The 144,179-nt window shown below is 44.3% G+C and overlaps 1 protein-coding gene across 1 annotated transcript; it reads right to left on the minus strand.

The window, feature by feature from the left end:
• Positions 1 to 48,574: 48,574 nt before the first annotated feature.
• Positions 48,575 to 100,720, minus strand: LOC121288809 (KN motif and ankyrin repeat domain-containing protein 4-like). Its single transcript, XM_041207550.1, has 10 exons — positions 100,583 to 100,720; positions 100,326 to 100,417; positions 96,316 to 98,475; positions 75,277 to 75,388; positions 74,958 to 75,167; positions 68,072 to 68,159; positions 65,313 to 65,532; positions 63,052 to 63,194; positions 54,564 to 54,764; positions 48,575 to 50,108 (listed from the first exon to the last, which is right to left on the minus strand). The coding sequence occupies exons 1-10, from the start codon at positions 100,615 to 100,617 to the stop codon at positions 50,007 to 50,009; spliced, it is 3,363 nt and encodes a 1,120-aa protein (XP_041063484.1). The 5' UTR covers positions 100,618 to 100,720; the 3' UTR covers positions 48,575 to 50,006.
• Between the last annotated feature and the right edge of the window lie 43,459 nt (positions 100,721 to 144,179).

Raw genomic sequence — 144,179 nt, forward strand, 5'->3', positions numbered from 1 at the left:
ACTCCGGACAGCTGAATTTAAACTGAGTTGCGTTCAGCTCTGGGTCCTTACAGACAGCGGCTTGAGGCTTACAGGCTGGAGGCTTTAGATCTTAGATCCCGCCTCTTTTACCAACAGCCTTCTTTTGCTTTATACATATTTTCCTCTTTGAATGCAAATTCTCATTGTATCACTAGGTTGTTTGAACTTTACCTCTTCTAACAATAAAACCCTTTCATGGCACCAATTTCATTAGCAGGCTTTGGAAAAAATAAACGCACTGTATGTTTAACTTCTTCTGGCTAGGTGTAATATTTCACCCATTCTTTTGAATGTTTTATTTAAAAATGCAAATTGCCCCTTTTACACTTCAGCTTGTAACTTCCCTGTTTACCTAATTACCATTTCAAACCTACTCTCTTCTATACATCAGAGCCTCTAGACCAGCTGGCTTTAATCCAGTTAAGACACACACACATACACACAGACACCACTAGAACTCTATTTTAAAATAATTTCCAATAACATTATGGACATTAATCTATCTCCTTGATAGGTGAAAAAAAAAAATCACTGCCTGTTCTCCAACTAGCCCACTGGCACAACTTTAACTGCCCCCACCAGCCCTACCACCAGCTCTCACTCTGAGGGTCACAGCAATTTTCAACCTTTAAAGTGGGGACACAGTGGGAGAAAGTTTGGGAAGGACAGCAATAAGATCAATTCCCACCACAGTAACTGGGCCTGGATGAGAGTCAGGGCAAATTACTTAACCATTTAGTCAATTTTTTTGCTCTTTCTACCCCTCTACTCTCCTAACTCACTAGTGTAACTTTTCTAATCAGGCGTAAATTCACAGAATCATACAATGCAGAAGAAGGCCATTCAGCCCATTGTGTCTGCACTAGCCCTCCAAATGAGCATTATGACTTAATGCCATTTGCCTGCCTTTTCCCCACAACCCTGCACATTGGTTCTATTCAAATAATCATCTGATGTCCTCCTGAATTCCTCGATTGAACCTGCCTCCCCCCACCACATGTCCAGGCAGTGCAGTCCAGACCCGAACCACTCGTTGTGTGAATGAGCTTTTCCTCACATTGCATTTGCTTATTTTACAAATCACTTTAAATCTGTGCCATCTCATTCTCGATCCTTTTATGACCCGGAACAGTTTCTCCCTATCAAGTCTCTCCAGCCCCCTCATGATTTTGAACACCTCTATCAAATCTCCTTTTAGCCTTCTCCTCTCCAAGGAGAACAGTCCCAACTTCTCCAATCTGTTTTCATTACTGATTTTTTTCATCCCTGGAACCATTTTTGTGAACCTTTTCTGCACTGTCTCCAATGCATTCACATCCTTCCTAAAGTGTGGCACAACGTTGAAAGTAATGACCTCATGCAAATGTTGTAATTACTGTAGGCATCAGTAATGCCTCCGACTGGGAGCATGTCCACAGGTGGTCTGGAAACTGCTTGGAAACCAGTTTTTCAGTGATCGCGCTGGGCAGGATTCATTACTACAACAATAATCAGTTCACTGTAATGAATGAAACGTATTCCACTAAAAAGCCCAGATACTGATTTTTATTCACCTCTGGTCACACGACATAGATTCAGCCAGAAACCTGCACACTTGCAGTTACCTGTACACTGGAAATTCTTCCTCAACAGGGATGACCTCTTCAGCACCGTTCAAATATCCATTCTGATTGCCATTGGGAAGTTCTTCTGTACAGACTGCTTCTCCGCTGGTTTCAGGGACTTTATCTGGTTGACAATGGGAATAACTCACAAGGGTAGCTCCACAGCCAGACTTGCATCCTATTGAAAGTTGAACATTAAAAACTCTTAGTTCCATGATCCTTAGGTTTATGGCATCAAAACAATTTTTCAAGCCTCTCTTTTCCCTGCCTTCCTCTCTTGAGGTTGCTAATTTATTGGGTGACTGACACAGGCAATTCTCTGTTACCTTAGACAAGTTTTGTGTGGGTTTAGACAGTGAGAGTTGCCAGGCTATTCCAATATGAGTGTCATCAGAGCTGAGGCCAATTCTGGCTTCCTCCAATATTCACACATGGTACATTCCAACAGTGAATGAAGGACAGTAATCGATGTGAATCCTGGCTGATTCTCCTCTTTCGAGTGCCAGGAGGCAGAAACCAATCATCATTCTCCACGCGCCATCCTTCCTGAGCTCAGCTCATTCAGCAAAACCCAAAGATTAAAGCTGGAACCCTCTGACCTGTGTGACTAGGAAACAAGTGGCTTGATGCATTCTCTGCCTCGGCCACTGGGAAGCTGATTGTATCGCAGCTTTATGAACCAAGGTGAGCAACCTTGAACTGCTTCCCCTTGAGTGCTTGAAATAGACACCAGTGTTGAATACACTTGATGAGGACGGTGACTTACTGATTCCATAGAAATTCTAGACCTTAAAGAAATATTTAACTATGACACTGTCAGTGCTTCTGGTTGACAAGTACTTTTAAATGTTTCTGAAGTGAAGTACAGCTGTCCTGTATCCTTGGAACATGGGTGCAGGTCACACACTGATGTTATTCCCCTGCCAAAGCTTTTTACATACCTGGTTTAATCTGCTTTACATATGAAGGGGAATAGCATGATACAGATTTAAAGCAGTCTCATTTTTAGCACCCCAAGGGTATTTTGAATAAGCCTCCTACCTCCTAGGAGGTAAAAGCATGAGAATGCTGATTTGATACCTGATTTAAACAATTGGCCTAATTCTGAAACTTCACAATCCCAACAAGAAGGGACATGTTCAGGGGTTGTGCATCACTTGAGGCTGCAATTTCCATCTCCAATCCATGCTCCCTTTAAGTGTGCATTCCCCATAGTGAGCGTGGAATCACGGAATTAACCCTGATAAATCAACCTGTTCTCATAACATACTAGTGACCTAGTTACAAGTAAGTTCCATCTATTATTCAAATATGGTGTCACTGGTAGATGCACTGTAAAGCATAGAACTAGCCAGATTTGATCATTTCAGTTTTTTAAATGAATTAATTTAATACTGAATAAAATTTGTTTCTAAATGAAGAAAATGAAAATAGATTTGGGAGAGATTTCAGAAACCTGTTCCAATGAACCATTGATTCAGTGGCCAGGCCCTGCACGGACATCGTGACAGTTGAAATAGCAAAATTCAGTGGGACATGTTGACAATTTAATATGATAAATACTGACATAAAAATGTGGCTGAATATTGTGACAAAAGAAAGAAAGGTTTATGGAGAGAAAATTTGCACCTTACACAACATTTTAAAATAATATATACAATGTTTGGATGCATTTATTTGAACAAGGTTATACATTGATTTCTGGTATGATGTAGGCTTCCCCCTAAATATTAATTTTTTCCTCTTCAGATGTTGGTTGACCATTCTGCCATTTCTAGCATTTTTATTTTTGTTAGGGGCTTGCTTCTGCCTTTTACACCACAAAGTTTGGGTCTTGGGTAATGATAGCAACAGTACAATTTCTGGTCTTGTGACCTACCTCTTGATGGTCTTCAAATGATCTCTTGGAATACGAGAGAATGTATTTTCTTGTTTATGTGAAGTGGCTGCTGAGAAAAGCAAGTAGCTTATACCTTTGGTGCAGACCCAGAATGTAGGATGCTGAGCCTGGCGGAATGTCCTCCACTCCCAGCCTTCCTTGGTCCAGTAGGTTCTCCTTCTGTATCCTCCAGCCTGCACAAACTTCAGGTATTCCCCATTTACTATTAGGTATTTGCTGGCTTCAAACTCTGGCACACTACGGGATTGCATTATAGATCAGTTCCAACAACAACTTACATTTATATAGCACCTTAATGGCCCTAAAGAAAGAGCTCGCATTTAGTTAGTACCTTTAACAACCTCAGGTTTTTTCCAACAAGCTTCAAAGCCAATGGAGTAGTTTTGAAGTGCAATAATTGTACAATGCAGCATCAAACTGTGCACGACAAAATCTCATAAATAGCAGTGACACAAAGGACCAAATAATCTATTTTGGCCAAGTTGATTGAGGGATAACTATCGGCTACAGCATCGGGAGAAATCTTCTGTTCTTTTCCTAATACTAACATGGAATCATTCACACCAATCAGAGAGAGAAGGTGGGACCTTAGTTTAATGCCTCATCTGAAAGATGGCACCTCTGACAATGCAGCAGTCTCTCAGTGCTGCAATGAAGTGTCAGACTAGATTATGTTCTTAAATCTCTGGAATGGGACTTGGGAGCAATAATGTTACTACTGAGCAATGGTGACACCAGTTATAAATAAGGGTAGATCTTAAGAAAACATAGAATCAGAAAAGGGTAAAATCCATGAGAGAAGCAAATGGTTATTTGGATTATATGCATAGCATCCATAATTCATGTAAAATGTACACTACAATAGACTCAACTTCACTCATTTAAGCTTGTGAGGGAATGTTAGAATGTGAGGGAATGATTCCAAAATAATTAAGCAAACCACCAGAACACAATCTATCCCTACATCTCCACATTCAAACCTGTTTGTTCCTAGGAATACAGGAATCATCATGTTCCATGGAGTTTTTGATCATCTTTATCCATAATTCTCCCTACAACCTTGAATCCTATTCTTAAGGGGATAACCGGGTCTGGCATTGTAGTAGTTATGTTACTGTACTGGTAATCCAGAGACCTGGACTGAAACCAGAAAGCTGGTACCAGTAAACGTGACTGTGAATCTGTTGGATTGTTGCAAAAGCCCAGTTAGTTCACTCATGTCCTTTAGGGAATGAAATCTGTCCATTTCTTTATCTGACCTGTATGTAATTCCAGTCCCACCTCACTGTGCTTGGCTCTTAACGGTCCATTGAATTGGCTTAGCAAATCATTCAGTCATATGAAACCGCCGAGCGATTCAAAAAGAAGGCCGACCACCACTGCCTTCTCTGGGCAACTAGGAACGAGCAATAAATGCAGCCAGTGATGCCCACATTGAAGAATAAATAGAGCAATAAAATTGCACAGTTATTCTTTCAAGGCTTTATTCTCCACCTTTTGTTGCTGGAGTTTGTTCCATGTACCTACTTCTCCATGTGAAAAGATTTTTTAATCTCCAGTGTCTGATTAATTTTGAACCTGTGTTCTTAAGTCTTACGCTCCAAGGTAAATAGTTGACTTTCTACCACATCCCTCAAACTATTTCCTAACTTCCTTCCTTCTGCAATGTCCAATTCTTAGCTAAGCATGAGGATTTGCTGAAATTTAAATGTGTAAAGACATTCTATCCTCTTTAAGGGGAATTTCTGTACGTACACTGTTGTCATGTGTCCATATTCATTGTCCCAGCCATAAGATGGGAAATTCCTTGGTTTTCCATACGTAACTTGAGAAGCTGGGACTTTGATCAGAGGGTTATCAAATGCTTTTAGCCCTAAAGGTAAAAATGAGCAAATCAAACATTTTGATAATTATAAAAGCAAAATACTGCGGATGCTGGAAATCTAGAACAAAAACAAAAATACCTGGAAAAACTCAGCAGGTCTGACAGCATCACTGCTCCCAATGTGGTCTCCTCTACATTGGAGAGACCAAACGCAGACTGGGTAACCGCTTTGTGGAACACCTTCGGTCTGTCCGCAAGCATGACCCAGACCTCTCTGTCGCTTGCCATCTCAACACACCACCCTGCTCTCATGCCCACATGTCCATCCTTGGCCTGCTGCAATGTTCCAGTGAAGCTCAACGTAAACTGGAGGAACAGCACCTCATCTTCCGACTAGGCACTTTACAGTCTTCTGGACTGAATATTGAATTCAACAACTTTAGATCATGAACTCTCTCCTCCATCCCCACCCACTTTCCAATCCCCCTCTTCCCAATAATTTATAATTTTTTTTACAACTATATTTTTTTCTTTTCCCTCCTATTTTTAAATTTATTTCAATCTATTGTTTCATCTCCACCTTTTAGCCCATTTTGATCCCTTCCCCCCACCCCACCCCCACTAGGGCCATCTGCCACTAGCTTGTCCTGCTTTCTATCCTTAATGTCCTCATTAGCACATCCTTTAGATTATATCACCACTGTCAACACCCCTTTGTCCTTTTGTCTATGACATCTTTGGCAGTCTCTTCTTGGCCTCCACCTATCACTGGCCCCCTATCGAGTTCTCCTGTCCCACCCCCTTCTACCAGGTTATATTTCATCTCATTTCTATATGTCTTAGTTCTGATGAAGGGTCATATGGACTCGAAACGTCAACTGTATCCCTCTCCGCAGATGCTGTCAGACCTGCTGAGTTTTTCCAGGTATTTTTGTTTTTGTTCTAGACTTTGATAATTATGTCAGTTTTACTTTGCAGAGCATACACTGTGCTCCTCCTGGATAATGATACCAACAGTTTAAGATACTAGTCTAAGACTGGTAGCTTAAACTTAAATAAGGGCAACTATGTGGGGCTGAAAGCTGAGCTAGCTAAAGTGAGCTGGGAAACCAGGCTAGAGGATAGATCAATAGAGAAGCAGTGGCAAACATTTAAGGGATATTTCAGAGTATTCAGAAAAAGTACATTCCTACTATAAAGAAAAATTCTAAGGGGAGGACCCACTATCCATGGTTAACTAAAGACATTAAGGAATGCATCAAACTTAAAGAAAAAGCATACAATTCCACAAAAATTCGTGGCAGGACAGATGTTTGGACAGAATATAAAGAACGGCGGAGAATGACTGAAAGGTTAATCAGGAGAAAGAAATTAGAGTATGAGAGGAAGCTAGCTAGAAATGTAATAACGGATAGCAAGAGTTTCTACAGGTATTTAAAAAGGAAACTAGGAAGCAAAGTGAGTGTTGGTCCTCTAGAGAGTGACAGTGGGGAATTAATAGTAGATAATAAGGAAATGGTGGAAGAAATGAACAAATATTTTGCTTCTCTGTTCACTACAGAGAATACAAAAAACATTCCAGTAATAGCTACAAATCAGGAGGTAAACAGGAGAAAGGAACTTGGTGAAATTGAAATCACTGGGGAAATGGTACTGAGCAAATTGATGGAGCTGTGGGCTGGCAAGTTTCTGGGTCCAGATGGACTACATCCTAGGGTCTTAAAAGTGGTGGCTAATGAGGTAGTTGATGTGCTGGTGTTAATTTTCCAAAATTCGCTAGATTCTGGAAAAGTTCCATCAGATTGGAAATTGGCAAATATAACCCCTCTATTCAAGAAGGGAGGGAGACAGGAAACAGGAAACTCTAGGCCATTTAGCTTGACGTCTGTCGTGGGGAAGTTATTAGAATCGATCATTGCGGAGATTATAGCTGGGCACTTAGAAAAGCTCAAGGGCAGGATTTTCCCCTTGGTGACCTCACTAATGGGTTTCACACCAGCCTCTGGTGGGAATGGCGACCCACCATGACAGGCAGGAGCACAAGATCTCGCTGTCATTTTACACCGGTGAGAAACCGATTTTTCAGCTCCCACTTCATTGTCCCCCCACGGCCCGACATTAAACCCAATGCGGTGTGGGGGGTGGGGGGGCTGGAAAACCCTGCCCAATGTTTCAATCTACTCTGTCCCAACACTTCATCATTTTATACAGCCTTCAACCTAACAGAAATAGTCACACAGCCTTTCAGATCTTTAAATTATATTTTCTTCAGTCAGGACAGGATCCAGTGAATCTGCCTCACCAGCCTTCCTACAATGCAGAGCCCAAAACAATACATAGGTACTCTTAACAGTAGCCTTACTACGGTTGCATATAGAATCAGCATTAAAACCTGACTTTTATATTCTATCCCTCTTGCAATAAAACCTGAAACCTAGTATCGCATTAACTATTAAAAGGTCTTATCCATCTGTGGTGCTACTTTTAGCATCTTGTGAATCTGTACCCCAAATTCCTCTGCTTTATCGCCATTCAAAATATAATTATTACTTTTATTTCTTTAATATTGCTGAAAAAAGATACGTTGTGAAGCTTTTCATTTTGCACTCAGGACAATTCACAAGAATACCAAATGGTACTTGGTATTCATACTTCACGAGAAGGAGTGCTGATTGGTTGGTAAGTGGACTCCGATTAATAGAGGCATTACCCTGGATTTCTTTTCCTTTATTTTCTTTTTACTTTTGTATATTATATTATTTATATTTCTTTTTTTATACTATAATATTTCGAATCCTTTTCCTAAAACATTGCAGCCTCAGGATTTACTGGCACTGAATTGTACAAATTCCACCAGCTTATCAGTAAATCTTTCCAGCTTCCTTTAACCCTCATAATTATTCAGTCTCCCTCCTATTTTGCTATTGTCTGGACATCTGAACACTCCGCTCCTTGTAGTCTTAGATCCAACTCATTGATGTACATGGTGTCAGAATAGAACCCTATGGGGCACCATGACCCATTTTCAATCACTGCAAGAATATGATACCAACCCAATAGAAATATATATGTACCACTTAGAAATGTTGAAAAGTGAGCACGACAGATGCACTGACCACTATTTGATGAGGCATATTTCCAACTTGGTGGCCTTTCAACCAGGTGAATTGGCATCTGACGAATTAACACAGACGAGGTTTCCAAATGGATTCGTTCATGTTCCAATCCCATAAAAATAGCCCACTGGAAGAAAAGATATCAATTAGGATAGATTTTTATTTCAATGTTGCCACCTTTACAAGAAAATGGCCCTGCTGCAATGAACCATAGCCTTGGGGAAAGGAACAAGTCAATAAGATTTAATAGACTCCTCAGGAAAGAAGCTCCACATTCTCCTAATAACTCGGGTCTGACTGAGTCATAGAAACCGGGAAAGCCTCAGTTTTGATCCCTGATCTTGAATGAGTTTGCCAATCGCAGCTGGGGTGGTTGTTAAGGCATTGTTGTCAGCCTCGGAGCTACCAATTAGAAAGGGGGAAAATCTCGGCAGCGAGTTCTTCCACCTTTTTGTTGGTAAGTACTCCCATGAAGGGTTTGGGTAATATTTGGTTACAACGTCTCATATTGAATTTCTCCCCCCTGCAGGATTCAGTGTCTGTACAGTCGAAGAAGGAAGGATTAAAAATAAGTGCACTGCTATAAATTACAGCTATCCCTCATTTAGCATGCTAAATATGTTCCAGAACAACAGCGTGCCAAATGAAAATGTGCAAATGGGAGTAATTCTCCCATAAGAAACCATGTAATGAGGGTGCGTTAGGTTCTTGACCGGTAATTTTTAAACCAAGCCGTGAGATGACTGACTCCGATTGTGAGCTGACTCCGACTGGGGATCTGTTGTCTGTTCACTTGGTGTTAGAGAGCAGGGAATGGTGGAGAAGTCCCTGGGTCTTGGCATCTACCTCAGCCCCAGTAACATGCTGCTTTCTGGTGGCAGCATGGATGCAGAGAGGTGAGCAGTGAGTGCCGGGTCGGGGTCCGAGACCCCTACTGGGCCTGGAGTCTCGGCATTTTTACCGGTTGTCAGCCGGGGTGGGAGGTGAAGGGGGTGGGGTGGGGGGGGTTGGTGTTGGAGATCGAGGGTGGACGGAGTTCTGGGAAAGTCACAAGCTGGCTCTGGCTGGAGTTATTGTTGGGAGAACCTGAAGCGGCCTGGGCAATGGGACAGGAACAGAAAGATCCCACCCCACTGGGAGAGGCAGGGAATAGGATCCTGTCCCACCAGGAGAGGGCGGCAATCGGTTCCTGTCCAATCAGAAGAGGTTGGGAATTATTCCTGTCCACCAGCGGAGACTGGGAGTCCGTCTCAGCCCCATCAGTAGAAGCTAGTTCCAAACAGGACAACTTGAGATAGTGCATTGTCCCACCAAGACAGACTGGGACATAGATACCTAATAACTGGAGCAATCCTTTCAGTCCCTTAAGGCTTTCCAACCGCACTAAACTGAAAATTCAGGCTGTGGCTGGTGGTGCTATTCAAAAAAAAAGTTCCCTTGTATGGAAATAGCTCTAAAATGAAAACGTGTTATTGGAAAGCGCCCCGAATGGGGGAATACTGTACTACAGGGAAAAACAGTGGCACAGGACAAAAGATAGCACAGTAAGATCCTGTTAATAGGTGTGTGGGTAATAGCAAATGCCTGCTATGGCCCCAATTAATTTCCCCCAGACTTTAAACATTGGCCAGGATTTTCCTGTTGGCGATTTGGGGGCGGGGCCCGCTCGCCGACGGGAAGATGATGCGGGATGACATCAGGAGGAACCCCCGACATCATCCCAGTCCCTTTAAATTTTTAGGAAGGTGGGCGGACAGCGGACAATTAAGGCCATTGACAGGCTAATTAAGATAATTAAAGACCAACCTGTCCAATCCTAAGGCTGGTGGGCAGGCCAGGAGCCCCAGCGGGCTTCTGATAAAGCATGAAACCCCATCCACTGGCGGGATGAGGTTTCATGTCCGCTTTTAAAAAGTTTCATAAAGTTTATGTATTTCTTGTTAACATGTCCCATCTCGTGTGACATTGTCACATGAGGGGGACATGTTAATAAATTTAATAGTTTTCTATTTTTGCAGTTTTTTCACCTGTCACTAATCTCCCTGAGACAGGACTTTGCCTGAGGGAACAGAGCGCTCTTTCGCGTACATGTGTGAAACAGCGCACTTTGACAGCTGGGGAATCCATCCCCCCCTCGCACAGGAAGTGCATGGTGCTTCCTGTCGAGCAGGCCGCTGGGTGGGCCTTAATTGGCCCACCCACTCAAAATGGCGGCGGGCCCCGTTTCGGCGGCGGGAGTCGGCTGTCCGCCCGCCCAGCAAGGGCAAAATTCCGCTCAATGTGTTTTTCAGAAAAAACAGATCGTTTATTGCTAAAATTTGCATCTAACTGTCTCTACTGGCATTGCTGTTAGCATTAATGTGAGGGTACTAGTGCTGGGGGATGGAATGGGTTTCTATTTCAAACTACCAAAACTATCAAACATTGCCAGGCCACGAACAGTGCAGCCAAATGCAGAGCAAAGCTGCCTCTTCCCCAAACCATCAAGGACCCAAGGCATATTCTGCATAAATAAGATAGAGGAAAAGGCATCTTTTACACTCACCCATCAGGCACTCCCAGGCTAAGAACTGTACAGGTTAGAAGCAATGGTAAAGCTGACCCTAGACTGTCCCATGAAGCACCCTCATCTCTAGTGTAACACAACCACATGCAGCATGAAGTTACTGTGTCACAATAATTGGGTCACCTGGAACTTGCTTTTCTGTCTTAAGAAGTCAGAGAGGAATTTCCCAGATTTTATCCCAACTTGGTTTAAGGATTTTCTTTCCATATGTTTTCCGTGACTCCAAGCTCTGAGGATCCTCCTGATATTTCCATTTCCCATGTTAGCCAGCATGCACCTATTGTTTGTTAAGGAAGTGCCCTTCGAATCTTAGCTTTAACCTGTGACACAGAAGAACATTCAGTTACTTACCCAGGGACTGTCCACTGTTACCGGAGGTTCTAATGGAGTGTCCTGGATGACTTTGCGAACTTTGGCCCGTACTTTCCTTCGGTACTCAACACAGTCCACCAAACTGGGCCAGTTAAAACTTCCTCCCATTCGATAATTCTCCTAGTGAAATGGACACAGCCTGTGACAAGCTGTGAGCTCATGAAGGGTTAAGAAAGAAAATTCTTACATTTGTAGCTTCTGTACCACAGCTGCAAACATAACTGTCCAGATGCTTCTGGAGCAGAGTCTGAAATGCACTCGTGGCTCATTTGATAAATGCATTCCCTGCTCTGTAACTGAGCCTATAAAGATTACATAATCAAACCCAACAATGTGTTGAGTTAGTTGGGAGCCACAGAGGTAGTGGGGGAGCTGCTAAAACTGGTTTCGCTGACCTTAAGCAAATGAGGTCAAAACATCTGCCATGGTTGCTCCTTCTGATTGCTAACTGTTAATTCTTGCTGAAAAAGTGGTTGCCAAGGAAGAACAAGAACAGGCTTGGCTGTGATGACCCACCTATCATGAAATCGGTAGCCATGATTACCTGGAAACAAAGCTGATGAAGGCCCACCTCGGTGAGACACAACTGATGAACTACATCTCTTGAACCATATGTGCTGTGAGTCTGTACTTTCATTCAGGGGACGAGGTGATAGGGAAAATCATTTCTTCTTCTTTTCTCTGCCCAAAGGCAGGTCCCAACCCACAATCCACCACGGGCAGGGCAAGGAGGCAGCTCCAGAATCCACCCAGCCAGAACAGTGGTCAAGCACCTGCTGGTGGTACCGATCTGATCCACACCTCCTGTCCAGCCAACTGCTCCCCCCCCCAACAAAGGAGTCTGAGTTGCTGTGGCAACAGACACTTTTGCATGCAGGTTGTAGCCTGGAGCTATGGATAGTGATGGTAGAAGATCCAATTTCTTTCCATCGCACTCCTACCACCCACCATTGGTGTATGTTGGAAGGATTTACGAGCTGCTACTCAATGTGTTTGACCTTCCTTGGCCATCAAGTCCTGGGGTGGGACTTGAACCTGCAGCTTCTGGCTCAGAGACAGGGATACTACCCACTGCACACTAAACCTCCTGAAAATTGTATAATAATTGCAAAAATAAAAGATTAGATTTTTGAAAAAAATGGTAAAGATATGTTACAGTGCAACAGTGCATTGGAGACTTGACTCAAGGTTCTCCAGGAGGCTGGGACAAGAGCTCACACCTACAACCTGCTTTCCCTCACAGGCTGCCTGAGAGATCTCACTTCAGGAAACATAGCCCAGGCACTCCTGCATTGAGTGAGGGGGGAGCAAGGCAAATCAGGCATTATTGCTACTTGATGCTAACCAAAACTAGAACTGGATTTCTTAAGACTGATACTAATTTGATCTTAAATTTAGCCCACTAACTAATTCTCGCATTCTGGAAACTCAGGCGTCTTGCTCGGTTTTGGCATGTGTTGTCTGCCAATCGATGCAGGTCTTCACAAATTCCTCAGCTTTCTTTCCAGTGCTGGTAAACTACAATGTTTGATGTAGCAACAACTCTGCCTTCACAGTTCCTTGCTGACTATGACATTCCTTGCAATGTTGGCACAGTGTATGAACCTTTCAACGTATGTAAAAAAATAACTCAGTCAACCTGCCATCAATTTTGTTAATAATCTCAATGTCAATTTTTATTAGACAAGTTAGAATATTTGGCAATTAAATTTTGTCATATTTGAAAATCTAGCTTTGAAAGGAAGGAATATGAGTCTGTATTAATAATTATATATTTCATAACCACTAATGTCTCCAACAGAGAGACTGAATCAGGTTACTTACTAGATGAGCTCCTTGCTGACAAGCGTAGGAGACAATGATTTAGCAAAAGAAACTGTTGGTTTCTGTATTTTACTCAAAACCCAATCCTACATAAGTGTAGACACAGGAGAAGACCAGGAAGTGGATCTTTCACAATGCACTGTATCATTGAGTAACCTGCTATGCTAACTATTCAGACTAAGATGTGAAGAATAGGCACTTGGACCAGTTATTGTACGGCTGCAATGACTATGGAACCATACTCTTAAGAAAAGATAGTGCTTTCAGAACAAAACAAGAAGCTAAAACAAAGGACACTGAAAAAAAAATAATGCAGCACAAGAAAACAAAGATGCCCCAAAGTTCGATGCTTAAAGTTGGTAACTCAATGAAGGATCAACCAACATTGGTTACCCACTCTATGTACTTTAAATCAAATCAGTAGGAAAACTTAACCTTCTGCATCTCACTGTACATGAAAATGTACACACCGTATCATCCCAGGACATCTCATCCACACCCGTCTCAAAGAGAGCTTCAAAACTAGGGTTGACTTGTTCCTGTGGGAAGCAAAGCAACAGCAGTTTGTAAAACAAATCACTTTAAATTTGCCAGATTTAGTTCCACTTCCCACCCTGAAGGTGCTGACTCTTCCTGGGATGTAGTTCTCTCAAAAAAAAATTCTTTTTATCAAGCCTGGAATATCATAGAGTTATTACGGCACAAAGGAGACCATCAGCCCATCAAGTTCAGTCAACTAAGGGAGGCATCACATTGGATTTGGCCCATCCCCACCTTGTATCCCCACACGCAGTCATTGCTGTAAGAGTCATTCAGATAGTGGTCAGGTGCAGACGCTCTGACTGGATTTTTCCACCCCCTCCAGGATACTGAGGACAGTCACGATGTTCGAACTGCTGCACAGTAATGGGCAGTTAAATCAGCACCAGACAGATTGAACTGGCATATTCCTTGTTTGTAAGTCTACCTATTACTTTGGGTGCTGCATTTCAAAATCAAAATCCTCTATTTCAAAATCCTGGCACTCCCTCCCTAGGAGCACTGTGGGTGTACCTACACCATGGGCGGAATTTTCCGTGCCCGTTGGCAGGGGGCATGATAGGTGGCAGGCACGGACAATATGGTGCGATCTGGTTAATGACAGTGGGAAAGGCAGGTCGCGATTTTCCGCTCAGCCTGCCGATGGTGGGACATGTTTCCTGCCATCTGTTGGTGGGGCTCTCATTGGAACACATCAGCTTCTCATTAAAAGGCCCTCTCGCCAGAGTCTGAACCCCGGCTGGATTGTCCATCCGCGTTGGCTGGAAAGCACGTTGACGTGTTTCACAACAGCACACAGGCGATGTGCTCTTGGCAGCCTTCACTTTGGGTGAACTGAGGTGAGTGAGCAGTATCATTCACAGGGTCGCCTGTTGCTTTGCAGGCTTCAGGGGCGCCAGAGTGAGGCGCTGTCCTGGCGCTGCATCCCACGCACAGGCAATCGAGGTGGGGGTCGGGGAAGAGAGGGGAGTGGCCACGCATTAGGGGCACCTGTATAAACTGACCAGGCCTCTGCAACTGAGACAGATCAGGCACAGCCACAGTGGTATGACTGGGGTCAGGCTCCTAATCTGCCCGCCCATGCAAGCAACACAGAGGCACCAAAGGGGCACCCAAGCGCTCCATACCTTACCCCCACACCAACCTGTCACTGACTGAGAGTTTGTGACCACTTTCTTGGATCGCGGAGCAGTTGGACTGCACACATTGTACAATCTCCTCGCTAACACTGGCCATGTAGCAGTCACTGCTGGAGGCGCTCACAGCTCTTTGCAATCTCAGCATCCTGGTTTGGGCCAGTGTCCCCCATGTCGCAGGTTAACAGGGCAGCCATGCAGCGCACCCGTCTCTGGCCATCTGAGGGGTGACCAGCTGTCTGGGAAGCATTAAGGGGCAGTCACACGGGGCCAGGAAAGGTGCTAAGTACATCCATGACAACCACGTCTCTCTCTTTCATGTTGCAGGAGGACCACGTCAGGATCATGGATCCTGGTGACCTAGCTGTGTGCCTGATGACCTACAGAGTCTGTAGAAGACTCAGGAGGGAGCGACTGAGGCTCCTGGCTGTGCAAAGGCAGGAGCAGCAACCTCATGAAGAAGGGGCAGTAGGGGCTCCCACACATGCTGCCCAGGAGTGACAGTGAGCTGTGGCTGGTCTGCGCCTAGCGATGCCCAGGGTCTATAGATGCTGCCTGCCATTCCTGCAGATGACTGAGAACCAGTGTCGCCGATGACTGCACATGTCTAGGGACCTGGTCACTCACATCTGCCACTTACTGCAGGACTTGGCCCCGAGGGGACATGGAGGGCACCCACTGCCAGTGGCTGTGAAAGTGACTGCAGCACTCAGTTTCTATGCCAGGGGCTCCTTTCAGGGCTCCACAGGTGACCCCTGTGGGATTTCACAATCTGCCACCCACAAATGCATCCATGGGGTCACAGATGTTATCTTCTCCATGGCAACAACTTTGTGTATTTTGCCTGGAACCAGGGCAGCCAGGATGCAAAGGCCATTGGATTTTCCCTGATCTCGGGATTCCCACAGGTGCAGGGTGCGATTGACTGCACTCATGTGGTGCTCAGGTCTCCATCGCTACACTCAGTGCACTTCATCAACCACAAGGGCTTTCTCTCACTGAATGTGCAGCTGGTGTGTGACCACCAGAAACACATCCTGCAGGTGTGCACATGGTTTCCATGGAGTGTGCACGACGCCTACATCCTGAGTCACTCACACATCCCTGCAGTCTTCCAGGGTCCACAGAAGCTGCAGGGTTGGCTTCTTAGGAACAAGAGCTACCCGCAGAGGCCGTGGCTGATGACACCTGTGTGGCAGCTTCAGACTGCAGCAGAGCGACACTATGAGGCTCATGTAGCAGCTCACAACTTGGTGGAGCAGATCATTGGGATGCTGAAGATGCGATTCCAGTGCCTGGACCGGTCTGGTGGTGCACTGCAATACAGTCCACAGAGGATGTCACACAAAATCATCGTCTGCTACGCCCTTTACAACCTGGCACTGCAACAGGGAAAGGAACTGGCTGAGGAGGAGTTGGAGGGGCTGGAGGTCTCTATGGATGAGGGGGACGGCAGCAGGGATGAGGGTGAAGGGTCCTCGGTGATGTCAATGATGGGGATGAGGCACGCACTGGCTAGACGAGGCAGGTATGCTCGGGAGGCATCCATTGCTGTCAGATTTGTGGAGGATGATGACAACATGCAGTGAGGTGCTCCCATAGCTCCTTTCATCGCAGTTGTGAACACTTGACTCCAGTCTGGCTTATGGCAGCACCAATACCCTCTGTGAGAATGCTTCTGTCATGGAGATACAGTGGAAGCCTTAATATTTGCTTGATTGCAGGAGGATGATGACAACATGCAGTGAGGACACTCCATAGCTCTTCACATAGCGTCTGAGAATGTCTGACTCCTATCTGGCCGAGGGCAGCTCGCTTACATTCCATAATCAGGGCCATCTCAGAGGCAGCCATGAAACTTAAGATGCATCTGATGCTGTGTCGGCCTTCAGCACCTCAGCCCTTCAGCAGCTGGTGCACAGCATCACTGGTCGCAGATGCTGGTGTGATGGGGACCAACCCCACCTCAAAAGGTGCTGAGAGCTCACAGAGAGAATGAGAGAACTCTGTGGGCCTGCCCACTACATTCTGGCAGCAATGACCAGTACTGCTGAGGTGGAGGCATCAGAAATGTTTCCAGGGAGTGCGAGGCTGGACCATCACTGTGGTCTGAAGGCTGCACAGAGCCTGGACTGAGACACCTGCCTTTACCTTGTGCAGAAAGGTTTCACATCTGAGTGACAAGAAAACTGCTCATCAGAACAAGGAGCCAGAGGCAGGGAGACATTCTTAGGAGTTTACACTTTACAGGCACTTTACAGTCTTCCAGACTGAATATTGAGTTCAACAATTTTAGATCATGAACTCTCTCCTTCATCCCCACCCCCTTTCCGATCTCCCCCCTTTTTTTTCCAATAATTTATATAGATTTTTCTTTCCCCACCTATTATTTTTAAATGTATTTCCAGCCATTGTTTTATCTCTACCTTTTAGCCTATTTCGATCCCTTCACCCCCACCCCACCCTCACTATCTGTACCTTGCTTGTCCTGCTTTCTACCCTTAATTAGCACATTCCTTAGATAATATCGCCACCTTCAACACCTCTTTGTCCTTTTGTCTGTGACATCTTTTGGTTATCTCCACCTATCACTGGCCCTCTATCCAGCTCTACCCCGCCCCCAACCCTTAAACCAGCTTATATTTTACCTCGTTTCTATTTTTCCTTAGTTCTGTTGAAGCGTCATAGGGCCTCGAAACGTTAACTGTGTTCCTCTCCGCAGATGCTGTCAGACCTGCTGAGTTTTTCCAGGTATTTTTATTTTTGTTTTGGATTTCCAGCATCCGCAGTTTTTTACTTTTATTCTTAGGAGTTTATTGACAATAGACAACGGTATGTACAAGTGATTAACACCCGTGCCCAGGCTGTGCAACTGCTTTTACCTAACTTCCCTAACCCTGCCGCTACATCTTGGTGCTCCCTGGACATCCACAGTGGAGGTGGAGGCAGCCTGCTGACTGTGATGGTCTGTCTGGGATGACTTTGGTGGGCATCATCTGGAGGGCTGGACTTGGAGGGCCCCAGCCTGCTTTCGGAGTCTTGCTGTGTGATAGTGTCACCCTCCTCGGCCTGTGAAGCTGGAGCTGCGGAACAGGAACAGGGGAGTTAAATGGGCTGGACACTGAGTGGATGGCCCTGGAGTGTGCACCTGCTGATCCTCCTCCCTCTGGGTGCCCGAGGGCCCCTGGCTGACTCTGTGAGTGGAAGGGGTAGCTGGAGTGAGATTGAGATGCCCAGCACCCCTCTCGCGTACACACTGTTGGAGGCCAACTATGGCATCAGTGATGGGAGTTAAGGCCACTTCCTACCAGTGTTGACCTCGGTGTGTTGCAATGCCGATGCTATCTCCACAGCCTGAAGATGGACAGACTCCTCCATCATGCCTTGCAAGCTGAGGAGTGCAGTGGACATCCCTTCCTGCTGTTCCCTAGCTTGCTTTTGCAGTTCCAGCAACAATGACATGACTGAGTCAAAGAGGCTCGTCATCTGACTCGGCTCAACATGTTTCTGGTCTTCAGCAGCCCTTGGAATGCTGGGGACCTGGGAAGTCCCTGCTGCCACCTGCAGTGGATCAGACTGTGCGATGTGCTCACTAGATTGTGATCTGTGCCTATCCTAGAACTAGGTCCCACTGAGGTGTGTGTCTCTGCGCTGGTGGAGGTTGTGTGTGAGCACTGTGATGGGACTTCAGGGAGGGTGCCTTCAGATTCCTCTTCAGAGGTTCCTTCAGGGCTTGATTGGAGGCCGTGGGTCATGGACTCTGTCGGCTGTTCTCCAGATGTGCCTGCGGAAGCAAGGGGAGATAGTTAGTGCACTGTAATGGCCTGTAAAACAGGACACATCACTCACAGCATGGTTGTCTGATGGATGTTGCGCCGCTAGATCCTCACTTGGTAGAGCAGCACCAACCTCACTGTCAGCACAGGACCGGTCCAGATCCTTGCTGGCTAGCTGGATAGCTTTGTTTTCAAAGTCCGTGAGGACATTGATTTCAGGCATTCCACCACCGGTCTGTGACCTCTCCCTGTTGTTGTGTGCCAGCTTGTCCTGCATGGATAGAGATGGAGGAAGTGTAAGCAAGACGCCTGCTGGGTCAGATAATAAGTATGCCTGGCCTGTGTGGGTGGTGAGTGGTCCCATGGACAGGGTGAGGACAATGACGGTGTGTGTGAGAGAGTGAATGGTGATGTCCCTTGAACCAGCAGTGAGTGAGGGCCCTGTGGGTGTGTGACGGGTTTGTGAGTGTGTGAGTAGAGAGTGATGAGAAGAGTGACTCACCCTGGCAGAACAGAGGAGATCATTCATCCCCTTGCAACACTTGGTGGCTGTCCTCTTCTGAACCGCATTGGCACTGACCACCGCTGCCATCACCTGCCAAGCTGGATTGGCCAGAACAAGGCTACAGGACATCCCGGTGGGCCTCCACAGCATCCAGCAGCCACTCGAGGGACGCGTCATTAAACTGGGGGGGCTGCAGTCTTTTTTCCTTTGCTGGCCTTGTCTCCCAGGCAGCTGGTGGTGATGAGCACTGTGCTGGCAGCTGCCTTTTAAACATGGCGGCCGGTGTGATACAACAGTGGGGTGATGGCGATTGGGTGAATGAGAGCCCGCTCACCGTGGAAATGTTGTGTTTCATGGGAATGCATAAATAATGAGGCAGGCTTGGGGCAGTACAGCTTGAAAACCCACCATCGTGGCCAATGGGTAAAACATCGTCTTACCCGTCTGCTACTGCATTTAGTGCAAATCTGAGAAAATTCCACCCCACATGGACTGCAGCAGTTCAAGAAATCAGCTCACCACCACCTTCTCAAGGGCAATTAGGGGCGGGCAATAAATGTTGGCCTAGTCAGCGACGCCCACATCCTGTGACAGAGTAACGTAAACAGTTTCCCCCACATGGCCATCCAGAGCACTCCCATTCCAGATTGAAACCGCATTTGTTCCCATTTAGCAACACACAGATCTTGTGTTATGTTTATAAATTAGATTAAGATCCACTGACCACCACACGATGAAGATGATAAGATCAGGGATCACACCAACCTGGGCAGTTTGCAGCCCAGGCCCCATTACCCCCACATCTTTGGTGCTGCTTGGCTTCTGCACATTATTAAATATCTTTCAGGTTAAACCAATTAAACCAAATCAACAAAATGAGGACAAATCAAGCACAGCCTCTAATTCAGGTCAGCTGTAAAACTAAAGACAAAATTTAAAGGAAACCTGCACATTATTAAACATTAACAATTCAGTAGAACTAGTTGATTTGATCAATTTAAAGGAATATTATAGCCTACTTAAACAACCTGAGTAACTCTAGAGAAAAGATTTGCTTGGGTCTGTGGTCCTGATAACTTAGGCTCAGCAGGTATTCAACATTATCCAATCCCTTTACAGACGAACGGTCCAAGCTCCTCCTCTTCCCAGGTTCTGATAATCATCATATCCAACAGACCATTAGATCAGGAAAATCTCTCTTCACCCCCTGACATTGGCCACCATTTTTTCACAGTTAGATTCAAGCCCACCCTGATGGAATGAAGTCTCTCCTGCCTGCTTCAGCCAGAATCTGTGGCGACAAAGGGTGCATTTGAAAGTGGGGAGGCACGTAAAATAAAGTTTGTTGCCAGCCCGCTACCTTCCTGCACCCCCCACCCCCACCCCGAGCTGCCCCCCATATTTAGGGTTGCCAACCTTTCAGGATCAGCAGGGAGTCTCCAGGAATTGAAGATCAAATTCCAGGGCACAGCTCTGTGCGACTCCGGAGAAGAATCATGGGGCAGGATTTTCCCTTTGTGGGGTGGGCCTGGGTGGGTCCAGTTGTGGCAGGGAAACAGTCCGCCGCCTATGCCCGGGCCCCGACTGTGATTTCACACCGGCTGACCAATTAACGGCCAGCCAGCATGAAACACGCACTGAGAGCCTCAACGCCGCCGGGGTGGGGGTCGGGAGGAGCGTCAGCACTGAAGTCTGCGCAGGCGCAGGGTAGCACACAATGTAAGCTCCCCGAAGGCACAGAGCTACCACAGGGAGCTGAATAGTTTTTAAATGTAAAAGGAAGAACCAACAAAGAATAGAAACACATCCCCACACTTGACTCAGAAGAGGGACATGTTAAAAATGAGCTTTAAAACATTTTTCTTTATTCAATGTTGGAAACCTCATCCTGCCAGTGGATGAGGTTTCGCAAAAAATGCAAAAGCCGCCTGACCTACTTGCCCCCTCCCGCCAGTGGAAAGGTTGGACTGGCAGCGGAAATTCAACCTAATTCCCTGCTTAAGGCCGTAATGGGCCACTTAGATGCCAGCAGGCGCACTGCCGGCTCTCACGTGTGCCCGTGAAATATCTCGTGAGTGCGCAAAGAGGCGGGGCGCTAACCCGACCTCACCCTGTGCTATTCCATGCCCGGGCATGTTGGGTGCACTCCCGCTCGCCGTGCTGAAAGTCCTGGCCTTGAGGACGTTAAAAAATATTGCTTTTCAAAAATTTTTCTTCGAACATTTCTCTTTGCCGGGTACAAGAAGATTGAAAACGGGAAAAGGGAGGCTGTTTGGCTGACAGTCAAGCTTCACCTGATTGGGTAATGAGTCTTTTTGCTTTCCGATTGGTGGAGGAAGGCAGTACATCACCAGGCTGGGTGTCTTGACCGACCAATGGTTGGAGTGTAGGGGTAAGTCATGTGATGAAAGCTCCAGGAATATATTTAATCACAGTTGGCAACCATGCCCATATAACACGGGGGGTGGGGTGGAGGGGGCAGGTAAGGTGTCAGGCAGCCCACCTGCCCTAAGGCTCATTGAGGACCTTTAAGCAGACATTTAACTGCTACTTAAGGGCCTCATTCCCCCTCTGCCACAATTTTTCTGTCTGTGGGGGAAGGTGGAAATAAGGCGGACAGCTCAGCAGCTGCTCATGGGCAGAAAGAGGGGATACCTCCATTGGGGGCAGCCCTACCTAAGATGGTATCCCCCCTTGGTTCCTTCCCCCACATCCTCTCTAACCCAACCTCCCACCCCCACTTTGCATGACGATCAAACACAATGATTAACATTTGCTCTCAGCAGTATTCCTGCACAGGCGATGACTTCTGCAAGGGCAGGATTGTAATCAGGAGCATAACCAATGGAACTATCAAACCATCACTACATTTCTTTGCTTAAATACTAGAGGAGCGACGATCAGGTAGAAGTGGATTTCAACTTCATACTGCTAAGTAACAATCTAATCCCTTGTTATTATTGATACACCAGATGCAGCAATAGAACATTTTGCTGTCAGCAAAACTCAGTGGTAGTCCCTGGCCTCTGAGTCAGAAGATTGTGGGTTCAAGCCCACTCTAGAGCACATAATCTAGATTGACACCTAGTGCGGTTATTACTGTCTGAGGTGAGGCCTTAAACCTATCTGCCCTCTCAGCTGGACATGAAAAATCTCATGTACTATTTCGAAGCAGAACTTGTGAGATCTCCCCAGTGTGCTCAGCCGTTATATCGATTAAAACAGGTTATCCAGTCATTATCACATTTCTGTTTGTGGGAGCTTGCTGTGTGCGACTTGACTGCTGTGTTTCCTATATTACAACAGTGACTACACTCCAAAAAGTACTTCACTGGCTGTAAACATTTTGGAACATCCTGAGATTGTGAAAGGTGCTACATAAATGCGAGTCTTTCAAATTATATTTTTTGACTCGTTGCTGGTTTCAATAAACTCAATTCAGGTGTAGCCCATGTTAAAAGCAAATTAAAGCTCCCTCAAAACTGCCCAATCAAACACTCCCAAGTTAGATACAGCAAACTTAGATCAACTAGATTCTGTACTGTAAGTTCAATGACTTCAACTGGAAAATGGACATAGCTAAGGACAGGACCTGACTTGACTCTGACGTCCCTCCTCCATGACTGAACACCATATGAACTCTCACTGTCCAGGATCATACAGGAAGCATGGTCACTTGGACTAGATTGTTGGGGGAGAGACAGTGCCTGTGCAGTCATATCTCAGCAAGAGTCACCACCTTCAGGAAAACAGGGGAGGCAAATAGAAAAGAATAATACCATGTGCTTACACTGACATCGCAATATATCGTAATTAAATACTTCAGGTTTTCTAATATTCACATCAATCTATTAATCATTTACATTAAAAATGCAAGGTTATATAAAATATTAAAGATTTTAAAGATTCTGCTTCAATATTTCTTTGTTCAAAGTAAATATTGTATAACCCAAGTGTTTACTTAGAGTTAATATATTTGTTCCTTTAACATAAGCACCATCTTGCTGTTTTACCTTTATGAGGCCAGCAAGCAGCAGTTTGTTGATGTAGACCACTGGAGGGTGGCAGTAGTAGAATATAAGAGGTAACCGTAGTTGGTCTGGGCACAAATAGAAGCTGGACTCATCTAATGGGTGAAAAAAAAACAAAGAGATGAATATCAATTCACTGATGTATTTACACTGGAAAGCAAATGCTCATAAGGGATTGTGTAAACATGTTGTGAGCTCATTTATTTAGACTAGTCACATGGGAACATTTTTCCATAGGTAGAAAGCTTGAAGACATCAGCAGCAGAGCTGTGGGTGTGTGTGCTCTGCTCAGAAGCAAAAGTGAAACCAAGACTGGACCTCATGACTCACTTCCCTTCTAGTGATGTCATGCTGCCACCCCTTAAAGGCATATTACAACAATAACGAGGCCCACAGACCACATGAAGCACCATTGGAAACCTTGTGCTTACACTGGAAGAAGATCACTGCACTTTGCAATGCTGATCATCAACTGACAGGCTACGCAGCACAATTGGAACCCAATATTTATGTCCATTCCGAACATGCACAATTCATTGTACTGCAGAACCAATGCAAAACTACTATTTAGCAGGCAAGAGCAAACAACCTTCCCTGGTCATCACTCATTGATACTCCCAGTAGTGCCAAATGCATTATTAAAAAACAGGGGAATGTGAAAGGTACCCTAACTGGCCTGCAGCTAACAAATGACCTGACTTGAACAGTGGACAAAATGTTTGAGAACAACACCCAACTGATGGCACATGAAATCCAGCAGAAATCATCAGCATATGCCCAGAGCCAAGATCGTATCAAATACGAATGCCAAATGGCATGACAGTGTGAGGAAGCAGATGCCAAATCAGAACACCACAATCAGAAACACCGAGTAATCCCATTGTGAAAAGAACACGGTCTAAGGCGCAGCACAAATTAAAGCATCCATAACCAGCCTTTGGAAAATATACAGCAGCCGCAGCCAAGATCATCATGACAAAGTATGGATGGATAAGCAAACCACCAATACATTTCAGAGACTTGTAAATTTATTGCTTTGTCTAATGGTTTGTTCAGACACAGTATTCTTTTGCCATTATGTAAATAGTTTTGCTCTTTAAAGGTAAACCTTTAGTTTAGGGAAAAGGGGGATATTGTGATATAACATATATGTGCGTTTAAGGGAGCATATCTTAATTTGCTGTCAATCATTACTCACCCCTAGACAGGATGTGATGTGTATCCTCAAGAATTTGCACTCAGAATACAGCAGCAGCTTTTCAAGGCAAAAGGTGCCTGCATAGCCCCCCAATTAAAATTTTAGGTATCTAGTTTTATCTTTAAATAAAGAACCCACATTTTTGTTTTACCAATCCTTGTTTTATGATTGGTACTATTGCGATAAATAGAAAAATGTAATAGCTTCCTTATTGTAGGCACAGTAAAATGTTGGGGGAGGAACTTTAACATCTTCCACTCCCTCACAATATGTACCCAGCCGAAACCAGGTAGAGAGGACAGTAAAAATGGAGTGGGTGAGTTTCCCACTCTGTCCTGATCTATTTGATTTAAAAATACCAGAAATGACTGCCCAAATCAATCATGCATAGGCAAACAGGCTCCTATTAAATCAATAGGACCCAACACCATCTTAACCTGGAAGTCGGTGAGTTGTCGACAGTAGCTGCCTCGATAGGAGATACTAATCAGAGCACCAAAGAGGCCATGTGGGGCCAGCAGGAGCAGGCGTGTCCCTTTGGGCTTGGATTTTTCCCACCACCGTCCCCATTCCCAAACTGTTGAAAAAAATCCATCCTCCCTCATCCCTGCAATTATCTTGGGCCCAGTGGTAGGTATCGAGGCTGCCGGACTTTTCATCACTTTCTGCAGACCCATCTTAATTCGCCAGGAATTTCATCTTGAGTTACATAGGCTACAGCAGAGAAACAGGCCATTCGGCCCGACTGATCCATGCTGTTGTTTATGCTCCACCAGACCTTCCTGCCACACTTCTTTATCCAGACCTATCAGCATAACCTTCTACATCTTTGTCCTTCAGCTGCCCCTTGAATGGATCTCTATTTTTCTCAACCATTCCTTTTGATAGCGAGTGCCACTCCTAAACACTCTGGGTAAAGACGATTCTCCTGAATTTCCTATTGAATTTGTCAGTCATTATCTTACATTCATAGATTTATTGTTGACTATCTTAAAGTTATGGATTTATAATTATCAATGTAAGAGTTATTATTTTATAGTTATGGATTTTTTTAGTGACAATGGCCAGAATTTTGAGGTCAGCGGGCGGGCATGGTCAGCAGGCCTGGGAGCGGCTGGGAAGCAGCCGGCTGCCCGCGATCGGCCCCCCTGACTGCAATTTCATGCTGGCTGGCCAATTAACAGGCAGCCAGTGTGAAAGGCCTGCTGAAACACTCAGCGCTGCTGAGGTGGGAGCGGGAGGAAGGTGAGCGCTGAAGTCAGCGCTGACAGAAAGCCCCCTGAAGGCAGAGAGCTGTCTCAAGGAGCTGAAGAACTCAAACCAAATAGAAACAGGTTTTAAAATATGGAAAAGATGCCCACACATCAGAAACAGTCACCTGAACATATACAACATGAAAATTCTGGGCAAACATTTTTATTTTTTTTATATTTCATGACGGAAACCTCGTCCCACCCTTAGATGAGGCAAAGGCCCCCCTGGCAGATTCGCCTGCTCGCCGACTGTAACGTTAGACGGGCAGCAAAAAATCCCAGTTAACTGCACCATTAATGGGCTTAATAGCCCTTTTAATCGTCGGTGGGCGCGCTTTCAAGTTTACAGCGTGCACCCACCAACCGAAATATCGCGCGAGTACACGGTAACGTCGAGGCACATTGTTATTTTACGCTCGAGCATGTCGGGTGCGCACCCGCATGCCAAGTGAAAAATTCTGCCCCATCTAATTATTTTATACTCTCTAGGACACTTCTGCACCTTGGAGTTAAAATGATCACTGTGCACGTGGATCGGTGAGACTTTGTGCCTCCCATGGGGATATCTAGAGAGACCAGGATCACCGGAATATTCAGCTACCGTCCACAGATGAATGTCTTGCTCATGCTCACCGTCTAGGCTAACATATAAAAAGTGATCACGAGGGAGGGGTACCAGTGGGCAGCCCATGTGAGAGTCCCCTGGCACAAACAAGAAAAATGGGAGGAAAAATGAGAAGAAATGATCGCAAACATTCTCTCGGGTCTAAATTTCTTTACAATCTGAGATAATCCGTTAAGTGTTTAGTAGAGGATTGAGCTGCAGGAAAGCTCACTGCTGAGAGCCTCAGCCTTACCTTTGAGTGCACTGAAAATTGTTTCGTCCAAATCATAAGTGTTCTCAAAGTATTCCAAAATCTCCCTGAAAGAAGTAGGAATAAAATATATGACATCAACAATCTAAAGGAGCCTTCCACCAGAATCCTTTCAATGCAATAAAACAAAATTAGTGGCTTCTAATTGAAAATTGAAAAATATTTTAACTTAATCTTCTAATTTGTAGCAAGAATTTGTGGAAGGACAAATTCAGGAAAACAGGACAGTAGAATCCCAACCCCCATTCACATAACTCCACACCACTAGGTACTAGTCTTACATTCTTACCACAGTACACAGCTCACAAGATACTAAGATGGATACATAAAACACAACAGATATACACACACTTACTCTTTTGTGCACTTGGTGAGATTACAGGGTTTAAGAGAGGTCAAACACAACTTCCCAGTAAGAACAGATTTCATTCTTTTAGATCACCTTTCAGCAGAATTGCCATGCAACATGGAGCTGGGTGAGCTTTTATATTGACTGTGGTGGGGGAGGGTCTGCAAACTTGGTGTCCAGCTATCACTGCATCTAGAGCAATGTGTAAATCATTGGAGGACATCCAGCACAGGATTGGACAATCTCATGTGTGCTTCTGTTACATCTTCTACAGCAGACTGCGATTAACTCCCAATGTCCATCAAAGCAGCGAGGCTGCATCTGGGGAAAGGGAGGAGGGAATTGATTGAAGCTCCACCTCGCAGCTCCTATTTTTTCTTCTCTGTATTCAAAACACACAATTGCAGGGCTGGCACAGAGAAGTGGAGTTGGCAGGGGGTGGGCGTTGAGATTGAATTTCAACTAATGGTAGAACTTTTTGATCCAATAGACTTCACTGAGAAATCTAGGGAAAGGGTTACGGCCACAGGAACAAAGTTACAAAGAGTTGACCCTAACAAGATTTTACTGATTTACATCCAAAAAGGTAGTAGGACAGGGAGGACACATTGAGATAAGACAACGCACAAACAAATAGCCACTGTCGGTGCTTTTAAGATCTGAACTGCACTACCTCAGAGGCTGGTGACAAAAATTGAATGATAACTTTCAAAAGAGAATTGGAAATATATTTGAAAAGAAAATTGCAGGGATATGTGAAAAGAGCAGGAGAGTGAGGCTAAATGGAGAGATAGCTCTTTCAAAGAGCTGGCACAAACATCACAGGCCAAATGGCACACCTCTGGGTGCCATATGGGATGGACTTTCAAATGCTAGCGAGGGCAGGTCCAAGTGCGGGCGCAATTTAAAATTTGTGGTCCCTGGGGGTGTCTCTGCATGCCGATGCCCCCAGGAAAGTCTTCCACTTTCAATGTGCAGGTGGGGATAGAGAATGGGGAACCTGCTGGTCTCCATTTAATGGCTCATTGAAGTTGCCTGTTACAGGCCGATCAGTTTAGGACCGTATTGGTCAAAAGAGCATTCAGCGAACGCAAACAGTATGGTAAGTGTTAGTGCACGGCTTTTGGGTTTGCTGTGCGGTGATGGAAAATGCTTTAAGAAAAATGTTTAAACTCATCAGGCCCTTTGGCATCCTGTGCCAGATTGTGCACAGTGCCTCCGTTTTGTCTGGTTGCCATCAGTTTCACCACTTTATGTTGCTGGCCCTTTGAGGAACTGCCTGCTTTCTTTGGCAAGGCAGCAGCAGGCCCCAGTATGGCTGCTACCCACCTTTACTATTGGTGCCAGGCAGGTAGCTCTCGCCTACTGGAGATTCTTGATGCTACTAATTGGGCACCAAGCTGACCTCTTACCCAATTAGGGCATTTACATTTAAAAATAGCATTGCATGAGCAACGCAGTTGAGGTGTGGGGCCCGAAGCCAGAATTCACCTGGGTGTTGGGCCCCTGAACCCGCTTTGAAAACCTGGCGCATGATGTCATAATTTACAACTTTTGTATTTATTCATGGGATGTGGGCATTACTCGCATTTATTGTCCACCCCTAACTGCCCTTGAGAAGGTCATGGTGAGCTGTATTCTTGAAGTGTTGCAGTCCATGTGGTCTAAGCACACCCACAGCACTATTAGAAAGGAAGTTCCAAGTGTGGGACCCAGCGACAGCGAATGAACGGCAATATAGTCCCAAGAAAGGATGGTGTGTGGCTTGGAGGAGGTCTTGCAGGTGGTGGAGTTCCAATGTATCTGCTGCCCTTGTCTTTCCAGGTGATGGCTGTTGAGGGTTTGAAAGGTGCCATTGGAAAAGCTTTGGTGAATTTCGGCAGTGCATTTTATAGTTAGTACACACTGCTGCCGAGGTGCAGCAGTGGTGGAGGGAGTGAATGTTTAAGGTAATTTATGAGTTAATGAAATGCAAACCTAAATTTGGCTCAAAAACAAAAATGGCAGAAATGCGCAACCGGCTAATTTGCATCGAAAAAGAGGTAGATGCTTCAAGCGTAATCCCTGTTTCGATGACAGGCCCACTACCAAATTTATGCTGGAATGTTCTTGGGCCCCTGGGCCAGCTATATGGAGACGGCCTCCCTTTGGGAGATCGGCGGTGGGAGTGGTGGGAGGTGGGGGGTGCTATTAGATCCACAAGGAGGGGGCATCCGACAGCAAAGGCCAGGCCTATGGCCCAAACACTGCTGCCAGAAGGATTTCTCCTCTGATTGTTGAAGGTTGCCAGCAGACCACCCCCCACCCCCCTTTGGCATGCACAAAGTCTCACCTGCGATTGAAACCTGAACTACTTCAGTTGGCTATCGAGCTCTGTTGACCGTGCAACCAATCCACCTGACAGCCCACCTCCAGGAAACTTTTCCATTGGCAGGAATTGGTTGGGGTGCCATGTCAATGCACTTCCCACTATTTTCCCACCTCTGCCTCCTAGCCCACCCATCCCGCGGCCAGGAAAACTCCGCCCATTACTTTCCACCTTTTATCTTTTGAGCTGCTGATAGACTTTCCAACATCTGCAATGCTTCTCTTCTATCTCAGGTGACACTGTTATATTCCTTCAGTAATTAGCAAGGCAACTTCCCCATTTACTTGATGAGTTTTTAGTTGTATGGAAAAATATAGAAAATAATTTGGGAATCATAGGACAGGATCTTCCCCCCCACCCCGTCAGGAGAGAAGTTGAGGTGTGGGCAGGCGAAGACACACCTCTGATCGGCGCCCCCAATCGGGGGGGGCACACTGCCATTTTATGTGGGAGGGCCAATTAAGGCTAAGTGCTGCCTCAGGGAGATCGGCTCTAATGTACAAATTATTAAAAATAGTGGAAAGAAAATCCCTGATATGGCCCCTCTTGTGACATAAGTTGGGACATGTCCATAACTTTTTTAAAAACTTTAATTAAATTTTTAAACACCTACATGAAACCTCATCCTGCCCGTGGATGGGGTTTCATGCTTTTTCTAATGCCCGCCAGGGCTCCTGGCCTGCTCGCTAACCTTAAGGTTGGATTAATTAATGAAGTAATCCATTAATCACTTCAATGACCTCAACTGGCCATTGACAGGTCGGCGGGTGCACAGCTGCTTTTGCTGAGCCCCCGCCTTCCTGAGAATTTAAATGGGGCGGGGTGATATCGGGAGTTCCGCCCAACGCCATCACGTATCATTTTCTCACTGTCGGCGAGCGGGCCCCACCCCATAGAGACAATCTCCAAAAAATTAATTTCTGGGAGATCTACAGCTGCCGATTTGTCAGTGCTTCAATACAATCTGTAGGAAAAGGAGCAACTGTAAGGAATGAGACAAGTGGCAGACTAGATTCTCAAACTGATTCAAATACTGGTTTTGTAGGCATCTGCCTCCCCTGATGTGGTAAACGTGGCAAATAGCAAAATGCAGCAAATTATATCCTGCTGAGTCGGTTGTTGCATGTATCATTACTGAGCAACATTGACTCAGGGGATCTTAGTTTAATCGCCAGTCTGATCTGAGCCAGAGAGTGGTGGTAGGATCACTATAAAAGGTCATAGGCCCCTTGGAGCAGTGAGGGGGGAAATTAACAGTGTTCCCTCTTCTAATTGCGAATGTGTGAATCATTTAGGGAGAGTAAAGTGCTGTTGGGGAGGGTTTAAACTAGATTGGGAGGGGGATGGGGGCCTGAGAGGGACCTCAGATTCGAGGGAAGAAAAAAGGAAGTTGAAAAGTAGAAAGCAAAACTAGAAGACAGACGAAACATAGGGAAGCATCAGATAGGATCAGAATAGAGAATAATGTTAAAAAAGTAGAATTAAAGGCACTCTACCTGAATGCAGGTGGCATTCGCAAAAAAGGTTGACTGATGATTTGAATGCACAAATTGAGGTAAATCGGCCTAATTTAATTGCCCATTGTAGAGATCTGGCTATAGGGTGAACAAGATTGGGAACTGAATATCCAAGGATATTTGGCATTTAGGAGGGATAGGCAAAAGGAAAAGGAGGTGGGGTAGCACTCTTAATGAGGACGAGATCAGTACATTAGTTACAGAGGATCTTAGATCGAAGGATCAAGATGTAGAATCAGTTTGGGTGGAGCTAAGAAACAGCAAGGGGCAGCAAATATTGATGGCAGTTGTTTATAGGCCACCAAACTGTAGTGATAATGTTGGGCACGGTATAAATCAGGAAATTACATATGCATGAAATGTGGGCAATACAGTAATAATGGGCAACTTCAATTTACACATAGACTAGGTTAACCAAATCAGCACTAATGCTCTGGAGGAGGAATTCCTGGAGTGTGTACGAGGTGGGTTTATGGAGCAGTACATTGAGAAGCCAACTAGGGATCGGGCTATTTTGGATTTAGTGTTGCGTAATGAGAAAGGGCTAATTAATAACCTTGCTATAAAGGAGCATTTGGGAAATAGTGACCATAATATGGTAGAATTTTGCATTAAGTTTGAACGCTATATAGTTCATTCTGAAACTAGGGTCTTAAATTTGAAGAAAGAAGATTATGAAGGTATGAGGGGCAAGTTGGCAATGGTGGATTGGGAAAATGCAGTAAAGACAGGCAGTGGCTAGTATTTAAAGAAATACAATACGGTCTACAACAGATATACATTCCTCTAAGGCACAAACAGCCAAAGGGAAAAGTAAGTCAACCGTGTTAACAAAAGAAGTTAAAGATTGCATTCGATCAAAGGAAAGGGCTTGTAAGAATGCCAGAAAAGTTGATAAGTCTGTGGATTGGGAACAATTTAGAACCCAGTGAAGAAGGACCAAGAAACTGATTCCGAAAGGGAAAATAGAATATGATTGCAAACTAACAAAGAACATAAAGGCTGAGTGTAAAAGTCTCTTTAGGTATATGAAAAGGAAAAGATTGGCTAGAACAAACATGGGCCCATTACAGGTGGGGTCAGGAGAATTTGTGGTGGAAAACAGGGAAATAGTGGAGAAACTAAACAGCTGCTTTGCATCAGTCTTTAAGGAAAAAGATACAGAAAATCTCCCAGAAATACGAGGTGACCAAGGGACGTGTGAAACTGAGGAATGAAAAGTAATTAGTAATAGTAAAGAGGTAGTACTTGTAAAGTTAACTGGGTTGAAGGTTGATAAAACCTCTGGACCAAATGAGTTTCATCCTAGAGTGTTGAAGGAGGCGGCTAGAGAGATAGTGGATGCATTAGTGGTTATCTTTCAAATTTCTATATACTCTGGAAAGGTTCCTGTGGACTGGAAAGTAGCAAATGGAACTCCACTATTTAAGAAGGGAGGAAGAGGGAGAATGGAAAACTGCAGAAAGGTTGGTGTAAGTAGTGGAGAAAATGTTAGAATCTATTATAAAGGATGTGATAACTGGACATTTAGAAAAGAATGGTAAAATTGGGCAGAGTCAACATGGATTTATGAAAGGGAAATCATGTTTGACAAACTCATTGGAGTTTTCTGAGCATTGGTAAAGGAGAACCAGTGGATGTGGTGTATTTGGATTTTCAGAAGGCTTTGACAAGGTCCCACACAGGAGGTTAGTAAATGAAATTAGAGCACATGGGGGAAATATACGAGTATGGATTGAGAATTGGTTAACACACAGAAAAAAGAGAGTAGGAATAAATGAGTCATTCTCAGATGGCAGGCTATTACTAGTGGGGTATCGCAAGGATATGATTTGGATCTGGAGACCAAATATAATATTTCCAAATTTGCTGAAGACACCAAACTGGGTGGGAATATAAATTGTGAGGAGGATACAAGGAGGCTTCAAGAGGACTTGGACAGGCTAAGTGAATGGGCAAGAACATGGCAGATGGAATATAACGTGAATGGGTGTGAAGTTATAAACTTTGGTAGAAAAAACAGAAAAGCAGAATATTTCTTAAATGGTGAGAGGATGGGAAGTGTGAGTGTCTAAAGGGACCTGGGCGTTTTTAATCATGAGTCACAGAAAGATAACATGCAGGTGCAGCAAGCAGTTAGGAAGGGAAATGGCGTGTTGGACTTCATCGCATGGGGATTTGAGTACAGCAGTAAAGATGTCTTGCTGCAGTTGTATGGAGCCTTGGTGAGACCTCACCTGGAGTATTGTCACCTTATCTAAGGAGGGTTATACTTGCCATAGAGGGAGTGCAACAGAGGCTCACCAGGTTAATCCCTGGGATGGTAGGATTGGTTTATGAGGGGAGATTGGGGAGATTGGGTCTGTATTCCCCAGTTTCGAAGAATGAGGGGTGACGTTATTGAAACTTACAAAATTCTTACAAGGCAGCGAATGTAGATAAGATGTTTCCCCTGGTTGATGAGTCTAAAACCAGGGGACATAATCTTAGGAAAAAGGGTAGGACATTTAAGACTGAAATGAGGTGTAATTTCTTCACTCAGAGCGTGGTGAATCTTTGGAATTCTCTATCCCAGATGGCTATGGAAACTCAATCATCGAGCATGTTCAAAACAGATTTCTGGAGACTAATGACATCAAGAAATATGGAGATAGCGTGGGAAAGTGTTATTGAGGTTTTAATTTTACACCTTCCAAACTCACGGCCACTACCACTTAGAAGGACAAGGGCAGCAGATAGATGGGAACACCACCACCTAGAGGTTCCCCACCACGTAACTAATATTACCGTCCCTTCACTGTCACTAGGTTAAAACCCTGGAACTCCCAGCACTGTGGGTGTACCTACACCATATGGACAGCAGTGGTTCAAGAAGGTAGCTCACCACCATCTCCTCAAGGGCAACTAGGGATGGGCAATAAATGCTGGCCCAGCCAGCGAAGCCCACATCCTGTGAATGAATTTTTTAAAAATGTTCAGCCATGGTCTACTTGAATGGTGGAGCAGGCATGATGGACTGAAAGGCCGACTCCTGTTCCTATGTTTCTAAATATGCAGATGTTGGGTGAGATCAGGGTTATGCTAAGGTGTGTTTCACCATGTGGTCAAATGGCCTACCAGTACTCACTCATGTTGGAAAAGAATGACAGCTTGGGTGAAATACAAGTGGAGTGTGTTAAACTTGAACCAAGTCGGAGTTATTGCTGTTGGGAAAGAAAAGGCCAAGGACATTAGTCAACCAGATTTTCTATTGCCCTCTAAGTTTCACTGTTGTATAACAAGTGTAACCTCAGACAGAGAATAAACAAATAGACACAAAATCCTGCTTCTGACATTCCAATAGTTAATAATTTATAAAAGGCTATGAATTATTAATAACTGTCATCACAATGCCGTGCAGTAAGTTCAGTTTGAGAATATAGGCCTGTGAAAGCAGCAGGGTAGAAGGGATGGCTTATGGCCTGGACTTAATTAATTTAGATAATCCAGGTAGTGTAGCAAACTCAGTACAACTGATACTTCCTCATGTTAATGCTAACCCTCTGCACTGCCAGTAACACTAGGGAATTAACTTTTTCCCTGGTTTTGTCCTTTGGTTATGCATCGTTACACTAAAATCAATGCAAATTTTCTCATATTAACCCAAACCTAAATAAATATCTCCATGGGTTATATGGAGAATATAGAACTGTAATGGTTGGTCTTCACTTTATGTCATGGCCTGATTTTTTTGGCAGGCCCTCACAATCCATGCTTTAGGACCACTATCACCTAGAAGGACAAGGGCAGCAGATACATAGGAACACCACCACCTGGAAGTTCCCTTCCAAGTCACTCACTATTCTGATTTGGAAATATATAGCCGTTCCTTCACTGTCGCTGGGTCAAAATCCTGGAACTCCCTTCCTAACGGCACTGTGGGTGTAACTGCAGCACATGGACTGCAGCGCTTCAAGAAGGCAGCTCAGCACCACCTTCTCAAGGGCACCTAGGGATGGGCAATCAATGCTGGCCCAGGTAGCAAAGCCCACATCCCATGAATGAATATAAAAAAAAGTTGGATCTGGAGTGCCTTATGGATTCTCCACTGCCGAACCTATGAGGACAGTTTCAGGGATGAGTTTGAAGCCCATGTTTCAAGTATGCATATGTGAAATAGGTCCTGAAGGACCTCTGTCCAATTGTGAGTGTTCATGCAAAGTCCCACCCTGTGGCCATCCACCTATAAAACATGGTAATGCTGAGCTCTTGCAATGAGTCTTACTAATATCTCCCTCTTAGAAGGAGAAAATAAGTTTTTTTCTTCTTTTTGTGGTAGGATTGTATTTGTGTATTTGTTCCACTATTCAGTTATTCTGCTGACAAAACACCTGTTTTTCCATTTCTGTTCAGGGCACCAGACCAAAGTCCCATAGTGTGTCCTCTCCACCTTCTTGTCTCACTTAAAGACCAACTGCTATGTGTCTGTCTTCACAGTAGAACAAATGAAAAAACATAGAGGAAATTGTGGGGAACTTAAGGGTCTAATGGCAGGAGGGAGTAGTTAAAGATAGTTAAAAAAAATGTAATGAAAGAATTAATGAGGCTAATAGCGGACAAATTCCCTCAACCTGATGCTTAAACTCCAGGGTTTTAAAAGTGCTGGTTGTGGGTGTAGTGATTGGATTGTTTATGATCTTCTAGAATTCCATTGGTTCTAGTACAGTTCCTGAGGATTGAAAAATAGAAAATAGTACAAAAGAGGTGAACAAAATCACGATGTAGGTGAGAAGAGACTGGACAAGGGAAGAGAGACGGAGTCAAAATAGGAAGAAATTAATTCCGTGAGGCAGGAACAGGCTGACATGATCGGTCTACCGGGAAAGTCCTGTTTGTGGATTTTGGGGAGGAGGTGGAAGCAGGCTGTCCAAGGTTGGGAAACCATGAGGTTGAAGCTGTGGAGGGACGATCGCCAGAGAAGAGCCCTGAAAAAGAGTCAAATGGACTCGAAACACTAACCCTGTCTTTCTCTCCACAGATTGCCTTTATCTTAGTGTTTAACTCACTGCCACTTCTCTTCCAGGGATACCTGTCTTGAAGAAGTACTGCTTTTCTCTCCAACAGGATTTCCGCTTGTCTCTTTTGCCCTGTTCACATTTATTGCTTTCCTTTCTCCTTTTGGAGTTTGACAAGGTGTTTATTAAAACTCACTTTCACAGACATATTCCCCTCCTCAGTGATTGTCTCCATCTCCAACTTAACCTACGTGGATTCCAATTGAAGTTCCATCCCTCATGTTTCGAATCCACCCAGGATTACAGGCATCTCTGGGACATACAATGCTCCTCAGACTGCTATTCTAGTCGCACCCTGAGATCCACATTCAGTGCCATGTACCACCATATGAACACACTCAACCTCTCCCTCCAGCAGCACCAGTTCACCCTAACTCTAAGCTGTCCTTGCCCCCAGTTTCATTTTATTCTTTGTCTCATCCGATGCCTTAACAAGAAACTTTGTCTCTTTCTTTCAGGAGCTAAGGTGCGCAAGTTCCAACAACTCATTGATACCAACACCCATCCAGGACCCTCCACCCCTGCCCAACCCTCTGACCCCATCCCATCTTCTAATCCCAGCCCTTGCCATGTATTCACCATACCCCCTGACCTTCCCCTCTCTGATGCTGAACATTCAGTACTCAGCAAAGGACTCCGTTTCATACCCTTAGACCTCACCTCAATGAGTTGCGGGCTCAGCATGATGTTGAGCTCTTCTTCCGCCGCTTTCATCTCCATACTCACTTCTTTGGGCAGGAGTCCTCCCCCCGGTTCAACGGATTCTTTCACCTGCCTCCAGTATTCTCCCTCCACCTGGACCCCTCCCACTGGCCTCTTACCTGCTCTTGATCTTTTCTCCGCTCCTCTCACCCACTCTAACCTGTCTCCTTCTGAGTTTGCTGCATTCTGTTCTCTCAGGTCCAGCCCTAACTTTGTCATCAAACCTGCCGACAAGGGCGGTGCTGTTGTTGTCTGGTGCACTGATCTCTACCTCGCAGAGGCTGAGCGTCAACTCTCAGACACTTCCTCCTACCTCCCTCTGGACCATGACACCACCACCGAACATCAAGCTATTATTTCCAGGACTGTCACTGACCTCATCTCCTCTGGAGATCTTCCCTCCACAGCTTCCAACCTCAGTCTCCCAAACTTGGACAGCCCGCTTCTACCTCCTCCCCAAAATCCACAAACAGGACTGTCCCGGTGGACTGATCATGTTAGCCTGTTCCTGCCCTATGGAACTCATTTCTTCCTATCTTGACTCCGTTCTCTCCCCCTTTGTCCAGTCTCTTCCCACCAACATCAACGATTCCTCTGAAGCCCTACATCATATTGACAATTTCCAGTTCCCTGGCCCCAACCGCCTCCTCTCTCCAATCTCTCCACACCTCCATCCTCCACCAGGATTGTGTTGGGGCTCTCCTCTTCTTCCTCGAACAGAGGCCCGAACAGTCCCCAAACACCACTACTCTCCTCCGTCTGGCTGAACTTGTTCTCTCACTGAACAATTTCTCCTTAAGCCTGTCTCACTTCCTCCAAATGAAACGTGTGGCTATGGGTACATGCATGGGCCCCAGTTATGGCTGTCTCTTTATGGGGTATGTGGAATATTCCTTGTTCCAGTCCTACTCAGGCCCCCTCCCACAACTCTTTTCTTGGTACATCGATAACTGTTTCAGTGCCGCTTCATGCTCTCGTCTGGACCTGGAAAAGTTTATAAATTTTGCTTCCAATTTTCCACTCCTCCATCACTTTCATATTGTCCATCTTTGACACTTCCCTTCCCTTCCTTGACCTCTCTGTCTCAATTTCTGATGATAGATTGTCCACCAATATTCATTGCAAGGTCACTGACTCCCACAGCTACCTCGACTACAGATTCTCACACCCTGTTTCCTGTAAGGACTCCATCCCATTCTCTCAGTTTCTTTGCTTCCGTCACATCTGTTCCGGTGATGCCACTTTCCAAAACAGTGCTTCTGACATGTCTTCCTTCTTCCTTAACAGAGTTCTCCCACCCATGGTGGTTGACAGGGCCCTCAACCATGCCAAACCCATCTCCAGCACCTCTGCCCTCACACCTTCCTCTCTCTCTCAGAGCCATGATAGGGTCCCCCTTGTCCTCACTTTTCACCCCACCAGCTTCCGCATTCAACGGATCATCGTCCGCCATTTCTGCCAACTCCAGCATGATGCCACCACCAAGCACATGTTCCCTTCACCTCCACCCCCATCAGCATTCCATAGGGACCGTTCCTTCTGGGACACCCTGGTCCACTCCTTCATCACCCCCAACACCTCAACCCCCTCCCATGGCACCTTCCCATGCAATCGCAGAAGGTACAATGCCTGCTTCTTTACTTCCCCTCTCTTCACCATCCAAGGGCTCAAACGCTCCTTTCAAGTGAAGCAGCACTTCACTTGCATTTCTCTCGGTTTGGTTTACGCATTCACTGCTTCCATTGTGGTCTTTCTACATTGGAGAGAACAAATGCTGACTGGGTGACCGCTTTGCGGAACACCTTCAGTCTGTTCGCAAGCATGACCCAGACCTCCCTGTCGCTTGCCATTTCAACACTCCACCCTGCTCTCATGCCCACATGACCGTCCTTGGCTGCAATGTTCCAGTGAAGCTCAACGCAAACTGGAGGAACAGCCCCTCATCTTCCAACTAGGCACTTTACAGCCTTCCGGACTTAACATTGAGTTCAATAACTTCAGATCATGAACTCTTTCCTCCCTTTTTGATCCCCTTTTATCAACATTCATTTTTATTTCTTAATTTTTATTTATTTTTTCCCACTTATTTTCATTATTATTATTTAAAAATTTATTCCCATTTTTATTCGTTGTTTTATCCCCACCTTTTAGCCTATTTTCAATCATTTTTCCCACCACCGTCCTCTCCCCCACCCCACCCCCTCTAGGGCCATCTCTCACTTGCTCATGTTATTCTTTCCAGAGTGCTTACCCTTGTCTGGCTATTATCATATTCTGCTTTCTATTCTTAATGTCACCATTAGCACCTCCTTTAGCCAGTACCAGCACCATTAACACCCCTTTGACCTTTTGTTTATGACATCATTTGTAACCTCTCCTTTGCCTCCACCTATCACTGGCTTTCTATCCAGCTTTACCTATTCCATTCCCCTTAAATAGTATATACTTTACCACAGTTTTATTTCTCTTTAGCTCAGAAGAAGAGTCATATGGACTCGAAATGTTAACTCTTTCTCTCTACTGATGCTGTCAGACCTGCAGAGTTTTTCCAGCATTTTTTGTTTTTGTGTATAGTAATATAATTAGGCAGAGTGAAAACTGTTTCACTGAACAGACGCTTAGTAGTACAGATCTTGAATATACTGAAAAGGCAGGCATGTTGCCAAAGCTTTTCATCTTGCACTCATCAAGACAAGCACAAGAATGCCAAATTTTAAATGATTGCAACAATTTATATGACAGGAGAAAAGGGTCCTGAATGGTTGGCAGATATACTCTGACTGGCAAGCTGTTGCCATGGAGTAAGTAACAGGGAACTGTAGGCTCCCCAAGCTCTACGGTAATTCAATGAATGTATTAGGCTCGAACATATCCTTTCTTTGCTAAGAATGGGTCGCTGCACATGAATTTAAGTCACTTCAAGCAAGCATAAATGAGCCCCACTGATTATCTTAAATTGGTTGTTAGTGTAGCTATTAGCACACTCAGGGTTATTCAGCAAGTGCTGCTCAATCACGGGATCAGCGCTAACAAGAGCACTTCTTCAAGAATGTTACCTGGACTGAAAAGTTAAATTATTGCATAGACTAAGTTTGTATTGCTTTGAGTAGAGAAGATTAATGGGTGATCTAATTGGCGTGTTTAAGGATGTGATAAGGTAGGAGACTGTTGAACAACGGCCATAACCTTCAATTAAAGCTAAATCATTCATGAGTCAGAAAGCACTTCTTTATGCAAAGGTATTGGAAATTTGGAACTCTGTCCTCCTAGAAGTTGTCATGCTGAGATCAACTGAAAATTTCAGAACAGATTGGAGGACTGAGTGGCTTACTCCTGTCCCTATGTCCCTAAACTCCAAACATTATCAGGTAAAACATCCCACATTTCAGTGTTCAGCTCTGACCTCCTAATCTTCACTACTATCACCTCACTCTGTATCCACCCCTAATCTAGAGATGGAAGTAAAGGGCCAGCAGTATAATAGAGGATTGTTAGGGATATGAGGACAATTTTCTGGTCATCTAGGAGGGAAATGTTATTTTATTGAGCAACATTTCACATGAATCAAACACAAACCGAATGTAGGACTGGTGATTGCATTGAGAACAATGAAACTCCAACAGCTTCTTCTCACTCCTCTACATAACATATTGTCATTCCAAGTCAGCACTTGTCCTTAGACATGGAAACAGTGGTTTGGATATCTTACTTCCATCAATTTCTTAATTTATTGCAGATGTCTCATTTAATCTGCCTTACGCATGTAAATGATGTTGCATGAGTGCTGGTCTGATAACAGACTTGAACAACTCTTGGACCCAACATTGCATAACTGTGATAAAATCGGGCATGTGCTGTGCACCATAGGGCTTGTGTGCTAATTTGCTTATACAATGACCAACTAGTTGTCTTTGTTAAAATGAGAAAAGCATGATTCTAAACAGTACTATAAGGGCCTAGCTTATATTTATGTACAGAACCGTGGAAGAATATTGTGGTCTGGTTCGATCATGTGATTAGTAGAGCAGGTGAATAAGACTGACTGGATTGCTCTACAAAGAGCTGACGTGGACTTGATGAACTGGTTGGTCTCCTTCTGTGCCTCCATGACCCCTGAATTTTTTTTAGCTGAAATTTTAGGCCAGGATGAGGACAGTCCTGGAAGCAGGTGGGTGTGTAAAATTGCACTGTTGGCCAGCGTCCTCGTTTCCCAGCAGCATCCCATCTCCAGGCCATTTTCCCAGAGCTGGGATGCTGGGATGGAGGGGTTGGGGTGGTAGGGGTGGGGGGAGGGTGGGGGTGGTGGTGGGGGCGAGGAGGGAGTGTTTACCTGCCTTCAAGCACCAGTTAGTCAATTGCAACTCCATCTTGGGGGTTCCATCTCTCTCACCTACCAGAAATGGCATTTTTTTTTATTCATTTGCAGGATGTGGGAATTGTTGGCTGGGCCAGCATTTATTGCCCATCCCTTTTTGCCCTTGAGAAGGTGGTGGTGAGCTGCCTTTTTGAACCGCTGCAGTCTGTGTGGTGTAGTACACCCACAGTGCTGTTAGGGAGGGAGTTCCAGGATTTTGACCCAGCGACAGTGAAGGAATGGTGATATATTTCCAAATCAGAATGGCAAAATTCCATGAGGAACTACCCTGAGGAACATTTGGTGCCCCTTCCGGGCTGAAGGGCCTCCTATTGTCTCTCCAGCATTGAGTCCCTGACACCCTCTCCCTCATTGGGTGGCAAGGCCGGTCTCTGGTCATGAATCAGTCAATTTGGACAAAATCACAGCCAGTTGATGGCTCCCCACACAGTGTAGGCTTCTGACCCCCATTTGAACCAGACGGCAAAGTTCAGAAGCCTATGGGAAAAACCCTGCCCTATGACTCGGTAACTTTGGTATACAGAGAGTTAGTGGTGGGCCGCAGAAGTGTACGGTATTCGAAGGAGTGAAGGTTTTGGTTGTATGTGAAGTATTTTCTAATCACTTTTTCACATTCAATTTCGTTAAACTGTTTCTGTGTCAGGATGAATATGCCTTGCCTTATTTTTCTTTGTGTCCTAATTTTCTGGAGTCACTGACTTTCCTGGAGCATGGCGTCAGAGACTAGAGGCTATTCATTACATGACAGTTTCGGGGTTGTGTGTTGGCAACATGTTCACAATCAAGCCCAATTTGGTGCTCACTGAAGTGTACTTTTCAGCTGGAGCCACCGAATAGTGAGGCTGCAGCAGGAAACTGGCTATACTTTACCCTCCTAACACAGCACAATTCATTGACAAAAGCTGGGGACCTTCCTGTACAACATGATCCCTGGCATTGCATTTTCCAGCCAGATTATCAAAGATAGGAGGAGTTTGACATCGACGTGAAACCTGATAAAAAGTTAATGTCACAAACATCCCTGTGACAAATAAAGTCAGCATTATTCTGCTGTCATGCCGCTGCATCTTTTGACTGAAACACATAACGTTTTTGATTGATGAAACCAAACAGGTTACAATTTGCTTGCCAAGTGTGAAGTAGAAAGATTTTCATAGTCTCTGGGTTCACCTTTACTGCTGTCTTCCTCCCAGACTGTTGCTGTACAAGAATGGAGGACTAGTAACTCTGCTGAAATCATCTTAGATAATTAATTCTAATTAGTCTGAATAATGAAGTCACATTCATAACGTGACCACTTTCTCCTTTAGAAATCTATATGGTGTACTCTGAATGTCATTCATATTCTCATGAGGTTTCCTCACTAATAGAAAACACATAAAACCCTCTCTGTACTCATAGAGCATATAAAGGTGCATCATTATTACATTCAACTATCAATAATTCAAAATAAGATATAACTGTATTTTCATGGGAAATGGGCAATAATTAAGCAACAGAAAGAAGAAAGACATTTATACCGTGTTTTTCACGATCTCAGGATGTTGCAAAGAATTTTACAGCCAATGAAGTATTTTGTATTGCTATGTAGGAAAGATCAGAAAGGCTATCATTAGTGGCACAGAGGTGCTGACTAATAGGCACTGGTTGGTGGAATTGAAAGCTGGTCTTTATTCTAACCCAGGTTAAAGGCTGAAGATCTCCACTTGCTGTGTGTAAGGCTGCAATATGAAATAAGTTTTAATCCAGTTCCTAGTGAACATGGGCCCAAAGTACAAAATTACCTTTAATTCATTGGCAACCTCGTTCAGAGAATGATTCTCTAAATTCTGTTGTGAGGAAATAGAAAGATGGAAACTCGTGCATTAGCGTGTTCTTTTCTGAGGTTTGCAGTAAGAGTTTGGGTTCAAAAATCCATTGACTTCAGCGAGACGGTAAAATCTCATCGATGTAAAATTTTGCCCTACGTTGCTAAGTCAGAGCAGAGGAAGGTTTATTTTAACTGTGAAGCTGCATGAATGTTATTTTCAATTGTACAGCGGTGCTGTCCCCTCATCTTGATGAGGGAAATTGTTTATAATCTACTATCTTCAAAGGAACCTTTGATCTTCCAGAAGCCAGATCCCTACATTTGAAACACTACAGAAAGGTCAGAGTTCTATCAACCTCATACAAATGCTAAGATAAAAGCAAAATACTGCGGAAGCTGTAAATCTGAAACAAAAACAGAAAATGCTGGAAAAGCTCAGCAGGTCTAACAGCATCTGTGGAGAGAAAAAGGGAGTTAACGTTTCGAGACCATATGATTCTTCTTCAGAGCTACATTCATGGGCAGGATGTTTCCTGAAGGTTTTCTAAAATAATTAACTAAATTTTGCAAAATTCACAAACATGTCCCAGCTCATGTGATACTGTCATGGGACATGTTTAAATAATTTTTTTCCTCTTTTATTAAAAATTTTTAGTAACTCTGCTAAAATCATCTTAGATAATTAATTCTAATTAGTCTGAATAAAGAAGTCACATTCATAACACAACCACCTTCTCCTTTAGAAACCTATATGATGTACTCTGAATGTCATTCATATAACATATTCTCGTGAGGTTTCCTCACTAATAGAAAACACATAAACCCTCCCTGTACTCACACAGCATATAAAGGTGCATCATTATTACGTTATTACATGTCAACTTAATCTCCCTGAGGCAGCTCCGTGCCTCAGGGAGATTGTTGTGCTCTTTCGCGTGCATGTGTGAAAGAGCGCAGGACCTGACTCTCCCTCCTCCCCCCTGCCCCCACAGGTAGCGCTGAGAGCTACCGGCCGCGCGTTACACTGGGCGGGTCTTAATCGGCCCACCCATGTAAACTGGCGGCGCACAGCCGATTGAGGGTGGCGATCAGCTCCATGCCCGCCCCCGCCCGCTCCTGTTCAGCCTGCCCAACATAGGTAAGATTCAGCCCTATGTATCTTACTGTTGCTTTAACAGAGGTGTAACTGGGAGTCAGATTAATTAGAAGTCATTATAGTAGTAATTTGTAGATCTATATATGTATTTAAAATAATTCCTTCTATTGATATAGGTTTAATTTAGTTTGGTAAGAAATCTATAAGAGCTGATGGCCTTATTACTGCTGAATTCAAGGCACGCACCTCAAAATTTATACAAATTGCAAAACAAGTTGTGGCAGTCACTTCAGGTTTCCCTTGGGATTTGAGCAACTCAGCATTTACCATCGGCTGTGCCACAACATTCAAATAGAATCTTAAATGTACCTGGGCTTCCTGGTGGTACTGTGTAAGTTTGTGGAATGGATTGATCGAAATATTCATCAGATATATGTTGACAATAGCTATCTTGGCAAACCTGCATCCTTAAGCTGTTATCTTGTTCCAATACATTTGCTTCAGTAATATAGGCATCTGAGAAATAAAACTCACCTCTGTCCATATGTCAGGTGACATGTGATGAGGTGTTACCATAGGAAGCAGTTTTTAAATATCTTATTCACTCCCCCCTCAATTTCTCCTATGCCTATATGGCATCCATTTGAAGACTTTCCTGCAAAAGTCTCTGTTTTTTAAAAATATTTATTTGTCGAATGCGATCATCGCTGGCTAAGTCAGCATTTGTTGCTGATCCCTAATTGCCTTCGAAATTTTTGATGAACTGCCTTCTTAAACTGCTGCAGCCCATGTGTTGTAGGTACATCCACAATGTTATCAAGGGAGGGAGCTCCATGTTTTTGACCCAGCAACATTGAAGGAATTGTGATAGAGTTCCTAGTCAGGATGGTGTGTGGCTTGGAGGGAAATTTGCAGGAGGTGGTGTTCCCATGTGTCTGTTGCTCTTGCCTTTCTAGGTGGTAGGAAGGTACTGTCAGAGAAACTTTGATGAGCTGCCGCAGTGCACCTTGTTGCTAGTACACACACTGCTGCTACTGTATCCCAGTGGTGGAAGGAATGAATGTTTAAGGTGATGGATGGGGTGCCGATCAGGTAGGCAGTTTTGTCTGAATTGCATTGAGCTTCTTGAGTTTCGAGGATGTTGATAGTGGGGGATTCAGTGATGGTAATACCATTGAATGTCAAGGGGAGATGGTTAGATTGTGTCTTTTTGGAGATGGTCATTGCCTTGCACTTGTGTGACATGAATGTTACTTGCCATTTATTGCCCCAGGCCTGAATATTGTCCAGGTCTTGCTGCATAAAGGCACAGACTGCATCAGTGTCTGAGGAGTTGTGAATGGTGCTGAACTTTGTGAATATCTCCACTTCTGAATCTATGATGGAGGGAAGGTTATTTATGAAGCAGCTGAAGATGGTTGGGCCTAGGACACTACCCTGAAGGTAAATGCTCCCACAGTGATGTCCAGGGACTGAGGTGATTGAGCTCCAACAACTACAACTATCTTCCTTTGTGCTAGGTGAGACCAACCAGTGGAGAGCTTTCCTCCTGTTTGCCAATAAATAAACAAAAGTTTGTCAAACATCTATTGAAGTTGCCTTTGTGATAACTGTTAGCATTATATTTCAAGAAACTTTTTGTGATAATCCTGGGATACCCACCTCGCAGTCTCTTGATAACTAACCAGGAATAAAATCCAATGATGCAATTATGAATTGTGGATTAAGAATTTTACAATGTAATTGTTACACCATGTATGATGATCCCTATACACCATTGTGAAATGCCCTGAATAAAGCCAGTTGGGAGGTAAAATGGTGGAATACCTAGGCATCGGGCCTTCAATGACCAGCAAACTTCCAGCTTTATGCAAGGCAGTCTGCTTGTTTTGTGGGATCTGCATTAAATGGAGTTAGTAACATTCCACAGGCCAAGATAAGAGGCAAAGGAAAACTTAATGTTTTGAGTCTCAGACAAGATAACTAGCTACAGCAAGTAACTCAAGGTCGCTGTGTCTCTTTCAAGCCAAGTGCTGGCTGGCATAAATTTATTCATCAGCTGATAATGGTCCATGAGTGTAAAAGAACAAGGGGTCACGAGAGACTAACCTGGCCTGGACAGGTAATAATGTTCATGACAACTTTGTAATTGGATGGATTAAGTCAGGTGTAAATCCTCAGTTGGGTTAAACTGGTCTCCATATGGTTTGCTGTATAAATAAAGTACAAGAAGGGGTTCTCTGGGCACAGATATTTTTGAGGCAGTTGGCTAGGGAACCATCCAGCAGAATTGGCCAAGGAAGGGATGGCTGTCAGGGGTACCCCACACATTTCACATCACCCTGATGAAGGCATCTGGGGCACAGGGTGATGGGAGTAGGCTTGTAGAGATTGCAACCTCCTACCAAGTGCATCATCATGGGTAATGTAACTCCTGATTGTCTCTTATTAAATACTGCTCAGACACTAATGTATCAAGTTTCACTAATGCCGAATGAAATGTATAACCATTGTCTGCAATAAGGGTGAAGACAAATCATTTGGAACTTAGAAATGAAAGGGTTAGTTGGCCAGAAGCTCAAAACTCTAATAATTTCTCTCACTTGACACTAAGGTTCACTGATTTTTGAGCTGAAACAGGAGGCACTTCAGCTCTTACTTCAGCAGGTTAGCTTTCCGTCATACTATCTTCATTCTTATCTTTGGAAAAAGAGATTCCAAGGTGACCCCATTGAAGTCTTCAAGATTGTAAGAGGGGACTATCAAGTTGTTCACTGTGATGAAGGGATCAAGCACCAGTGACAGTAGTTAAAAATAGAAAATTAAGTTTTGAGTGACAAGGGAGGTCGGGTGCAATGTTTTTGCACAAAGATGTTCAGCGCATGACACAAAGATTGGCTGGGTGGTTAACAGTGAGGTTGAGTGTCTTGGGCTACAGGAAGATATAGACGGGATGGTCAAATGGGCAGATAAGTGGCAGATGGAATTAAACCCTGAAAAGTGTGAGGTGATACACTTTGGAAGGAGTAATTTGACAAGGAAGTATTCAATGAACGGCATGACACTAAGAAGTTCTGAGGAGCAAAGAGACCTTGGCGCATGTGCCCATGGATCATTGAAGGCGGAGGGGCATATCCTTGGGGTGGTGAAAAAGGCATATGGGACATTTACCTTTATCAATCAAGGCATAGATTACAAAAGTAGAAAGATCATGTTGGAATTGTATAGAACCTTGGTGAGGCCACAGCTGGAGTACTGTGTGCAGTTCTGGTCGCCACATTATAGGAAGGATGTTATTGCACTGGAAGGGATGCAGAGGAGATTCACCAGGATGTTGCCTGGGATGAAACATTTAAGTTATGAAGAGAGGTTGAATAGACTTGGGTTGTTTTCATTGGCATAGAGAAGACTGAGGGTTGACCTGATCGAGGTGTACAAGATTATGAGGGGCATGGACAGGATGGATGGGGAGCAGCTGTTCCCTTTAGTTAAAGGGTCAGTCACAAGGGGGCATAAGTTCAAGGTGAGGGGCAGGAGGTTTAGGGGGTATGTGAGGAAAATCTTTTTTACCCAGAGAGTGGTGACGGTCTGGAATGCGCTGCCTGGGAGGGTGGTGGAGGCGGGTTGCCTCACCTCCTTTAAAAAGTACCTGGATGAGCATTTGGCACATCATAACATTCAAGGCTATGGGCCAAGTGCTGGTAAATGGGATCAGGTAGGTAGGTCAGGCATTTCTCATGTGTTGGTGCAGACTTGATGGGCCAAAGGGCGTGTTCTGCACTGTGTGATTCTGTGAATATTAAGGAAGGCTATTAAAGTGAGCTGTCTTAAACTCAACTTGATTTGTTTCTGGAGGTATGGAGGTCAATTTTACAAATGTGTGCTCCCAGCAGGAGGATTGTCCACTGACTGAGCATACCACAGAAGTAAGGAAAATGCCATGCATGATTTTCTGTACATAAATGGATAGAAAATCATGGCCAGTACATGTGTGATATCACAAGTATTTTGCAATATCTGCGTATTTTCTTGAGCTAAATGGCCTCAGTCACTCCCATAACAATCTAAACAATCTCAACAATTGTTCTCGACAATCTAAAGTGCACCTTTATGATCTAGAATCTGGTTTAATTGAAAGTGTGATCCAAAGGTTGTAGCATAGAAAGAAAGAAAGAATTTACATTTATATAGTGCTTTCCACCTCAGGATGCTTCAATGAAATATTTCACTCAAAACCCATTCTCTTACAACAGAATTAAAATTGGGCCTTATTACTGTACAGCCACTACTATAAAGTAGGAAACGTGACAGCCAATTTTTACACATTAAGCTCCCACAAACAGAAATAAAATAATGACTAAATAATTTGTTTTAGTGATGTTGGTTAAAGGATAAATATTGGCCTGGATACTGGGGAGAACAGTTCTGCTCTTCTTAGCTTTGTGCAATGGGGCCCTTTATATCTACCTGGGAGGCCAGATGGGATCAGTTTAATGTTTCATCAGAAAAATGGCACCTCGAACAGTACAGCTCTCTCTTAGTATTGTGTTGACACATCAGCCTAGATTGTGTGTTCGAGTCTCTCTGTAGTGGGGCTTGAACCCACAGCCTTCTGATACAAAAGCGAAAATACCACGTGCTGAGCTTTGTTTGACACATAGCATGCTTATTGTATATACAGATATTGTATACATGTGATGCAACATTTGTTCTCCAAACTTTAAGGAGGGTGGATTGAAACGCCAGTAAGTTAAGGCATGATTTCCAATCAATAAATTGGTTTATTTTACATCAATTACTGAGTACAATTTTTCAGTGAGAACTGATTTACTACCATCCCTTGTATCATTGAAATAAATAAAAAGCAACTCTGCCTATCTTCTAGCTGAAACAAGTTAACTTATCTCAAACGAACTAGTCAAATCTTCCTCTGGTACAGGTTGCCCAATTATTCTCCTTCCGTGAGTTTTTGGCTTTCTGACTGACAGGGAGAGGGAGAAAGAGAGAGAGAGAGCGATCTCATCTAGCTCTGTGTGTGGGCAAAAAAACCTTTTCTCATTTAATTTGTTCACATTGGGTCTTTCGCCCAAATTGACTGAAAACAAACTATTTTGATTGCCAAAAATGTTTCTTTAATGGTATGACTATTTGTTGTTAGACTCTTGACATACCTCCCATTGTTTAGAATCTACCGTAAGGTATGAAAGTAAACAGTCTGGTGGTTGTTCTATCTGGTGACCTACCCAGGAATCACCAGGGTGAGCGTGTACATTGAATATACTCAACAATTTCAATGTCTTCTAATTAATATTATAAACTGCAGTGGCAATCATCTAGATTTCATATTAGCTGGCATCAAATATTAAGTCAACAAAGATACTGAATTTTAATATACAAGAAATATAAAAGAGAAGGACTCTGCTTATGTGATGCAAATAAAACACTAAATGCTGCAGTCACATTGTTGCTCTTGAAACCATCTCATGTCAGTTTAATGACTGTACATTTTCACCAACAGGTCCTCCCGTTTCCCAATAGAGCTTTGTAAAACATGTGAATTTGAAGAGATTGCAAACATATAAAGATTCTTAATATACAGTACAGTAAATGTGGCTTGTATTTATCCTTTGTTTAGAATGTGCTGGACTTAAATATTTTGGTCAGAATTGAAATGGAATTTGCATAATTTAATTCCATATTATGTGAATCATTTCTTTTTAAGCATCTTAACTATGAGAGCATTGAGAGATTATCGTGCAACATTATCTGGGTAACATACATGCAAAACCGAATTTAATGTCAATCCTCTGAAACAAAGCAGGAATTTTGCAGAATTATTATGTAACAAGCTTCAAAGCAATATATTTGGAACAGCCATCTTCACTTATTAAGATGAGAAATTATAACTGCTTTGGGTGTGGTGGGGGGGGAGGTGACGCAAGGTGGTGGGGTGGTGATTCAAGCTGGATTATAACACAAAAACAACTTTTAAATGAATGGTCGAGGAGGAAAATTTAAAGCCTGTGCTCAAATACTTCGGATAACTCATTTGGCTCAAAGGATTATGAGACTTTTCAAATGAGCAATTCGAATATGTGAGGTTGTGGTGTTTGCAGCTGCTAGTTCAGAAATAAAGATCTTTACTGTTTGCTTTTGATTGTGGAGGAATAAGAGAGGCAGAGGGGAATGTAAATCAAAGGATTGGAGAGGTGCCACAATCCATGTGGGTGCTCAACAGTACAACAATGTCCTTCTGCCCAGCTTGCAGTGCAATGGTCAAAGCAGTGCTCCCATCCTGCAGGTAAAGTGAGAAAAAGAGAGGCAGACAATGAAACACTGGACACATGACAACTATTCATCAACAATTTTTTGTCAAAACGCACATAACCTGCCAATGTTATGTTCAAAAACCATTCTCAGGAATGCTGCAACACAAGAATGGGATGCAGTCTGCACCGTCCACTGTGTGTGTGTGTGAAGTACATCGCTTCAAATCATGCAGCTGTGGCTAATTATCAAATGGCGGTGAGGTTTATTCCCAAAAGAAAGGAAAGAAAAATGAAGCTATAAGAGCAGTAGTTCTATCAGGTTGCTCCATTTTAATTGTATTTTTTCCATTTGATTCATGTAATTTGACATCTCCCTCCTTCCAATAGCATTCCTTTGTCTCCCTGAACAGCTTAAATAAAAAGGGCTTAATTTCAGTCTGCTCACAAAGCACGTGACATAGCAAGACTACCAAAGGTCACAGTGAGGGAGGTAGATGGTAAATGGTTCCCCTGAACCCTGGAGCTACATTATAAGTACAGTACTATTGTATGCCACTGACAAGCACCACAGAAATAACAGAGGTGCTTGAAATAATCCCTATAATTACTTTAGACATATTCAGTAGCAATCACAATATTCCTTTGAAATAATTGTTCAGTAGCAATTAACACGTTACCTAGAAATACAATATATTATTTGCATCAAATTGATGTTCATGAACAATAGAGACAAGAAAAAACTTCAACATCATTCCCAATCACCAACCAATCAATTTAATATATTCAAAATTCACCAGCAAATGTATTCAGATGGATTGTTCCAAGAAATGAAAATAACATTTAAATATACATTTTTGGTGATTTTCTTTGGGCTTAAAAAGCCAAAGGAGCAATTTATTTGTTTTGGATACTCAGTATTATTATCAAATATTCCCAAAACACTATATTGAAGCAGATTAAAGCTCTTCCTACTTTGATTCAACGCTCAGTCCAAACCTCAGAAGAGCACAGCTTCACTGACGCCACTGCAAAGTTTTCTAAATCCCCACACCTGATGCTTCCATGCTCATTCTGAAATGACCAAGTTGTGTCACATTGTAAGCAGTTCTGTCCTGTGAGTTTGGGCCATGTTAAACCACATTAGCCAGGGACCTTGATCCCATTTGTGCCAATTCCAGTCTCAGGTGGAAATGGATGAATGAAATCCTCTGCAGCATCACATTTCTCAGATTAAATAACCATAGAAATTTAAACATAGAACCACAAATATTTAGGTATATAGGAGTATAAACATGCCCATAGCAGTGGCAGGTTCTTGATGTTTCTCATTAGTTAACGGGAGGAACATTTTTTAAAAACCTAGATGGAGGGCAGGCCAAGGTGCAGGCACTAATGTTTCAATGGATAAAACTAGATCAATTAATGAACCTAAAAGCTAAAGCCAATTTGGTTTATCATATTATTGTAGTCAATATTCAATTAATTGATCAGGTCTGCAGAACAGCGAACATACGAATTAGGAGCAGGAGTAGGTCACTCAGCCCTTCGAGCCTGCTCTGCCATTTAATAAGATCATGGCTGATCTGAATGTAACCTCAACCCCACATTCCTTCCTACCCCCAATAACCTTTCACTCCTTGATAATTAAGAATCTATCTCTGCCTAAAAAATATTCAAAGTCTCTGCTCAGGAACAGAGTTCCAAAGACTCATAACCCTCAGAGCAAAAAAATTCTCCTCATCGCTGCCTTTAATGAGCGCCCCCTTATTTTTAAACAGTGACCCCTAGTTCTAGATTCTAGAGGAAACATCCTCTCCACATCCACCCTGTCAAGACCCCTCAGGATCTTATGTGTTTCAATCAAATCGCCTCTTACTCTTCTAAACTCCAGCAGATACAAGCCCAGTCTGTCCAACCTTTCCCCATAAGACAACTCACCCATTCCAGATATTAGTCTAGTAAACCTCTGAACTTCTTCCAACGCATTTACATCCTCCCTTAAATAAGGTGACCAATACTGTACACAGAACTCCAGATGTGGTCTCACTAGTGCCCAGTACAACTGAAGCATAACCTCCTTACATTTGTATTCAATTCCCCTCTCAATAAATGATAACATTAACATTCCATTAATATGTAACATTAGAGAGGAAAGTTAAGTGCACAAAGTACTAGATTGCACTAGAGAAAGAAATGGAAGAAATAAAAAAGAAAAGAAATAGGATTAAGAAATAAGAAACATCAGGTGGGATCAGAGTAAGAAGGAATAGAATAACATCTAAATTGGGTCAATTGTGCTTATATGTGAATGCACGGAATATGGTAAATAAGGTTGGTGAGCAACAGAAGCAGGTAACCGCAGAGGAATATGATGTTTTGGTGATAACAGAGACCCGGCCCGAGAAAGGGCAGGACTGGGTATGAAATTATCCTGGATACAAAATGTTCAGCAAAGATAAAGAAGGAAAGAATGGAGGGGAGGTGGCTGTATTGATTAATGAGGATATTAAAATGCAGGAAAGAGATGTCCTGGAGGGTCAAGTACACAATCTATTTGGGTAGAGCTAAGAAACAATAGAGATATCATTACACTACTGGGTGTATTCTATACACCAACAAATAGTGGGAAAGATGTAGAGGAACAAATTTGCAACAAAATGACCAGGATGTGCAAACAATTGTAGAGTAGTTATAATGGGGGAGTTTAATTATCCTAAGATAAACTAGGATAGTAACAGTGTAAAGGGCAGAGAGGGAGAAAAGTTTCATTAGAGCGTTCAGGAAAATTTTCTTGTTCAGTAAGTTTATGGCCTGACAAGAAAGGAGACATTGCGGAATCTGGTTCTAAAGAATGAGGTGGTTCAAATGGATCAAATGTGGATCATTTAGGCAACAGTGATCATAGAATCATAAGATTTAGATTAGCTATGGAAAAGGACAAGAATTCACGTCTGCAGCCACAGAGACATCAACTGTTCCTGTAACTATAGAATCCCTGATTACTAATGCTTTCCCAATCTTTCTCCCACCAACCTATAGCACCATGGACTTTTAAAAAGGGGTGTAGTGCAGAGTGTCCTTGGGGGTATATGTGCACAAATTGTTGAGGGTGGCAGGGCAGGTTGAGAAAGTGATTAATACGTTATATGGTATCCTGGGCTTTATAAATGGGAGTAGAGTACAAAAGCAAGGAACTTATAAAACACTGCTTCAGCCTCAGCTGGAGTATTGTATCCAATTCTGGATACTGCACTTGAGGAAGGATGTGAAGTCACTAGAGAGGGTGATCCAGAAAAGATTTATGAGAATGGTTCGAGGGATAAGGGACCAGTTAAATGGCTATATTGGAGAACTTTGGTCAGCTCTCCATAGAGAAAAGAAGATTGGGAGGATATTTGATAGAGTTATTCAAAATTATGAGAGGCCTGGATAGAGTAGGTCGGGAGTAGATAGGTCTACCAGGGGACACTGATTTAAGGTGATTGACAAAGGAAGCAATGGCAGCACATGAATAAACTTATTTACACAGCAAGTGGTTCTGATCTGGAATGCACTGAGATGGTGGTGGAGGCAGATTCAATCAAGGCATTAAAGAGGAAAGAGGAAGAGAAAAAATTTGGGGGGCTAAGGGGAAAACGTAGGGGGATTGGACTAAGTGTGTTGCTTTTGCAGAGAGTTGGCATGGACAAGAAGGGACAAATTCTATGATTCTAAAAGAAGACAAGAATTGTGATTGGCTGATGACAAGGTTAGTGTTGTAATAGGCTGAAGACTATGGGGAAGGTATAGCTAAGAGATGGGAGACAAATATTCCACAAGGTTGAGGTCCTGAGAATAAATGATAGAGTGAAAGACAGCTCAGTGTAGCTGGAAGGAGGAGAAATAATATGTTGAATTGTGTATTGAGAGCTTCAGAGGGACAAGAGCATAAATAACTAATTGTTTCAATAAAAGAGCAAAGGCTGACAAAAAAAAGTTTGGAGGCTAGAGGTGAGCAAAGATTCAACAATAAAATTCCAAACCTTTTCCTGTATCCTGTATGAGGTTGCCAATAGAAGTCATCCTTTAGGATCATTATTCATGATGGGCTCTCTAAAGATGAAGGGTTACTGATGCATGGAAAAGGAAATCCAGTTTCTTGGTGTCACTTTAGCAAATGATGAAGTTTGAACAGTAGATATTAAGACTAACATGATTAATACATAAAGAAGAACCAGGTGGAGCCAAAGATAATTAAAAGTAGCTGTTGCATTTTATTATCCCTGAAAGAAATGAAGATGCAGATTCAGTAAATTAACCGTTGAATTGAGGGGTGAAAATTGTGTACACGGAGGATGTGCAACCTGAGGTAAACTGATGAATGAATAGGGGAAACAATCAGCAACAGAGTTGATAGAGGATGAGCAATAAATGAAAATCTGAAGAAGAAGGAAGAGAATGGAACAAAGAACGGACCTAAATCTATATGACACTGTACTCACTTTATCAGTTAGTGCTGTGTTACAGCCAGGCTGAGCCAACAGGAGCTTAACGATCTCCACATGCCCATGCTCACTTGCACACATGAGTGCAGTGGATCCATCGTCATCTTGGATATTCATATTAGCCCCACATGACAGGAGAGCTTTTACCATATTGATCCTCCCATGACTGACAGCCAGCATTAATGCTGTCTGACCGGCCTGTAAAAATTAATCAAACAGTTATCTTTGATAGTTACAACTTTTAAATTGATATTTCGGTCATACATTTAAATTATTATGTTATACTCCTTAAGACCCGACCACCAAGGTCCTGTTGAAGATATTATAAACCTAATCCTGGGTCATGAAGAATGCCATGCAGCATGTTTCACCTCGGACTTGGAGGAATTTTTACCCTATTACGTTCTGAAAACTATTTGTCTCACCTTTATGTATTGACTGGTTCTGATCATCTGAGGGGGTCGGGAAGGAATTTTACAGAGTATTTTTTCCCTTATTGGCCCTGGATCTTCCTCAATTTTGTTTTGTTTCTCTCAGGAGATTATGTGACTGTGATGGTATTGAGTTGGCTGGTGCTAGTGTGTGGCTCTGATGCTCCAGCCATCATGAGTATGAAGCAGGTTTGATGCAGCAGTTGGTCTTTTCCTGCCAGTCATTTTTGGATGCTTGGATCATTGTCGACTCAAGGTGAGGAGCCAAATAGCAGAACCGGAAACGATTTTCTTCTTGCCAGCAGTTCTTAGTCTTTCACTTGCTGGAAGCCTTTGTTAGCTCGGCTCATCACCTTCCTCAGGGCTCGGGAAAACCCAACCTGTGCCCTTTCACAGCTAGCAAACTGTACACCTGACCCATGTGTGACTTCGCACGCCATTGCTGTCTTTTTTTACTAAGGTCAGGTTTGCAGTACAGTTTGCAAACTCTGCAGGAATGCATGACTGTGGGTGCAGAGGTGGGCTGGTTACTCCAACACAGCATCCCAATTGTTTTTAAAGGCCCCCTAAACCTCATTTCTCATCTCCCTTACCTCCACCCACACCCCATGGGAGCCCACGCCCCCTCTGATCACCCATGCCACCCTATGCCCCCAAGTATCCTGGTCTCTCAGGTCACCTATGCCACTTCTATGCGCATGTATCCTCCATGCTTCCTCAGATCATCTAATTCACTCCATGCCACTTCTATGTCCCCCATGTATCCTCCATAGCCACTCAGCAAGTATGCAGTATGTTCAGTCTTCAGATTCCATACAATATCAATGCAAAATAGTTCACATTCTTTGGGGAACAAATTCCTCCAACCATCTAATAAAAACCTCCATATCATTGATAGAGAGAAAAATACATTCTGCCATGTGAAATTACCTTGTAATACTTATAACCTGTTGCTTGTGTCAACAAATCAGAAATCACTTCAAAGGGACATTCAGTTATTGCAATTTATTGAAACTGTATGCTCAGCTGAATGGAATAAATATTGTGCTGCAACCCATTAGCATTTGAAAAATTAGTCAAGTATTGATAATGGCCACAGCTACAGACAAACAACAGATTGCTCTCTTGGCAGGAAAGAGCAAAAAGCATTCATTTCAATTTCAAAGCAGAGTGCTTGTCAATCAATGTAAGGTAGCAGGTAGTTAGATTTGTTTCAAATGTCAAACCAGAGGCAGTATTTTCCTCCTGTCGGTGTGGGGGTGGGGGGGGTGGGGTTGTGTGAAAGCAGGCACGAGCGGGCGAGTTCCCAATCATTGCCTCCGGTTGGGGGCACGCCACTATTTTACGTGGGCAAGCTAATTAAGGCCCGCCCAGCGTAACATCCACCTGGAAGTGCTGTGTGCTCCCTGTGCGGGTGGGGGTGGGGGCCGGGAGGGGATTCCTTGAGCCAGGAGTGCGCTCTTTCACACTCTGAGGCAACGTGCTGCCTCAGGGAAATCAGTGTTACGTTTAAAAACCTAATTAAAGACCGGAAAAAAATTTAAGGACATGCCCCCTCGTGTGAAACTGTCACATGAGATGGGGCATGTGCATTACTTTCATTCAAAAATTTTTATGAAACTTTAACTCTTACATGAAACCTCATCCCGCCCATGAATGAGGTTTCATGCATTACCCAAAGGCTGCCTGACCTCCTTGCCTGCCCGCCAACCTTAAGGATGGACGGGCAGGCTCATTAAGTTCATTAGTTCATTTTTTAATGGCCAGAATAGGCCGAACTGAAAACCCATATGACGCGGGGTGATGTCAGGACGCACGCCTGATGTCACCCAGCGTCATTTTACGCATCGGTGAGCAGGCCCTGCCCCTGCTCGCTGACCGGAAAATGTTGCCCCTAGGTCTTTTATATCTGCCAGAGCCATTTAAATCACAGTTGAAGAGATGACAGCACAAGCTGACAGGTCATTTTGTAACATCTTCACTGCATTATGGCACTTTCTCCTTTGAAAAAGTACTGAATGCATGTGAACAACTACACAAGGTTGATCACTGTAAGGGTCAACTTACCTTAAAAGGACAGGTCCCTATGATGAATCACTGCATTAAAATATATTTACATTACAATACAGCACCTGGGAGTGGCATTTGAAGATGTGCAGACACTTTGCACTTACCTTTCAGAATGTTCCCGACTCCTCAGCAGGCTTTCCATTGTCTTTTTGAAAGCTCAAGCTTGGGATGATTTTAATGGGCTTCCAAAACCCTCTACCACCGGATGAAAATGGCACATGCAGGAAATCTGATTTTCACCCCCCCCCATTTAAAATTGGGAACCAGACCTCAACGGCGGGGGGGTGAGTGTGCATTTTGTACACTCGGGGGAGGACTTTCCCCACATTGGGCGTGCCGAGCGGGAATGGGCACAGGCGGGCGTGGACCCGATCACCGTCCGCGATTGGGTCCGCGCCGCCATTTTACCCGGGTGGGCCAATTAAGGGCCGCGCAGCATATTTCTCGGCTCCCGAGGATGGCGGGAGTGGGCAGGTAGCGGCGGGAATGCACAGACTGCCGGGTCCAATGGTGACCCAGCGGCCTGTTTAAATAAAGGCCTGGCAGCCTTTGCAAGGCTGATCACAATGGCGGGGAAAAGACCACAGCAGAAGGCTACTGTGCATCACGCAAGTCCAGAGGGTAGGGCAGCGGGGCAGGCCAGACCAGAGGGTAGGGCAGCGGGCAGGCCAGGCCAGAGGGTAGGGCAGCGGGGCAGGCCAGGCCAGAGGGTAGGGCAGCGGGGCAGGCCAGACCAGAGGGTAGGGCAGCGGGGCAGGCCAGACCAGAGGGTAGGGCAGCGGGGCAGGCCAGGCCAGAGGGTAGGGCAGCAGGGCAGGTCAGACCAGAGGGTAGGGCAGCGGGGCAGGCCAGACCAGAGGGTAGGCCAGTGGGGTAGGCCAGACCAGAGGGTAGGCCAGCGGCGCAGTGTGCACCTTGTTTCTCCGATGAGTGGCTAGCTGACCTCCTGGAGGAGGTGGCAGCACGGTGGGAGGTCCTGATCCCAAGGGATGGGAGGTGGAGGCCTCCCCACCTGACCAAACATGCGTGGGAGGAGTTGGCTGAGTGTCAGCTCCCATGATGTGGTGTGGCGCACATGGGTCCAGTGCCGCAAAAGATTCAATGATCTCCTGCGCTTGGGAAGGGTGAGTACCATGTTGGCTGAGGTCACTTAATGTAGCCATCACCCTTTCCCCCCAGTAACCCCCCCGACACCCCCGCAGCACTGAGTACAGTAATGGCATTGAATCCTTCATGGGCATGTATCCCTCACTGAGTGTGCCAGCAGATATTGCCCATGCCGAGCTCACCCTGGGAGGGTTGAGCTAGGGTAGGTTCTGCACCCACAGCATGTGTGACACTGACACCCAGAGTATAGAATGGGGCTGAAACTCAAGGATCTGCACCTAGGCAGAGTGCTGGAGCTGGGAAGCATGTCGAAGTCGGGGTGCTAACATGCTGGGAGGGGAGCTTCCAGGTGGCGGGGCACCAATCCATCTGCTGGCCTTGGTGTTCCTTTGCTTGTACCTCCTTGCTTTGCAAAGTTAGACCGTGTGGTGCCAAATGTGATGGAGAGCAGCATGTGGGCAATGGGGGTGTCAGCCTTGCCTTCTATGCGTGAGTGTGCGGCAGCTGCGGGGTGACAAAGCACTGCAGCCATGCAGTGTCCCACTCTGTTTGGGGTGGCAGGGATGTGATGGGAATTCAGGTGCAGGTGGACTAATCAATGCTCTTTTCTCCTTTTCAGGAGAAGACTGTACACAATACCGCCGAGCGGATGTGGACTGGCAGAGCCCAGGCCCAGTTGGCCATCGTGACTTGATTTGAGCAGGAGGTCATGGATCTGGAGAGGCACCATGTGCCTAGGTTCACCGGTGGCAATGATGCTGGGGTGCCACGGGGAGGTGTGTTTGGCAAGCACTCAGGTCACCACGTGTGTCACAAACGTCATGGCACTGCTGAATGCTCAGTGATTGAAGTTTGCAACATGGGTTGACCATTAATTATGGAAGGATGAACGCATACTGATCCGGGGGACTGGGATGCACTTTGACACTGCTCCCACTTTAACTAATCAAATGTCCTTGTTCTTTCTTTCAGCATCACCGGAGCAGGGCTGGGAGGAGGAGGCAGAGGGGCCACCTCTCACCCCTGAGGGCCCAGAGGAAATCCACTCACCAGCGTCAGACCATCTCAGCCAAGCAGGCACCAGCACAGATACTAGCTCCTCAATGGGAATTAGATCTTCGGCTAGTGTCCTGGGGCTCAGCAGTAAGAGCACTTCACATTTGCTTGAGGTGTGGGCGGAGACAGAGAGAGCCCAGGGCGCCGGCAGTCGGAGGACTGCAGGGGACCTGGCACATGCTCAGTCAGTGGCTGATGATGTGCCTCTGGTTTTGTCCGTGAGGCAGCAAGTGCTGGAAGTGCAGCATGGTGTGCGGGAGCATCTGGTGGAGATACATGAGGCTATGTGTGGCATGCTGCCCGTGCTTGAGGAGTCCACATGGAGCATTGCCAATGCATTGAGCCTCATGGCCAAGTGCCATGCTTCCTCCATGGAGAGAGAGGCGACTCTCATAGAGAGGCTCCTCCAGGAGAACAATCAGGTCCTCCTTAGATTTCACTTGGACCTGCAAGCCCTCACAGTGGCATTGACCTCAGCTGGTCATTGCCCGACTGGGAGATGGTTTGGGCACCAAGTATCCTAGCTTGGTGCCCAACCATCCACAGTGAGCAGGTAGGTCCGAAGCGACCTCATGTTTGCACAGCAGCTGCCTGTCATCTCTGCGGGGTCCTCTCAGGGCACTCTGGATGAGGGCAGTAGCTCCTCCGCGACTCTGCCAGTGATTGTGGGATCCCACGAGGCTGCGGTGACTGGCGAGAAACCAGCTGTGGAACTGGCTGCTCCCTCCCAGGCGGGGCCAGCACAGGCCCAACAGGTCAGAGGACTTCTGCCAAGGTCATCGAGGCCAACAGGACAGCAGAGTGAGCAGGGTGTCTCAGATGCCAGTGCCAGCGAGGGGACAGTACCTAGACATAGCACCCGAAAGCGTAAATTTAAGGCACCATAGGCACACCATGGTTTCTCACTGGTGCTTTTATGTTGACCCACAATAGTTTATTGAAGAACTCAGCAGGTCTGGCAGCATCGGCGGAGAAGAAAAGAGTTGACGTTTCGAGTCCTCATGACCCTTCGACCATGACCCTTGGTCGAAGGGTCATGAGGACTCGAAACGTCAACTCTTTTCCTCTCCGCCGATGCTGCCAGACCTGCTGAGTTTTTCCAGGTAATTCTGTTTTTGTTTTTGTTTTGGATTTCCAGCGTCCGCAGTTTTTTTGTTTTTATCTCATAGTTTATTGAAGACTTGTTGCGATGTCCAACACCTTTTTCTTTGGTTTATGAAGTTATATTTGTTCTCTCAATAAATTTTGATATGTTGCCATACCTTAGAGTGATTCCTTCTGCAAATGGACGGGAACCCATGATGTTATGAGTGAGTTGTTTGACATTGAGCTTTATTGACAAGGGCCTTAGCTAATGTTCCTATCCAGGCAGATTTAGCACTCATGTATCGAGTGTGGAGCCTGCAGCCCTGGCTTGTGTTGGAGGTCCATCTGTGGTGGGCTAGCTGAAGATTCTTTGGATTAAAGCTTCCCGTGTGTCCCTGCCTCCCTGGCATATGCCCAGGTCAGTGTCTACCCCCTCAGTGTTCTCCTGTGCCTGCTCACCCTTGGACTCACTGCTGGACTCATCGTGTGCATCCGGAACAACTGCGTCTACATCTTCCTCATCCGCAGTGTCCCCCCTTTCCAGCGCCAGATTGTGAAGAGTGCAGCGTACAACCATTATCAGCGACACACAATCTGGAGAGTACTGGAGTGCGCCCCCTGAGTGGTCCAGGCATCGGAAGTGCATCTTGAGAAGACCAATGGTTCTCTCCACCACAGCCCTTGTGGAGGTGTGGCTCCTACTGTGCCGCTGCTCAGATTCTGTTCTTGGATAGCGGAGAGGCGTCATGAGCCACCTTCTGAGGGGAAAGCCCTTGTCTCCCAGCAGCCATCCATCCAGCCGAGCCAGAGCACTGAACAGCCTCGGCACCTGGGAGTGTCTGAGGACGTAGGTGTCATGGGAGCTGCCTGGGTACCTTGCACAGACTTGTAGAATCAGCATCCTGTGATCACACACTATCTGCATGTTCATGGAGTGGAAGCCCTTCCTGTTGGTGAAGGCACCGGGCTCACCTGCTGGTGCCTTGATGGCCACATGTGTACCGTCTATAGCACCCTGGATGCAGGGGAAGCCAGCAATGGCCGCGAAGCCTCTGGCTCGCTCTGTCTGGCTGGCCTCATCCCAGCGTAGTGGATAAAGGTCAATGTGACCTGCTTGGCATAAGTGTGGACAGCTGATTGGGTGACTCCACAGAGATCACCCACCAACCCCTGGAAAGAGCTGGAGGCATAGAAGTTGATGACAGCTGTGACCTTTAGCACCACTGACATGGGGTGTCCACCCACACAATTTGCGGAGATCTCAGGGCCTATCATCTGACAAATGCAGGTGACTCTCCCTTGAGAGACGGAGCCTCCTTCGGCACTGCATCTCAGTCATATTGAGGTAGCTGCTTCGCCGCCTGTAAACCCTGGCAGCAGGATAGTGGCGTCTTCCGCAGCCTCTTCCGCCTTGGACTTCTTGTTGGCCCTGCACCCTTTGTGCCTGCGCCCTCCTCCCAAAGGTGATTCCCTTGGAGGCTGACTGTGGACTCCTGGCCTCCTCCTCCTTCTGGCCCTCCCTTTCTCCTCAGGGGAGTGGCCTCCAGTGGAGAGCACAACTTCCATTCCCAGGCTAAGGGAAGGCTTCCTGAAAGCTGCAGGCCCCGAAATTGGTCTTTAACGTAGAGTCCAGACAAAGGCTTTTTACTCCTGTCCAAGCAGCTGGTATGAGTTTTGAAGTCTTCCTGCTCACACAGGCAAGTGTCAGTAGCTTTCAAACTTAAATACCTGACAGATGACATTCGTGACCCCACTCACCCCTCTTATCCCGCCTGTGGATGAGGTTTATACAAATGTCTCCTACCCACCTGCCCGTTGTGCCTGTGAGACGTCCTGAAGATCGCATGGGCCCTGAAAAATTGCTGCCTCAAGGGCCTTAACTGGATGATTAATTAATGACGGGCACATATTGGAGAACATCACACGCCTGTCCACCCAAATATCGCGATGGCGCGTGGTGATGTTGGGACGCTTGTCCCCGTACGCCAACAGGAAAATTCTGGCCCCGGTATTCCCGACTTGGAAAAAGGCCAGGGGAAAATAGCACGGACTCGGAATGCCAAGGAAAATTGGATTTCCTCCTAAAAAAAAAAACCAAGTGTCGCAATTTGCACACCAAAATGTGCCTCTGCATCCAGGCGGAAATTCGGCCCCTGATCTTCGCTTCCAAACTTTAGAGTTTGGCAATAATGAAGTGCCTCCAGGATGTGAGGTAAAAGGAGCACAACTGCAAACAACGGAATCTCAGTGGCCTCAGTCTGTAGTCAGACTCTCCATGTGAATTCTGGCCATGTATGTCACAAACTATTCATTTAAATAACTTTTATTCTCTGCATCAATCTGATTAACTGCCTTCAAGGCCAGTGCGACTGTGCATTAGACACTGGTAGTTATATTTTTGCAGCTGTTAGAAATTACCTCAGTGCAAGAAGTCAGCCGCCCAATGTTTCTGGTGAGCCTTTCTGCACTGTTACACAGTATTTCACGCGTGGTGCGCCAGTGATTCATAAAGTGGTAGGAGTATTTCACTATTCAGCTCAATTGACCTTTTGATACGTCCCAATGTCTGATTTGCTTTACTCACTGCCACCACACATTATGATAGATTCAATATATTATGCAAACTAAAATTAGCATTCAGAAGTATTTCTTCTGACCTTGAAAGAAAGCACCAGAATATAGCCGGAACTGGTGATGTGAATGATGTATACAGATCAGTGCATCACAATCAATACCTGAGTGGCTTGGATGTTGACATTTCCCAAATGAAGAAGCTGCATGACTACTGCCAACTCTTCATCGGATTCAGCGCAGGCTAATGAAGCTAACATGGTAGCAGTGTATCCAGCCTTGTTCTGATGGTCCACATTGCACATACCTGATCAGCAATAATAAGCCTTGTGATAAGAATAAGACATTCAACAAGCAAGCAAAGCAAATTCCTCACTCAATGCTTCTATCACCATCTGTATAGAACACAAAGGAGTGGATTTACGTAGACTCTGTGTCTTGATTCCCCAGTAGCTGGGTGAGAAGGGAAATGCATTGTAACAAAAAGAGCAGAAAGCTGTCTCGTTCCTTTCTTACCTTTACTGAGCTAACTGCAGCAGTAACAATTAGTTTTAATGTTTTGCGTCTCGGGAATGGTGGAAAACAAATCAGTCAGCCTGCTGCTAATCACAAGCCAGTGAATCTTGCAGGTAAATGTTCACCGTATGGTTTCCGATCAAGCTCCCAGCTGTGAGAAACAGTCTGCTAATGTTCTGGTCTCTGTATAAACAATGACCACTCAGATCAGGGTGTCCAGTTTGTGGAACTATACCCCAGTATGCATCAACATCTTTGAGAAAGCAGGAGTCATTTGGAAATGGAGAAAAGGCTCCTTGACATTTTGCTTAACTTGTTCCTCTGTTAACAACAATGATGTCTGAGGACTGCTCAACTTGGACTTCCCCACAGAAATGGAGATGTAGTGACCCAAAAATGGTTTAACTGCCCTGTTGACACCAGTGCTCCATTTGCGCTCATCTTCAAAGAAGCCTTCTACAAACTGTGGTCCAATGACATACATTGGGCTCAAATGACAACTTTTTTGGGAAAGGGGGCAGTGTGCTTATACTCTCTGTCCATTCTACCAGGTGGTACAACAGAGGAGACACCAAAAAGGTTAACTATAAAGTTATTTTCGTGGAACCAGGAGTGTTCCTCTAAGCTTCACAAGAATAATGTGGGCTTCTACCACCCCACACTCCCTGATCCACCGCCACCAACAATGATGACTTGGTGCCCATAGATTGACAGAAATAGGGTAATGAAACCTAGACCTCAAACTGTCCTGGTCTCCCACCAACAGAATGCAGTGACCAGCTGGCAAACTGGTACATTCTGCTGGTTGGCCTTCAGGTAGTTAAAATCTGACCCCACTACCACCATGCCCCTGACATCTATCAGAAAAAAACAATCTGTTCCATTGACCATACAAATAAACTGAACACAGAACCTCACAAGTTAAGCTGCAGCTTGTTCCTACATTGCTGTAGCCAAGGTTGCACCTAATTGTGCAATGGACTTGAATGTTAAACAACCTTTAATTCAAATCTCACAATATTTGACATTAGATAGCAGTACAAAGATCAACTTCTTCCTTATATTGTAACTGGAAAATGCTCAGCTCCCTGCATAACTGAGAGGAAAAAGAAGATGGAGAACTGATACGTTGGGTGTCCACCTCCACTACATTGCTCTGGGATTTCTCAGGCTTCTCTGCCCAATTGCCGCAGTAACCAGGAGGCTGGGTGCCAGAGGATGCAGGTACAGTTGGGGCAGGAAAATTGTGCAGTGCAATGCACCCCCACACCCCCCACCCCCAATCATTACAGACACAGCACTTTTCAGGTAAGCTGCATGTATCAGATGTCAAGTAGGGGTCCAAAGAAAAAATTAGGTTTCACACTCAGCAGCAGGTTTGTACAAGACTTTAGTCATAGTTCTGTTTTCAAATTTATCTTCTCTTTTCCCAAAATCTCTGATTCTTACTGAGATGCAGTTCCACGAGCTCTGGTAGCTCATTGGTGCTATGTTCAAGGACCTAAGCATAGCATTTGCAGGCTAATCCACTGTGGGGACATCACAGCCGGTCATAACTTACTTCTAATTGGCATCCAAATATAGATACTTTCCAGCAGTGGTTATTGAATAAGGATCAACTGTGGGGGCATTGATGGATTTCCGATCCCTCAACCAAGGGGCATTGAGATCATAACAACAGAGGGACAGGAGTAGGCCATTCAGTCTGTTCTGTCATTTAATTAAATCGTGATCTGTATCTTAACTCAAATTATCTACTTTTGTTCTATAACCCTTTAAACCTTACCTAACTAAAATCTACCCAAATTGCTCAGTTTATATTCACCCATTAATACACACAACATTTATATTACCCTGTAAATAGAACGTGTCTGAACTACAGCACCTCAAAAAGAAAATCTTTGGATACCTGTGTCCAGTAAGAGCCTCACAATGTGGAAGTTGGAATGGGAGACACTGTAATGGAGAGCGGTGTTCTGATTTTCATCTGTTAAGTTTACAATAAAGTGAAGTAGTTCCGATGACATTTCTTGGAGTTCTAGGAGAAAGTCCTGAACTGTCTCAGGAGCTGCAGATTTTTGGCTGGAAATCCTGAACCATTCCCACTGAACAGTGTTTAAATTCTGCCTCTGCAGAAACAAAACAGTGGTTGAAACATTGAAGTTACAACAAAAAATTTTGCTTTCTTTATTATAACACATTGGGAACTTTCCTCCAACCCTATTCATTTTCTTCCCCCAAACTTCTTCCCTTCTTAAAAAAGGGACTGACGAATGTGACTCCATCCAGAAGTTCACATAGCCTTTTTACTTCGGTGATACACTCTGGCTTCTGAGTTAGAACATTGTAGGTTCAAGACCCACTGCAGAGACTTGAATACATAATATAGGTTGATATTTCAATGCAGTACTGAGGGAGTACTGCACTGCCAGAGGTCCCATCTTTCAACTTGACGTTATACCAAGGTCCTATCTGTAAGTCCAGTTGATGCAAGAAATCTCATGGCAGTAATAGAAGAGGGGCAAGGGAATTCCTCCCTTGGCCAACACTTATTCCGAAAGCAAAACAATTGAACTGACTATTTATCACATTGTTGTTTGGTGGGACCACATTTTGTGCAAATTAGATACCAAGTTTGCCGACATTACAAATGACTACACTTTAAAAATATCATTGGCTTGGGAGGTGCCAGGTAAATGCAAGTTCTTTCCATCCGTGTTTAAGATGTGGGAAATGCTGGCAGGGTCACATTTATTGCTGATGCCTGGTTTTCCTGTTGAGGTAGGGGTGCAATAGACACCACAGAGAACATTCAAGTCTGAATTTCCCCAGTGCCATGGAGATGATTTTTAGAGGTGGGGGGGTGAAACAGGGGTGGGGGTTGGTGGGAGTGGGTGGGAAAGTAGGGGGAAATGACATTGGGATGGCACCCGTTGCTTTCCCACCTCAGTGGGAACCTTCCAGGGGATACCAATCAATCAAGATAATTAAGACTCGACATTGAGGGCGTTTTCCAATGGTTACGATAGTTTCCTGCTGTTGAAGTCCCCCAGCTCCTTGGAGGTGGAATCCTGGTGGCAGACCAGGGGGGCTAACTGAGCTGGAGGCTGCATGCACTAATGAAGGAGCTGCTAGGATGAAAGGCTGAAGCTGCGACCAAATTTGATCCTGTGGAGGGGCTCCCGTCCACACCAATGGTACTCCCAGGATGAGCCTCTTCACTCTCAAGTTTGCAGAAAGGGTCCAAGAGTGCCTCCATTTTGCTGCACCCTTGTAATTGGCTTTCTGCCTCAGCAGCACCCACATCTACCAGAGGGGCTACAAGTTTCCCTGTGCTGTGGGCCCTCTGATTGGGCTTCTCTCCTTGGGAGCCCTCCCACACCCTAATAGGATGGCAAACATGGAGGTAGGTGTCTCCCAGGAGGTTGCTGCAGCGATGGCCTAGTTGTTAGGCCAGTACCATAGTCATTACACAACCAAACTTTCAGCTGTTCAGCATAAAAATTAAAGAATGCAGTAGCTGGGGACATTTTTGCTCAGCCCAATCCTGCTCCCACTCAAAGTATACACCTTCCGTTTGGGATCACTGAGTAACAATAAGAAATTTTGAATGTCTCTTTCTCCCATCGCCCCCTTCCTAGCTGAGAGATATCGAGTAGATTTGCAACATTTCTGTCCAAGGTCAACTATAACTACTTAAAGCGGTCTCAGTGTCACCTGTTCCCTGCATTCGGATCTTGTGAGGCAACACCAAGATAAACTTGCAAGATCCGCTAAACCCGGCTGCTCAGGGGACCTGCTTCTAACAAGGTGAACAGAATTAATTAATCTGACAAGTTCACATGGGAGTTGTCACATGAGATGCACACATCAGGAACAGGTGACATTCAACGGCTAAACAGGTTACGCCTTTATTCATTAGAGTTTAGAAGAATGAGGGGTGATCTTATTGAAACACACATGATTCTGAGGGGGCTTGACAGGGTAGATGTTGAGCAGATGTTTCCACTAGTGAGGGAATCTTGAACTAGGGAACACATTTATAGAATAAGGGGACACTCATTTAGAACTGAATTGCGAAGGAACTTCTTCTCTCAGAGGGTAGTGAATTTCTGGAATTCTCTACCCCAGAGAGTTGTGGAGGCTCGATCACTGAAAGTATTTAAAGAGGAGGTAGATAGAGTTTTGAAATATCGGGTAGTTGAGGGCTATGAGGAGCTGGCACAAAAGAAGAGTTGAGGCCTGGGGCAGATCATCCATGATCTAATTGAATAGGGGGTGTGTGTGTGGGGTGGTGGGGGTGGAGGTGGTGGGCGGGGTGGGGGGGGGGGGTGCGGGGATGTGTGTGGTGGGGGGGCAGGCTTGAGGAACAGAATGGTCTACTCTCTACTCCTGCTCCTATTTCTTATATTCTTATGTTTGTATAAGATCCTTTGAGGGCCAATATAAAGGCAGCAGAACTTAGTGACCAGGGATTGAACCCTCTAGCTTCTTCATCTGTATGGTTCAGTACCACAACTGGTTATGACCCTTCGACCCATGGGCAGTCTGGCTGAAAAACCTACTGATAATGAAGTTCAGTAGTCAACAAAAAGTATTATGCTTCAAACTCTGTATGTAAAACATTGGTTCTATCTTTGAAAGTTGAAACAGGGAAAACTACCATACCAAATCTTTGTCATTTGTGGCCCCCAACTCATTGAGGTGATCCTTCAAGCTATGACAAACAGAGAAGAGGCTCAACTTCGATTCATGCCTGCAAGAGAAAAAAAAATCTAAATTATACTAATTACACATGAATAGGTTCAGGATATGGAAGCATTGATTTTGTGTGCTGGTCATAAATTGGATGAGTGTGGGGTTTTCACATGAGAAAATTCCTGGTGCAGAATCGAGCTATTTAAAAGGTCTGCCTCAGTGATGTGGGACTTTGTCTCAGTTAAAATAAAAACAGAAGGGCCCTCCAGCCCTCATCTCTCACAACCCCTCAGCCCACACACACTCCCAACGCCCCATCCATGTAACCTCATGCCTCCCATCCACTTCCATTGCCCCTTCATGCCAGTTATACCAAGGTATTCCCCCAAACAACCCCTAGGACCCCTCAAGGTCTGCTCTCACTCACCTATTGCCCCTCATGCTCTCATGCCAAGGTATGGCACTTCCCTGCCCATTCAGCCACTAGACATTGAATAGAACCAATGAACCCATATAGTGACAGTCAGATGAGTAAAGAAAGCTGAAAAATTAATTGAGAACTTGCCACTTAAAAAGACACCTCCTTAATAGAAGTGTTGATCATCCAGACCCTTTAAAGTATCAACAGCAAAAACTGCAAGCACTTGAAACCTCTTCGTCTGGTGTAAATAAACATTGTGAAATTGACAGCACAGGTCAAATATCCAGAGCAGCTAATCAAGCAATATTTTCCCTGTGGCTAGGGTCTCATTATGTAACCTTGGCATGGGGTGTATGAGAAGGACCTTTTGAACTTACCTTTCAAAAGGTTCCCTCATGCAGACAATGGTTCACGCATCTCGGATGTGCTATGAACCGTGACTTTTTGAAAAGCTGGGCCCGACTCCATGAAAACTCTGGAGGGCTAGGACAGGCCTATCCCTGCAATGGAGCCAGCCAGAGTCAAGAGTGCAGTGTGTGGGCTTGCGAGCCAAACCAGCCCACACCTTTAAAAGGCACTCCTAAAAATTGGAAACCCTGGGAGTGGGGTCAGGAATCCTAGAATTGGAACCCAACCACTATTTTTAAAGGGCTCCCAAGTCATCTCGAATTGGTGAAATCTAGGTCCTGAGTGTCAATCCTGTTACACAATAGATAACATGCAGGTTGGCGTGTGTTACACACACTGAAGAATGCATCATTCTTCTTGTAAAACATTCTGTCATGTTGTAACATATAATCACACTCAGCAGAGGAGCAGAGGAGGCGATCCTTTCACCTGGTCACATACTTAAATTTACAAGAAAACAGCCATTATAGACCCCAGTCCTGTAATTACGAGGTGCTGAAACACTCATTGGGCAGGACTTTAGTCCCATGAGTGGGCGCGTGTCTGACCCGATTGGGTGTAAAATACAATGACATCGGGTGAGTGTCCCGGCGTCATTGCGCACTTGCGCAATATTTCAGTCAGCAGGTACACGCGAGCGCCTGCTGCCAATTAAGAGGCCTATTAAGACCATTAATCAATTAATTAAAAGTAATTTTTCACTGCCCATCCAACCTTATGGCTGGCGGGCGGCCTTTGGATTTTTTAGGAAACCTCATCAACGGGCGGGATGAGGTCTCCAGCATTTTTATTATGTCTTTGTTCATGTGGATGAGTTCTATGTTGGGACACGTTTTTCTCATTTTCAGATTCTTTACTTTTGATTTTAATATTCTTCAGCTCCCTGAGGCATCTCCCTGCCTTCAGGGAGCTTTCAGTGTGAGCTCCTCCGCACATGCACAGGCTTTTGCTCTCACGCTCCTCCTTCTTCATGAGGGAACCTTTTGAAAGGTAAGTTCAAAAGGTCTTCCTCATACACCCCATGCCAAGGCTACACAATGAGACCTCAGCCCCACAGAAAATATTGCTTGATTGACAGCTCTGGATATTTGATCTGTGCTGTCAGTTTCACAATGTTTATTTACGCAGGATAAAGAGGTTTCAAGTACTTGCAGTTTCTGCTATTGATACTTTAAAGGGTCTGGACAACACTTTTATAAATAAGGTGTCCTTTTAAGTGGAAAGTTCTCAATTAATTTTTCAGCTTTCTTTGCTTTCTTCACGTTAACCGGCCATCCAGAATCATAGAATCAAAGAATTTTAACAGCACAGAAGGAGGCCATTTGACCCATCGTGTCTGCACTGGCTCTCCAAATGAGCATTATGACCTAGTGCCCTGCCTTTTCCCTGTACCACTGAACATCACTTCTATTAAAATAGTCATCTAGTGCCCCCTTGAATGCTTCAATTGAACCTGCCTCCACCACACATCCAGGCAGTGCATTCAAGACCAAGACTATTCATTGTGTGACAAAGTTTTTTCTCACATTACATTTGCTTCTTTTGCAAATTACTTTAAATCTGTGCCCTCTTGTTCTTGATCCTTTTATGAGTGGGAACAGCTTCTCCCTATCTACTCTGTCTAGCCCCCTCATGATTTTGAACATCTATATCAAATCTCCTCTTAGTCTTTATCTCTCCAAGGAGAACAGTCCCAATGTCTCCAATCTATCGTCATAACTGAAGTTTCTCATCCCTGGAACCATTCTTGTAAACCTCTTCTGCACTCTCTCCAATGTGTTCACACCCTTCCTATAAAGTGGCGCCCTGAACTATACACAATATTCCAGCTGAGGTCTAATAAGAGTCTTATATAAATTCAGCATAACCTCATTGCTCTTGTACTCTATGCCCCTATTAATAAAGCCCAGGGTACTATATGCTTTATTAACTCCACTAACTACTGTCCTGCCGCTTTCAATGATCTATGCACATGTACACTCAGGTCTTTCTGCTCCTGCATTTGCTTCAAAATTTCACTCCTTATTTTATATTGGCTGTCCATGTTCTTCCTACCAAAATGCATCACCTCACACTTATCCACATTGAACTTCAGCTGCCACCTATCTACCCACTCCACCAACTTGTCTATGTCCTTCTGAAGTTCTACACTGTCCTCCTTGTAGTTTACAACACTCCCAAGCTTCATATCATCCGCAAACTTTGAAATTGTCCCCTACGCACCAAGATTGAGGTCGTTAATATATATCAGGAAAAGCAAGGGTCTCAATACCAACCCCTCGGGAACTCCGCTACAAACCTTCCTCCAGCCCAAAAAATATCCATTGACCATTGCTCTCTGCTTCCTATTTTTCAGCCAATTTTGTATCGCTGTTGCTATTGTCCCTTTTATTCCATGAGCAATAACTTTTCTCGCAAGTCTGTTGTGTGGCACTGCATCAAATGCCTTTTCAAAGTCTATGTACACCACATCAACAGCATTACCCTCATCGACATTTCTGTTACCTCTTCAAAAAACTCCAGCAAGTTAATAAAACACAATTTCCCTTTTAGAAATCCATGCTGGCTCTTCCTTATCAACCCATATTTTTCCATATGGCACTAATTCTATCCCGAATAATTGTTTCCAGCCAGCGTGAAATTGCGGTCGGGGGCTGATCGCATGCGGTGGACCATTTCCTGGCCTCCCAGGCCTGCCCACTGCACCTGCCCGATGACCCAAAAATCCTGGCCATTGAGTTATAAAGACATTATGGCATAAAGACAGACAAGACCAGAAGGATGCAAAGTGGCTGCAGAGGCGATAGGTAGGTTGAGGGAGTTGGAGAGAACATTGCAGATGAAATGCAATGTGGAATTATCCACTTTGGTAGGGAAAATAAAAAAAGCAGAATTTGTTTGGAATGGTGAAAGGCTGGGAAATGTTTGCATTTACAGGAACCTGGTCATCCTCGTACGTGAATCACAGAAAGTTGACATGCAGGTACAGCAACCAATTGGGAAGGCAAAAAAAGGTATGTTAACTTTTGTTATGAAAGAATAAGACTAAAGAAGTCTTACTACAGTTGCACAAGGCATTGGCAAAGGTCACACCTGGAGTACTGTGTTCAGTTTTGGTGCCCTAAACTAAGGAAGGACACATTTTCACTTGACAGAGTGCAATAAAGATTCACTAAACTAGTTCCTGAGCTGAGGAGAGATTGAGAGATTATTTAGAAGAGTAAGAGATGATCTAATTGAAACACATAAAATGCATTGAAACACATAAAGGGACTTGACAGGGTGGGAGTGGAGAAAATGTTTTCCCTGGGTGGGGAATCTAGAAAATGGGGTTCAATCTCAGAATAAGAGATAAACCATTTTGAACTCGGATGAAGAGAAATTTCTTCACTCAACAAGTTGTGAATCTTTGGAATTCTCCACCCCAATAAGCTGCAGATGCTCAGTCGTTGAGTGCATTCAAGGCAGAGTTCAATAGATTTGGGATACTAAGGGATGTGGAGATAATTTGGGAAGATGGAACTGAGGTAGAAGATCAGTCAAAATCTTACTAAATGCCAGAGAATGCTTGAAGGGTCAAATAACCTAGTCTTATGATCTTATGTTAACTGTTACATGGATAACTTTTCCAGCTCTGATTAAAGGTCACCAACATAAAATGTTAACTGTTTCTCTTGCTACAGATGCTGGCAGATCTGCTGAGTATTTCTAGCATTTTGATGTTTATATTTCAGATTTCCAGCATTGTAGTGTTTACCTTTGCAAAGACATCTCTGTCAGGAGATCCACAGAAGTCACTTGTATTCAGACAAACATATTTATAATGGACAATGGATGAAAAGCTCTAATGTGCAGTGTATCATGTCCTGACAAACATAACCATTTTGTATGATTACATCACCTTTCTGTCAGACAAAATTACTTGTTGCTCATTATATTCAGCAAAGCAGACCCATTTGATTGACTGATTAAAATATATAAAGTCTCCTCTTAATTTAAAGTGAAACAAGGAAATACGTTGTTCCAAGGCAAATTATACATATCTTGAGCAAGATTGCGCCAGGAGGATGACAATGATGAGATGATACAGTTTTGTGACTTGCACAGTGATATTGGCTTTTAATTCACTGCATGTTACAAAGGGAACAGCAGACCAATCGATCTGTCGAATCTCATCTTCTGCGAGCCTGAGGTCTTTTAGCAGTGAGCCTGTTGGCCACGGCTGGATCCCTCCTCGCTATTGACTACCTGTCACCCATGATATCCCAGCCCAATGAACAAAGGGAAAATAGAAGCGCACATAAGAAGAAAAAAGGAACGCCAGGCAGATAAATAGAAAAACAGAGTAAGACCAATAGAATAATAAAGGAAATAAACCAAGATCAGAAGTCAAACAGGAAGAGAGAGGTTGTATATGGGAACACCAAGCCTGTTAATATTCCATAAGATCTTGGTTGATCTGTATGTCATTCTATTTACCTTTCTCTGCTCTCTACTTCTTGATAACATTACCTAACAAAAATCTAATGATCTCATTCTTGAAAATGTTAATTGATCCAGTATCTAGAGCCTTTTGGGGGAGATGGTTTATTGTTAATACATACTCTCTCTTACTTCTCAGTTTATCCCTGATGCTCCATGTATTTGAGTTCATCACTGACTCCTCTCTGGCTAGTAGTTAATCACTGGTTTGGCTTCACTGATAATCCTTCTCATATAGTTAATAATTGATGTAATGTATGACTTTAAATTACTTATTGGATGGTTGCTAATGTTGAATTTGCAATTAGGAGCAGGTAGCTGTCTCAAGGAGCAGTCATCTTCAGGAACAGATGCAATTATAGTCACCACCTTCGATCTACATAAATTACCTGGATTCAGAAATTCAATGATGCTTCATCAAATTTTCAAGCATTACTAAATTGGGAAAGGGGAAATGAAAGATCTGGTGGAGCAGCCAAGGAGCCACATAAGGACCATACCAAAATTTGCTCAGCATTTCCATGAGTGGTCTGAAATTCTTATGTTCAGGGGTGAATCCGTATTGGCCAATATCTGATTACACAATAGTGTAACCCGGGCATGTAAACAAGAGCAGCCTCTTGTGATCTGAACCAGATATTACGTCTTTCAAAAGCACCCTCAAGTGTTTCTGCAATTTAAATAGGCAGACTGAAGATAATGAAATAAGATTTAATGTGAATTGTTAGGCTGTTTTAGTTTACTGAGAGCAAGTGGGTGTATCTACACTACATGGACTGTAGTGGTTCAAGAAGGCAGTTCACCACCACCTTCTCAAGGGCAATTAGGAATGGGCAATAAATACCTGCTCAGCGACACCTACATCCCATGAATGAATAAAGCAAGAGTAAACATAGAGAGTAACACCAGTTGTAAAGAAACCTTACTTCCTTTAGTCAATGTTTACTTTTAAACAAAAACAAGGAATTAATAATGAACTCACATGCTGTTCTTTTTGAGGGTGGCTTAGTTTGTTTTGGGGGTTTCAATACACACCCTTTTTCTAGACAACTTTTCATGGATATAAGCTGACCAATTGCAGCCCAACTTCCAGGTCCAGTCCCACAGTACCTCAGAGTTTCCAGTTTAAAACCTGACTCACTTCCCATCTATTTCTTTATCCTTTTTCTCCTCATCTCTCCAGCAAGCAGGAGAGCATTTCCTCTGACTTTTGAACTTCTTCCAGGAGTTGGTCAGTAGGCCAATGAAGTTAGCTACCTTTCCTCTGCACCTGAGCATCAAGAAGCCCACCCTTTATTCCAAAAATGTGTTCAGGGTGAAGATTGGGTAATGGCACATCTGCAGCCTGTGATTTGCTGATCGCTAGAATTAATGATTAGAAGATCACAGGCTGAGGGTACAAAATATCTTGATAGTCACTCTTAGCATGTCACAGGAGCACCAAAGTGGGACATCTCCCCAGTGTTCTCTCTGTAACATCCACTCTCTTGCATTTGATTGTTTTTAGCAATGTGATCACACCAACTGCTGCAACAAGTGATATACCTTTTACTGTGGCGCTCCATAGCATTGACTGTAGCATTAATTCCTGTTGGCTGGATCTCCTCAGGTCCTGTTTTCTCTGTGTCCTCGGACATTTCTGCTTTGTTGTCAGTACGTGGGGTTCCATTTCCCGCATTGACACGTTCCTTTTCCAAGTCACTGTCTGAGCTTCCTTCTGATGAGGTGGAATCTTCACTTGACGTGCTCTCATAGCTAAAATACATGTTGAAAGAACCATTGGAAACAACATCACTCAAATATAAAACAAAAATTGTACACACTGAAGATCTCATATGACTGTAAAACTTTATTTGATGCTCACCCGCCATTTACACCAATGAAGTGAAGACTTTTTTTGGCTGGGAGACTACTTGATTTGAAATTTCCATCCTTCTTTTTCATAATAGATTTAAGAGCCACAGACTGAGAGACAACTGTAGGTTAAAAGAAAGAGAGAGAAATATACCTGGTAATAGCTCTTGTTACATTTTATAAATCATCTTATTTAGTCTCAAGGAGGAGAGTTAGACCTGCATTGCTACTACATATTTCCTGTTGGAGGCTGGTTTTGAAAGCCAAAGTTTCAGAAGATGACGATAATGGCTCCACATGATGTACCTTTTCAGTTTCTGTAAAGTCAATAATTACAAGCCACTTCAGTGAGGAAACAACTGGATGAAAAGGTTTTCAATTGAGCAGCGCGGGTTCGTAAATTTCTGAATTACAGAATTGTAGCTAGCAACTTGCAACTAGCAACTAGCAACTCCCTCCTATCATCCCTCATTCCTCCTCCATTCTTCTCTACCCCTCACCCCACTCCTCTGCCACTCCTAGACCCAACTAAACTTGTAATGTGTTAGAGGAATGGTTTTATATAGTTCAATCCATAAGTTTAATTATGCTGAAAGAATGATACCAGCTTTAAGAGATTCCATGTTCAATCTCAAGTCTGTGTAGAATTAACTGATCTCCCCTAAGGTGGCAGTTGAGGATGTAAATCTTGGCCTTAACACTACTAGGAAGAAACAAAGGAAATCACCCAAGCTACCAAGATATTGTTGCGGGTGAGGATTTTGCTACAAGATCCTCCCAATGATATTTTATGTTGGCCAACTGTCTACATATAATCTGATTACTATCCTCGATTCAATAGCTTCAGGTAATGTTTTCCTATTTAGCTTCTCAAAACCCAGTGATGGAATGGAATATTTTCCCATGTCAGAGATGCAATGGCCACTTTTAAACCTGCCTGCCATCAGTAACCAAACCAGTTCAAACGCTGACTTACTAGCACTAATCCAGCTGGTTGCGATCACAACCTGCTGTTCTGGACAGGTGAGATAGCGATTTTTCCTCAAATAAAGACGCTGCTGATCTCATTGGGATCGGACTTCAGTTTCAACTGAGGCCTGTGCAGTGATTCCTGACGACAGGAGGAATTGCCCCAGAAGGAGGACAGAGAAGAGGAAGTTAAATTTTTCAGCATCCTTAAAGGCCAGGAAGAACAGCAATGATCCTCTGAGCCCCCCGAGGAAACTATGAATCATGCCAATCCAGGGCTTCCCTTCTTAACCGCGTGTCCCTTACAATCCTCCATTCAGCCACGGTGCCAGTTGCCAGGGTCTGTTCCTCTGGGTGGCCAGAAGTGGGCCATTTGATATCCTGCTCATGTCCACTGGGCAGTTAGGGCTTTCCAATGGGTTCAGCTGAGAGATCAATGGGATCTATATAGATGATGTTTGGTATGAAAAAATCTCCTAGGTCCCATGGCAGAAGGTCAGACAGTTTGTAGTCAACCATCCACATGACTCCAGGCCCCAAGTTAAAACTGGAGCTCCAGAGGCAATGTCAAACATACTCTGCTCAGGATTAACACAGGCAGCTCCATTGTAAAGCTTCCACCTCAACAAGGTGCCTTAGGAGGTTCAAACTCAGAAGAAAAAGCTCAGCGACTGTACCAACTCTTGCAGATTCTCTGATTAAGATGCTACTTTAAGTGACAATGATGCCCAAGGTTATTAGGAGCACACTTAATCACCTAAATTAATTTCATCTAGGATCCCTACAAATGGCAAAAAGATTGCCTGTTATCTCATCAACATCAGAAATTGGACTGTTTTCATTGCAAGAATAATTATGAGGTTTGACAGAGGTGTTTAAAATATGAGGAGATGGGACAGTGTGCATAGAAGCAGAATGTTTTCAGTGCCTGAGGGATCTACAGCAAGAGAACCTAGATACACCATTAAATACAAGAGATTTAGGACAGGGAGCATGAGAAACATATTTACATGTGGAATGCATGGTTGGAATTAGTGATGAAAACTGCTCTCATTGACAGTGGGCATCATGGCAGGTATGGGCAGACAATATGGTGAGAAAGACAAAAATCGGTTTTACTCCACCGTGAAACCAGTTTGCAATTGTCCGCTCTGCCCATCAATGGCGGGCCGCGTTTCCCGCCATTCAATGTTGGGAACTTAATTTTAATCCATTTGCATCCCATCATTATGCCTATTCACTGGAATCATCCCCCCATGTCAAATTAACCTCCCACCTTGGCGTGACTTCAGAACAGAGTGATTTACGGCTGCTTTGAAAAGGTGTGCGCCTGGTGAGCTGAACTTTGAGGGGATCTCAGAGGTGAGTGCACATAACCTTGCGTAGTGCTTGTGAGCATTGCCCGCAGGACATCAGGAAGAGGCACTGTGCATTTGGGGGTGGGGGGAGGGGGTGGGTGGTGGTGGGGGTGGGGGGGAGGTGCACAGGCAAGTTGCTTTTTCCCAGCTGGCAGGGCAAGGGCTCCAGTGTGGGTATGGCTGGGGGTTGGAGGGGGCAAGGCAGCAGAAACTGACAGAATTACATAAGCACATGCCGGGGGTTGGGGGAAGAGGGTGAGGGAACTGGCCACACACTTGGAAAAGCTTGTCAAAAGTGAGCATTCTTCCATAGCTGAGACTGTTCAGCAGCAGCTCCATTGACATGCTTGCAGTCGGGCCTCTGAAGCATTTCTGCCCACTCAAGCTAGCAAAAGCATGAATATGCCATCAAACTCTCAATAGCGCAAAACACACTGGCCATCCAAGAGGTGACTAGCACTCTCCGGCATGCACAAAGGGCCATGAGACTTAACCAAGAGAGCTTCTTAGGACACAGATGCTTACCTACGCGTCTCTCTCTTTGATCCTGCAGGAGGAGAACATCAGGATCATGGACCCTGGTGATTTAGTGATATGCCTCATGGCTGACAGTGAGCAGAGAAGGAGAAGAGTGCGACAGAGGTGCCTGGCTCACTCATGGGAGGAGCACCACCCTCAAAATGAAGATGAAGCAAGGCTTCCTGCGCATGCAGCTGAAGATTCATAGCAAGCCGTCACTCATAAGTATCCCGCTAGAGTCAGGGTCTATAGGTGGCTCTTGTCATTCCTGCAGATGACTGAGAACCAGTGTTGCCAAAGACTGCACATGTCTAGGGAACTGGTCAGTCACATGTGCCACCTGCTGCAGGTTTAGCACCACGTGGACGTGGAGGGCATCCACTGCCAGTGGCCGTGAAAGTGACTGTGGAACTCAATTTTAATGTCTGTTTCCTTCCAGAGCTTCCCAGGTGTTCTGTGTAGGATCTCACAAGCCACCACACACAAGTGCATTCAGGAGGTCACAGATACCATCTTCACGAAGGCACAGAACTTTGTGCATTTCGGTCAGGATCAGACTGCAGATGGTATAACGAGGCTCATGCCGTTACCCAGACTTTGGTGGAGCAAAGGATAGGCATTTTGAAAATGAGGTTCTGGTGCCTCAACAGGTCTGGTGGAGCAATATAATATAGTCCAACGAGGGTGTCACGCATCATCGTCGCTTGCTGTGGGCTCCACAACTTGGTGCTGCAATGGGGGGAGGAGCTGGCTGAGAGAGAGATAGAAGAGCTGCATGTCTCCTCCAATGAGGATGTCCAGGGTGATGAGGTCCTCAAAGACAAGGATGCTGGCACTGGCCAGATGAGGCAGGCACACCCCTGAGGCCCTAATAGCTGCAAGATTCATGAGAGATGACGATGAGATGCAGTGAGGACAGTCCTGACATCCTCATCTTGCATCTGTGAATGTTTGACTCCAGTTTGGCTGATGGCAGCGCACATACTCTCAGTGCTCAGGCTCATGTCATGGAGATGCAGTGGAGGCTCTAATAGCCACTAGGTTCCAGGAGGATGATGACAACATACAGTGAGGGCACTCTAAAGATCTTCATTCACACAGCCTCTGTGAATGTCAGACTCCTGTCTGGCTGAGGGCAGCTCGCTTGTGCTCTGTGATCAGGGTCATATCAAGGAAATGCAGCCGTGAAACTTTAAATGTACCTGATCCTTTGTCCATCTTCAGTACCTGACCCCTTCAGGAGCACAGAGTCACCGGTCACAGATGCTGACGAGATGGGGGCCAGCCCCACCTCAAAGATGCTGAGAACACACAGAGAGAATGATGGAACTCTGTGACCCCTGCCCACCACATTCTGGCAGCAATAACAAGCACCATCAAGGTGCAGGCATCAGAAATGTGTCCAGTGAATGTGAAGCCCGACCATCAGTTGGTCTGAAGGTTACACACTGCACAGAGAAATGGCCCTGGACTGAGACACCTGCCTTTATCTTGTGCAGGAACCAAGGTTTCACATCCGAGTGATTCGAACACTTGCCAAGGAAGTATTCTTGGGAGATTATTTACAATAGTGAACAGTACGTACAAGTGATTAACACCTGTGCCCAGCTGTGCAACTAGATCTTCTTAACCTTCCTAACCCTGCCCCTCCTGACCCGGCATCCACAGCGGAGGTGGAGGCAGCCTGCTGACTGCTGCCCTGTCTGTGATGACTTTGGTGGGTGCCCTCTGGAGGTCCAAGACCTGGAGGGCCCCAACCTGCTTTGAGTATCCTTCTGTGGGTCAGGTGCACCCTCTGCAGCCTGTAGAGCTGCAGGTGTGGGGTCACAGGAAAAGGGGATTTGGATGAGCCGGACATTCCTAGAGTCAATTGAGTGGATAGCCTCAGGGTGTCGAGCTGTCTCCACCTGGATGCCTGATTGAGGAGAAGGGAAAGCTGGAGTGAGATCGAGCTGGCCCTCACCCCTCTCGCATTGACACTGTTGAAGGCCAACTCTGGTGTCAGCGAAGGAGTTCAGCCTGTGCAACAGTGTAGCACTAATGTCCTGGACCAAGGTCTCCATGGCAGCTGCCATCCTACCAGCGTTGACGTTGGTGTGTCAGCATGCCGGTGCTATCACCTCAGCCTGAAGGTGGCAGTCTCCTCCATTGTCCCTTGCAATATGAGCAATGCACCAGACATCCCTTCCTGATGTTCCCACGATTGTTTTTGCACCTCCAATAACTGATTGAGGACCGAGTCCAGAGGCTCATCATCTGACTCAGACTCAGCAGATTCCTTGCCTCCAGCAGTCCTCCAAGTGTTGGTGATCTCGGATGTCCTTGCTCCCACCTGCTGTGGAACAGAATTTGTGCTGTGCTCAACAGATTGTGATCCTGAGGCTGCTCTACATCTAGATCCCACCGAGATGTGTGCCACTGCGCTGGTGGAGGGTGTGGGTGAGTCCGTAATGGGTCTTCAATGGTGCTGCACTTGGGGTCTTCATCCAAGGTGCCCTTGGTGCTGGGGTTGGAGTCAAGATTGAGGGTGATGTGTCAGATATGTCTAGAAGAGAAGGTGGAGATTATTAGTGTTTAGCAGCCGCGTTACACACAGAACAGTGGACTCCGAGTCACATTGAGAGACGGATGATCTGGTGCAGGATCTGACCTCACTGTCACCACAGGAATGGTCCACACCCTCTCTGACCACTCCAATGCGCAATTGTCTGACGGAGTGAGAGCCTTGATGTCCGGCACGTCACCCCCGGTCTGGGACCTCTCCCATTGATTATGCGTGATCTTGACTTGCAGAAAGACAGATGGAGTTAGTGTGAGCAAGATGCACGTCAGGCCAAATGAGAAGGATGCCAGGCGTGTGTGTGCTGAGTGGAGCCGTGGAGGTGATCTCCAGACAAGATGAGGCCAGATGAAGATGTGAGGGTGTGTGAGAGAGTGAATGGGGATGTCCCCTGAGCTGCCAGTGAGTGAGATGCCAGTGAATGCGTGATGGACTTGAGTGTGTGAGTTTATAGTGATGAGATGGTTGCCTTACCCTGGTGGCACAGATGAGATCATTCATCTTTTTTCTGCACTGGATGGCCAACCTCTTGTGTGCAGCATTGGCACTGACCAGCTCTGCCACCGCCTCCCAAGCTGGAGTGGTGAGACTGATGGGCCTCCTGTGGCCAGTGCTGGGGTAGAGGACATCTCGGTGAGCCTCCATGGCGTCACTGAATCGGGGGCGGTGGGGGGGGGGGGGGGGGGGGGGGGGGTGTGGGGGCGGGGGTGCACTCTTCTTGGCTTTTGGGGCCATGTCTTCACCAGAGCGGTCCTGGGCTGCAAGCATTGAGAATTTTGCGGCTTTCTGCAGTTTAATTATGGCGCCCGGAGTGAGGAAGTGGTGAGGTCACGGAGTGGCAGGCAAATTGGAGGCTGACTGCCAGTGATCCAGCGTGTTTCCCATTACCGCGCAATTAATGAGGCGGGGAAGGGGATGATACAGCTCAAAAAATCTGCCATTGCAGCCAGCGGCTATAATGCCTTTTTTCACCTCCGCTACCGCACTTAGTGCAAATCTGGGACAAATCCTCCCAGAGACTCCGTCAATGGTTAATTGGTCAGATAGTTGGATGAAGGAAAGGGAAATAAGGGAATATGGGAACAGGGCAGCACTACCGCTCATGTGGAGGACAAGCAACAAGGGTTGTTTGGGTGCATGGTGGGGGTGGATGGGGTCGCCTCTATTAGAAGCCCCTTTCTGACTGTGGGCGTCCCCCAACCCCCCACCAACCACCACCCCCCCCCACCCCCCACCCTTTAAGGTCCAGTGGCTGCTGGACCTCCCTCCCTTGAACCTGACCTTTCTCCCAACACCCCAGCTGTCCCCTTTGTGCTCCCCCAGGTCTCCCTAACCTTCTCACCCTGGGACCCCCTCTAAACTTACCTCTCCCTCCGGTTCCAGGACTTAGTCTCAGTCATGTTGGCTGGCAGTTCTCTAAGGTGGGACTTCCTCCTGAGTGAGGGGCAGAAGTCCCGCCTGCAACTATACACTGCGCATTCGAGTGTGAAATGGCAGCGGGGCACTCGGACTCAGTGGGGATGTGTTATGTGTTCCTTGCCCCCTCTTCGGATGGTGGGAAGGAAGCAACAATGTGAGAGCCAGAAACCTATTCAAGATTGGAGTAAGAATTGAACTATGAATAAAGTGAATCTGGACAACTTTCTGTTAGAGTTCAGCCTTTACATAATTGTTGAGCACGTTTGGAGTAAAACGATAGTAAGTCAGCTGAAAAAATGTGTGTCTGCATAACAATTGAGCAATAACATGTTGGGAAGAGAGCACAAAGGACGAGTGGTTCATTTTAACACAATTGCATCGAGAGGAATTTGTAAGAAAAGAAAATTTTCAGGAATTCCTCCTTCCTTGAAATGTTTTAGTTTATTGCTGTTCCTACAACCATTTAAAGGAGGAATGTCAACATGGAATAGAATATTTTCTACATTAGCTTTGTGCAACCTCATTAGACCCATACACTGCCAAGCAATGGGTGAAGATTTCAATGTAGATTGTGCAGCGATTTCCTTGGATTATTCTATCCAATAAAACCGATAAATGGTTCTTTTAAAACGCTTTCATAATTATTCAATAAATAGCAACCTGACAAAATTCTCCCGCTAAATATACAACATTGCAGAGAAAGCCAGAGGAAATCATCCCCCCCATTGGATGCATCATTTTTATTGTTATGAAGAAACCACAGCAATATGATGATGTGCAAATTGAACTGAAAAGTGCTAGAACCAAAGGATAAATCTGTTTGACATCGATGAGAGTCAGACCACTGTACACCATTTAACAAATTAAAGTGGACAAAACTGAGCTCTTATTATGAGCCTGTGCAGTCCATTACGTTATATGTTTCTTTTTGGCATGTGCAATGTAAATAAAATGATCATGGCCCCACATCCCATGTAGTAATAGTGGGAAATCTGGAAATAATTGATCTACCTCAATGAGCAAGGGCATCTTCTAGCAGGACTTAGCTAACACAGCCTGCCCTGCATTACAAGTCCTGTAAATTGCCATTGAATGATTCTATAGCTGTTTCTCTTCTGAACTATTCTATTTCTCCTAAGCTCTAAATATATTTCCAACATGTATTTCATTGTCCTTAAACTCTCATAGTGTTATGGTCCAATTTTAACTCTGTTTAAAGTGAAAGGGTTTTACACAATTGCATCAAGAGGAATCTGTAAGAAAAGAAAATTTGCAGGAATTCCTCCTTTCTTGAAATGTTTTAGTCTATTGCTGTCTTACATTAAAAATGGGCCCTTGATCTTACTGCACTCAATCTCAATGCTTCCAGGATCTCAATCTTTCCCAGAAAACCATGGAGCTCCAGGGGCAGAATTCTCTGCCTGTCGGGTGGGCAGATCGGGAGTGGGCCAGGTGGGTGTGGACCCGATTGCCGCCCGCGATCGGTTCCGCGCCTCCATTTTACGTGGGCGAGCCAATTAAGGCCCACCCAGCGTGAATCGCGGCTCCTGAGGACAGTGGGAGTGGGCGGGCAGCGGCAGGACTGCAATGACCACCAGGTCCAGTGGTGACCCAGTGGCCTGTTTTAAAAAGCTGCTGCAGCCTTTCCATGGCTGTGAATCATGGCCAGTGGAAGGACTTCCCAGAATGCTGCTGCTGAACAGGCCAGGCAGGAGGGGAGGGCAGGGGGACACTGTGGCCCTTGCTTATCGGATGATTACCCTGCTGCCCTCCTCGAGGTCCTCGTACCTCAGGATGGGAGGAGGAGGCCCCCCCACATGACTGAACGTGCCTGGGAGGAGGTGGCGGAGGTGGTGAGCTCCCGTGACGTGGTGCGGCGCACCTGGATCCAGTGTCACAAGCGCTTCAATGACCTGTTGCGCTCAGGAAGTGTGAGAGCAATGTTGGCATTGGTCACTTAACCCAGCAGGTTGGCTTTCCTCCCTGGTGCCCACCCCACCGCACCCCCCACCCTCCCCACACCCCAAGTCTGAGCGTAGTGACTGCATTGAATCATTGACAACAAGTGTCCTTCGCTGGGTGGGCCAGCAGACATTGCCCATGCTGAGGTCACCCTGAGAGGGTGGTGAAAAGATGGGTTTTGCCTCCGCAGCTCATGGTACACTGAGACACACATTACTGTTTTTGGGGCAACTTGGAGGAGCTGCACCCAGGCGCAGTGCTGGAACTGCAGGACTTGTCAAAGTCAGGGTGATGCTATGCTGGGAGGGGAGCTTCAAGGTGGTGTTGGCACCAATCGATCTGCTGCCCTCTGCGCTCCACGTGCTTGCGCCTCCTTTCTATGGATGATTAGGCCATGTGGTGCCTAATGTGATGTTGGCAGCGTTTGCCCAAGGGTTTGGGGGTTGGGGGTGGGGACAGGCCAGGCATCTTTGTGTGAGTGTTCTGCAGCAGCAGGGTGAGGAGGCACTGGAGCCCTGCAATGTCCCACTCTGGTCGGGATGGGCCATCTGCGAAGAGAGTCCAGGTACAAGTAGCACTAACCAATGCTCTTCTCTCCTTTTCAGGAGAAGAATGTACATAATGTCACTGAGCTGCTGAGGACTGGTGGAGGGCCGGCACAGTTAGCAATTCTTAGCCGCTTCAAGCTGGAGGCCCTAGATTTGGAGAGGCGCCATGAGCCCAGGTCTACTGGTGTCGGTGAGGCTGGGGTGCCATGAGCAGGTATGTTTGCCCAGCAGTGAGGTCACCATTGTTCTCCCAACAGCCATGGCAGTGCTGGATGTTCAGTGATTGAAGTTTACAACGTGGCTTGACCATTGCTTATGGGAGGATGAGCACATAATGATCCGGGGGGCAGGGATGCAGACTGACATTGTCTCCACGTTAACTGACCCAATGTCCTTGTTCTTCCTTTCAGCATCAGTGGAGCAGGGCCAGGAGGAGTAGCAACAGGGGCCCCCTCTCACAGCCGAGGGCCCTGAAGTCACAGACTCACCAGCGTCACACCATTTCTGCCAGGCAGGCACCAGCACAGATACTAGCACCTCGGTGGGAATTAGAACATTGGCTAGTGTCCCGGGGCACAGCAGTGAGGGCACTTCACAGTTACGGGAGGAGCTGGCAGAGACAGAGAGTGCCCATGGTGCCAGCAGTCAGAGGACTGCAGGGGATCAGGCACATTCTCAGTCGGTGCCTGATGATGTGCCCCTGGACTCGTCTGCGATGCAGCAGGGGCAGGAAATGCAGTCGGGTGTGTGGGAACCTCTGGTGGAGATACATGAGGCTATGCTTGGCTTGGTGTCCGTGGTGGAAGAGTCTATGAGGACTATCACCAAAGCAATGCGCCACATGACCGAGCGCCATGGTCCTCCATAGAAAGGGTGGCGACTGTCATGGAGAGGCTCCTCCAGGAGACTCATCAGGGCTTCCTGGGAATGCGCTCAGACCAGCAAGCCCTCACATCGGCGTTGACCTCAGCTGGTCATTGCCTGTGTGGGAGATGGTCTGGGAACCAAGTTTCCCAGCTCAGAGCCCATCCATCCATGGTGAGCAGAGAGGTCCGAAGTGACCTCACGTTGGCACAGCAGCTGCCTGTCATCTCCGCGGGCTCACCTCAGGGCGCTCAATATGAGGACAGCAGCTCCTCCACCCCTCTCCCAGTGACTGTTGCATCCAATGAGGCTGCGACGACTGGGGAGGTGCCAGCTGTGTAACTGGCAGCTCCCTCCCAGCCGGGGCCAGCACAGGCTCCATGGGCCAGAGGACAACCGCCAAGGTCATGGAGGCCAGCAGGACAGCAGAGTGAGCAGGCTGATTCAGATGACACGCCCAGCGAGGGGTCAGCACCAAGAGGTGGCACCAGAAAACGTAAACATAAGTCACCTTAGGCAAACCACAGGTTTACCACTGGTGCTTTAGTGTTGGCCCGCAATGAGGTCTTTATTAGTTGGTGTGATTTTTACCACATTTGTCATTTTGTTTCATTAAGTTCCTTTCGTTGTAATATTAAATTCAGACATGTTACCATGGCTGAGGGTGCCTCTTTTCTTCTGCAGATGGATGATTTCCAAAAATGTTATGAGTGTTTTGTGGGACATTTAGCTTTATTAACAAGGGCCTTAGTTAACAGGTTTTGCACTTAAGTATTGAGCATGGAGCCTGCAGCCCAGGCTTGTCCTGAAGGTCCATATGTGGTGGGCTAGCTGAACATTCATTGGGTTAATGCCTCCCGGGTGTCCCTGCCTCCCTGGAGTATGCCTGGGTCAGCATCTACCCCCTCAGCATTTCCCTGTGTGTGCTCATCCTCGGACTCACTGCTGGACTCATCGTGTGGAGTCGCAGCCACTGCGTCCATGTCTTCATTGTCCACTGTGTCCCCCCTTTCCAGCACAAGATTGTGGTGAGTGCAGCATGCAATCACTATCAGCAACACACAAACTGGGGGGTACTGGAGTGCCCCCTGAGTGGTCCAGGCATCAGAAGCGCATCTTGAGAAGACCGATGGCTCTCTCCACCACAGGCCTTGTGGAGACGTGGCTCCTATTGTACTGCTGCTCAGATTCTGTTCTTGGATGACGGAGAGGTGTCATGAGACACCTTCTGAGCCCTTATTACCCAGCAGCCATCTATCCAGCCAGGCTGGAACACTGAAGAGCCTCAGCCTGGGAGTGTCTGAGGATGTAGGCATTGTGAGAGCTGCCTGGGTACCTTGCACAGACTTGTAGAATCAGCATCCTGTGATCACACACTATCTGCACGTTCATGGAGTGGAAGCCCTTTCTGTTGACAAAGGCATCGGGTTCACCTGCTGGCGCCTTGATGGCCACGTGTGTACAGTCTATAGCACCCTGGACATGGGGGAAGCCAGCAATGGCCGCAAAGCCTCTGGCTCGCTGTGTCTGGCTTGCCGGGTGCCAACGGCAGTGGATGATGTCAATGCACGCCTGAACAGAGCATCTGTAACCTGCTTGACACGAGTGTGGAAAGCTGATTGGGAGACACCACAAAGATCACCCACCGAGCCCTTGAAGGAGCCAGAGGCATAGAAGTTGAGGGCAGATGTAACCTTCAGAGCCACTGGCATGGGGTGTCCACTCACACCGTTCACAGAGATCTCAGGCCCAATCATCTGGCAGATGTAGTTGACTATCTCCCTTCAGAGACAGAGCCTCCTTCGGCACTGCACCTCAGACATATTGAGGTAGCTGCTTCACCAACTGTAAACTCTGGCAGCAGGATAGTGACGTCTTCTGTGGTCCTTTCCACCTTGGACAACCTCTTGGCCCTGCACCCCTTGTGTCTGCGCCTGTTCTCCCAAAGGTGGCTCCCCTGGAGGCTAAATGTGCACTCCTGGCCTCCTCCCCCTTCTAGCCCTCCCTTCCTCCTCAGAGGAGGTGCCTCCAGTGGCGAGTTCAGCTCCCATTCCCAGGCTAAGAGAAGGCGCTGCAGGCCCAAAGAAGCTTCCTCACTGCAGAGTGCTGACCTGAAGGTTGTCAGTCCAGACCAAGCAGTTGGTCTGTGTTTTGAAGTATTGCAGATCACACAGGCAAGTATCAGCAACTTTGAAAAATCAATATTTGACAGAGCACACTCACGACCCCACTGACCCCTCTTATCCTGCATGTTGTGCCCCTGCGCCAACCCGAATATCGCACGGGTGCCGAAAAATCGCCATCGATTGGCGCCACAAGGGCCTTAAGTGGCCGGTTAATTAATGGCAGGTGTGAATCGGAGATCAACGCGTGCCCGCCCAACGAAATATCGCGATGGTGCGCGGTGAGGTCGGGACGCTCGCCAGACATCACGGCGTGTCATTTTACACATGGGTGTGCAGGGCCCACCCCCACATGCCAACGTGAAAATTCTGCCCCAGAGCTTCTCCTTTTGCCTGTGAGCCTCAAAAATCCAACCCTGATTTTAACCTCTTCAACTTGAATGATCTCATCTTCTTTCATATCACTTACAACATACAGTGTCCTACAGTGTGGGCCCAAGATCTTTGGCTCTTTATAAAATATAATGGCATAATTTGAGTACTCTGTTGCTAAGTGAGTAAACCAAATAACTCTTTCTGAGGAGTTGAAAGGGAATGCATTTTTGCTTATTTCCAATGGGTAACTCAATATTTATACAGTTTGTTGAAGTTAAGCCACCTGCTGTCAGTTGTTCTTTGATCAATTATTGCGCCCTCAAGTTCACATTTGCTTTGATTCATGAACACCGTCACTGATGTTACCCTTCTTTTGATGATGTTGTGGAGCTCAAATTTCTACTAATTAGCTTAATCAAGAGGTGTGCGTGACTACCTCCTGAAAAAGATGAAGCTAAACTAATGTTTGAGTCTGAATGTGCACTCTATCCGAAAGCAGAAAGGATCTGTCTTCAGCTCAATTTCAATGCTAGCTGTCTGTTCCCACAGAGGAGATTTCACAATATTACAATGGACAGGCCACAAAAGTTAAAGATAGTCTCTCATTAATCTCAAAATCTGTTTTTCTTTTGTACAATTTGTTGAAATGTAGATCTTGACATGATCAATGTACATTTGACAAGATTGTTGACATTTATTGCTCATCCTTAGACTTTCTTACTATTTGTGCCAAGCCATAGGGTATTGCCACTGGACTAGTGTTCTCAAGACACAGGGTAATGCTTTGGGGACCTGGGTTCAAATCCCACCATGGCAGATGGTGAAATTTGAATTCAATAAAAATTTGGAATTAGAAGTCTGGCGATGACCATGTCAATTGTCGTAAAAAACCCAACTGGTTCACTAACGTCCTTTAGGGAAGGAAATCTGCTGTCCTTGCCTGGTTTGGCCTTCATGTGATTCCAGACCCACAGCAATGTGGTTGACTCTGAACTACGGCAATTAGGGATGGGCAATAAATGCTGGCCTAGCCAGCGATGCCCACATCCCATGAATGAATATAAAGAAACTGAATTTTTGGGGCAATTTTAGAGTAGTTTACCAATTACCTTTCTTTTTGATGTAATTTACCTTTGTTATGATGTCTCCAGGAGTCACCATTAATAATCTTGAAGAGCATTGCATCCAACAGAAGCACATGCTATTCTTCAAATGTTTAAAACAAATCTTATTTCCTGTCATAATTTTGATGATAGCCACATACTTGGGTTGTCAAAAGGCCTTTGATAAAGTATCACATGGTAGGCTCATGACAAGAGTTAGGGCATATGGAGTCAGGGGATAAATAGCTGAATGGAAGGCAAATATTCTAAAAAGTAGAAAGCAGAGAGTATGGGCAAAGGGTAGTTATGCAGATTGGAGGTTGGTAGAAAGCAATGTTCCTCAAGGATCAGTGCTGAGATCATAAATTTACTTATAAATTACATGAATGATTTGGACATGGAAATATGTAACTCTATCAAAATATGCAGATGATATCAAAGTAGAGGGGGGTAGAGCTAACACCAAGGAATAATGTAACAAAATACAAGAAAACATTAAAAAACTTGCAAACTGGTCAGTTATGTGGAAAATGTGGATAGATGTAACCTGATGCACTATGGTAGGAAAAAGAGAATCACCTGCACCTTAGAAAATATAAAACTGTATATGGTAGAAGTCAAAGAGATCTACGGATGCAGTTGAACAAATCATTAGAAGCAGCATTGAAGGTCAGCAAGGCAATTGAAAATACTAACAAAGAATTGATAAAAGCAAAAAACTGCGGATGCTGGAAATCCAAAACAAAAACAAAAATACCTGGAAAAACTCAGCAGGTCTGACAGCATCTGCGGAGAGGAACACAGTTAACGTTTCATGCCCGTATGAATCTTCAACAGAATTGAGATTGATTTCTAGGAGTATAAAATTCAAAAGTGGTGAAGTTACGCTAAATTTGCATAGGGTCTTGGTCAGGCTGCACTTAGAGCACTGTGCATAGTTCTGGGACTTGGCTTTTGTTCTGTGGGCTTGGGGAAACCCAATCCTGCACACATTTGCACTTTCCAAAATGTATGACTTTGCCCGGGACTTTTGTCTTTTCACACAGCAATTGGGTTTGCAGTGAATTTTGCAAGCCACGATGAAGTGTGTGAGATATGTGGGTACAAAGGCAGGCCAATTTGAAGGCCTGCTTTGCTTCTTCAACATAGCAGCTTAGCTCCCAACATAGGTTGAAGGCTCTGTAAATCTCACCGCTCAACTTCCTCAGCCTCCCACCCAACCCATGCTCCCTCAGATCACCCATGCCATCTCCATGCCTCCATGCCCCCTCACCCCACCAAACCCTATGCCACCCCATGTTCCCACAAATTGCCCATGCCACCTCCATACCCCCATATATCTGCCATAGCCACTTACCCAGTAGCCACTATGTACAGTCCTCAGGAGCTGTGCAATAGCAATGGGAATTATTTTAAAATCATTGGAACAAAAATTAAACACCTAACAATCTAATAAAATCTTGGGAAGAATTTTTGGGTCAGCGAGCGGGGCGGGGCCTGCTCACCAACGCGTAAAATGAAGACATCGGGCAGGCGTCCTGACATCACCATGATTCATTTAGATTGTCAGCTTGGCGAGCGCGCAGCCGAACTGTCAAAGGCCTATTAAAACCATTAAGAAAGTAATTAAAGTAGTTAAAAATGCTGCCCGTCCAACCTTCAGGTTGGTGGGCAGGCAAAGAGCCCAGGCGGCCTTCACATTTTTCATGAAACCTCATCCACAGGTGGGATGAAGTTTCATGAAGGGTATATTAACTAAATTAAAAAATTTTCAAACATTTGATAAACATGTCCCAGCTCATGTGATGCTGCCACATGAGGGGACATGTCTAAATAATTCTTCTCTGTCTTTAATAAAAACTTTCATTTCGAACTTAATTTCCCTGAGGCTGCTTTGTGCCTTGGGATTGTCTCCCAATCAGCTTTGTGCCTCCGGGAGATTTCAGCACTCTTTCGTGCACCTGCACAAAATAGTGCAGGCCCTGACTCAGAGAATCCCCCCCCCTCCGCTCTCCATTCACTCAGGGAACGCTCAGCGCTTCCGGGCATCGGGCATCGGGCATGCGTCATGCTGGGTGGGCCTTAATTGGCCCACCCGCGCAAAATGACGGCATAGCCTCGATTGGGGGCGCCGGTCGGGTTCATACCCACCCTCGTCCGCCCCTGCACAACCCACTCCCCGATGGGGGGAAATTTCTGCCCCTTGAATTCAAACACACTATTACTGATACTGGGGAAAAAAATCTACTCCATTGCAAAAATATATAATTGTTTAAGTGCTGATTAAATTTTTAAATAAACAAGAAACAACATCAAAGGCATATTCTATTATTACAGCCTCTTGAAGGTTTCTATTGCTCTTGGATCAATAGACCACCAGCGGAGCTGAAGCTATTATTTACTTTCGAAATCCAGCCAAGCATTTGTAGTAGTTATAGCTGTCAGTACAAAAGCTTCCAGCTACATTTCCTGAAACTGAAAGAACGGAATGATGTCCCATTTCCATTTCAAAGCAGAGTGCCTGTCAATCAACGGAGGGGAGCAGATGCATTTTTTTTCAACTTTCAAATGCAGGGTTTTTTTTAAACAGCCAGAGCTTACATTTCATTTGATTTAAATTAGCAAAAGACGTGACAGCAGACTGACAGGGCATTTTTTTTTACATTTTTAATGTATTATGGCACTTTTGACAATTTGAAAAGTACTGTAATGCATGATAACAGTTACACATTGCTGGTCAATGTAAGGGTCAAGTTACCTATGCAAGACAGGTCTCCATGACGAATCACTGCATTAAAAACACATCCACATTACAATAGTGACATTTGATGGTGCCAAAACATTTTACACTTACCTTTCAGAATGTTCCTAACTCCTCATCAGGCTTCCCCCAGTGGTCACGAATTCTCCAAGGAGATGTGGTGTTTTTTAGGGCTGACACACCAGCACATGAAAATAATGTGTGGGAGGAAATACAATCTCCTTGTGGTCCTCACAATGGGGACTCCGACCTCGGAAGAGGTTCATGTTCGTTTTGCACCCAAGGCCTTCCCAACCTGCCAAAAGGCCACACAAAAATTGTGTGGGGTTGGGGAGGTAAGGAAAATTGTGTCTCCAGCAAAAAAAAAAATCTAAGTTCAGCGTTTTGCAAACCAATTTGCATCTCCATTGGGAGGTGAAAATCCAGCTCCTGGTCTCCAGGACATAGGAGCACTGGAGAAAATGGAAAAGAAGATTTACAAGAATGATACAAGAATTGAGAGCTCACAGCTATCAGGAAAGATTGAACAGGTCAAGGATTCTTTCTTTAGGAAAGAAGAATTAGAGGAGACCTGATAAAGGCCTTTAAAATTCTGAATGGGTTGGACAGGGTAAATGTGGAAAGAATGATTCCATTTGTAGGGATAACCAAACTTTGGGACAATAAATACAAGCTAATACATTGGGAGAGTGAAGAGAAATTTCTTTACTAGGTGAGTGGCTGGAATGTGAGGCAAATAACTTAGATGCTTTCAAAATGAAACTAAACTAGTACATGAAAAAAGGGAGCAGAAAGATGCACTGAATATAAGATGAGGTAGATGGAATTTGAGGAGAGTAGAGTATAACACCAGCACAGACGATTTGGGCTGAATGGCCTGTTTTTGTGTTGTATATTCTGTGCAGTTCTATATAGTCACTTTTTTGGCACTGTTCATTATTTTACTGCAGCCAACCAGGTGGAGCTGTCACTCTTCCATGCTCAACAGAGAACATGGCCCACAGTAATTGGAGGTAAGTGTTTGTTTTCTAAGTACTGTCCTTCACAGCCACTAGTTGGAGATCAGAAACTTGGCATAGTTCGAGTTTGAACATGCACCTCATTATTACATGCTTCTATGGACTATGGCATCATAATAGCCAACATTCCTCCCTTTATATACACTACCAAAAAATAGCTTAACCAGTCATGCATCCCATTTGCTGTTTGTGAGACATTAATCTATATAAATTGACTGTTCACTTGCCTACATAGCAACAATATGTCAATGAATTTATACGTATATGTATTAAAAGTAATTAATGAGTTTTGCGATGTCCTGTTGCCAAGAGGTTTTATATAAATGAGAGTGCTTTCTTTTCTTCCAATGCATTGCAATTTGCAGCTTATTCCTTTATTATTCTTGGCACTTTTACTCTTGGACATTATAAGTGGTTTGGTTCTGTCAGTAACTAGAAAGTATCATTGAACTTATCTGTCACTGTTTATATGGGATACTATGCAGATACTTAACAAAAGTGTGTTACAGTAATCATCAAAAACAACCAAGGAATGAGAATGGGCCTTGGGTCTCATCAATCCTTTTTCATCCATTAATCATGTTGCCGATCTTGCCCCACCCATCATGAGAAAAAGTTACACAAAAATTCCCATGCCTTCCAAAGCAGAAGTTTAGAATGTTGACTGATTACCACTTCGCCCTTCACCAATACTGTACTCAATATTGACCAGATCATTATCCAGTTCCTTTTTAAAAGGAGATAATCACTTCAGTCTCAACTACTTTTGTAGCGAATTTTTTCACTGACCCACACTTAATCAGGGGAAGATATCTTCGAACCTCTAGACTCACTTGAAGCTTGAACAGAGCCACCTAGCTCTGTGCTCAAGGTCCATTTCTACTTAATGTCATGCCTGCCTGTCAGTTTCTTGTCCTCCATAAACCTTTTTCACCAATTTATGATGCATATGCAGTCAGGAGATAGAAGGCAGGACAGCATTAATTTAATATGTATAGGAATTGTCTCCAAAATTGTGATTTTGAGATGGTGGGGAAAGTCCAGAGAAGCGTAAACAGAACAATTCCTAGCATTCGGGCTCTTAACAGTGGAGCTTTCTTCATCATGGGGTGTAGACTTTGCAATGAATGATTGAGGGTTTTAAAATGAGGACATGAACAGACTATACCTGAATGGTGTCATAACGATGGGAAATTTTGACTAAGTGATCAACTGATAACTTCAACAGCTAGCCAAAAACGTACTGTTTAAAAGGGACATTTTCTTTTCAGACAAGAAAAGACAATTACTAAAAATGGCTGCCACAAGTCACCTGACGTCTTGAATTATAAGTTGATCTTTTATGGATCGCACTGCTGACATGTTGCTCATTGAATTCCATACCTGGGAGCTGTCAAGGTCCATTTCAAAAAGGGCCATTGAAAGGAATGGACATGTAATTTGCATCTTTATAAGCTTAGCCCTCCAACAAAAACTGAGAATCCATTAAGACAATGGAGAACTGCTAGTCAGCCAGGATATGCAACCAATAGACACTCAAACCCCCTGTGGAGGATGAAAGAATCCCATCCCCTGTTGGATTCTATTATCTTGAAATGTGTCAAAAGTTTCTGAGATGAAACAACAAAATGTGATTACTTGTTCTACAAAAATGACTACAGCAGATATGGTAATCAAGTTCTTTTGGGATATACAGTAAGAAGGGCTTTAAGAGCTGGGTTTGCCAAGCAGAAGCCAAGGAATCTGGAGAAGTTGCTAATGGAGCAGTAAGGAAACTTTCTCTCCCCTGCCCTTCCCCCTCTCTCTCTCTCTCTTAACTTAAACAAAACCCTATCTCTTAACAGTCTAAAAATCATTCACAGAGATAGTGCATTTCAATTGGAAAGAACCTCAGGAGAAACTCTTTGATTTCTGGAAAAGGTGGCTTACGGATTGAAAAGGGAAATTGTCTCCAATTCCACTCTGGGATTTTAAAGGAACCAGATAACTTAGATTGGCTGCAACATTTAATAATCCACCCCTCAAAGACCAGCAAAGGAATCCTAGCTGTATATTCTTTTAACTTTTATTTGGACTCTAGCTTTCCTTACTTTTGATACCTGTGTATATGTGATGTCACAACTTTTATTATTTTATCTTGGGTTGAGTGGCTTATAAACATGCTCTTTCTTTGACTCAAGGAAGCCTCATTGATTGGCTTCTTATTGTTCACTGTATAGATAGTAAAAAAATACACTTGGATTTGAAAAAGGCACTTGTAAAAAATTTGAAAACCTTTGTTGCAACCAGTCGAGGAGGCTGAATAAAGGGGGATCCAGTTCACTTCTCCTCACTTGGTCATAACAATGGCATTAGATACAGAGATTGAAGAACTAGAGGACATAAGTATAAAATATGAAAATAAAAGAGTTAGATTAGATGTCAGATTGTATTGGCTTTTAGAAAGAATCACTAAAGCCTTCAGTAAGTGCAAATTAACAGTTATCTTTTGAAAAGGAACCAGATGATTTCTGGAGAGTTGAAGACATTGGAGGGGTGGGGGTAGCCGGAATCATTGATGAATTGCTACAGTATTCTGGAGCTTGCTGCATTGTCTTGGAGTTTCCCCAGAGTGTTTTCCCAGTTTTTGTGTCTCCAAGAACATTTCAAGAGTGGGAAGGAAAATATTGAGGGTGGGTGAAGCTAGCAAATTGTTGGGGCGGTCGACTTGGTTCACCAGTTGGTCGATTATTATCCTTTCTTGAATGTTCTAATGAGTGAAGAGTCAGGGTTGTGAAAAGGTGTGAAGCATACAAAATTGACAAGTCTTTAGTACGACTGAGAAAACAGCAGGAAATCCATCTAATAATCAGTTTATTTTAAGGTTGTGTTTCTCCCAACCAGATAACTTTTGAGCCTTTTAATTCTTGAATAATCCCCACTACTGTTGCCAGTTAGTTGATTGTGGTTTCAGATGAATGATGCTTTTTCTCATTTTACGGACAGTAGGTTATTCACTCATACCCTTGGATGTACACTCAGTGGCAACTGAAACATTCATGCAGCATTTCCACTGCTTTTTCCTGCCAAATTTCTTTCTTGGTACTGATTTAGCAAATGTAGTTAGATATTAGGGACATGACAATTACTCTCAGATCCCTGAGCTAGAAGATGAATAAAAGTCAGCCAGTGATTGTTAAATAGAGACCCTTGCTAAAAAAATTAATGTCTGCAAATGGCATGCAAGGAGTAGATCAGACTCAGCTATGATGCTTCACCTAGTCAAATAACCTGGCAACGTTCAGCATCTGGGCGAATACATCAAGAATGGTCAGTTGAGATATGGGATCAGAGGAATACACGCTCTCATAAACCTAAACCACCTTAAAGAAAGAAGCAGTAAACAGGTATAAAACAAGAGTTTTCTTAAATTGTTGATTCTGAGGAATATCTAAATAGAAATTGTGTCATTTTGTATTAGTAAACTTACCTGGTTCACACTCCTTTCTATGAGAGCTCTCGTCTGATTGGTTAAGTGTAGAATCTGATGAGGGCAATGGTTGAAGAGAGTTCATCAGTTGGCTACTGAGGGATTCAATACCAGAACAAAGTCTCTTAAAGTTTTGTGCCAACTCAGGATAATTCTGCTCCAAAAAAGTTTGCTGTTTGCACAAAAGATCCTCAATCTTTTTAATACACTGCTCTATTTCAGGGTTTGTTGAAATTAACTTGGATTCAGGTTGCAAAGTCACATCCTGCGATTCTGAAATTTGGCAATCTACTTCCTTTTCACATTCACCATATTGAATGTCTGCAATAATTAAACATTCTTTTCCATTTTCTATTACAGCACTTCCGCCATCAGCAGACCTGGCTTGATTGCTCTTTAGGTTGTCAATGATACTCTCTACATTGTCACTACTTACTCCAGTGTGTTTTACTTCTTTGTTTACTCTGTTACACACACCAATTACATGAGGGATACAATGCAATAATGGTGCACGCTCAGTCTCAACAGCTTTGCTGCACACCCTGACTGTAGAATCTGTTGCTTTGTCGATTGTTTCAACTGTTGCCGTAATTTCCACATCATTGACAGTGATACGATCTGTATTAACCCCAAAACTTTGCGTCTCTTTTAATGTTGTGACCGTTACATTTACAGTACAATCTCCACAACCTACTGACCGAGTGAATGGTTGGAGGTCAGTTCCATCTATGCACGTTTCCTTTAGCTCACTCAGCTTTGGTTCAGCATACTCTTTGTTGCTTGGTTGGTCAAATCGATCTTGTTCATGTTTCCTTTCCAAATACATAGACTGATCACCTTGTAGTGTCTTTGGGTAAAGGCTAACCTTGCTAGCATCCAGCATGGCATGCTGCTGTTCAAGCTTATGTCTTTGAGCTTCAAGCTGCTGCTGTAATATGGAGACTGTGGTTCTCAATTCTTTAATGGAAAGCTTCTCTGTGCTAGGGTGTACCACAAATACCAAACTCAGCTCCTCTTCAGTAACTTGAACACCCACATCCCTCATTCTGTGTTCACTGTCTCCTACAGCACAAGAGTTCTGAAGTAACTCTTTGTGGGGAATAGGATCAAGGTTCTTGTTTTCACTTACCAAAGCAAATTCATTTTGATAATCGAGGTCTGTTGTTTTTTCATATTTAAAGTTGTCATTTGACAGAAAAACTTCGGAGAATGGACCTTTGCTTGAACGTGGCAGTTGTCCTTCGGAGTCAATTGTTGCCATTGATGAATTACTTTGACTTCCTTTATTGACACACCCACCTTTATTCATATTAACCTTGGCTTTCCTCTGTAGCGCATAGCTTGCATGCTGCACAGTGCTCTGTTGATCTTTTATTTGAATATTGAGCTTTTTATTTTCTTCCCGCAACACAAATATTTGCTTTTTAAGTTCAGAAATGGTTTTTACTTGTTGTTCCATTTCTTTGGTTTTATCTTGGTCAATCCTAATTTGTTGCTGTACCTGAGAGAGCTGGGTTGGTGTCAGGTCTGAATGCGGCATTACTCCGGAGGCGGTAGCGTTCTCCTGGACAACTGGGTCACCTGATATACAGATGCCATCATTTTCCAAGTGCTTTAATTTCTGCTGGAATGAGGAAAGAGATTGATGCTGTTCTTCTAAATTCAATTCCTTTAAACTAACTGGCATGCTGGCTGCCCTAAGAAAAGGAGGCTTTATCCAACTTGGAACAGATTTCCCATTCTCCTTCAACCTTTCCTTGGTGTCAGATAAAGTCTTTGCAGATCTGTAATCATGCATGCTGCATTCTGTGTTACCTTGAGAATCTATGAATAATTCTTGAAGATTGGTTACTTTACATCCATTGGTAGGTGCCCAGGATGAAGGTGCCATCCTCTTATCCCCATAGCTTCTGCAGGAACGAGATACAGCTGAGGGGAACTGAGAATCAAGGATGCTGAAATTTCTTGGCAATGTGCTGCATTTTGGTTGTTTGGCTTTCTTTTGTATTTTAACCTTCCTGATGGTGTTTCCTTTCTCTATGTCATCCACGTACTTCAGAAAGTCCAAGTCCAGGTGGAAGCCATAAGGGGTTTCTACAGAATATGGAGATTCCTTCCTTCTGTCTGCACTGGTGCACATGTCAGACAGCTTGATGTTGGCTTCAAAACATTAAGAAAATTACTATTAAGTGGCAAGATTTGAAGTTCACAAGGCATACATGTAAATCCAGCTCATTTGTTACATAATACCCAATAAAATTTCTGTTGTAAGATACCAGTATAGATTTACGTTCAACTTATACCCTCCTTTACAAGTTTCCAAATGTTTGCTGTCTTTAGTGGTACAATAAAATGATTTATACAAATTATTTGAGAGCTAGATGGGAATAAAGTTTGCATATAATTTCATTCAGATTTTCATTTTTTTGATTCTAAAGTTCCCCAATAGTTCAATGGGTAAAACTCCATGCAAAGCATGGGAGGAAAATCACAACCAACACCAATCCTGGCCACACACCCTAGGATGGGTCACAGGAAAGCAATTGGGAGCACAAAGCTTGTGGAATTATATTTCTACTCATAGCAATGAGGCCAACTATTAACTCAGTGTGGAGAGTGAGTACACCCAAGAACATAAAGCATGGAATGAACAAAAGCCAATCAGCACCTCATGACATTACTATTAATTTGTCCCGTCATATAACTCTACTCTACATAGGCAAATGATCGCAGACTGTACTCTCTATGGCTTTCCCATCTGTTCCTAACCAGTATTGAAACTTCCATGGTGACTCTATCAATTCTCCACCATAACTTTGGTGGATAGTTATTTATGTTATTCCTCCAGGGATTTGTCCTTCTTTCATTTAAGTTATGGTAGATCATCATGAAAATCCTAGCAGAAACTCTTCCTCCGGTTGCTTAGCCATTTCATTTTTGAAGGAGTTAACCAATATAGTATCAATTGTTTTTGCAGGGCACCTGTGCTACATCTTCACTGCAGTGTGAGAAAAGGTTCCTCACGTTTGTTCCCTGCTGGGAGATTGGTTAATGTTGATCCTTTATGCTGTGCATCTGCATTCACAGTCCCAGTTAGCCAATCAACTTACACCCATATTATCTGTACTCTCAGTAATTTAAAGAGCTGGATCATGAGCTGTCCAATGGCCTAGCATCTAAAGGCACCAAGGTCCCACATCTGCACCGCTCCTTCCTGTTCTAAGTTAACAAATCTTACTGAGCAAAACTGTGCTCATTACCCATGGAGGAGGTAGGGTGGGGGGAGGGGCGGGAGGCGGGGGCCATGGGGTAGAGGAAAATCACAGAGGACTTCTGCTCCTAACTGCTAAGTAATGACTTTATTGGAGACTACACGTTGATACCAGGGGAGGGTAGAATCCAATATTGCTTGAATACCTCCCATAGTTAAGCAGCTTACCAACATTCGGTCTGGGTTCACATGGCCACTTGGACAGGTAAGAGGACTGAGATTCGTACAACCTTCAGTGCATCAGGTGATGGGTTCAAATCCCACTATGGCAGCTGGTGAAATTTAATTTCAATTGATAAATCTGGAATTGAAAGCTAGTCTAGTAATGCTGACCATGAAACTATCATCAATCGTTGTAAAAGCCCATCTGGTTCACTAATGCCCTTTAGGGAAGGAAATCTGCTGTCCTTGACTGGTCTGACCTACATGTGACTCCAGACCCACAGCAATGTTATTGACTTTTAACTGTCTCTGAAATGGCTGAGCAAGCAATTCAGTTCACGGGCAATTAGGGATGGGCAACAAATGCTGGCCTTGCCAGTGACGGCCACATCCCATGAAAGAATAAAGAAAAAAAAAAGCAATAAATGGAAAGAGTCGGTACCAAAATAAAGATCCAAATGATGTTCCCCCCATCACCCAGATTTATATGACTCAACTGATACATTTACCCGCTCAGGCATTGGGGGTTGCCTTTGAAATTGATTTCAACAATACATTGCAAAATACATATTCCTACCTGGGTGATGTGTGGACTGAAGAACTTGTGACATTATTTCCCCTTTGTTAGCAAAATAAACCACGAGGAAGAAATGAATTAAATGGGCTGAGCTGTAGATGAAAGTTGAAAAAGAAAATTAAAACCTTTTGAGTATTTAAGTGTTTAAATTAAACAGATATTGCTCAGTATTTTATGTTTCCTCAATAACCAATTCACGTCGCTGATTCACTGCAAATGTTGTTTTCACATTTGTAAGTTGCTGCTGGAGTACTAACCTAGGCTCAGGAACTGAAGGAGGTACAAAGTCCATTGATAGCTGTACTGGTGAATCAGTTAGTGCACAAAATCAAAAACTCGACATTTACAGACAAAATACAATGATTTTTAAAAAGACGCTGCGCTGAAAAAGTGCTATTATCAGTTTTACTGATCATGCCTCTTCTATTCAGCGTTCCAATTTCACCAAAGTTTGAGATAGCAATGGACCGCTTCATAGTCACAGGATGGTAAGAGGTAGGAGAGGAGGAGATATAAAAATATGCTCTGTAAAGCTTAAAGTGAGATTCCTTCCCTCCGCTCTGCCTGAAGGCAGGGTCTTGGCTCACTGTCTGCTGATGCTTCATCCTGAAGCATTTTCTTGGCAGTTTTTGTCAGTGGTGGTTGGGCATTGCCTTCCACCCTCAGTGGGAGAGTGAGGGGGCAGGTCTGAAGCCTACCTCAGCTGGAGCAGGAATCGATTCTGTGCTGTTGGCACTAATCTGAGCCACATGCTAGCTGTCTATCCAACTGAGCTAACCGATCCTCCAAAGTCAGATTGCATTTAACAATCTGCAAGTGCCATACTATCTAATCCTCAGGAAACAAAGTGATGATACAAATAGTGTACTGCCTTGGAGTATTTACAAGGGTTGCTCTCAAATTTGTTTGAGTAAAACACAGCTTATTTTCAAATGAGATAGTGCTGATTCAGCCTGGGTTATAGTTTGTGAGTCAACTTCTGCATTTCAATCTATCCATTCTTCACATGGACACTGAAGGGATTTTAGCCCTCTCCGAATGGAGAAGTGAAATCGAGCAGCGGTTTCTTCTTCTGTTTCTGCTTTGGTTGTGTTAACATCACAGACTAACATCTGTGCTTTGTCAACATTTATAAATGTGGTTAGAGCTAGCTGACCAGCTGACATGGTAGTTATGATAATGAAAAAAACTTACAAATGGAGATGATATAAAGATGGATCTTGAAGATTTCAAGTAATGGAGTTGTGACTATTTCTTTTGACACAATGTTCCACCGTGGGATTGTTCTTGAAAGAAAGGTTGTGGATACACTATCTTGGAAACAAATGTTCTTTGTAGTTCGTGGGGGTAGCACTGTGAGTTCAGTTTGGGTTGGTGGGGAGCAGATTGCAGCCAACATGCAGGCCACACATAAATGAATAAGAGAGGGAGCCTAGTCCATGGTTGAGAGTTAATGTGAAGATTAGACAATTGAAGTTTAATGAGTAATGCTCTTTCTTTCTTTATGTCTTGTCATTGCTCAAAGACATTTCCTCATGTCTTATCTTTGATGGAGGATACTAGGTACTTATTTCTATCAATTCCCACCAGTTCACTCTATATTTTATAGAACATGACCAGTCTATTTTTTTCCTTCCTTTGCCTTTGTGATTCCCATTCCAAATCTTTCATCAAGGATGTGACACTGGTGCATTTCCCATACTGATTCATACAGAATAGTGAAGCATGTCGTTGGATCGCTTTAATTTTAAAAATATTTCTAGCCATACAATTAATGAAAATAAATGAAGGTTACCGTAGTCCTAGAGGACTGGTGGTGAGTTTAACCTGAGGGTCAGCACACCTCAGGCGAGGGTGAGAAGGCTTCATGGATGACCTCAACCGGTAAGGGAATTGAACTCACGCTGTTGGTGTCAGTCTGCACCATCCACCAAGTATGCCACACATGCTCCATAATTGGATGAACAAGCTTTTGGTAAGCTGTTACTCTGATATTCTCGGAAATCCAAGAACCTTGCTCGTTTTGCATGTAATCTGCTTCAATGGAATCCCAATTGAATACTTTTTAAGATGAACCCCCAGGTATGGTTGTGTATCTACCTGTTGGAGAACTTGATTACAGAACTAAAGCTATCTGTTGGTGGTTTGTTCAGTTCTTGATGCATATGACATAGTATTTTTTTGGGGTTGAATGCCATCTCCTACTGATCTTGCATTTTTCCAATTTCAGAAGATCATCTTCCAATGAATTAATATTACAGAACTGATCCACTTCCTACTCATTTCCCGATACTCTGGAATTTAATGCTACTGCAGAGGCTCCAGCTGGACTCTGGCAGGAGTCTCATTAATAAACATAAATTGGAGACCCATAAATGATTTAAACAGCTTCTAAGCAGAGCAACCCCATTGTCACCCAACCACATGAGAGGGTCATTTTCTTAGAAGAGTTATAAAACCTATGCTTAGTTAGGCTGGAAGGTGCACTTACTAACTTGTTGTGAGATGCATCAGAAAAATAAAACAGATGTTCAAATATTTATCAATAAAAAGAAGTTGATACTGGCAATCGCTCAGATCATGCTGAGAAAGTGTAAGAGAGCAAGAGCAAAAAAAAGAACATGTGAGTCAGCAAGAAGAGAGAAGGGAAGGAGAAGAAAGAGAAAAAAAAGAGTATGACTCATTAATCTTCAATCATCCACTCCCCACATTCACTCAAAGTGCTTCTTAAGCACCTATAACCATGAACTAACTCAGCCCTCTCCCTTACTAATTTCTGTGTGGCCTACTTGTTGGATTCTGCTCTCCACCAACCCAAACTGAACTGACAATGTTATTTCTGGTTGATATGGGGTGCACACTTTATATTTATGACTAGAGATCAGATTTCCAAGGTTAGACAGAATTACTATTAACAAGATTTATCAAAATACATAGTCATTGCAAGGTGTGGCTTTTGTCTGCTGTAACTTTTATACAACCTGAGTAATCCTGTTGAAGTTGATAGTTGTTGTACACTAATATTACTGAATATATGGTATGTGACATTCAATACATATTGTCTCAGCAGGAACACTGATTCTCCTGAACCATTATTTTCTCAAACTGGTTGCAATCTAGAGGCTGTATTGTATTGGAAGAGTCATTTTAATCGGTCAGAAATGTAAGTATTTTGAAAACTGCATGTAGAGCATTAACTGGTTTGGAAATATAGAGTGCTATCATACAGTGTGTCTTGTTTTGGATTTGTTGAGCAGTACTGAAGTGTGTGCTGAGAATCAGATCCATATCTAATTTGAATATTGCTGAAAAAAGAGACAAAATTGTTCTTTTCCCTTATATTGATATTCTTGCAGAGTGTCCTGATGAGTGCAAGATGAAAAGCTTTGGCATGTCTCTTTTTTCAGCTGCACTCAAGTTCTGTACTACCAAATGACTATCCATATCAAATTGTTGGAGGTTCAGTAAACACCAGCAACCATGCACTATTCATATAGTTTTATATTAACCAACATTCAAATGTTAAGAATATTCTAACATAAGTTGGAACCATTTAAAAAGTTTCTGAATCCATTAACAACAATATGCATTTGAAGGAGGTTGAGCGACTCAGACCCAATGTGCATCAACAAGGTCAGGGTTAATGTGTGACAGGACGTGCTGCAGCACAGCAGAATTTTACCCACGTTTATGGAGGGTAGAACACCGTCCAGAAGAGAGCTGGAGTAGTCAAATCTGGAGCTGATAAAAGCATGGATGACAGTTTCAGCAACAAATGGTCTAAAGGGAGGGGGAGACGGAACAAATGTTAAGAAGGTGAAGTACAGTTTGAGGTTGAATAGGTTGCTATCGTTGTTGGCATGTATACGAGGTTTTTGGTAGGGGCTGAAAACAGTAGCTTTGGTCTATCCACTGTTTAGCTGGAGAAAATAGAGTCTTATCCAAGGCTGCATGTCGGACAGCCACTCTGACAGCACGGGGGGCAGTGGAGTGATTGGGACAGAGGATGGATAGGTAAGTAATGTCATCAGCCTGCACATGGAATGGTGACCCCTTTACTGGGTAAGCATCTTCACATAACATCTCCTACCTGCCACTCTAACCTCCCTTGTTGTTCAATGTACCACACCCCCATCACTCATTCTGGCACTCAACTCGTTGCTAACATCCAGATACTGCACCTCACCCTCACACTCCTACCAATGATGTCAGCCTCACACCCAGCTCCTGCAGTTTTCACATACTTCCAACTATTCAACAGTGGCAGACACATCAGCCTACCACAGTGCAACACAATCCCTGACATTCTGCCCGCGCTCTTGCAGAGTTAGGTGGTGCACATTAGAGGGAAGCAGAGCAGAATTAGTGAGGGCAAGGACTTCTTGAGCCCTCCTGACAGGAAATTGGCTCTCAGCATCGTGGGCCTGGTGGTGAAAGAATCCATGGCATCTGGTGTTGCTGAGATGCGGATGACAGTGTTTTCCTGCCTCACGCCCCTTCTCAACCTCATGCCGCTATTTAGCACAATGAACAAGATGATGTGACCATGGACTTCTCACTTTTTATCCTGCACCTCCTACCTTCACACCAGCTTTCCCCTTTCTGAATTCCTGCTCTCAGACATCCAAGGACTATCTGACATCTAGCTCTGTTGAAGAATCATATTCGATGCAAAATGTTAACTGTTTCTCTCCCCTAGAAGCTGCCAGTCTTTGTTTTTATTTCAGATTTCCAGCATTGGCAGTATTTTGCTTTTGTCCAGTCATAGTAGCCCAATGAGGAAGAAAAAGCAACAGCACAGCACTAATAAAGACTTGATCTGACAAGGGAGAATGATAGTTTGTGCGTCAGCGCATTAATATATGCTTCAGGCCAATGCATTCTTCGCACTAGTGCCAATATTTCCTATGTGGTTTGTTCCAGTAGCTGTGGCTGGAAGGAGAAAACCTCCAAGAAAAATTACAGCTTTAAAGCTGTGTGCATCATGTGAACAATAGGGATTACATCTCTGGAAAGCTGCAATACAAATAGCATGTAGGATTTTTTTGGATGGCAGGGTCTCCAGCTCCACCACCGGAAAGGTCGGTGGGGATGCATCCCTGCCAATGTCAGCCGCCCTGCAGCTATTTAACCATCTGGAGGGCTACCTCCACCCCTCATTCGGGGAGAAGGCCCACCTTAGAGACTTGGGCCAGAATTTTCCCATTGGCGTGCGGGGGCGGGACCCACAAGCCGACGCGTAAAATGAGGCGCGGTGACGTTGGGCGAGTGTCCCGACGTCACTGTGCACCATCGTGATATTTTGTTGGGTGGGTGCGTGATGATCTCCGATGCATGCTTGCCTTTAATTAATGGGCCACTAAAGGCCCTTGCGGCACCAATCGACAGCGATTTGTCGCTGCCCATGCAACCTTCGGGTCGGCACACGGGCACAATGGGCAGGCGGGTAGGACACATTTGTATAAACCTCATCCACGGGCAGGATAAGAGGGGTCAGTGGGGTCGTGAATGTGCTCTGTCAAATATTGATTTTTCAAAGTTGCTGATACTTGCCTGTGTGATCTACAATACTTCAAAACACAGACCAACTGCTAGGTCTGGACGCACAACCTTCAGGTCAGCACTCTGCATTGAGGAATCTTTTTTGAGCCTGCAGGTTTCAGGAAGCCTTCCCTTAGCCTGGGAATGGGAGCTGAACTCTCCACTGGAGGTACCTCCTCTGAGGAGGAAGGGAGGGCTAGAAGGGGGAGGAGGCCAGAAGTGCACATTCAGCCTCCAGAGAAGCCACCTTTGGGAAGACAGACGCAGGCACAGGGGGTGCAGGGCCAACAGGAAGACCAAGGCAGAAGGAGCTGCAGAAGATGCCACTCTCCTGCTGCCAGGGTATACAGGTGGTGAAGCAGCTACCTCAATATGTCTGAGGTGCAGTGCCAAAGGAGGGTCCGACTGTCAAGGGAGACAGTTAACTACATCTGTCAGATGATTGGGCCTGAGATCTCCATGAACTGTGTGGGTGGACACCCCATGCCAGTGGCTCTGAAGGTCACAGCTGCCCTCAATTTCTATGCCTCTGGCTCCTTCCAGGGCTCGGTGGGTGATCTTTGTGGTGTCTCCCATTCAGTTGTCCACACTTGCGTCAAGCAGGTTACAGACGCTCTGTTCAGGCATGCATTTACCTTCATCCACTGCTGCTGGGACGAGGCCAGCCAGACACAGTGAGCCAGGGGCTTTGCGGCCATTGCTGGCTTCCCCCGTGTCCAGGGTGCTATAGACTGTACACATGTGGCCATCAAGGCGCCAGTAGGTGAGCCCAGTGCCTTTGTCAACAGGAAGGGCTTCCACTCCATGAATGTGCAGATAGTGTGTGACCACAGGATGCTGATTCTACAAGTCAATGCAAGGTACCCAGGCAGCTCCCATGGCGCTTACATCCTCAGACACTCCCAGGTGCTGGGGCTCTTCAGTGCTCCTGCTTGGCTGGATGGATGGCTGCTGGGTGACAAGGGCTACCCCCTCAGAAGGTGGCTCATTATGCCTCTCCGCCATCCAAGAACAGAAGCTGAGCAGCAGTATAGTAGGAGCTACGCCTCCACAAGGGGAGAGAGCCATTGGCCTTCTCAAGGTGCTCTTCCGATGCCTGGACTGCTCAGGGGGCGCACTCCAGTACCCCCCAGATCGTGTGATGCTGATAGTGTTGCATGTTGTGTTCTCCACAATCTTGCACTGGAAAGGGGGGACACAGTGGAAGATGAAGATGTAGACACAGTGGCTGCGACTCCACACGATGAGTCCAGCAGTGAGTCCGAGGATGAGCACGCACAGGGAAATGCTGAGGGGGTAAACACTGACCCGGGCATACTCCAGGGAGGCAGGGACACCCAGGAGGCTTTAATCCAATGAACCTCCAGCTAACACACCACATCCGGACCTTCAGGACAAGCGTGGGCTGCAGCCTCCATACTCGATACCTAAGTGCAAAATCTGCCTGGATAGAAACATTAACTAAGGGCCTTGTTAATAAAGCTGAATGTCCCACAAATAACTCATAACATTATTGGTAACCATTTACCTGCAGAAGAAAAGAGTCACCTTCAGCCATGGTGACATGTCTCAATTTAATATAACAAAATGAACTTGTGAAAATAAAATGACAAAGGTGTTAAAAATCACACCAACTCATAAAGACCTCATTGTGGGCCAACACAAAAGTACCAGTGATAAACCTGTGGTGTGCCTAAGGTGCCCTATGTTTACGTTTTCGGGTGCTATTTCTTGGTGCTGTCCCCTCACTGGGACTGGCATCTGAGACAGCCTGCTCACTCTGCTGTCTGTTCTGTCGAAGTTCTGTCGAAGGGTCATGAGGACTCGAAACGTCAACTCTTTTCTTCTCCGCCGATGCTGCCAGACCTGCTGAGTTTTTCCAGGTAATTCTGTTTTTGTTTTGGATTTCCAGCATCCGCAGTTTTTTTGTTTTTTGCTCACTCTGCTGTCCTGTTGGCCTCGATGACCTTGGCGGTTGTCCTCTGGCCCGTGGAGCCTGTGCTGGGCCCACCTGGGAGGGAGTTGACAGTTCCACAGCCGGCATCTCCCCAGTCATTGCAGACTCAATGGATGCAACAGTCACTGGGAGAGGGATGGAGGAGCTGCCGCCCTCATCCGGAACGCCCTGAGAGGAGCCCACAGATACGACAGGCAGCAGCTGCGCCGATGAGAGATTGCTTTGGACCTCCCTGCTCACCGTGAATGGATGGGCACCAAGCTGGGAAACTTGGTGTCCAGACCACTGGCACTGACACTGGCACTGACCAGCTGAGGTCAACGCCGATGTGAGGGCTTGCTGGTCTGAGCGCATCCCCAGGAAGCCCTGATTGGTCTCCTGGTGGAGCCTCTCCACTAGAGTCAACATTCTCTCCATGGAGGACGCATGGCGCTCAGATAAAGGCTCATTGCTTGAGCCATAGTCCGCGTAGACTCCTCACCATGGACACCAAGCCAAGCATAGCCTCATGTATCCCCCAGATGCTCCCGCACACCCAGCCGCATTTGCTGCATTTGCTGTATTGCAGATGACTCCAGAGGCACATCATCAGGCACCAACTGAGCATGTGCCTGGTCCTCTGCAGTCCTCTGACTGATGGCACCATGGGCACTCTCTGTCTCTGCCAGCTTCTCCAGCATCTGTGAAGTGCCCTCATCGCTGTGCCCCGGGACACTTGCCGATGTTCTAATTCCCACCGAGGTGCTAGTATCTGTGCTGGTGCCTGCCTGGCAGAGAGGGTGTGATGCTGGTGAGTCCGTGACTTCAGGGTCCTCAGGTGTGAGAGGGGACCCCTGTTGCTCCTCCTCCTGGCCCTGCTCCACTGATGCTGAAAGGAAGAACAAGGACATTGGAGTAGTTAACGTGGAGACAATGTCAACCTGCATCCCTGTCTCCTGGACCATTAACCGCTCATCCTTCCAAAAGCAATGGTTGCAAACTTCAATCACTGAACATCCAGCACTGCCATGGCTGTTGGGAGAACAATGGTGACCTCAATGCTGGGCAAACATACCTGCTCATGGCACCCCAGCCTCACCGACACCGGTGGATCTGGGCGCATGGCACCTCTCCAAATCTAGGGCATCCTGCTTAAAGTGGCTGAGAATCGCCAAGTGGGCCGGCCCTCTGCCAATCCTCAACCACTCGGCGGCATTATGTGCATTCTTCTCCTGAAAAGGAGAGAAGAGCATTGATTAGTGCTACTTGTACCTGGACTCGCTTTGTGGACGGCCCATCCCAACCAGAGTGGGACATTGCAGGACACCAGTGCCTCCTCACCCCACTGCTGCCGAACACTCACACAAAGATGCCTGACCTTTCTCCACATCACATTAGGCACCACATGGTCTAAATTCCATAGTAAGGAGGCGCAAGTACGTGGAGCGCAGAGGGCAGCAGATCGATTGGTGCCACACTGCCTTGAAGCTCCCCTCCCAGCATAGCATCACCCTGACTTTGACATGTCCTGCAGTTCCAGCACTGCGCCTGGGTGCAGCTCCTCCAAGTTGCCCCCAAAACAGTCATGTGGGTCTCAGTGTACCACATGCTGGGGGGGCAGAACCCATCACCTCACCACCCTCTCAGGGTGACCTCAGCATGGGCAATATCTGCTGGTTCACCCAGCGAAGGACACTTGTTGTCAATGATTCAATGCAGTCGCTAAGCTCAGACTTGGGGTGGGGGGCACCAGGGGGGAAAGCGTACCTGCTGGGTTAAGTGACCAATGCCAACATTGCTCTCACCCTTCCTGAGCGCAACAGGTCATTGAAGCGCTTGTGACACTGGATCCAGGTGCACCGCACCACGTCACGGGAGCTCACCACCTCCGACACCTCTTCCCAGGCACGTTTGGTTATGTGGGGGGGAGGCCTCCTCCTCCCGTCTTGGGGTACCAGGACCTCCCGCCATATTGCCACCTCCTCCAGGAGGGCAGCAGGGTAATCATCAGAAAAACGAGGGCCACAGTGTCCCCCTGCCCTCCCCTCCTGCCTGGGCCTGCTCAGCAGCAGTGCTCTGGGGAGCCCTTCCACTAGCCATGATTTACAGCCTTGGAAAGGCTGCAGCAACTTTTTAAAACAGGCCACTGGGTCGCCATTGGACCCGGTGGTCATTGCAGACCCATCGCCCACTCCCACTGTCCTCCGGGGCAGCGATTCACGCTGGGCAGGCCTTAATTGGCCCAGCCGTCTAAAATGGTGGTGCGAACCCGATCACAGGCAGCGACTGCGTCTGTGCCCACTCCTGCACCACCTGCCCGACAGGCAGGAAAGTTCTGCCGTTGATCACTGGGACCAGTGGCCACTGGGACCACAGGCAGTCCCCAGATCCTAAGTGCCAGGATTCCATGACAACAGTAAGTCAGGGGTGCTCAAAGCAGAAACAGGAGGGGAGGCACTGGGGGTTGGGGAGGACTTCAAGGGGTTGTGGGGGTTGTGTTTGAAAAGCCAGTGTGAGGGGGAGCACCCAGGGGAGAGGGCAGACTTTTGGGTGGGGGGGGGGTTTGGGGAACGGGTGCTCTGATCAGGAAAAACGGCCAGTAGGGTGGTGTACCACCCCCCCCCCCACTTCCTGCCTGAGGCCCAGGCAGGCCGATAGGTAGCCGCTGATAGGCTTCGTGCCCATCTCTGACTTCCTGTTGCTGGTCTCAAAAGTGCAGCTGGGCAGGATAGGCCCTTTAAGTGGCCAATAATGGGGGCACTTAAAGGTTTGAATTGGGGCAAGGCCTCACCCATTACCCTCCACCCCCCCACCCAAAAAACCTGACAGGTTGAGTAGGGAATTCAGCCTGCAAACACACCCGGCAGGAGACATAAATTTTTCCCTATTGTGTGGAAATTATCCAATGTCTTTGTTTATTGCAGTCACAAGTTCTTTTTTTATTGATAAAACTATGCTCAAAACTGTGCAGCTTCTTACCTATTTCAGTCTTCTGTTTCATCCCTAATTCACAGACTTTTAAAACTGAGACTCCAAACTCCTACATTTTGTTTCTTCTCATCTTCTCTCCTGCTCTTTGCAACCTTGGTACTAACCTAAACTTTAAACCTTCAGCTCCATTGACAGTGAGGAATTGTTGGCAGAGATACATGGATAGAGAAGGAAGCCATTGTGAACCAATTTAAGTAACGGAGCTCTGTTCATTTGCAATGCCCAATTACATGTAAACATCAGAAATTTTTTCAACATACCTGAAGAATTAATTCACATTCCAAAAGGAGCAGGAGTAGACCATACGGCTTCTCGAGCCTGCTCCACTATTCAATATGATCATGGTTGATCTTCTGCCTCAGCTCCACTTTCCTGACCACTCTCCTTATCCCTTGACCAGAGACACCAAAAACCTGTCTCAGCCTTAAATATATTTAATGATGGAGTGCCCACAACCCTCTGGGATCAACAATTCCAAAGATTGACAACCCTCTGAGTGAAGAAATTTCTCCTCAAAGTCCCTAAATAATCAACCCCTAAGAGTCACTTTCTGATGAACTATGTTGGAAAGGGCACAGAGTGACAAAGTCAGGATCAAGTGAAGCTGCAATGCCCCCTACTGTCAAATATTCTGTACTCACTCATTTTCTAGATTCACAAGTGAGGAAAGGCCACTTGGGTCTGCTGGCACCGATGGAAAAGTTCCCATCACAGGATCAGAAACCTTTTGAGGGCAGGAGTGCTGAGGGGGTGTTGAACGTATCTTATATCTTGTCAAACCTGCCACTGGAAGTAAATAATTAACTGGAAATTAAATACAGTGTTGTTTAGCAGTTCCTTCCACTTGATCAGAGGGTTCATCTTTGGTCATGGACATAAACAGTGACTCTGTGTAACAAATTCCTTGTACAATTGGTGGGGTCAAACAGCTATTAACTGTTGACCAACTCCATCAGTAATCACTGACCTTGTGGTTATGAGCATACACCAAGCTTGCTGGATGGAGGTGGGGCAGTGTGTAACATGCAGGGTTTTTTAATTATGGATGGTCAATATGTGTAATGGAAGATATAAAAGCACCATCTTAACAACAGGGTGTTTGGCTAACCATTTTTAGATTGTTCAGAAAGAAAGCCAGGGAATTTGTGTACCAAGATCGTATGTCATGAGTGGGTGTTCCTGATTATGTGATTTACATCAGTAGCCCAGATTTTACAATAGAAATAATCATGAGGCTATCAGCGCTCACTGTTATAACTTGTTATCAAAGAGTAATTCAGACAGCAACTTCCAGTGATCGCACAAAAACAGTTAAACACCAAAATCAGGAAGATTGTTTCTAGAGTTGCTCTGCTCCACCAGAAGCTGTGCTTCACCAATATCTCACTGAGAGACTTGGCATTCTCATACATAGAAGATGACAATTTGTGGCATTTATGTGTCAGATATCCACAAAACATGCCAGAAAATGTTGGGTCTTCTCCATTAAAGCTTAATATTTTTTAAATTGTTGTTGCCCCTTTGATTTGTTCCTGGGTTGCATTCAACAGTGCTCTACAGATTAGTCCTGGTGACTCCAGTTTGCAGTAGAGACATTTTTTCTATCCCATCTTTACACCCGGTAATCAGTATAAACATTCAAAAGTTTACCTTCATTCTGAAAGCTCTGTCTGAATTGAGCCCAGGCTAGTGATATGGTAGCTTCCCCTATTCATTTTGTTATTTATGTCTTTGGAACCCAGTGTGAGCAGACTGAATGCAGTTGTTAGTTGCAATGGGATCAATGCATAAAACCATACGTAATTCAATAATCTCAGTCAGCCACAGGGGCATCTGGTGGAAAATGACATGCTGGTAAAGAAGGGTGCTCTGCTGAACTGGATTATTCAGGCAGAAAGGAGAGAGCTTTACTCTGTTATTATCAATAATATAATTGACTTAAGATTGCTACCATTTTCCCAACCCAAAAAAGTACAAGCCTTTGAACAAGAAGTGGGACTCAGGCATGGAGTTCATTTATATTTAGAAACATAGAAACATAGAAACTGGGAGCAGGAGTAGGCCATTTGGCCCTTCGAGCCTGCTCCGCCATTCAATATGATCATGGCTGATTCTCTATCTCAACGCCATATTCCTGCTTTCACTCCATACCTCTTGATGCCCCTAATATCCAAAAAACTTATTAATTTGTTTCTTGAATATACTCAGTGGACTGTCCTCCACAGCCTTCTGTGGCAGAGAATTCCACAGGTTCACCACTCTCTGAATGAAGAAATTTTTCCTTATCTCAGTCCTAACTGGCCTACCCCGTATCCTGAGACTGTGGCCCCTGGTTCTAGACTCTCCAACCAGGGGAAACATCCTCCCTGCATCTAGTCTGTCTAGCCCTGTTAGAATTTTATATGTTTCAATCAAATCACCTCTAGTGAAACAGGCCCAGTTGAACCAAAACAAAAACAGAATTACCTGGAAAAACTCAGCAGGTCTGGCAGCATCGGCGGAGAAGAAAAGAGTTGACGTTTCGAGTCCTCATGACCCTTCGACAGAACTTGAGTTCGAGTCCAAGAAAGAGTTGAAATATAAGCTGGTTTAAGGTGTGTGTGTGGGGGGCGGAGAGATAGAGAGACAGAGAGGTGGGGGGGGGGGCGGTGTGGTTGTAGGGACAAACAAGCAGTGATAGAAGCAGATCATCAAAAGATGTCAATGACAATAGTACAATAGAACACATAGGTGTTAAAGTTAAAGTTGGTGATATTATCTAAACGAATGTGCTAATTAAGAATGGATGGTAGGGCACTCAAGGTATAGCTCTAGAGGGGGTTTTTTTTTATATAATGGAAATAGGTGGGAAAAGGAAAATCTTCATAATTTATTGGAAAAAAAAGGAAGGGGGAAACAGAAAGGGGGTAGGGATGGGGGAGGGAGCTCACGACCTAAAGTTGTTGAATTCAATATTCAGTCCGGAAGGCTGTAAAGTCCCTAGTCAGAAGATGAGGTGTTGTTCCTCCAGTTTACGTTGGGCTTCACTGGAACAATGCAGCAAGCCAAGGACAGACATGTGGGCAAGAGAGCAGGGTGGAGTGTTAAAATGGCAAGCGACAGGGAGGTTTGGGTCATTCTTGCGGACAGACCGCAGGTGTTCTGCAAAGCGGTCGCCCAGTTTACGTTTGGTCTCTCCAATGTAGAGGAGACCACATTGGGAGCAACGAATGCAATAGACTAAGCTGGGGGAAATGCAAGTGAAATGCTGCTTCACTTGAAAGGAGTATTTGGGTCCTTGGACGGTGAGGAGAGAGGAAGTGAAGGGGCAGGTGTTGCATCTTTTGCATGGGCATGGGGTGGTGCCATAGGAGGGGGTTGAGGAGTAGGGGGTGATGGAGGAGTGGACCAGGGTGTCCCGGAGGGAGCGATCCCTACGGAATGCCGATAAGGGGGGTGAAGGGAAAATGTGTTTGGTGGTGGCATCATGCTGGAGTTGGCGGAAATGGTGGAGGATGATCCTTTGAATGCGGAGGCTGGTGGGGTGATAAGTGAGGACAAGGGGGACCCTATCATGTTTCTGGGAGGGAGGAGAAGGCGTGAGGGCGGATGCGCGGGAGATGGGCCGGACACGGTTGAGGGCCCTGTCAACGACCGTGGGTGGAAAACCTCGGTTAAGGAAGAAGGAGGACATGTCAGAGGAACTGTTTTTGAATGTAGCATCATCGGAACAGATGCGACGGAGGCGAAGGAACTGAGAGAATGGGATGGAGTCCTTACAGGAAGCGGGGTGTGAGGAGCTGTAGTCGAGATAGCTGTGGGAGTCGGTGGGTTTGTAATGGATATTGGTGGACAGTCTATCACCAGAGATTGAGACAGAGAGGTCAAGGAAGGGAAGGGAAGTGTCAGAGATGGACCACGTGAAAATGATGGAGGGGTGGAGATTGGAAGCAAAATTAATAAATTTTTCCAAGTCCCGACGAGAATATGAAGCGGCACCGAAGTAATCATCGATGTACCAGAGAAAGAGTGGTGGAAGGGAGCCGGAGTAGGACTGCAACAAGGAATGTTCCACATAACCCATAAAGAGACAGGCATAGCTGGGGCCCATGCGGGTACCCATAGCCACACCTTTTATTTGGAGGAAGTGAGAGGAGTTGAAGGAGAAATTGTTCAGTGTGAGAACAAGTTCAGCCAGACGGAGGAGAGTAGTGGTGGATGGGGATTGTTCGGGCCTCTGTTCGAGGAAGAAGCTTAGGGCCCTCAGACCATCCTGGTGGGGGATGGAGGTGTAGAGGGATTGGACGTCCATGGTGAAGAGGAAGCGGTAGGGGCCAGGGAACTGGAAATTGTTGATGTGACGTAAGGTGTCAGAGGAATCACGGATGTAGGTGGGAAGGGACTGGACAAGGGGAGAGAGAAGGGAGTCAAGATAACGAGAAATAAGTTCTGTGGGGCAGGAGAAAGCTGAGACGATCAGTCTACCGGGGCAGTTCTGTTTGTGGATTTTGGGTAGGAGATAGAAGCGGGCCGTCCGAGGTTGGGCGACTATCAGGTTGGAACCAATCTCCCCTCATACAACAGTCCTACCATCACCACTATCAGCCTAGCGAACATTTGCTGCACTCCCTCTATGGCAAGTATATCCTTTCTTAGGTAGGGAGACCAAAACTGCATGTAGTACTCCAGGTGTGGTCTCACCAAGGCCCTGTATAACTTTAGTAAGACATCCTTACATCTGAACTCAAATCCTCTTGCAATGAAGGGCAACATACCATTTGCCTTCCTAACTGCTTGCTGACCTGCCTATTTACCTTCATTGACTGGTGTACAAGGACACCCGGATCCCTTTGTATATCTACATTTCTCAATATATCACCATTTAAATAATACTCTGTCTATCTGTTTTTCACACTGATGCGTATAACTTCACATTTATCCACGTTATACTGCATCTGCCATGTGTTTGCCCACACACACAACTTGTCTAAATTGCCCTGAAGCCTCCTTGCGTCCTCCTCACAACTCACAACCCCACCCAGTGACTTTGTCTAATCCTTTCCAAGTGCCTTCCAAGTGTTCTGTTACCACATCTTTCATAATAGACTCTAGCATTTTCCCCACTACTGACGTTAGGCTAACTGGTCTGTAATTCTGTTTTTTCTCTCCCTCCTTTTCTAAATAGTGGGGTTATACTTGCCACCCTCCAATCTGTAGGAACTGCTCCAGAATCTATAGAATTTTGGAAGGTGACCACCAATGCACCCAATATTTCCAGGGCCACTTTATTTAGTACTCTGGAATGTAGATTATCAGGCCCTGGGGATTTTTCAGCCTTTAACCCCTTTAATTTCTCTAGCACCATTTTTTAACTAATCCTTATTTTCTTCAATTCCTCCTTTTCACTGGACCCTTGATTCTCTAACATTTCTGGGAAATTATTTGTGTCCTCTTTTGTGAAGGAAGAACCAAAATATGTGTTTATTTCTTCTGCCATTTCTTTGTTCTCCTTTATAATTTCCCCCATTTCTGACTGTAAGGGACCTACATCTGTCTTTGCTAATCTTTATCTCTTCACATATTTATAGGAGCTTTTACAGTCAGTTTTTATGTTCCCTACAAGTTTACTCTCATACTCCATTTTCCCCTTCTTGATCAATCTTTTTGTCCACTTTTGCTGAATTCTAAACTGCTCCCAATCCTCAGGCTTGCTGCTTTTTCTGGCAATTTTTTATGTCTCCTCTTTGGATCTAATACTATCCCTAATTTATTTTGTGATCCATGGTTGAGCTACCTTTTATTTTTGTTTTATTTTTGTGCCAGACAGAAATGAATAATTGTTGTAATTCCTGCATACATTCCTTAAATATTAGCCATTGCCTATCCACCGTCAACTCTTTTAGTAAGGTTCCCCAATCCATCATTGCCAACTTGGCCTCATACTCTTGTAGCTCCCTTTATTTAGATTCAGGACCCTAATTTCAAATTCAACTTCTTCACTCTCCATTTTAATGAACAATTCCATCATTTTATGGTCACTCTTCCCCAAGGGAACAACAAGATTGTTAATTAATCCTTTCTCATTGCACAATATCCAATATAGAATAGCCTGCTCTCTAGTTGGTTCCTCAACATCTTGGTCTAAAAAACCATCACATAGACACTCCAGGAAATCCTCCTCCACAGTATTATTGCTAGTTTGGTTTGTCCAATCTATATGTAGATTAAAGTCACCCATGATTATAGCTGTACCCTTATTGCATGCATCTCTAATTTCCTACTTAATGCCTTCCTTTATATCTCCATTACTATTTGGGGGACTACAGACAACCCCCACCAATGTTTTCTGCACCTTGGCATTTCTTATCCCCACCCAAACAGATTCCACATCATGAATTTCTGAGCCAATATCCTTCCTCACTATTGAATTGATTTCCTCCTTTACTAGCAGTGCTGCCCCACCTCCTTTCCCTATTTGTCTGTCCTTTCTAAATATTGAATACCCCTGGAAGTTCAGTTCCCATCCTTGGTCACCCTGCAGCCATGTGTCCATAATTGCAACTATATCATAACAGTTTATATCTATTTGCGCTGTTAATTCATCTACCTTATTGGGAATGCTGTGTGCATTAAGACACAATGCCTTTTATACTTGTCTTTTTAACTTTTTTATCATCTTAGCTTTATTTTGCACTATGACCCCATTTGTTTTTTGCCCTTGTTTTTTCTGCCTTCCACTTTTGCTTCTTACTTTTCTGTCTTTCATTTTTATCCTTGTTTCCCCCTCCTCTGTCTCCCTGCTCAGGTTCTTATCCTCTTGCCATTGTAGTTTAAACCCTCCCTGACTGCACTAGCAAACACCCCCGAGGACATCAGTCTCAGTCCTGTCCAGATGCAACCCGTCCTGTTTGCACTGGTCCCAACTTCCCTAGAACTGGTCCCAATGTCCCAGGAATCTGAATCTCTCCCCTCTACACCATTTCTTCAGCCACATATTCATCCAATATATCCTACTATTTCTACTCTCACTAGCACATGGCACTGCTGGTAATCCTGAGATTACTACCTTTGAGGTTCTACTTTTTAATTTACATCCTAATTCCCTATATTCAGCTTGTAGGATCTCATCCATTTTTTTACCTATGTTCCTGGTACCAATATGTACCACGACCACTGGCTGTTCACCCTCCCCCTTCAGAATGCCCTGCAGCCTTTCAGAGACACCCTTGACCCTGGCACCAGGCAGGCAACATACCATCCTGGAGTCTCTTTTATGGCAGAAATGCCTGCCTGTTCCTCTTACTATTGAATCCCCTATCACTATAACCCTGCCATTCTTCTTCCTCCCTTCTTGTACAACAGAGCCACCCGTGGTACCATGGACTTGGCTCCTGCTGCTTTCCCCTGAGAAGTCATCTCCCCCAACGGTATCCAAAATGGTATATCTGTTAGATAGGGGGATGGCCACTGGGGACTCCTGCACTACCTGCCTTCCTCTACCCTGCCTAGTGGTCATCCATCCCCTGTCTGCCTGTTCAGTCTTAACTGAGGTGTGACCACCTCACTGAACGTGCTGTCCACGACAATCTCAGCATCACGGATGCTCCACAATGAATCCACCTGCAGCTCCAGCTCCAAAATGTGGTTAGCCAGTAGCTGCAACTGGACAAACTTCCTGCACACATGGTCGCCAGGGCTACTGGAAGTGTCCATGACTTCCCACATAGCGCAGGGGGAGCATATCATGGGTGTGAGCTCTGCTGCCATGATTTCCCTTTAGATTAAGCTCGTTAGTTACTCCCTTTAAAGAATACTAACTACTAGGGGACTTATTCCACTCCAAACACTCCCACTACAGTCCAAAGTCTGGCTTGGCCTAAATAGCCAAGTGGTTATGGTACTGGGTTTGTAACCCCATGATCAAGAGTTCAAATCTCACAATGGCAAACTATGAAACAATGTAACTTCATCTGAAACAGATGGAAACAGGTTTACTCAAAAGAGTATCAAGAGTTCAAATCTCACAATGGCAAACTATGAAATAATGTAACTTCATCTGAATAGGAACAGATGGAAACGTGTTTGTACTCGAAAGAGTTACAGTCCAAAGTCCTCACCCTATTTTGTTTAAGCTAATGGACTACAGCAGTTTAATTAGTAGAAAAAGTAGAAGGAGAAGTACTCACCTGATCCTACTTACCAATCAGCTGCCTCCCCGTGTCACATCACTTTTTGAATTGTGACGTCACTTCGAACTTCACCATCTGAAGGTCCTGAAGGTATATCTCTCCTCTCCGGTCTTGGCCTCTGTTTTTCACTCCCTATTATACCACTCTCTGGTCTGAAACTCACCTTCTTCCAACACTAACAGCAACTTTTAGTTAATTGCTACATTAAAGAAAGACTGGACTTTAGATAGAATTTAACCCTTAATTTAACTTTTAAATTCCCTCAGTCACCAATCTCCAGCTGAAGCTCTCTACTGCAGCCAAACACAGCACTCCAGTTATTTTGTTCACTTTTCTCTTCATATTTTCTGCCACTTTCTGTACTGCAGCAACTACAGTATGTTTTCTATATAAATGGCACATTTAATAAGTACTAAAGCTTGAGTTCTTTATATACAAAGAGTTACACTTTACAATCTTTGTTTGGTACCTAGAGCCATTAGATAGCAAACTTCAGTCTGTCATCCAACTCCTAATTCTGTTAATCTATAAACCCACACAAGGGAATGTTTTCCAACTACTGATACAGTCCACTAACACAAACTATTAGCGGAATGTGAAATTCTGATAATACTTACGCAAGTTACTCAGCGTGTTTTAAACATTCTCAATCTATTTAGACTATACACAGCAATATATAATTTGTTTTATATTGTTTATTTATATAATTAAGAAAATAATTAATTAGTCAATCAAAATACATTAAGGATGGCAGGACAGGTGATGTGTTGCAGCTGGAGCTGGTAGACACCTTATGATCCACAGAAACCACATTGGCCTAAATGTCTGCAGCTTGAGGAATCTCGGCTCAGAGTTAATGAGCTGGATGCCAAGCTGTAGATGTTAGGCTCCTAGAACTGTTTGGTAATAAAGACCGACACCGAGACAGACTCCTTCAGATAGAGAGTTTTATTTCTGGTACATAGAACTCTCTACAGAGAGAACTTGTCTCACTCATCATCCCTTTTATACATCCAAATGGATACTTAGGTTGTTAACTGATAATTAGCAATTGAACTCTGTGAGTTAACTGTTTCCTTCCCCAACAGATTCCCTTCTTAAGAAGAAAGTAATCCTTAAGTTTATATAATCACAAAAAAAGATGGGGACCTTCTCTTCCATAACACTAACATTAATATATATTTTTCATTCAATTAATCCATCTTACTCCCCCTACATAATAAAACACATGTATAGAAATATAATGTCCACATAAAAGAATATTCCTATTTGCCTTCCTTCTTTGAGGATCTCCAATAGCTTTTTGGAACTCGCTCCTCTTTCTGTGGAGTTGTTGGACAATTGGTAGCTGTTATCAATCCATTTGATCTTGCCAATCTCCTTATTCTCTAGCACATGTTTTAAGCTTGCAATGTCAATTTGCAATCTCTTTTCGTTAACGCACTTTGTAGAGTGAACATTTTCCCAAAGTGACTTATTGCCTAAGACAATAGGTACCATTCCTGAATACCTTTTTCCATTTAAAATTTCTGCGGGTATGTTTGATATAAAGGCCCAGGTTTTCCAGCCCCGTTGTGGGTGAGACCCATTGTGGGCGAGGTGGCACCCCAGCCAGAAGTCCATTTACTTGCGGCAGGACTGGAAGATCCCGGTGGCAGGAGGGTGTGGAAAATGCTACCCATAGAATGCCATATCTGCAGCCTCAACAAGGGCGAGAGTCTTGTACTTTTTAAAACTCTTCATATCTGTTTAGATTCCCATGTCAAGGGACAGCATTTACCTTTCTCCCCCATGGGAACTATTATAAATCCTCCTGCACTCGAAAATCCATTACAGGTTTGCATAAGGCGCATCACTAAACACAGTTTCATTTTTATAGGATCACCCAAAGATGGGAATTTCAAAACACGCTGCTCCATTTTTAATTTTGTCAATGCTTTGTTTGCTCAAATGATTTCTTCAGCTTTGGGATCATTCATTTTAGTGCTCAATTCCAAAGCGTCAAAACTGATGTCTGGCCTTGTTTGTTTACCTAGCCAGTTGAGGTGCCCAATTACACTTCTGAGTTCCTCTTTCCATTTCAGAAGCCATTGTATCTTTCTGGGAGGCCCTACCACGACCAATTGCAATGGGATTGACATTCTCTAAGTAGGATTGCTGATGTAAAATGACGTGTGATCTGCTCTGCCTGATTTCCAATCCAATGTATTTAAATGCAGAAGCCTGACTCCCAATTTTGAACTCCATTTTGAGCCCATTAATGATAACTGTTTCAAATTCGCTACTTTCTCCCCACAAAAAATCATCTAGATGCATCATAAGGATGCCTGCAAATTTCCCTCCATAGTGTCAATAGAACATTGCTGAGTCTGCTTCCAACTGAAGACAGCCCAACTTTAACAAAACTGACCTCACTGAGAAATACCAAACTCTGGAGGCATCATTTAAACCATACATGCATTTATTTAGCTTCCACAGAGCCCCTTCTGCATTTGGCACCTCTTTCAGCGGACAGAGAAATATTTCCCTTTGAAGTTGGTGTCCCTGCAAAAAAGCAGCTTTAATATCAATGGACTTACATTCCCAAGCATTTGTAGCAAATAGAGCCAAAAAGATATTCAGAATAACTTTCCCTGCCATAGGTAAATCTACTCTCATATCCCGGTCACCCAATTTTTCTTCAAACCCTCGTGTCACTAGCCTGGCTTTAGCTTTGTAAGTCCCATCAGGAAGCACCTTTACCATGCATATCTATCTATGAGATAGAGCTGGTTGTCCGCTATTTGGCACGTCTGTATACCCTAAACTCTTTCCAACTATATAGTTCTTGCTATTTGGCATCCTTTATTAATTTATTGTCTAATTTGTTTAAAGCTACCAAGACTTCTCGATCACATGGGCTTCTGCTCCTTGTAGCGTTATCAGTCTGCCTTGACCTTGTTAAGCTGTGCCCTCTATCCTACCCTCTATCGTGCTCCAGGCTGTTACTGCTTGATTTCCCTCTCCCAGTTATAAATGTTCTTTCCACAGTTTGCGATCTCTTCCTATGGGCACGTTCGCTCCCAGACCCACTGTCTGAACTGATACTACATCTCCGTGCCTTCCATTTTTGTGCTTCATGTTCCCAATCCATAGGCCTAACCTCCTGTCTTTTATCTCATATGTTTAACCAGAGTTTATATTTTCCAGTGGCCTTCCCTGCTGTACCTACCATCGTCACATCCCACCATTGACTGGTCCCTTCTGGCAAGTATGTAACTTTAGTGCCAGCTTTTGGTAGCTGTGCTCTGGGACAAATCTTGTTCATCCGAATTATTGCGTTCATCTTCGGATACCCCGTCAACTTCAGCTACCTGGTCCTCACAATCATATGGGTATGAGAAGTACATGGCTCGTCAAAACTTCCTACAACACTTTCCGGACCCGCAAATTTGTAATCAGTGCCAACTAACCTCAATGAGTGTACCCAAATAGTCTGGTTCCCAAGTTGTAAAATCACTGTTTTACCATCGTTACCTAACATCTTTCCCAGGCCTTTCCACTCATTAAGTCATTCTCTTTTATAGTATACCATGTCTCCCTGATTGAAAATAGTTTCAGAATAGAGCTCGACAAATTCCTTCCAAAACTTTGGCTCTTCTACCCACGTTTAGTGCATTTAAATGCTCAGGAAAGGTAGAGCTAATCGTAGTTCCCTCCCAAGCTGGGGAATGATCACTCAGGACTGAAGAAATTTTTGGGTTTCTACCAAAAACCAACTGATATGGACTATAGCCCCCAACCATCTGCAGTGAATTCTTGGCATGGACAGCCCATGAGAGATGATGTTAATTTACAGCTTGGTCTATCCACCAATATTTTAGGAAACATCTCATCTATCACTGCGTGATTCCTTTGCTTAATAAAACGGCTTTCTGCTGCTGTATTCATAACTATTATATTCATGTTTAAGCACACATCCTGATACTTGTCGTTAGCAAATTCCCCTTATTATCAGCGAGAAATTTTGCCAGTGGTCCCAATCCAGTCCCTTCTCCATTACCAGATCCATACTTATTTTCTTTATTGCATGTGATTGTCAACTGGTTAAACCTTGTTGCCAAATCTATGAAATGTAAAATAAAAATGTTCTTTTCTTCATCCAGAACCTTTAAATCCATCACCACAACTTCATTGAAATCCTTTGCTAAAGGTAGACTCACTACTGGCCATGACAGTGTCCTTCTGTATTTCCTACATATATCACATCTATCGCTTATCTCCTCTATAAGTTTTGCGTCCTCTCCATCCTTTATTCCCACATCACTTGGCAAAATTTTTAATCTTTGCAAAGAAGGGTGGGCAAACTGCCGATGCAATTTTAACACATTTAGCTTTTTGTCCTGTAAATTCTTATTCCCTGACGCTAATAACATTTCTTTAATTTCCTTAGTAGAAAAGTTAGGTTTCATTAAAGGAATACAGTAGTGTCCAGATTGCATAAATTGTAAATCCACAGGTTTTCCAAATCCAATGGTCTTGTCATTTTCCATGTCCAGGTTCATCTGTACTTTCTTCATCAATGGTCTGCTCAACAGTCATGGTATTTTGCTAGACACTACATCTGTGCTGATGAAATGATTGACTCCAGCTATCTTACAGGGAATCTGATAAAAATTTTAGGGTATTATCATTTCCAAATCTAAAACTGGTGGAACTCTCAAATTCTTTAACCTTATTCCAATCCTTGTCATTTAAGGTGTCCAGGTGGCATGTTAACCAGTCTATTCCACACACAGTAGATGTGTATCCACTGTCTAGCACTGCACAGTTGAAGGACTCTGCAACCAAGACATTCTCACTGAGCTGAAACTAATTGTAACTAATACAGTGCCCTACTTTTGGTCACTATCTCCAACTTCTTCTGAGCCTTCTGTCTCATGTTGCATTTTGAACACATTATATCATTTAGGACGGTTCATTGCATAATGGTATATTGCATTGCATCTAAAACACTGATTGACCACACCCTGGGCATTTCTGGAGTTCACTCTTTTGTTATAAATCCCTAATTCTTTTCTCCTGCCATAATTGTCAAAGGTTTTTCTGACCTCATCGTTTCTAGTTACAAATCACCTTTCCTACTGATGACTGCATCCTGTTTCTAGATGAATTGTTGGCACAGATAGAAATAAATATATATGACCTTATAGCTATTACAGAGAAAAGGTTGCAGGGTAACCAAGGCTTGGACCTGAATATTGAAGGGTATTTGACATTTTGAAAAGACAGGAAGGTAGGAAAAGCTGATGGGGTAGCTCTGTTAATTAAGGATGACATTAGTATAGCAGTGAGAGATGTGAGCAGTGAGACAATTTCTTAGACCAGTACATTATATCACCAACCAAGGAGCAAACTATTCTAGACCTGGTAATGTGCGATGAGACTGGATTAATCAACTTCATAGTTAAGGAGCATCTAGGTGACAGTGATCATAACATGATAGAATTTCACAATCAGTTTGAAGGTGAGAGGTGTGGGTCTAAGACTAATGCTTTATACCCAAATAAAGGTAATTATAAGGGTATGAAGTCAGAGTTGGCTAAAGTGGACTGGGAAACTAGGTTAAAAGGTAGAGATGCAGTGGCAGACTTTTAAGGAGATGTTTAATAATTCTCAACAAAGATTTATCTCAGTGAGAAAGAAAGACTCTAGGAGAAAGATGCATCATCTATGACTAAATAAGAAAGTTCAGGATAGCATCAAATTTAAAGAAATACTATACAAAACAAGATTAATGGTAGGTCAGAAGATGGGCAGATTTTGTGAATCAGCAAAGAACTAAAAAAAAAGTAAAGGAGGAGACATTAAGAGTATGAGAGAAAGCTAGCTAGGAATATAAAAACTGACAATAAGAGCTTCTGTAAGAGCTTTCTGCCAAAGTGGACTAGTTCGTATTTTCCTACATTATACTTCATCTGCCAAATTTTTGCCTAAGAAGCAACAAAATTCTCGAAAGGTCTAAATTTAATAAACATGCCAAGCAACCAGGAGAACTTGTTGAGTCATTCATTAATGATCTGGATGGCTGAAAGCTGCAAATATGGAGACTTATAATCTGAAATTATCAGGGATAGAATGGTTATAGGAGTGGCGGATAATGCACTCTCAGAATGCTACAAGCAAAGGAGCCCTTTAGCATGCTATCCAGATTGTTAGGCAACTGGTCTCCATGTGCAGCACAGGTCCATTTTAAGAGGAGAAAGTAAACCATTTTACAAAGGAAACCCCACGTCCAGTTAGTTAAACAGCACAGAAACAGAGTCACTCCAGGCCAAGGGCAGCAATACCCTAACTGACCAGTAGAGTGATTATGCCAGTGCAGGGGAGCAAAGCGCCTACAGAGGCGTGATCAATATCTAGCAATTTCAGCGAAATGCTTCAATGTAACAGAATTGAACACTTCAGCAAACTGTGCAAGGCCAAAACATCTAAATGCACAGAAGACCCAGAGATGATTCATGAGGTTGAGACTGCACACCAAGAGGACACACATTCTTCTTGGGTGATGTCAAACTTTCAGGATTTTCGTACTGGAATGTGTACACTTTAGTTAACAGCTATCTCACAAACTTGAAATTGGACATGGGAGCCAGTGTTACAGTCCTATTGGACAAAGAACTATGGCTGAGAGACCTCCGACTTTGAACAACATACACTCCGCTCTATGTGTCTGGAGGAATCTGACTTCTGGTAATAGGCATAATTCTTGATGCACTAAGGTAATCTTCGAGCTGATGTACATCATCTATAACCAGTCTTTTTCTCTCTTGAGTAGAGATGCCTGTGTAGCCTGAATCTCCTCAAAATGGCAGAAGATGCCATGCCAACCACTATTGTAAATTATATAGAACTGCAAGTTTCTGAGAGCTCCAACAAGAAAGAGTATTCTGAATGGGACTTCAGCTCTGAACTGTCTTCTCTCTTTGCTGCCTTCTATTACCAAACAGTTTACCTTCTCCTCTTAAGCTGGACCTGTGCTGCACATGGAGTTCAGCTGCCGAACAATCTGGATAGCATTCTCAAGGGCTAGCTCTTCCTTTGCCTGTAGCATTGTGACAGTGCATTATCTGCCACTCCTACACTATTCTATCCCTGAGTGACTATTCTGTCTCCTGGCTACTGGGCACATTTATTCATTACAGGTTCCAGAAAGCCCTCATTGGTCAGACCAGCCAACCACTCAGATGGGTACCATGATGCCCCCAGTGGAGGATAGATAAGAGGGCAATCAACAACCAGGAGAGCTTCAGCCTCTGGCTCCAATGACTGTTGATGGCTTTGCAACCACCGATCAATGCTGCAATCCCCAGCCAGCAAGACAATGCCAGAGATGTTGCTGGAACCAAGTAGCAACTGTCCATTGCTGAACGCCACACAGCCAAACGCAAAGGTGAGTTTACTAAAAAAAACGCATCCTTATAAAAGGAGGGGCCATCTTCTGTCACAAAGGACAGCTCAATGACCCACATGACGAAGGAAGAAGAGAAAAAAGCAACATGGAGATGAGCCCACAAGAAATGGGATGGAACAGCAACCACCTTTCACTACTACTGAATCGACAAAGAGCAGTTCAATACCAAGAAATTGAAAAAGTGGATGAAAAGATACATAGATGCAAGAACAACTTCCAAAACAACAGTTTACCTGCAACAACAGAGCCTACCACTTCTCTGACAGTAGTGTGAGAGATATAGAAGGGTTATAAGGCTTCCAGACAGCCTGAATCGATGAACTCAGAGACTTGAAGGGGGGAGATGGGGTAGTAGTAATAACTTAAATACAAGGAGTAAACTAGAATAATTTGAAATATATTGAATAAAAACTTGGGGGTAGGTGTATTATAATGATCTGGCACATAGACACATACAGAGTTAATACGGGACTAAGCACAGTATTACCCACATGATTATCTAAGAGAAAACATGACCACACCTAGTTGTCAGTCTAGTGTTGGACAAAGCAGTGTGCACAAGCAAGCATGGAGACAGTTCCCAGCCTGAACCCTTTACTGTATAAATGTACATAGTTTTTGTAGTTAATAAATACATACAGCTAACCTACTTAAGACTAAAATAGTTCATTAAGACCTGCTGAATGGTATCCAACACCCTACAACAGAGACGACAATCAGATCAGCCATATAATGCAGCAGGCTCAAAGGACCAAATGGCCACTCCTGCTCCTAAGTACTGTGTTCCTATGTACAACCAAACTGAAAATAGGTATTTTGTTCATTTAACTAACATAGCTGAACAAGGGAATTCATTACCCATTCATTTTGGAGGTGAGTGCATAGATTCCTATTCTGCACTAACTTCAGGGGTGATTTTGAGTCTTTAGCTAGAGCCAGATTTTGAGCTTTCTTTCCAAGTGCTAAATTCCATGTCTTTTCAAAATTGGGTTTTCCTCTTCTTACTCCAGATTCTCAGCTGTAATGATTCAAGAGGAGGTCTTGTGGTGCAATAGGTAGCATCCCTGTTTCTGAGCCAGGAGTTCCAGGTGCTAGACTCACTCCGGGACTTGATGGCCACACAGGTTGATTATCAACCTGAAAATCCATCCAATGCACCTGTGGCAGACAGTAAGAGCATGAGAGTCCCCTGCTTAACCAGAACTTGCAGAAGACAATAGCAAACCACTGCAGTAGCTTGCCAAGTATAACCATGGTCCACCACATGGAAATCTATGGGCTCCAATGCCGTCTTAGAGCATGGTACCTGCAAGGGGAGATAAAGTGAGGGAATGATTCAAGGAGGTGTAGAATAGAGTGGGAATGGGGTCAAGAGGATAGCAATGAAGTAGGGATACAGTCCTATGCAACTGGAGTTGGGCTGGGAGGAAAGGATGCTAATTCTGGTTGGAGATTGCATCATTTTATCTCCTGGATGATTAGGTAATTAGCAAAGGTAAGAGTACTAACTGATCACATAAATCTACTGTCGAGAGGGCACCTCATCACCACCTTCTCAAGGGTAATTAGGGATGGGCAATAAATGCTGGCCCAGCCAGTGATGCTCACATCCCGTTAATAAATTTTTAAAATCATATTAATGTGATTTATTGCAACACATTCAATAAGAATGAAGCTATGACCTGGTTGGATGGTGAATTAGAACTGCTTTGATGACAACTTTTTCTTGTTTTTAAAATCTTTATTTTTCAATTAAGTTCTTTGACAGAATATTTTAATTTTTTGGTGTTGAATTCAAAAGATACATACTTATAAAATCCTCCCATGTCACAGATACTTCCACCTTTGTGATGTCTAATTGGCCAGGGTTTGACTCTCTCCATCACCACCAACCATAGAGCTCCTGCTGCACAATCTCATTGGTCATCACTGACAGTGGAGAAAGGTAAATGTAAGCCTACCATTGGAATCAGTGATGAACAAGAAACAATGCGCCCTCTCCCATCGAAATGAATGGGGAAAGAATTCTCCTGTTGTCCAATTATGTTGCTGTTGGATATGCAAACAAAAGTCATACTTTCAGTTTGATTGTTATTCATATCATAGCACAGCAAATAATATAAGTAAACAATATAAGACTCCAGGACAATCTGCAAGGCTGACAAATCTCTTGGGTGGCAACTGAGATGGGTAGGCCATTAGAGAACACAAATTGGAAGGGGAAGGTCTATGCTTCAAATCTCTTCCTTCGCATATGTTGAGATTTAAATTAAAGAGACCCAGAAAAAAACTTAATGAGCCCATATTTCTTTTGAAATGTATTGTCTCCAAGTGAAATAGGATAAGTTGGCTTCTGTCTGTGAGACCTGTAAAACACATTTTTGCTGCTTTATTGGTTTTTTAAAAATTAAAATAAGGTCACTCACTACTAAAGAAACAAGATGTCCAGCTGAAAGATAGGTGAACAGCAACTCTAAACTGACCTGGTAGTTCTCGATGTAAATGTTGAACACCTGTAATGGAGAAATGCTCCAATCCCCAATAATGATATCATGGGCTGGATTTAACATTCTCCCACCAGTGGGCTTGAAGGTGGGCAGAATGTAAAATCGAGCATGTGGCCTTCTCACTGCCTGCCCGCCCTTCCCTGAGTGGTCTGAAATTTTACAGGGGGGCGTGGGGGAGGCATCAGGCCTTGGTCTATTGAAGCCTTTAAGTGGCTAATTAATGTCCCTATGTGCATCGGAGGGTTGGCCCCAGGATCATCCATCCCTCCCCCTTGATCTTTTGAACTGAGCCCTTCACCTCCCATGCTGAGACTCCTGACCCTGAACTTACCTGGGCTCCTTGGCAGGGTAGGACTGACTGTAGTCCCAGCAGTGGCCATTGCTCCTAACTGGCGCTGCTGGGACTACAGAGCTGTCAGCCATCTGATTGGTTGACAGCTCTGTAAGGTGGGATTCCTCCTGAGAAAGTGGCGGAAGTCTTGACTTAAAGCAATGAATTGTGCTCCCAGTGGTAAATTGCTGTGAGGCAGCCATCGGGATCATGGGTGACTCCCCACTGAATTTTTAGCCGGGGCAGGGACCATGATGCCCTGAAAAATTGAGACCCATAAGATTTGAACAGCAAAAAAATCCACCAAAATTATGTATGTGAAAAACATTACATATGTTCCAAAGGCATTGGTGAAAGATGCGATGCATCATTCTGCAATGATACACTGCTATTTCTGCTCTTCTACATTCTTCTGCATTATAACAAGGGTAAGAATACAAGTGGACTATGACTTGTTCCAGCGAAATGCTTGGCCTTAACCCAGTGCCTCATCCAGACACTATAACAGAAAATTGTAGACATGACCTGTATCATCCATGACTGGGACTGAGGTACATTGAGCTATTACAATAACCTTAAAATATTTTACAATCGTTGTCCTCTGTATTCAGCCTACAGTTCAAGAGGGAAAAGCCAGCTACAGATTCAGTTGGGACATCCACGTTGCAGTTCACAGGGCAGAGGTTTTGGGATCCAATATTCCTTGAGCTCATTCAAAACTCTGCTGCCCTTATTCTCACTTGTACTAAGACATGTTCACCCATCATTCCTATATTTGCTGACCTACATTGGTTCAGCAGCAATTCAATTTTAAAATTCTCACCTTGTTTTTAAATCCCTCCGTGGCCTTGCCCCCCCCCCTCCCTATCTCTGTAACTTCTTTCAGCCCTGTAGCGCTCCGAGGTATCTGTGCTTCTCTAATTCCAGCCTCTTGATCATCTCCGATTGGGTTCGGTGAGTATCATGGAAACCTGACTGGAGGAATTCAAATATGGAACCGTGAGAAAAATGGGCAGCGATTTAGGAGGTGACAACACGTTTAAGAACTTTGAAGAGGAAAAGAAGATTGGACATGGGGTGGTTGTTTGCAAGGATGGTGGAGTCTAGGGTGAGATTTTTGAGGAGAAGGGTGATGATGCCAGATTTAAAGAGGAGCAAGCAGTATTTGGGGAGAAGAAACAACCTCAGTTATCGTAGGGGCCAAGAAGGGAAGTTGGATAACAGTTCAGTGGTAATAGGGTCGAGAGAGGTTGGACTCATGGGCATGATGAGCTTGGCGAGGGCATAGGAGGAGATGTGATTAAAGTCTAGAGAAAGATAATAGGTTAGCTTCCTAATAAGTGGCAATTCCAATTGCCCAATCCTTCTCTCTCCACAACCTGCCCTCTCAGTGCACCCGCCAGGAGAAATCTTACAAACTTCCTCCTTGTCTCACATTTCACTCCCTGCTCTGACTGGATTGTTACTAGTGGATTACTGCCCTCCTCCAAATCTCCCTTCAAAATGGACATTCATCTGTGAACAAATGACCTTGCCAGCCATGAATTTATTGCGCATAATCATATCGGCATCATAGACTCGACAGAGCATGACTTTCCCCTTAATGAAGCTTCCCGACTGGCTATACCTTCCACCACTTGTCCTGCTCAAAATACGCTGGTGGTGGTGTAGCCCTTAAGGTGCTGAAGGGCTGCTAGCTCACATGGACTCTTACTTCAAGTAGAGTCATTGCCATCAGAAGGGGATGGGATTAAACAGGGACAACATTGGAAAAAGAAATTACCTTTAATTTGAATTGAATCATTTGCACAATAACACTTAAAGAAGCAGAAAGAATATGCTACAATTCTTGCATCTAAGACCCGGAATAATAAATAAATTATCCTGTCAAAATTTGCGTACATCAATGGCTGTTAAGTTACTAAGGAATTAATTAATTTTAAAGTATGAGCCTAATCAATTCTGTGTTGTCACAGATACCAGATGAAATAACTAGGCAAGCAATGACACACAGTCTGAAAATCACTCAAACGCAGTGATCTGTGAATACCAAAAATATACAATTTTTTCCTTTTCACCTCTGTACCCAGTAGCATGAGGTAACCTATTTCTTACACCACCTTACATCCAGTCGATCATGTTCTATGTCATTTCTGTAACAAAGTCCCCTTCTATGTGGACAGATCTTCAGTCTGACTCACAATTCCCTAACCAGGAGAATCAGCTAAACGCGATGGATGAGTTGTCACTCCATTCTCATTGGACACCATACCCGACACCATACCCAGCTGGGTGGCAACCTAGTGTAAAGAGGCTGGAGCCTTTGTCTCCTTCTCTCCTGGGCTACAATGGGGGAGAGAGTGGGGGCTATCCCATTGCCATTGGAGATGAGTACTCTGCTCTATGTCAACACAATATACAGAGTCTGGCAAACTCAGGCAAACAATATCTCGAGAAACAAAAATATTTTGATTTAGTTCAGCAATCTTTGCCTTAGGGATGCCAACATCATATCGCTCAATTGTCATGTATACTGCGATTAAGTAAGCATTGTTTATATGAAAATTTTAAATGACTTTGTTTGACTTCAGAGCACTGAAGCCAGGCATGTCTTTGTCTTTCTTCCCTTCCATGTTCCCAAATGCCCTGAGATTTGTCCTTACTTATACTGTGGAGGTATTTAAAACAAATCTGAGCAGATCGAGTAGAGTGAATCCTTTTCCACACAAAGGCATCCAAAAATACTCTGTCAACGTTAGCGCTTGGGTTACAACAGCTATTCAAAACAATTCCACCTTCCTGAGAATGTGCATTCCATTTACACATGTAAGTGAGTGATGAGATACACATTCAGCAAAATATGAGCAGCAAGGACACCCTCTCAACACAAAGCGACAGAAGCAAGAGGTGATTATTTATTAAATGTATCAAGTGGAAACACCATGTAACAGTTCTTAAAAAATATGGAATGCTTCGCCTTCTCTGGCTTTTGCTCATCATTAACCGGCTTCATCTTCTGACACCAGCACCTATAAAACTATTATTACCACATCCTTCTCCAAAAGGATCACTGTTATATTTCACCTTCCCACCACACCAAGCTACCTCCCACCCCACAACAATTCTCTACTACTACACTCACTTTCAACCGATCTGCTCTTTCCAAGAACTTAGAATACACGGTTGCCCTTAACTCTGTCTATTTGAGGCTGTCTCTCACATCTTAGGATTCGACTATTTCACTACAAAAGGATCTTAAGATGATTTAAAGCGCCACTTAAATTAAATTCAACTCACAAAGGGTTACAAGCTCTGAATTGAAGTGTTGCGTTGAAGTCAGTAGAAGGAATGGTGCTTCTACTCTGTCTTAAAAACGGCAGCGAGACTAACTGCCGCCCACGATTGGCCTCTGACCGCGGTTTCATGTTGGCTGGCCAATTAACGGCCAGCCAGCGTGAAACGTGTGCTAAGAGCCTCAGCACTGCCAGGGCGGGGGGCTGGAGGAGCTTGAACGCTGAGCGCAGAAATGTGCGCATGTGCCGGGCTGCGCGCACTGAAAGCTCCCTGAAGGAGCAGAGCTGCCTCAGGGAACTGAAGGATCCTAAATACAAAAATGAACTTTTTTACAAATGACATAAACGTGTCCCCACATGTGACTCATGAAGAGGGACGTGTAAAAAAATTATGTTAAATTTTTTTTTTTAATTACGGTTGGAAACCTCATCCCACCCATGGTTTAGGTTTCGTTAAAAATGCAAAGGCCGCCTGGCCTATTCAGCTAAATGGGCAGTGAATAATGCAAGTTAATTGCTTGCTTAAGGGCCTGAATAGGCCTCTTCATTGTTGGTGGGCGCGCTGCTGACTCTCGCAAGAGTGCGCGATGACATCGCTCTCATCCGGCGTCATTGTCCACTATTTCACTCCCATTTGGGCTGGGCGTGCGGGATGTAAAGTCCTGCCCCTTGTCTTCTTGTCTATGTAATAAATAGGACAGAAGCACTGAGTAGTCTATAATCAGTTCCAGAAGTCTGCTGAGGGAAGCAGATAAGGAAAAAAATGTCTCCATATGGGGAAGCTAATCTAGGTTAGAGGAAGGGCTGACCAGAAAAGTGATCTTCAGCCCACTCACAAGGACAGTATGATGTGCTTTATTTTCTTTGTTACAAGTGAGAATACTGAAATTAAATTGAAGTACAGTGAGATTTACTAGAAATGTTACTCAACTCATTTATTTGACAATTGTAATAGAAACTAGTTTGCTCATTTACATTCAGCCTTGTTAATTGGTATGTCAGGTAACTGGAGAAGCGTATATGGGGGCATCACTTTCTTTCTGCAGTCCACCTTTCCTTTCTTATTGCAAAAATGTTAATGTTGCCCTTTTACCGCCTCAAAGAGTCAACAGTTCTAACTCCAACAAGGATCACAATGACTATAACTATATAGTGGAGTGATGCTAGGCTCTTTCAATCAGTTGTACTGCTAAGGAACTAAGCTTCCATTCCCACCTTTTGAACTACAAGGGTTGTATGGTCTGTACTAATAAACTGAGACTAGTGAGACCTGCAGTTACGTGGGTCAACTTGGATAGACCAAGAGGGTCTTTTCCTGAATATCATTCATGTGTTCATATGTAAAATATAGGGACGTGTATGAAAAATAGTATATATTTGAGTCCTAAAACAGATATGATTCATAAGCTTTCATTTAATATTCATATGTAATTTCTGTGCTGAATCTTGATAGATATTCTTTGAGAAAATGTCACATTAAAATTAAGATTTTATTAACCTCAACAGTCACATCAATAAAATATAGCAAAAGTAATTTTTAAAAATCAATTTATTTATAACTTTTAATCTCTTCTAATTTACTCCCCTTCTCTTGAAGGCAATGACTTCTTGGTTAGTACTGTTTCATAAGCTCCAATCATGCTCTGGCAGCATATTAGTGACAATTCTTCCTGTATGTGCATAAACAATGGGAGTCACCAGGCTACTTGAGGAAATCATAGCAAACCTAATTACACCAAAATACATCCAAATTTTGCCCTGACCAATTACTACCTCCTTAACCCAGCAGTGCAGAAGCTAACTACTTATTACATCTGTCATGAAGACATTAGTGTATAGAATGTTATTGGAAATTATTTTAAATTGGACTTGTAGTAGGGTCTGTGTCTGTGGGTGTGAGTGTGTGCGTCTTAATTCAATTAAAGCCAGTTAGCCTGGGTGCTTTGATGTATAGTAGTTTTGAGATATAAACAGTAAGATAGAGGGTACATTTGCATTTTGTTGAATAAACCATCCAAAGACTGGGGGTGAAATCTTGCGCCCAGCTAGAAGATATCAAGCATTATGTTTATATTACTAATAAAACTGGTGCTATGAAAGGGGTTTTATTGTTAGAAGAGGTGGAGTTCAAAGGGCCTGGTGATACAATGAAAATTTACATTCAAAGGGAAAGCTAGATAGATACAGAACAGGGATAAAAACAAAAACAGAACAGGGGTTTGTGTGGTAGTCAGAGGCATGCCGCCTGTAAGCCTACAACTGTGCAAAGGAACCAAATTAAAAGGAACCTCATTTTGAATTTGTAAGAGAAAATGTGCTTTGCCTGGTATCTGTTTAAGTCTATGGATTATTGTTGCCTTGGTGAAGATTTACCTGGGAGTGATTAATTTGGGGACTTGTTTAAAAGTTATTATGGTAGTAATTTATAGACATGTGTATGTGTTTAAATTTGTTGTTAAATTAATAAATGTTTAATTTAATTTATATAAAAACCCTCTGGAGGCTTGGTGGGTTCACTTCTGAATCCAGAGCTGCATCTCAAGCATATCAATTGAAAATATAGGTTTTGACAGTTGTTTAAAGTTTCCCACTCAGCCTTTACCAACTGCTGTGTCATAACACATTGATTTGGCTTTTATCTGCTAACTCGTCACAGACTGGTGACTGAATTTAGGATCTTACTAGTTGATGCATCAAAAGAATTTACAAACTTATTTGTCAATTTTCCATTGTAAGTCAGAGAGAATAAATGCTTTCATACCTGTCTGTGTTTAACCACGTTGTCCATTTCTTTCTCTGGTTTTTCTTTTCTGCTTATATTTCCTCTTTTTCTCCTCTGTTTTTCTCTCCCTAGCTCTTTTTGCTTCTCTGTTTTTCTCTTCTTTCATTCCGAGTGGGAGATAGTGGATTTTTGTCCAGGAACTGGACAACATTCAGGCTTGGGCTGATAAGTGACAAGTTATGTTTGCAGCACACAAGTGCTAAGCAATAACTATCTCCAACTAGAGAGAATCTAAACATCTCCTCTTTACATTTAATAGCATTACCATCGCTCAATACCCCACAATCCAGATGCTGGGAGTTATCATTAACCAGAGCCAGAATTAGATCAGCCAAATAACTACTTTGATTCCGAAAGCAGGTCAGAGTTTGTGAACCTTGCAGCAAGTAACACATCTCCTGACTCTCCAAAGCCTGTCCACGATCTACAAGACACAAGTTAGGAGTGTGATGGAATACATTCCACTTTCCTGCATGGATGTAGCTGCAACAACCCTCAAGAAGCTCAACATCCTCCAAGACAAAGCAACCTGATTTACTGGCACCTCATCTTCCACCTTCAACATTCACTCCCTCACCGACGCACAGTGGCAAGATGCATTGCAGCAATTTGCCAAGGGTCCTTCAACAGCACCTTCCAAGTCTGTGACTTCTACCAATGAGAAGGACAAGGGCAGCAGATGCATGGGAACAGCATCATACAAACATATGAACATACGAATTAGGAGCAGGAGTAGGCAACTCGGCCCCTCGAGCCTGCTCCGCCATTCAATAAGGCCATGGCTGATCTGAATGTAACCTATTACAAGTTCCTCTCCAAGTCACTCAGTAGCCTGACTTTGAATTATATTACTGCTTCTTCACAATCACTGGGTCAAAATGCTGGAAATCCCTTCTTAACTGTACTGTGGGTGTACCTACACCTCGTGGACTTCAGCAGTTCAAGAAAGCACCTCACTACCACCTTCTCAAGGGCAATTAGGGATGGGCAACAAATGTTGACCTTGCCAATGATGCTCGTATACCAAAAACAAATTTAAAAATGTTACTGCAGTTACTTTAAATGTGGATTAAACCCTTATTTGGGTGAGATAAGTTTTCAAGTAGTGAGAAGAATTGCACGAGAAACTTTTCATATAGCATTTTGAATGGGCATAGAAAAAACATTTGAATACACTGCAGAGCACTGTCTAAAAAAATGGGTGTTACTGTATATGACAGTCGTGGTGTAATGGGGGCTAAATTCCATTGCACCTGACAATGGGCATGGAGAATGCAATGCACGATTAATTTGTGCCCATTGATTGCAATGCAGGCAGAATGTTAACTTCGTGCTCCCTGCTCATTTGCAGGATTTCAGTGTCCAGCAGTGCTAAACATGCTATTGAGTAGCTGGGCACATCAGCAGGGGGAACAACATTGTGAGTGTCTAGCATCATTTAAAGCTAGCCTGCACTTCTTAACGGGGAGATGCATTGAGGCTACAGCAGCTGTTGGAGGTCAATCAGGAAGTGACACTGACCTGGGAAACATTTTAAGAGTGGCACAACATGGAGAAAGCAGGCTCCAAGGTTTTCAGACACTGCACTGGAGGCCTTGGTGGAGGAGGTGAAAAGGAGGAGAGATGTCCTGTACAGGAGCCTAGGAAGCTCTCCAGGCACTTAGCAGGAAGACAATGGGAGCAGAAAGCTGTGGAGGTCAATGCCAGGATTCAAATCCCGAGGCAAAAACAGAAAATGCTGGAAAAACTCAGCAGATCTGTCAGCATCTGTGGAGAGAGAAACAGAGTTAACGTTTTGAGCCTGTATGACTCTTTTTCAGAGCTCTGAAGAGAGGTAGAAATGTGATGGATTTTATACTGTTGAAGAGACGGGCAGGGGTGGACAGGTGGAACCAAACAGAAGGTCAGGGACTGGTGGGAGCTCAGGAGAGATTTGATGAAGATGTCATGGGCACAGGAGAAAGGAGTGTTATTGGTAATGTTAAAGACTAAAGAAGGTGCTAATTGTGCATAAAGATAAGATAGCAGAATGTGTTAATAGCAGGAACTTTAACACTCCCTTTGTCTTATATCTTGGTTAAATCTCTCCTGAGCTCCAATCCATCCCTGACTTTCTATTTTGCTCCACCTGCTCCACCTGCCTCCACCCTACTTCAACAGTATCAAATCCACCACTACTCTCCTCCGTCTAGCTGAACTTGTTCTCACACTGAACAATTTCTCCTTTAACTCCTCTCACTTCCCCCTGATATAAGGTGTGGCTATGGGTACCCGCATGGGCCCCAGCTATGCCTGTCTCTTTATGGGATATGTGGAACATTCCTCGTTCCAGTCCTACTCCGGCCCCCTCCCACCACTCTTCCTCTGGTACATCGATGATTACTTCGGTGCTGCTTCATGCTCTCGTCTGGACCTGGAAAAATTTATTAATTTTGCTTTCAATTTCCACCCCTCCATCATTTTCACATGGTCCATATCTAACACTTCCCTTCCTTTCCTAGACCTCTCTGTCTCAATTTCTGGTGATAGACCGTCCACCAAATCCATTACAAACCTACCCACCCCCACAGGTACCTCGACTACAGCTCCTCACACCCCACTTGCTGTAGGGACTCCATCCATTCTCTCATTTCCTTCACCTCCGTCGCAGCTGTTCTGATGATGCCACTTTCAAAAACAGTTCCTTTGACATGTCTTCCTTCTTCCTTAACCGAGGTTTTCCACTCACGGTGGTTGACAGGGCCCTCAACCATGTCCGGCCCATCTCCCGCGCATCCTCCCTCACACCTTCCTCTTCCTCCCAGAAACATGATAGGGTCCCCCTTGTTCTCACTTGTCACCCCACCAGCCTCCACATTCAAAGGATCATCCTCCGCCATTTCTGCCAACTCCAGCATGATGCCACCACCAAACACATCTTCCCTTCACCCCCCGGCGGCATTCCGCAGGGATCATTCCCTCCTGGACACCCTGGTCCACTCCTCCATCACCCCCTACATCTCAACCTCCTCCCACAGCACCTTGCCATGCAACCGCAGAAGGTGCAACACCTGCCTCTTTACTTCCCCCCTCCTCACCGTCTAAGGGCCCAAACACTCCTTTCAAGTGAAGCAGCATTTCACTTGCACTTCCCTCAATTTAATCTACTGCTTTCGTTGCTCCCAATGTGGTTTCCTCTACATTGGAGAGACCAAACGCAGACTGGGTGACCGCTTTGTAGAACACCTTCGGTCTGTCCGCAAACATGACCCAGACCTCCCTGTTGCTTGCCATTTTAGCACTCCACCCTGCTCTCGTGCCCACATGTCTGTCCTTGGCCTGCTGCATTGTTCCAGTGAAGCTCAACACAAACTGGAGGAACAGCACCTCATCTTCCAACTAGGCACTTTACAGCCTTCCGGACTGAATATTGAGTTCAACAATTTTAGATGATGAACTCTCTCCTCCATCCCCACCCCCTTTCCCATCCCCCCCTTTTTTCCCAATAATTTATATAGATTTTTCTTTTCTCACCTATTTCCATTATTTTTAAATGTATTTCCATCCATTGTTTTATCTCTACCTTTTAGCCTATTTCGATTCCTTCACCCCACCCCACCCTACCCCCACTAGAGCTATCTGTACCTTGCTTGTCCTGCTTTCTACCCTCAATTAGTACATTCCTTAGATAATATCACTACCTTCAACACCTCTTTGACCTTTTGTCTGTGACATCTTTTGGCTGTCCCACCTATCACTGGCCGTCTATCCAGCTCTACCCCGCCACTTAAACCAGCTTATATTTCACCTTTTCTATTTTTCCTTAGCTTTGTTGAAGAGTCATACGGACTCGAAACGTTAACTGTGTTCCTCTCCGCAGATGCTGCTAGACCTGCTGAGATTTTCCACGTATTTTTATTTTTGTTTTGGATTTCCAGCATCCGCAGTTTTTTGCTTTTCCCTAAGGAGCTGTTTGGTTTTGAAAGTTCCCTGGTGACCTTCATGTGTTCTAACAACACTGTTCTCTCAATGATTTTGTAATGACAATACAGTTGTTGTGTAACACGAGATCAGATGCTGTTGCAATGGAGAGCTCATTTACAATATTCTAAAGACCTTATAGTTTGTGAGAGATTTCATTTGTAGATGCTCTTTCAATCGCGTCTTTCCAGTTTCGTAATTCCATATCCATCTTACATAGTTGTAATCCTTCACCTTGTTTTGTTGCTGCTTTGATGTCAGCTAGTTTTAGCGACTTTGGGCTCTGCACCTAGGTTTACTTAGTTAAGATGTTGTTCAGCAATCTTTTCCTCATGACTAGTAGGACTGACTGTTGGCATCGGATGTCACGAAAGATAGTCCACTAGGTTCAGCTTGCTTGGCTGATACTTAACATAGAACTTGTACTCTTGTAGTTTGGGTATCTGATGCTCTACTTGAGTAGGTGGTTTATTATGTGGATTGTTGAACAAGCTTACTCGTGGTCTATGACTGGTTATGACTTCAAACTCTCTTCCATACAATTGGAGATGGAAATGTAAGATACCCCATGTGACTGAGAGCGCTTCTCTGTTTGTGAATAATGTTACTCTACGGGTGTTAGCAGTCTGCCTGCTATTGCAACAATTGATGGGTTCCCTGCCTTGTCTTTTTGCACGAGAACTGCATCTAAGCCATCCGGGCTTGCTGGGTGGTTTTCTCAAGGTCAAAATAGGCATTTGTGCAACTTGATGACAACTGTTGTTTGATTTGGTGTACAGCCTGTTTGTGTGATTTAGTTCACTCCCACCTCGTGGTCTATCTTTTCAGATCATGTAGGGGGGCAGATAGTGCAGCGAGGTCAGGAATGAAGCAACTTCAGTATGTGATGAGTCCTAGCAGACTCCGGACTTCCTGCATATTGGTAGGATCTGCAACATTTGCAATGTTGTTGATATGCATAGGAATCACTTATGTGACGGCGATCATGTGTAGATCTGGAAACTGATAAGCGTGTCACATTCTCCAGATTTGACATAGAATACAACCTTCGTTCTGGTGTCTTTGAAATGAGAATGGCATTTCAAAAGTCCTGAGAATTCTCAGTGGTTTGTCAGTGTAGGAAGGGAAAATGTTCATATTCCTTGGTTTGCAGGGAATGGGCAATCCTGAGGTTTGTTGAAAGTTTTGTCTCCCATGACATTTAGAGATGCTCCTGCATCTATGAGAGCATCTACATCCAAACAGCCAATGGTCTCTGTTGCACGTGGCTGATTGCTGTGTCCAAAAGAAAGCACAAAAGTATTTCAGGGTCATCCGCCTCTACATTGGCTGCACTCTCTCACCCTTTTGCTGCGGCATACGTATGTAGCACCTTTCTGTTGGTATCGGTCTTAGTAGTTGACTTTGCTGATGAACGACAAACACGAGCAAAATGGTTCAATTTTCCACAAGCTTTGTGCTGATAACCAGGAGCAGGACACTCCAGTGTGGGTAAGCGTGCCACAGTGGAGACATTGTTTGGACAAGTTGCAAATCTGTTTGTGAGACTGCAACTTAAAATACCGCCTTCTCTGCAAAAAGTAGGCAAAGGATGCTTTGTATTTTGCATCATCCTTGATGCCAGTGTGAAGTTCTTGGGACCGAAACAGCCAGAATTAAAATTGCACGAGCGAACAAATGGTTTTATTTCTCTTGTTGCACACTCCCTCTGATACATATGGTAGCTTCAATCGAACAAAAAATACATTGCGATTTTTCAAAACTTTACAGATACCAAGTATGGGAGAACTCACCGGGAAGATGAGGACTGTGATTGCACAATATCCACACATGCACACTTCCCAGCGGTTACGAAAGGCTGATATAATTTAGAAACTGGAACTCTGATTTCTTTTTGCCTAGGGATCTACAATAGTTCCCTCCCAACTAACTCAACAAAGTTTGGATTCAACTCTGGGACTTACTTCCTCAGGTCAGGACCACACTGTGCAATTGGAAAATAAACCTGCAATTTAAGAGAAGCTTAAATACAACAATCTTAAGAGGCAAAACATACACACACACACACACACACACACACAGAGATACAGAAGCATACAAACACAACACACACTCGCACATAGACACACACACAAAGAGGCACACAAATACACAACACGCTCAGACAGAACACACACAGACACACAAATCACCAGTTTAAAACCAAAATAAAAACATGTTTAGGTAAAATGCACAGACTTTTTCATTGAAACTGAATTAAAACAGATGTGTATATTACTCTTTGAAGATGAATTACTGAAATTATTTTAAGAATTTGGACATATAACATGTTTTTGACCAATTTGAGACACTCTGCCAGAAAGAATGCTTGTTTACACATGCAGTATTCTTTTTTTATAACCTGCTCAGGGCATGGGAAATGTTACAGTTCACTCAAATGTAATTGTCAGAGGGCTTGTCCTCAAGATTTACAGGGATCATTTAATACACATGATTACTCTGTCCAATATGTTCAGATGAGAAGGGCTTTACAATAAATGTAACTGTTTATTCAATTTGTTATCATTTTGCCCAGTTTTTTCTCCTTCTTCCTTGCAGGTAATGAATCCACAATGGGATGGAATCACGTTAGCTGGGGGCCCACATGTACCTTGCCCAGATGCGCATGCAAACATTTGTAAGTTTTAACAGTGAGTTTTGGTACACTATTTAACCCTGTAAAGAAAGACTTGCATTTATATAACATCTTTGATGACCTCAGGGTGTCTCAAAGTGCTTTACCGACAATGAAGTAATACAGAGCAGTGATTGTTGTAATGCATTTGAGTCTCTGTCCTTACTCTGCATTCTTCTGGTAACCTATTCTTGGAATGGTGCAGGCATGGCTACATTTATTTTTCATCCTGAATTGCCCTGAAAATGTTTTGAAAGCCCATCTTTTTAAAGTGAGTGTTTTACAACTATAGCTTGCTGACCACTTCAGATGACATTGAGAGTCAATCATGTATTGCGGTACGGGGGTCTTAATAGAGCAGATTAGGCAGTGGTGGGAGATTTCCTTCCCTGCAGGCAATTAAGGAACCAGTTGAGTCCTTATAGCATAAAAGCAAAACATTGCGGATGCTGGAAATCTAGAAAAAAAACGGTTCTTATAACAGTTGGAAGCTTATTGAGTTCATTTTCATAACTTGGCAAGGCAGGACTTGAACTTACAACCCAAGTTGATAGCCCAATTCTATAATCATTAGGCTGCTGTACCCACGCACAGGGAGTTTCCAGTATGTGTTACTAATTAGTAGTCAAAGAGTGGGAATGCTGGTTGATTTTTCTTAGTTCTGGACGTTCCTCATAGTTCCCACTTCTCTTGAGCTGCTTTTGTCTCACCTTCCCTTCTTCACTCTTTACAATGTTTTTATCCTTTCATGGGATGTGGATGTAGCTGGCAAGGCCAGCATTTGTTGCCCATTCCTAATTGCCCTTGAGAAGTTGGTGGTGAGTTGCCTTCTTGACCTGTTGCAACACATCTGGTGTAGGGACACCCATGGTTCCACTGGAGAGTTGCAGGATTTTGATCCCGTGACAGTGAAGGAACGGCAATATAGTTCCAAGTTAGGATGGTGTGTGGCTTGGAGGGGAACTTGCAGATGGTGGTGTTCCCATGCATTTGTAGTCCTTGTCTTTCCAGGTGGTAATGTGGTGGATTTGGAAGGTGCTGCGAAAGGAGACTTTGCGAGTTGCTGCAGTGAATCCTGTATATAGTACACACTGCTGCCACTGTGCATCAGTGGTGGAGGGAGTGAATGTTTAAGTTAGTGAATGGGGTGCCAATTAAATGGCTCCTTTGCCTGGATGGTATTTCTTCAGTGCTGTTGGAGCCATGCTCATCCAGGCAAGTGGAGAGTATTTCACCACACTGTGTAAATAAAAAGAAAAAATATTTTCTGCTCTAAGAGTTCAAGAGTTGGTCTTCTCCACCCCATCCCTTTTTGGCACCCCTCGATTTTCTGTCCCTGGTGTGGAGATCCTGAGACCAATTGTAGAACCAACATTGCCCCAGTTGGGACAGGAAAAGTACAAACCAGGCACCTTCCTGGTCTACACTTCTCAGCAGCACAACAAACAATAACACTACCTAATAAACCATGGGAGGCATCCAGTTTAAGCACTTAATAAGATAGCTGGAAATACGAAGCTTTTATTTTGAAAGGAATGTGTTTCTCTAGATACTAAACAACCATCGCACATGATAAAACTGTACAAACTTAAACAGATACTTAGCTTTGTGCCAGAAAATAGAAAGGAGAATTATACTGCAATTACATTTTATTGTTATAGCAGATTCCATTATCACTAAAGCTTACTCAAACAGGTATTAAATCATTTTTCAATGATAGAATCTATCAAAATATTTATTTAGAAATAGTTTATCTTGGTGGCTCAGTAGTTGAATGCATAATGAGGTGCAGTACTCAGGCACACAGAACAGAATTGTCCTAAATTTGACCGTCCATCTGTGCTAACTTAATTGATCTCTGTTGAGATGTAGCAGAGCATTGCAACTGGTCTTAATGCCTCTGTTTGAGGAAGAGTCAGGGGATGGGGTAATGCTGGAAATCAGCCAAGGTTGCCATCCCTGATCACTATTCAGTGACCCTGACTGAAAAGTGAAGGCGGATTGCAGCCAGCTTGGCTGTGATGCCAACTTCATCACAATTGGCCAGATACTGTCCATGTTCATACATGGAGAATGGCCTGTTGGGTGAAGTGTCACAGGGCTTTTTGTGTTTGAACCCAGTCACTTCTTCATGACAAACTCACATATGCAGCAAGAATGCCTCATTAAACAAAACGTTATAGACACTCCACATTCATGGAGGTAGAGAAACATAACC

The sequence above is a fragment of the Carcharodon carcharias genome, chromosome 16 (assembly GCF_017639515.1).
Source record: "Carcharodon carcharias isolate sCarCar2 chromosome 16, sCarCar2.pri, whole genome shotgun sequence".
Taxonomy (NCBI): domain Eukaryota; kingdom Metazoa; phylum Chordata; class Chondrichthyes; order Lamniformes; family Lamnidae; genus Carcharodon; species Carcharodon carcharias.

Bases quoted from the DNA above. Each gene is read 5' to 3' on its own strand.
- LOC121288809 (XM_041207550.1), bottom strand. From the start codon at position 100,617: ATGGACTTTGTACCTCCTTCAGTTCCTGAGCCTAG. The intron at 63,195-65,312 runs GTATCCAAAGAT...ATTGCTGATCAG, and splicing joins GAGGCTCTTACTGGACACAG to GTATGTGCAATGTGGACCAT. The intron at 50,109-54,563 runs GTGAGTACAGTG...CTTTACCTGCAG, and splicing joins ACACAGCACTAACTGATAAA to GATGGGAGCACTGCTTTGAC.